Source organism: Callospermophilus lateralis, chromosome 12 (genome assembly GCF_048772815.1).
Source record: "Callospermophilus lateralis isolate mCalLat2 chromosome 12, mCalLat2.hap1, whole genome shotgun sequence".
Taxonomy (NCBI): domain Eukaryota; kingdom Metazoa; phylum Chordata; class Mammalia; order Rodentia; family Sciuridae; genus Callospermophilus; species Callospermophilus lateralis.
Genome location: NC_135316.1, coordinates 27,044,303 through 27,188,481, shown reverse-complemented (window position 1 = coordinate 27,188,481; position 144,179 = coordinate 27,044,303). Strand labels below are relative to the sequence as shown.

The following is a 144,179-nucleotide window of genomic DNA, read 5'->3' as shown; positions in this document are numbered from 1 at the left end:
AAATTTAAAACAACTCTGGGTATATGGAATCAGGATGTGAAACAGTAGGTTAACTGAATAGTTCACATGATATTAATTGCCCCACAAGGTATCAAGAATTAATAATTAGGTATTGGGAACTTTTTTTTTTTTTAATTGTGGCTAAAAAAACCCACACAGGAGCCAGGCACAGTGGCACACACCTGTAGTACCAATGACTCTGGAGGCTGAGGCAAGAGGATCACAAGTTCAAAGTCAGCCTCAGCAAAAGTGAGGCACTAAGCAACTCAGTAAGACTCTGTCTCTAAATATTTTAATACAAAAAGGACGGGATGTGGCTCAGCAGTTGAGTGCCTCTGAGTTCATTATTTTTATTATAACTTCCAATCCCCAGTACCAAAAAAAAAAAAAAAAAAAAAAACATAGGGCTGGGACTGTAATTCAAAGGTAGAGCACTTGCCTCACATGTGTGAGGAACTGGGTTTTATTCTCAGCACCACATGTAAATAAATAAATGAAGGTCCTTTGACAACTAAAAAATATTTTAGAAAAACACATAACTTAGAAATTTTGTTTGTTTAAATACTGGGAAATGAACTCAGGGGGACTCTACCACTAAGCTACATCCCCAGTCCTTTTCATTTTTTATTTTGTCTCAGTCTTATGAGTAGCTGGGGATTATAGGTGTGTGCCACTGTGCCCAACTATAGCATAAAATTTATAATCTCAGCCATTTTAAAACACATGGTTCGGTATTGTCAAGTATATTCTCACAGTTGTGAAGCAGATCTCCAGAACTTATTCATATTATAAAACTGAAACGCTGTAATCAATAAATAACAACTCCCTTCAGCCTCTGGCAACTCTCATCCTTTTTTTTTTTAATACCAGGGATTGAATTCGGGGGCACTCGACACTGAGCCACATCTCCAGCACTATTTTGTCTTTTTTTTTTATATAATAGCAATTATGGTTTTATTGTGTCTAACATATCAATAAATGAACTTTGAGCCTGGGCCTGTAGATGCCCTCTCCTTGCCCAACCCTAGACACCTGCCCCTACTTACCTCTCCCATTCTGGGGAGGAGGGGCGGGTACTGGATGTCACCTGGCTAGCATCTCACCTATTAGGTGTGCCTACCAGAAGCATGAAGAGGGCACTGGAAGGCTGGAGGTTTTAAGCTCACTTGATAGCACATTTGTGTGAGTAACTACCCTACCAAGCCCCAGCAGAGGGCCTGGGGGCTCCTAGGAAGCTGCTAGTGATTTTCCTGGTTCTGTTGAGACATCTGAGGTAAGAAGGGCTATGAAGCACCTTGTCAGACCTTCGCCATGGCAGCAAGCATATAAATATAGGTGATATAAATAGTCCAGCTACTAGCTGAAAACATCCAGAGGAAGGGATGAAGACCAGCCCTCAAGGGCAGGTGGGTAGATTGGGCACCGAGTGGCCACTCTGGCAACTGAGAGTGGAGAGTATACTCCTGTCCCCTGGTGGTTAGAGGAAGAGATGTGTCCAGCCTCCAGGGCTGGCAGGCATAGCACCTTGAAGAGGGAGAAGCAAGGGGGCCAATCACAGGTGGCTCAAGCCTCTGGCCTTAGAAAGTCATCCAGCTGGAAAGGATGTAAATCATCTAAGCAACTCCTGTCAACTTCCAGATGAGAAAACCAACACCTAGAGGGGAATGTAGATGCTGGGTCATGGCTTGTTGCTTAGCCCAGTCATCTCTCCATTCATTCTCAACCAAAGTGGCCCATCTGCTCTCCAAACAGGAAGAGGAAGTGAAACAATTGGGAGCAGGGGAAGAATTCATACAGAAAATGATACTCCTAGGTGACTAGCCTCTTCCAGCCAAGGATAGGCCAGGAAAAAGGTTAGGTGAGGGATGGAGCTTCTCCTAATGCTAACACATGTAAGCACACGTACACCACGCATTCAGTACCTGGATACCCATTCTCAAAGTCCAGAATAGTGCCTTGAGAGAGAGAGAGACAGAGAGAGAGAGAGAGAGAGAGAAAGTGTGTGTATGTGTGTGTGTGCATTACCGGCAGGAAACTCAGGAATTTGGGACCCTATAATAGGACCCAAATCCTAAACTGGGCACTTTTAATATGATTTCCTGTCCAGGGCAAATAGAAGGAATGCTGACCCACAACTCTAGGCAACAGCAGAGAAAAATCTGACATAAATTGGAAGGTAAGGAGGGGAGAGTATAGGAAGAGGGCACTAATCAAAATTATCTGCATTTTTTAAGAGTTCAGAGAGAGAAGTGGCATGGGCCTGAGATAGCCCAGATGCCTAGGCCAGTGGGGTGCTCCCTCTGCTGACCGGGAAGGACAGATTGCCTACACATCCGCCTTGCTTAGCCTATCCTCTAGAGTTCCAGAAGGGTTGGGAGGGTGAAGAAGGAATGGTGACTCTTCAGCCATCCAAGGAGCCACTGCCCTTGTTCTTGTGGCTGAGGGGTAAGGCAGACTTGCTCTGGGGCTGGGTCATTTTGCTGGCCAGGTAGACAAAGGGCTTCAGGAGGGAGCGGCGGTCAGCCCCTGATAACTCCCACAGCTTCACCTTCTGTGATTTGGTCGAATGCTGAGCCACATCTGGGTGTACATGCCACTGTTCCTGTAGGTCACACTTATTGCCCAGGACCACAATGGTGACCTCCTTCTTATCCTTAGATATGTCAATCTCCTTCTTGAGTAGCTCCACACTCTGAAAGGACTCTTGGCTATCTGTGCTGTAGACTAGGACGTAGCCTTCCGTGCAGGAGAAGCAGTGCCGGGGCAGCTCAGCCCCATCTCGAAGCCCCCAGGTGTCCTAGAAACGCATCTGCTCCCGCACTCCCGGATCTGTCTCAATAGAGCCTGCGTAGATACCTTCCTGGGTTTCAATCATCTCAGAACCTCCTAGGGCTCCGGTAGAACCCCTGCCCGGCCCCTCCCAGCTGGCAGAAGACAGGGCAGCCGCAGCACCGCCCCTTATTTTGTCTTTTATTTAGAGACAGGGTGTCACCAGTTGCTTAGTGCCTCACTAAATTGCTGAGGCTCACTTTGAACTCACTATCCTATGTCTCAGCCTCCTGAGACAGTGGGATTACAGGTGTGTGCCACTGTGCTCAGCTTCGCAGCCCTCATTGCACTTTGAATCTCTATGAATTTGACTATTTGGGATAGCTCATATAAATGATATTATAGATTGTATTTGTTTTTCTGTGACTGGCTTATTTCATATAAGAATGAGTGAATAAGAATACATGAATGAGAATACATATTATGCAATGTGAATATATATTATATAGAATGAAGAATATATACTATATAACATATATGTATGTGTGTGTGTGTGTATATATATATATACTATATAACATATATACTATATAACTATATACTATATATATAACATATATACTATATAACTATATACTATATATATAATATATACTATATAACATATATGTATGTGTGTGTGTGTATATATATGTGTATGTATATATATATATATATATATATATATATATATATATATATAGGCTCAGCTGCTACAGAAAGCTTAGTGTAGTGGTGCTTGCCTATAGTCCTAGTTTCTTAGGAGGCCTCTCTGCAGGCTGAGTGGGAGGATCACTTGACCCAGAAATTTAAGACCAATATAGGCAACATAGAGAGACCCTGTCTCAAAACACCACCAACAAAAATTACCATAGACTGGTATGTTAAACAAGAGATTTATTTCTCAGTTTGGGAGGCTGAAATTTAGAGATCAGATTAGCTGTGATTGGGTTCTTCAGTAAGTCCTGTACCTGGTTAGCAGAAGATTGATTCTTTGGCCTGGCACGGTGATGCACACCTGTAATCCCATGGGCTCAGGAGGCTGAGGCAGAAGGATCATGAGTTCAAAGCCAGCCTCAGCAACTTAGTGAGTCTGTAAGCAACTCAGCAAGGGCCTGTCTCTAAATAAAATACAAAAAAGGGCTGGAGATGTGCCTCAGTGAGTAAGCCCCTCTGGGTTCAATCCCCAGTAATAAAGCAAAACAAAAGGTTAATTCTTTGTTATATCAACAAATGGGAGAGAGAGAGAGACAGAGACAGAGACAACAGGCTCTCATATCTCTCTTCTTATAAGAGTTCCAATCCCATTCATAACCTAATTACCTCCAAAGGCCCCATTTGCTAATACAACTGTATTGGAGTATTTCAACCATACAGGATTTCAACATATGAATTTTGGGGAGGGACACACAAATATTCAGTCCATAGCACATGTATGTATTTTACACATATACATTCAGGACTCCTCCTTTTATTTCTTCCTTTTTATTTTCATAGTCATCTATTACAAGCCAAAGGGGGGGATGCTCTTTTAATGCATTTTACATAATTTTCTTGATTGCTGGGAATATGTTGGATGAAAGCCAAGCATTTGTAATGTAGCCTACTCCTGCTGTGACCCATAGAGATTGCACCTTTAAAATCCTAGCCCTGGGCTGGGGATGTGGCTCAAGCGGTAGTGCGCTCGCCTGGCATGCGTGCGGCCAGGGTTCCATCCTCAGCACCACATACCAACAAAGATGTTGTGTCCGCTGAAGACTAAAAATAAATATTAAAAAAGAAAAATAAATTGAGTGCCCTTGTTTAAAAAAAAAAAAATCCTAGCCCTGTGAATTGGCAGGCCACCATCAGAAAATGCAAGAAATGAACCTTAAGTAAAAATGGACTGAAAGGCTGAAATAAAGATGTTCCATAAGTATAAAAATGTGCTGTTGTAAGTTCTGTGACAATCAAGTAAAACCATGAGGTCGACCCATTGGATGGTACATGCAAGACACTGAATTTGAGGGTTGATGCTTTATTCAATGGAAAGGCAGTGAAAGATGATAGGAGTGGAGGTTGGTTTATCCTATGTATCTGAAGTCAGAGACAACACAGCCAATGTTTCTCTGAGTGGTGGGGTAGGAGTGGAGGGGAGTGCACTATCTCTAATAGTGGAATTTATTTACAGAGTGGAACAGCAATCTCATCCTTGAGTCTTACATGGGCTAGCAGACGTCACTGTGGGTGAGAGTGGGATTCCCAGGATGTTTTCCATCAATCAGGAGGACTGAAAGAGCTGGCCACAGATAGTTATTCGTCTTCCTATTTCCTCGTTGCACTGTGTGCTACCTGATGGTCAGGGCACTGTCTTATTCAGCTTTGCACTTCTTAATGCCAGCTCCACTGCCTAGCACACAGTCAGTACTCAGTGAATACTACGTGTGGAGTACTACTTGGTGGAGTACCACACAGTAATCAGTGAATAAAACACTCATTCCCTGAGGAGCCTCTTGATTCCCATAGGTCATGAAGTCTTCATCACAAAAAAGGGCTGTTCTTTGAAGATCTGCAAGGTGGGTAGGGGCATCTGCGCTACCCCCCAAGATCTTTGCAGCCCATCCATCATTTATCACTTTATTTTACTTGCCCTTTTAATTTCACAAGGATGACCAAACTTGACCGACTTTTCACCATGGCTTATACCATGTGGCGCAGCACATTCACAGACACCTAGAGAGGAAACCTGGCTCAACCACAGCTTTGTAGCCAGCCCCCACAAGTGCTTCCTACCTCTAGCCAATCTCAGCATTTAAGTCCTGCTATGATTTGAATTAGTATCCCCCAAAGGTGTTTATGTACAAGCTTGGTCCCCAGGGTTAGTGGTATTAGGTACTGTGGACCTTTAAGAGGTAGGGACTAGTAGGAGTTTCTTAGGCTGTTGGGAGAATGCTCTCAAAAGGGATTGTGGGCCATAGTCTCTCTGTCTCTCTCTCTCTCCTCTCTCTCTCTCTCTCTCTCTCTCTCTCTCTCTCCCCCCCACCCCCCGTATGACTGCTTTCCCTAACACTCATTCCCACAGTGATTGCTGCCCTTAATAGAGGCCCAAACCATGGGTCTGCCTTGTCTTTGTCTTGAAACTTCAGAACCAAGAGCCAAAATAAATCCTCTTTTACTTCATGAGTAGCTTGTATGGGGTATTTCAATATAGTGTTGCAAATCTGACTGATACAGGCTCCCATCTTTGTTTCCTGAGGACATAATGACTTTTACCAAATGATCTATAGGACATATAAATATACTATATAACATATATGTATATAAATGTCCTATGATATTTGGTAAAAGTTCAAGACAAAAGTTCCGCAGTTGGGGGCTGGGGCTGTAGCTCTGTTGCAGAGAGTTTGACTATCACGTGTGAGCACTGGGTCCGATCCCTAACACCACATAAAAATAAACAAAATAAAATAAAGGCATGCTATCCATCTACAACTACAAACATAAATTTTTTAAAAGTCCTATAGTTGGTCCAGGACTTGATAAATCTAAGAGATTAAACTTATTTAAGGATAACATGTCAGTGATGAGCAGGTACTTACAAGTAAAACCTATACACAGTTTATTAAACAACTCTTTCATTTGCACACACAGATTACTTGCTGTAACAAAAAGATTTTAAAACAAAGACCAGCCTGTAATCTCAGCAATTCAAAAGGCAGAGGCAGAGGCAGGAGGATTGCTAGTTCAAAGCCAGCCTCAGCAATTTGGTGAGGCCCTAAATAACTTGGCAAGATCCTGTCTCAAAATAAAATCTAACAAGGGGTAGAGATGGTGCTCAGTGGCTAAACAACCCTGGGTTCCATCCCTGGTACCAAAAACAAAAAACAACAACAACAACAACGGGGCTAGGGATGTGACTCAAGCAGTAGCACGCCCACCTGGCATGCGCGCGGCGCTGGGTTTGATCCTCAGCACCACATAAAAATAAAATAAAGATGTTGAAAAAAAAAATTAAAAACAACAACAATAATAACAATAAACACCCAGAGACCAAAATAACTTAGAAGTTCTTTTTTATTGTGATTGTTCAGATAAGGTGCTTCAGGCTTGTGGGACACCTCTGCCATCCTTTGCTTGGTGAAGCGTTGGGTGCTAAAGTTTCCCACTAAAGACCTGGAGGAAAGAGAGAGAGGGGAAGAACTCACACAGCCATTTTCAAGGATGTTATATGCATCACTTCCAATCACAATGCAATGCAAGACCTAATCACAGAGTCACAGTGAACTGAAGGCAAGTCTCAGGCTACACAGCCATGCTAAATTGTGCTCCTGGCCCTAATCATGCCTTGCCTCCTCCTCCTTTATCAAAACAGCCCTGGACCCAGTGTAACATATTATATAATATCTATTTGGACTTTTCCCAAAAAATAACATTCTCTTTGCCTTTACACCTGCTATTCTCTCTTCTAGAAAACTCTTCCTCCCCTTCCTGCTCATCTCTGAAGGTGGGGAATCTCCTAAAGTAGTAAACCTGAAAGATTTGGAGCCAGCAAGGTGCAGGGTGCTTCTTGGATCCTAGACACAGTGCGGCCCTTTATCAGCTGCCCATGCCACTGCCTTGGGAGCCAACCTGCCCTTCGACATCTACCCGTCACCAAGCCTGAAGGGGTCCAGGGCTCTTGTACCAAAGACCTCTCAAATCCAGCCTGGCTTCTCTCAGTCTCCCTGTCACTGTTGGAGTTTTCAAAAGGGATGTGTTTATGAGTGAAAGGGGCTCCAAGGCAACAGGTGTGAGCTGGGCCAGTTCTAGGCAAACCAGATGACCCAGGATCTGTGGCTACATCATCTCTTTATATTAATTGTAGATGGACACAATACCTTTATTTTATTTATTTATTTTTACACAGCGCTGAAGATCAAACCCAGTGCCTCACATGTGCTAGGCAAGTGCTCTACCACTGAGCCACAATGCTAGCCCCTATCCTCCTCCCTCGCCTACCTCAAGTCTCCCTCACTTCTTGCCTAGTGAATAACAACTACTTCCTGCCTGGTCTTCCTGATTCCAGTCTTGACCTTTCCATCCCATTTTCCATATGACAGCTCAAGGGATCTGTTTAATACATATAACTATTCATAGCACTCCCTGTTCATACCATTCAGGGTCTTGTAATCATCTTAAACTTTCAATGACATTATTGTTATAATGTCTTAAATAGTTCATTATTTCTGGTGTGTGTCCATTCCTGCTGTTTGCTATGTTTGGATAAATCTTCTCCAAAGGTCCATGTGCTAAAAACCTGGTTGCAAGGCTATGACTCCAATGGGAGATGGGGGAACCTTAAAGAGGTGGGGTCTACGGGAGGAAGTTAGGTCAATGGAGTATGTCCCTGAAGGGGATATTGGGACACCAATCCCTTTCCCTCTTTCTCTTTGCCTCCCAACCACCATGAGGTAAGTAGCTTTTTCTACCATGTGCTCCCACCAAAAACAGTGAGCAAGTCTATCAAGGTTTCAATGTTAAAAAAAAAAAAAAATTTGTTCCCTCTTTTTAAGTTGGTTTATCTCAGGAATTTGTTATAGTAATGGAGACTCCGTAATACACTGCTTATAACAATATTCCTGAGACTGGGTAATTTATAAAGAATAGAAATTTATTCCTCACAGCTTTAGAATCTGTCCAATATCTAAGTGCCTGCGGGTTCCGTGTCTGGTGAGGGCTGCTCTCGGCTTCTAAGATGATGCCTTGTCGTTGTCTCCTTTGGAGGGAAAGAAGGCTGCATCCTCATATGGTGGAAAGTGGAAGGGCAAGTGTACTGAGTGCTGTGAGAAGTCTCTTTTAAAAGAGCTTTCATAGGGAGGCACCCTGAAAGAAAACTCACTTCTCTTTTTGGTACCAGATTGAATTCAGAGGCACTTAACCACTGAGCCATGCTCCCAACCCTTTTTATTTTTTTATTTTGAGAAAGGGTCTTGCTAAGTTGCTGAGACTGGCTTTGAACTTGCAATCCTTCTGCCTCTGTCTCCCAAGCTGCTGAGATTACAGGTGTGCACTGCACCCATCCTGGAAAAAGTCATCTCTTAAAGGCAACATCTTTTAATACCATCACACTGGCTGTTAATTTTCAATACCCTACTTTTATAGGAAACACATTTAAACCAGAACAACATTTTAGCTTAGATTATGTAATGTTCTTGCTGAATCAATAATTCTTGGTTTTTGATATAGCAGGGTTTTATAATTGCTTCATATCTTACACATTTCATTGTAACCTACATATTTAGATGTAGGATTATCTAATTAATAAACCAGGGAGCCAGGTGTGGTGGCACAGACCTGCAAACCCAACTACTCCTTTAGGAGGCTGAGGCAGGAGGATCACAAGTTTGAGATTAGCCTCAGCAATTTAGCAAAACCCCACCTCAAAATGAAAAATAGAAAGGGCTGGGGATGTAGTACAGTGGTAGAGCACCCCTGGGTTTAATCCCCAGAACCACTTAAAAAAAGGTAGGGGATGTTTTAGCCAGCCTACATCATGGCAGAAGAGCATGGCAGAGGGAAATGGCTCATGATGATCAGGAAGCAGAGACTCCACTCCCCAGATATAAAATATATACCCCATAGCCACGGCTCCAATGAACCACTTCTTCCAGCCACATCCCACCTGCCTCCAGTTTCCACTCAGTAATCCCACCAGGGATTAATTCTCTGATTAGGGTAAGGTTATTATCCAATTATTTCTCCTCCAAAACTTCTTGCATTGTCTCATATGTGAGTTTCGGGGAACACCACATCTAAACCATAATAGGGGGTTTGAGGATGTAGCTCAGTGGTAGAATGCTTGCCTAGCATGCTCAAGGCCCTGGGTTTTATCCTTCACACCAAAATAAATAAATAAAATAAAATGAATAAATAAACTAGGGAAGTTTTTTTAAAGTTGAAATTCATAACCTGAATATACAAAGAATTTGAAAAACTCAACAACAACAACAAAAAAACTATTCAACAATTGAGCAATTAAACTAAACAGACACTTTTCAAAAGAACAAATAACCAAAAATTATGTGAAAAAATGTTTAACATCTTTAACCATCAGGGTTTTATAGTCAGCTATTTTGCTGCTGTGACCAAAAGTCTTGACAAGAACAATTTTAAGGAGTAAAAGTTTATGTGGGGGCTCACAGTTTCAGAGGTCTCAGTCTATAGATTCATTCCAGGTCAGAAGGGAGATAGAACATTATGGTAGAAGAGCGTGGTGGAAGAAGGAAGTTAGAAAATGACACCAGGACTGGGGGGGGAGGTGGCAGGGAGCACTCAACAAGGGCGAAATATATACCCCAATGGCACACCTCCAGGGACCCACCTCCTTTAGCCACACCCTGCTTACCTACAGTTACCACCAAGTTAATCCCTATCAGAGGGTTAAAAACTGATCAAGTTAATTGTTAACACAATCATTTCTTCTTCAAACTTTATTGCATTGTCTCACACATAAGCCTTGGGTTCTTGCTAAATTTCTGAGGCTGGCTTTGAACTTGCAATCTTCCTGCCTCAGCCTCCCAAGTTGCTGTAATTACAGATGTGTGCCACCACACCCAGCAAACATGAGCTTCTGGGGGATACCTAATATCTAAACTGTAGCACAAGGAAATGCAGATTAAAAACTACACTGAGATTCTACCTCACTCCCATCAGAATGGCAATCATCAAGAATACAAATAACTATAATGTTGATGAGGATGGGTAAGGGGAAGGAACCCTTATACACTGTTGGTGGCCTTGTAAATTAGTACAATCATATGGAAGTTTGTATACACATTTCTCAAAAAATTAAAAATGGAATTATCATATGATCCTGTTACACAACTCCTGAGTTTTAATCCAAAAAATTAAAGACAACATACTGTAGAGATACATGCATCCCCATGTTTCAGCACAATTCAGGATGCAACCAGCCAAGGTGTCTGTCAACGGATAAGCGGATAAAGAAAATGTGATATGTCTGCCCAATGGAGTTTCATTCAGTTATAAAGAAGAATGAAATATGTCATTTGTAGGAAAATGGATGCAACTAAAGGGGATCATGTTAATCGAAATAAGCCAAACTTAGAAGGTTAGGGGTTGTATGTTTTCTCTCATATGCAGAAGCTAGAGAGAAAAAAGGAGAGAAATGAATCTCATGAAAGTAGAAGAGACTGTTTGTTAGGGTGGAAGAAGGGAATCGGGAGAGGGAAGAGGAGAAGGCAAGGGAGAAACTGGGGAGTGAAACTGATCAAATTATGTTATGCGCATGTATGAACATGCCACAGTGAAGTCCACTATTCTGGATAATTAATATGTACCAATAAAACAGATGATATAAATATAATATTTGCAAATAAATATAAACATAATCCTCTAAGGGCCCCAAAGACCCTTAAGCTGAGATAAAAAAAAATTGGTTAATACTACTTTTTAGATTTTTTAAAAAATATTTATTTTTTAGTTATAGGTGGACACCATATCTTCATTTTATATTTATGTGGTGCTGAGTATCAAACCCAGTGCCTCACACATGCTAGGCAAGCACTCTACCTTTGAGCTACAACCCTAGCCCCTGCTTTTTAGATTCTTGTAATGGCTCCTGCTCATTTATTCTACCCCAACTCTCCTTTCCAGACAGTCCCCCAAATATTCCATCCTTGGTTCTTTGCACATATATTTACTCTGCCTGAAAACTAGCCTCACACTCTTCACCCCCCCCACTCTTCGTCTTCCACATTTCAATGTATCATACCACAGGAAACTGCTCCTGGAACTCCCTTCCCCTACTGTGTTCCTCAGCTTTTCTCCTCTGTGACCAAAACACCTAACAATAACTGAGAGGAGGAATCGTTTCTTTTGGCTCATGGTTTCAGAGGCCAACTCCATTGCTCTGGGCTTAAGGTGAGGCAGAACATCACAGCAGAAGGGAATGGCTGAGAAAAGCTTCTCAGCTCATGGCAGACAGGAAGCAAGAAGGAGAGAAGGAGCCAGAGGTACAAAATATAATCCCCAAAGTCACCCCCAGTGACCCATCTCCTCCAGCTACATCCTGTCTGCCTAACACTCCTGCTCCGTACAGTAATCCTTTCAAAGTATCAATGGATTAATCCAACGATTAGGTTACAGCTCTTATAACCTAATCATCTCACCTCTGCATGTTCCTGGATGAACACAAGAACTTTTGGGAATGCCTCATATCCAAACCCTAACACCCATCCACACCTTGAACCTCCCCATGTCATGGCACTTTTCAGCAGCTAGTAATGTCTTGAAAGTCTGAAAGCTCTGTGAAGGGAAAGCCTAAGGCCCATATATATCTTACTGATTGTTCCATTCCTAGCCCTTAGAAGACTAAGCTCAGTTCATAGGGACTTTGATCAAGTGTCCATGTTTTCTGAGTCCTTCTCGCCCCTGTTGTAAGGCTTCTCTCTCAGCCATATCCACACACATTTTCTTAAACCTGGCCCTTTCACCAGTTCTCCCTATGGTTTGCTAGGTTGCGGACTGCACCAAGTTGTCTTCAGGGCTTATACTCAGGAGTCTCACTTCAAGCCATGGCTACTGTACAACTCTGGTGTCCTACAGAGCTCAGGGCTCCTCAGAGGGGCTCTTGATTTCCTTGAGCTATGCAACACTGATAACACCAGCTGCTGGTGAGGACCTGGAGCAGCAGGAACTCTTGTTCATTGTTGGTGGCAATGCAAAAGGGCACAGCCATTTTGGAAGACAGTTTGGTGTTTTCCTTATACATTTAAACACTCTTACTAGATGACCCAGCAATCATGCTCCTTGGTGTTTACCCAAAGGAGTTGAGAACATGTCCACACAAAAACCTACAAAAGTATATTTATAACAGCTTCATTCAAAACTTGGAAGCAACCTAGATGTTCTTCAAATATTCCTTATTTATGGATAAAAATTGGATCCTATATGATGAAATTTAAAAAAAAAAATTGTAATTATAGATGGACAGCATGCCTTTATTTTGTTTATTTATATGTGGTACTAAGGATGGAACCCAGTGCCTCACACATGCTAGGCAAGTGCTCTGCCACTGAGCTATAGCCCCAGCCCATACAATGAAATATTATCCAGCACCAAAAACAAATGAACCATTGAGTCATTAAAAGTCATGGAGGAAGGGGGTGAGGATGTGGCTCAAGCGGTAAGGCGCTCGCCTGATATGCGCGGGGTGCTGGGTTCGATCCTCAGCACCACATAAAAATAAAGATGTGTGTCCACCGAAAACTAAAAAATAAATATTAAAAAATTCTCTCTCTCTCTTTAAAAAAAAAGTCATGGAGGAAACTTACATGAATGCTACTAAATGAAAGAAGTTGAAGACAATGCTACATAGGGGATGAGGATGTAGTTCAGCGGTTAGGGTTAGAGTTAGGGTTAGGGTTGCCTGGATGCAACCCCTAGTACTGCTAAAAAATTAAATTAAAACTACAGAGTTGTTTGGGCTGGGGATGTGGCTCAAGCGGTGGCGCGCTCGCCTGGCATGCGTGGGGCCCGGGTTCGATCCTCAGCACCACATACAAACCAAGATGTTGTGTCCGCCGAAAACTAAAATAAATAAATAAATAAATAAATAAATATTAAAATTTCTCTCTCTGTCTCTCTCTGTCTCTCTCTCTCTCTCTTTAAAAAAAAAAAAAAACTACAGAGTTGGGCACAGTGCCACATACCTGTAGTCCCAGTGGCTTGGGAGGCTGAGACAGGAAGGATCTCGAGTTCATATCCAGACTCAGCAAAAGCAAGGCACTAAACAACTCAGTGAGACTCTGTCTCTAAATAAAATACAAAATAGGGCTGGGATGAGGCTCAGTGGTTGAGTGCCCCTGAGTTCAATCCCCAGTACCCCAATCAATCAATAAATAAATAAATAAATAAATAAATAAAATAAAAACTACATACTGGGGCTGGGGTTGTGGCTCAGTGGTAGAGCGCTCGCCTAGCACATGCGAGGCCCTGGGTTCGATCCTCAGCACCACATAAAAATAAATAGACAAAATAAAAAATAAATATTTAAAATTTAAAAAAAAAAACTACATACTGTGTAATATTCCAGAAAAAGCCAAACTATGGAGACAGTAAAAGGAAAAACAGTAAAAAACAAGTAAATAATAAAATAAAATCTGTGGTTGCCAAGGGTTTGTGGAAAAAGAGGAAAGGGTGAATCAGCGGAACAACAACAATAAAAAAACAAAAATTAAATAAACAAACAAAAACCAATGACACCATGGTTTTGCTTTGCTTGGCAGTGCTGAGGATTGAACCTAGGCCTTTGTGCATGCAAGGCAAGCACTTTACCAACTGAGCTATACCACCAGCCCCAACACTATAGATTTTGAGGGGAATGAAACTGCTTCTATGATACCATAATGGTGGACACATGTCCTTGCACATTTGTCCAAACCCACAGAATGTCCAACCCCAAGAGGCAACCCTAGTGTCCACCATGGGCTTAGGTGATAGTGAGGTAGCAATGTAGTTCATTAGTTGTAACAATTGTGGCACTCTGATGGGGGAGGTTGACAGTCGGGGAGGTTGTGGCTGTTGGGGCCAGGGAGTATGTGAGAACTCTGTGTATCTTCTGTACAATGTTGCTGTGAGCCCAAAACTGCTCCAAAAAATATAGTCTGTTATTTTTTAAAAAGCCTAGCTCTATGGTTCTTGAATCTGTCTCCCTAAAGTTCTTCATCCTTTCCCGAGTGACCTCAAATATTTTAGGTAGAACAATGTGTTCTTATATCATCAAAAAAAAAAAAAAAAAAAAAAAATCCTGAGTCAATTGTTTATGGAATAAACGTTGGGAGTTAGGAAGTCAGACTTGGTTTTTGTCACTCAAAAAGTGCTTTCTTCTCAAAACCACCCTAAGATACCATCTCACTCCAGTAAGATTGGCAGCCATTATGAAATCAAACAATAACAAGTGCTGGCGAGGATGTGGGGAAAAGGGTTCTCTTGTACATTGCTGGTGGGGCTGCAAATTGGTGCAGCCAATTTGGAAAGCAGTATGGAGATTCCTGGGAAAGCTGGGAATGGAACCACCATTTGACCCAGCTATTGCCCTTCTCGGACTATTCCCTGAAGACCTTAAAAGAGTGTATTACAGGGATACTGCCACATCGATGTTCATAGCAGCACAATTTACAATAGCTAGATTGTGGAACCAACCCAGATGCCCTTCAATGGATGAATGGATTAAAAAAATGTGGCATCTATACACCATGGAGTATTATGCAGCACTAAAAAATGACAAAATCTTGGAATTTGCAGGGAAATGGATGGCACTAGAGCAGATTATGCTTAGTGAAGCTAGCCAATCCCTAAAAAACAAATACCAAATGTCTTCTTTGATATAATGAGAGCAACTAAGAATAAAGCAGGGAGGAAGAGCAGGAAGAAAAGATTAACATTAAACAGAGACATGAGGTGGGAGGGAAAGGGAGAGAAAAGGGGAATTGCATGGAAACGGAGGGAGACCCTCATTGTTATACTAAATTACATATAAGAGGTTGTAAGTGGAATGGGAAAATAAACAAGGTGAGAAATGAATTACAGTAGAAGGGGTAGAGAGAGAAGATGGGAGGGGAGGGGAGGGGGGATAGTAGAGGATAGGAAAGGTAGCAGAATACAACAGTTACTAGTATGGTATTATGTAAAAATGTGGATGTGTAACCCATGTGATTCTGCAATCTGTACTTGGGGTAAAAAAGGGAGTTCATAACTCACTTGAAGCTAATGTATGCTAATGTATGAAATATGATATGTCAAGAGCTTTGTAGGGTTTTGAACAACCAATAAAAAAAAAAAAAGTGCTTTCTCCCAAAGCTTCCCTTTGCCTTGAGACTGAAAAGTCTAGCTAATTCAGTTTTAACTCAAATTGTGTCCCCTCTGTGAGGGTATGTCTCATGGGCCAGATTTTATGATAGAAAGGATGTAGGATAAAAAGGAACTAATGAGAATGTGTTTTATGTCAAAATATCATCCTTGCAGGGCGCGGTGGCACATGCTTGTAATCCCAGCTGCCTGGGAGGCTGAGGCAGGAGTATGGTGAGTTCAAAGCCAGCCTCAGCAATTTAGTGAGGCCCTAACCAACTCAGTGAGACCCTGTCTCTAAATAAAATACAAATAGGGCTGTGGCTGTGGCTCAGTGGTCGCATGCCCCTGAGTTCAATTCCCAGTACCAAAAAAAAAAGAAAGAAAGAAAGAAAGAAAAAAATCATTCTTGAACATGTACAACCACAGAACAAATGTACAGACACTCTTTAAAAATAACATGGGGTTGTATGCACAGTGATTCCATTTCTAAGAATTATTCCTACAGACACATTTACAAAACAAGGTAAAAATAAATGTACACGGATCTTTTACAACACTCTTAATAATAAGGAAAACCTAAATATCCATCAATAGGAACTGGTTAAAAAATGTTGCATCTGTAAAATGAAATTTTGTACTGTTGTTAAAAAGAACAAAGCAGTTTATGAAAGCTGACATGCAAAATTGTCCCTGATGTAGCATTAAAATTAACATGTAAACATTTGCATATGACCAGAAAATGTCTATAAGAATGTATGAGAAAGAGGAAGCTGAGCAGTATCAATAGGAATGGAGAGAGAAGAGGGCATAAATTTTATTTTATTTTCTTCTATATTATTTGAGTTGGGGTCGGGTACTAGGGATTGAACTCAGGGGCACTCAACCACTGAGCCACATCCCCAGCTATTTTGTATTTTATTTAGAGACAGGTTCTCACTGAGTTGCTTGAGCTTTGCTCTTGCTGAGGCAGCCTTTGAACTTGAGATCTTCCCTCCTCAGACTCCCAAGCCACTGGGATTATAGGTGTGCGCCACCACACCTGGACTTATTTTTGTCGTTGTTGTTTTGTCTTTTTTTTTTTTTTTTTTTTGAAATTTTTATTGATACTTTTTAGTTTTCTATAACATAAGGATACATTTTGACATAATCACAAAAGCATGGAATATAATTTGTTCTAATTCAGTCCCTAGCACTTCCCCACTCTTACTCTACTGATCTTTCTGCAATTTATTTATATTGTTTTAAATAAATTTAGAATTGCATTTATAGCCAAGCATAGTGGCATGTGCCTCTGGACCCAGCACTGGGGCGGTTAACCTAGGAAGATCACTTGAGCCCAGGACTTGGAGGCCAGCCTGAGCAACATAGTGAGATCCCATTTAAAAAAATAATAATAATAATAAAATAAGTTGCTTTTACCACTTGCAACACATTGTGGACATCTCTATGTATGAGAGCATGATATTTTAATGGTATTTTATCCCAGGGACATACCAAAACTATTAACCTAACCTCCATGCCCTGATTTGAATGTCCTCTCCATAACTCAGTTTGAAATTTAATTGCTTTTGCAAGTGTTGAGAGGTAAGACCTTTAAGAGCTGGTTAGGTCATGAAGGTTCTGCCCTCATGAATGGACTAATACCATTATCAGGGAAATGAGTTAGCTATGGTGGGAGTGGCTTCCTGATTAAAAAGGATGAATTGGGCCTGATTTTTCTTCCTTGATCTTGCACACTCAGGCTTGCCCTCAGCCATATTATGATGCAGCATCTTCATCTATGCACCTTAGCAGATGCTTGGTGCAAAGCACTTGGAGTTAGCCTCCACAACTGTGAGAAACAAATCTCTTCTCTTTATAATTTATCCAACCTGTGGTATTCCATTATAGCAGCAGAAAATAAACTTAACGTGTTACCTTTTAAGCAGAAAATAGACTGTCTCTGAGTTTTTAAAATTTTAGACAAACTGGGTAAGTGTTCTTTCACATAATCTTCGCATACTGAAATCCTGGTTTTTAAAAAGTTTTTGCCATAGAAATTTTAAAATATATACAAAAGTAAAAAGGCTCTCCAGGCATCTCATCCAACTTCAACAATGACCACATGGGGGCATATCTGGGTTCTCTTCTACCTCACTATGTTCCCCAGTCCAGATCTGGAAGCTACAAGTCCAAGATCCAAGTGTCAAAGTATTTGTTGCTTCTGAAGCTGGGAGGGGAATCTGTCCCAGTCTCCCCAGCTTTTGGAGATTTGCTGGAGATCTTTGGTCTTCCTTGGCTGTGTGGACATGTTGCTCAGATCTCTGCTTTTATCTTCAAATGTCATTCTCCTTGTGTATCCATGTGTCCAAATCCCCTTTTTATGAAGACACCATTTAAGTCGGATTAGGGCCCACAACAATGATTTCATTTTCTCTTGATTGCCTCTGTAAAGACCCTATTTCCAAATGAGGCCACGATCTGAGGTTATTGTAGGTTAGACTTCCAAACCTACCTGTTTTTGGAGAATATGGCTGCAATGATGGGTTTCTAAAATTTAAACGTCAGAAGTATGAGAAATTTTAAGCCATGCATAAGGGAAAGACACATTCCATAAAAGCATAAGCTCTTCAATAAACTACATTTTCTCTCTGTGTGTGTATGTGGTGCTGGTACTGAACTCAGAGCCTCATGCATACTAGAAAAGTGCTCTATTATAAGCCCATAAGTTTCCTTAAGATTATTGCTTTCCCTCATCATCTTTTTTTTTTCTTTTTCTTTTTTTTTAGTACCAAGGATTGAACTCAGGGGCACTTGACCACTGACCCACATTCCCCAGCCCTAATTTGTATTTTATTTAGAGACAGGGTCTCACTGAGTTGCTTAGTGCCTCACTTTTGCTGAGGCTGGCTTTGAACTCAAGCTCTTCCTGCCTCAGCCTCCTGAGCCACTGGAATTACAGACATGTGCCTCTGTGCCTGGCTGCTTTCATTAATCTTAAGGTTATCTGAGATGATTTGGTTCACAAATTCAGGACACCATGCCAGTAGAATTTATCTTTCTGGGTGTGATGGTTTAGATATGTGGTATGGAACAATGTAAGAACATTCGGAGAGGGCTGGGGATGTGGCTCAAGCGGTAGCCCGCTCGCCTGACATGCGTGCGGCCCGGGTTGGATCCTCAGCACCACATACAAAACAAAGATGTTGTGTCCGCCAATAACTAAAAAATAAATATTAAAAGAACATTCGGAGATGAAATGATTGGTTTAAAACAGTCTTAACCCAATCAGTGACTTAATCTCCTGATGGGGATTTTCTTCAGTGGTTACTGAAGGCAGGTAGGGTATGCCTGGAGGAGGTGGGTCACTGGGGGATGTGGTAAGGGGTATATATTTTGTATCTGGCGAGCTCTCTCTCTCTCTCTCTCTCTCTCTCTCTCTCTGCTTCCTGATCATAATGTGAGCGCTTCCCTCTGCCACAGTCTTCTGCCATGATGTTCAAACTCAGGAATGGAGCTGGCCTTCTATGGACTGAGACCTCTGAAACCATGAGCCTCCATATAAACATTTCCTTCTCTAAAATTGTTCTTATCAAGTCTTTTAGTTATAGCCGTGAAAAAGCGGACTAAAATATCGGGTGGTGTTTTTCTATTCTCTTTCATTATCCTCCACTAAGTTTCCTGGCCCAAGTGGAGCTCCATCATGTCACCTCCCAGAAGGGGCCCACTTCTGCCATAGGCACATCTAGATGTCCAAGAACCTGGAAATCTTCCACAGCTACCACCTCATCCTTGCACTGCAGCAAAGAAAGACTTCCTGTGTAAGAGCTCCTTGACCTCAATGCCTTTGAAGTGTTTTGGTTTTTGTTGTTAAAGCTTATTTTTGCATCCTGTTTTAAACAAAATGCAGCTTCCCTCTGCCCCTCTGTGCAGAATGGAAGGAATGATTACTTGTTTTGTTTTGTCAGAAAGCCTAAAAGATTTCTGGAGACTAAGCAGTCGTTGACTTGGCCTAGTGACTTCCACACCCTTCTTTCCCGATCTTTTCACACTTGTTTTATCCTGAGGTATTTAGGTTTCCCCACTGTGAGAGAAAAGTGGAGTTCCTGTTCTCCTCCTCTCCAGCCTCATTGGCCATTCACACCCCAGGATGGTTCCACATTGCTTGCCAAATGGGGCACAATGCCATCTGGAATGTCAAACTCTCTCCCCAGAATCTTTGATCCTAATCTGTAGGCAAATCCTGTCCAGGAGGTGGGATGCGACACAAAATATGTAGAAGAGGGAGAAAAGCTAAAATTACCTGCTGGTAAGCTGTGCAAAATAAGCAAGCTAGGTTTTGATGAGAGAGGATGGGGAGGAGTTGTAAGTGGGGAAATATGTGGTGCCAGCAGTCACCAGAAGGTTTGGGCTGTGGTGGTACCTGAACTTGACCTTCCCTACTCTCTTGGTTGTAGTGGTTTTGCAACCAGAGATCCTTGACTTTTTAGAAAAGTCCTTTGTCAAATGTTTTTCCTTGTTTTCTCACTAATAAGAGTCAATTTTTTTTTTTTACAGCAGTCTCTTTAGCCCCTTGAATTATTGCATGTAATGTTCATAAAACCTGATGAAGTAAATATTGCTATTTTCACCATGTTTTTCTGGTGCAGTGACAGTGACTCACTGAGGTTCTCCAGGAGAGCAGGATGCAGCCCGCAAAGCCTTTTTCAAGGTGCTTGGTGCTGAGGACCCTTCCATGGATTTTCTCTTTGTATCTTCACACTTCACAAGATGCCATGGAATCTTTTCAAGAGACAAGAAAAGAGGCTCATTAACATGCCCAAGATCACACAAGTCTGATTCGAATACAGTCCTAAGGAAGACTCTTTCTAATACACTAGGTGGCCCTGTCTAGCAGGTGGTCAAGGAGATCCTGCCAAGATAGAGTTGCCCAACTGAAGGTGGCATTAGGTACTTGTTAGAATCCAGGGCTGTTATTTCTAAGATTCTTTTATCCCCTTTAAAAGATGATTATATTTTCAAGAAATATACAGTAGTCCCCATTATCCATGGAAAATTCATCCTAAGACCCCCAGTGAATATCTGAAAATATGGACAATAATACACTCTCTATATATTATGTTTTCTCCTATATATACATACTTATGATGAAGTTTAATTTATAAATTAGGCAGTAAGAGATTAACAACAATAATAAAATAGGACATTTATAACAATATTATTAAATAGAACAATACTACTATAGTTGATCCGATAACTGAGATTGATAGTGACTATCAGGAGGGTAGTGTATACAGTACAGTGTGAATACACTGAACCAAGGGATAATTTATGCTGCAACAAAAGTTATGTGAAAGTGGTTTCTTTGTTTATTTTTTTTTAAATTTTGGAACCAGGGATTTAATCCACTAAGCCACATCCCCACCCACCCATCCCCACTCCCTTTATTTTATTTTATTTTTTGGAGAGAGGTTCTCATAAAGTTGTTTAGAGTCTCTCTAAGTTGTTGAGGCTGGTCTTGAATTTTTGGTCCTCCTGTTTCAGCCTCCTTAGTTGCTGGGATTACAAGCATGTACCACCAAACTTGGCTGTTTATTTTTGAAATTTTTCATTTAATATTTTTGGACAATGGTTGACTGTAGATATCTGAAACTTTGGAAAAAGAAATGGATTGATAGCAGGGGAACTACTATACTTAATATTATATACATAAAAACTATATACACACTCTCAGATATCTACACTAAAATTGTCAATACATGCACATTAACATTATCCATTTATTAACACATCCATCCTACAAAGATATTTAGTTATGAGTGCAGATTTGCCTATGAATGAAATCAACTAATCCAAATACCAGTACTTGAATTAGTTATTTTCTTAAAATTTTTTGGATTAAAATTGCACACTTTAGTAGTACAAAATTCAGGGAAAAAGTTTAAATTCCCATAATCCTATCTGGCAGTGATAACCTGGTTGTCATATAAAGTGGTTTTCTTTCATTTCACATCTATATCTATCTATCTATATATATGCATATATATATGAAATTTGTTCTGCAAATGTGAAATGACATGATGTTTGATAATTTTTCAAAAAAAAAATTTCAGTACACAAAAAAATGTACAATCTGGTAACTTCCTATTTATGCAATATATAGCAAACATCTTAACATGTCTTTAACTCTTCTTTCAGAGCATGATGTTTCATAAGTCTGTAGTATTCTACTTTGTAAGTGTAATACCTCTCTGAGATTCTTGAATTGCCTATGGTCAAACAATTTTCTGATGTGAATTTCAATTCATAAGTAGGCCCCTTATTTGAAAGTCATACACATTCTTCTACACCAATATATCAAACCTTGTAAGCCACAGGACTACCTGTATCAGGATCACATAGGGCTCTTAATATAACTTGCAGATTCTTGGATTTCCGCCTCAGTCTTACTGAATATAAATATCAGGGTCTGGGGTCCAGAAATCTTCATTTTAAATAAGCCCCTATGGAAAATTCCTATGAGAATTAAAGTTTGAGAATCACCAGACTTTTATCACTTTAATGTACGCATTCCTCTTTAGGGTGTCATTATCTGAAATGATGGAGGTGGTAACTCTGCTTGCTTTCATGTTCCTTAGTGACACCTAGATTGTACTGTCTCTGTCTAATGGGAGGGTGTGGAGAGAGATACCAAGCTGTATCATCCACTCATGAGTACCCTTGGGCAAACCACTCTCAGACTGAAGAGCCTTAATTTTCTCATTGCAAAACCATGATAATTAAAATAATTGTTTCAAAAGGTTGCTAGAAAGACTGCCCAAGATAATGTCTATGAAAATCTCTGCAAACCAAAGCCCACTCTAAAGTATTATTATTATATCCACAGTCAGCTCTTTGCCCTCTCAATCACAAGGTCCATTACTTCTAGGCTAATGATGTCCAATATGTTAGTCACTAGCCAAACATATGATATTTGAACACTTAAAATGTGTCTAGTCTGGATTTTATGGCAAATATGCTATATGTTAAACTATATAACAGATTTTGAAAACTTGGTACAAAAATCAGAGAGTAAAACATCTCATTAATTAATTTTGAAATATTGATTATACATTGAAATAATAATTTGGGCTAAATAAAATATATTATTAAAATTATTTTCACCTCTTCCCTTTTTAAAAGAGGCTGACTGGAAATTTTAAAATTGCTTATGTGATATGCATTATATTTCTGCTGGATAGTGCTATTCTAAAAATCTTTCTGATAAAAGACTTGCATCAACATTTACAAGTTAAAAAGACGAATATATTCACTTTCTGGGGAAATTGATCCAAACATGAGACAATGTTGTAATTATACGGGAAGTTTATCTAAATTTATGACACCCATGACTATTGGACATCCATAGAATTATGGACAACACTCTTCCTAAGAACAAGTAGGAGATGCCAGAGGACATCAGGCTCCATTAAGCCACTTTAAAAAGATCATTGTTATGGCTTGGATGTCAGGTGTCTGTCAAAAGCTCAAGTGTGAGACAATGTGAGATTTAGAGGTGAAATGATTGGGTTATGAGAACCTTAACCCAATCAGCAAATTAACCCCCCTGATGGGATTAATTGAGTGCTAACTGAAGGCAGGTAAAGTATGGCTGGAGGAGGTGGGTCATTGGGGGTGTGCTTTGAAGGTATGTATTTTGTATCTGGTGAACGGAGTCTAGAGAAATATTTATGGCAGAAATGGATTCCCATTGGTGAAATTAAAGATATTCAAGTATGGACTGGTAAAAACAATCAGACATTTTCTCCACTTGCAAGAGCAAGGTGAGGAATTCAGAAGCCTGCTGCCTATACTCTAGGTTCTGGCTTGAGGTTTGAGGGTTATTTATCCAGGTGCCAGTCTTTGCTGAAATGTTGTGTTTGCCACAAGAAGATTATTCTGAGACAGGTTCACATGCTTCCTCAGAGAGCTGGACCTTCTCTGAGTCTACAGAATAGGTTGAATCAACTATGTTTGCTTTGCTAATAAATGTCTGTCTAAGGGGTAGAGATGTACTGTAGTGGTAGAAAGAATGCTTAGCATGTGCTAAGGTCATGGGTTCAATCACCAGCACCACAAAAAACAAAACGAAAACTCTAATAGATCTCTCTGTGTATCTGAATTTGGTTGAAGATTCACTTTCATTATAAACTGGTAATGAGATATGGGAAAGTAGCCAACCCTAATCACTTAAAAAAATTGGGGGAGCTAACTTTACTTACCAAAATGAACCCAGCAGTTGTGTGTAATCAAGCTGGTGGAAGTCAGTCATAATGGCAGGAAGACAGATTATTTCACATCCACACATTTTTGGAAAATTAGTGTGGTTATTGTACCAGAAATTCATTGTTCATTGTTACTACTTAAAAATTCCTTCTCAAGCATTCATTGAAAAATGCACAGCATTTGGACTTTCTTTGATTTCTAGTTAAAATTCATTATAGCCTACTAAGGATATAATGAAACAGTTAGCTAGATGCCTCTTTTCCCCTCAATTTTTGAAAAAATATTTACTGATTAATCCAGACAGATCATTTCACGTGGAAGGAAATCTAGTGATTTGACATAGTCACTCTTAACATTTAATTCTATATTGTTTTTTATCAGGCTGCCTCTTCAGGTACATGATACTAGTCTAGGGATTCTCAACCTTAAGTGGGTAGCATTCAAGTAAGTTTGTGAACTTAGATGGCAAAAAAAAAAAAAAAAAAAAAATGTTTTTATGCTTTCTAGCTTCTAACTGAAATCGAGCATTTCCTATCCTTTCACTATGAATGCAGGCAGCACATCCCAGTGATATTGCAGTATCTGTGACTTTATCTCCCTCCCATAGAAATCAGGTATTCTCATTCTGCGTCACAATTGCTGCAGTTATTCCCGAAAGACTACCATGGTCATCTCTACTGCAACACTAAGGAAGAGTTACCATCTTTTTTTTTTTTTTTTTTTTTTTTTTTTTTTTTAATATTTTCAGTCGTAGATGGACACAATACCTTTACCATTATTTATTTGTATGTGGTGCTGAGGATCAAAACCAGTGCTTCACACATGCTAGGCAAGTGCTCTACCAACAAATGAGCTACAACCCCAGTCCTGCCATCCAATCCTAATACATGAATAATAAAAAAAAAATACATGTTACTACATAACCAGATTTTTAGAATATTTGATTATGATATTTCAGCAAAATTGGTTTCCTTTTTAATTCCATGTGTTTCGTATCATGAATTAGAAAATATTCTGAGACAGGTCCACATGCTTCCTCAGATTGTCAGCAGGGTTCATGGCTCAGAAAAGATTTCAAATCCCTCCTTGGCCAGTCTGAGAGATGCTCCATTGAGATTTATCTCAGGAGCACAGAAGGATTGGAAATACCTGTTGGGCTTTGCTAGCCAGACTTTGACAATTATTCTAAATTCAAAGGAGTTAGAGGGAGGAGGTTGGCAAAGTACAGGATGATGGAAAACCACGCTTGCTCAAGAAGTCAGACCAGAAAAGGAGGCATCTGCCACTGTCCTTTTCTGCTACTTCCTTTGATGTTCCACTGAGCCTCCCATCTGGGCCTGGTGACTTACTAATATTTCATTGTTATGGTGATACCCTTTGCTATTAAAATAATAATCTCCAAATTCCTTGCTTTTGGTGTTAGTCTCAGTATTTTCCATGGCATCCAAACAAAAGCAGATTTATTGCAAATATATTGCATAGTTTTCAGTGAAGCTCAACCTTGGCCCATTGTACAGAAATTCATGATAAATTGCTCTTGGTTTACCGGCTGTAAAACCCAACTGGGGCTGTTCTAAGTTCAAGATAAACACAGTCTGTTTAATTTTAAAATAATATTAAAAGTAAAAAAGAAAGAGAAAGAAAGGGAGGGAGGGAGGGAGGAAGAAAGGAAGGAAGGAAGGAAGGAAGGAAGAAAAAGATAAAAATCCATTAACTTTATTAAAGGCATTTTAAAGGTGCTTGCTGACTGCTACCTCTGGTTAACTTTTTTTTTTCTTTTTAAATTGTGGTAAGAATGTTTAACATGAGCTAGTATCTTCTTAACAAATTTTTATTTTTTGATGCTGGGGATTGAACCTAGGTACTACAAATGTTAGGCAAGGGAGTGCTTTACCACTGATCTAGCCCCCCAGCCCTTAACAAAATTTTAAGTGTATGGTACAGTATTGTTAACTACAGGCACAATGTTGCATAACAGATTTCTAGAATTGATTCATATTGTCAAACTAAAACTTTATACTTTTTGAACAGCAGTCCCTCCCTTCATTTTCCCTTTCCCCTCAGCTCTTGGTAACCACCACTCTACACTGCTTCTTTTCATTTGACTGTCCTAGATACTCATATAAGTGGAATTATGCAATTGTTGTCCTTTTGTGACTGGCTTGACTCACTTGGTATAAGGTTCTCCAGTTTTATTTGTAAATGACAGAATTTCCTTCTTTTTTTTGGTTTTTTTGGGGGGGTGTGGATTGAACTCAGGAATGCTTTGCTACTGAGCTACATCCCCAGCTCTTTTTATTTTTATTTTTTAAAAATTATTTATTCTAATTAGTTATACTTTTTTTTTTTTTTTTTTTTTTTTTTGAGTCAAGGTCTTGCTAAGCAATTGAGGCTGGCCTCAAACTTTATAATCTTCCTGCCTCAGCTCCCAAATCACTGGGATTAGAGGTGTGCAACACCACATCTGGCAGGATTTTTTTTTTAAAGACTGATTATTGCATTGTATGAATAATGCCCATTGTAATAGTGCAGTGATAAAATGAGAGTCCAAATATTTTTTCAGCATCCTGATTTTAATTCTTTAGGATAAATACCCAGAGTGGGGTTGCTGGATCATATAGTATTCCCATTTTTAATCTTTTGAGCTACCTCAATACTGTTTTCCCATAGTCACTACTTCATTTTATATTCCCATCAACAGTGTAGAAGTGTTTTATGTTTTAATTTCTCAACATACTTGTCAATACTTACTTTTTTTTTTTTTTAAATAGCCATACTAACAGATGTGAGGTGATCTTATTGTGGTTTTGATTTGAATTTCTCTGTTGACTTGTGGAACAGAGCATCTTTTCATATATCTTTTGGCCATTTGTATTTCATCTTTGGAGAAATGTCTATTCAAAATATTTGCTCACTTAGAAATTGGATTTTTTAAACCTATTGAGTTATATATTTTTCTTAAATATTTTAGGTATTATCAGATATATAGTTTGCAAAATTTTTCTCCTTTTCTCTGTTAACTCTTCATTCTGTTTATTATCTCCTTTGCTGCCAGAAATTTCATTTTGATGTAGATTCTCTTGGTTATTTTTGCTCTTATTGCCTGTGCTTTTGGAATTATATTCAAGAAATTGATGTCAAGATCAATGTCACGAAGATTTCTCCCCTATGTTTTCTTCCAGACGTTTTATAGTTTTGGGTATTACATTTAAGTATTAAATCCATTTTGAGTTGAATTTTTGTTTATGTAATAAGGGTCCAATTTCATTGTCCTGCAAGTTTTCCCAGAACCATTTCTTAAAAAGATGAATCTTTTTCCATTGTGCATTCTTGGTACCCTTCTCAAAGTGCAATTGATCATACATGGGTACATGTGTTGATAGACTTTGTATTCTGTTCTATTGGTCTATGTCTCTCATTATGGAAGCACCATAATGGTCATATGCTTTTAATTATAGTAGCTTTGATATATTTTGAAATTCAGCACTGTGATGCCTCCAGATTTATTCTTTCCTAAGATTGTTTTACCTATTTAGAATCCTTTGTGATAACAAACAAATCTTAGGATTGCTTTTTTTTCAAAATTTTGTGGAAAATGTTATTGGGATTTTGATAGAGATTGCTTTGAATCTGTAGATTGTTTGGGTAACATGAACATTTTAAAGGTACAGACACTTTAACAGTATTAAATCTACTAAGTCTGGAACATGAGATGTCTTTTCATCCATTTGTGTCTTATTTAATTTCCTTCATTAATGTTTCATAGTTTCCAATAAACAAGTCTTTCACCTCCTTAGTTTATTCCTAAGTATTTTACTCTTTAATGCTATTGTAAATGGAATTGTTTTCTTAATTTCTTATTATTAGTGAATAGAAAACTAACTGACTTTTGTATTTTGCAACTTTATAGAATTTATTTGTTCTAAATGATTTTTTAGGTGGGTGTGGAGAGTCTGGAGTTTTGGACATCATGTCATGTGCAAACAGAGATAATTTTACTTCTTCTCTTCCAATGTGGATGCCTTTTATTCCTTCTTGTCTGATTGCTCTGGCTAGAACTTCCAGTACTATATGGGATAGAAGTGTCAAGAGTGAGCATCTTGTCTTGTTCCTGAACTTGAAGGCAAAGATTGCAATTTTCACCACTGAGTATGATGTTCACTGTGTGTTTTTCATATATGACATTTATTATGTTGAATTAATTGACTTTCTTCCCAGTTGGTGACATTTTTTGTAGTGAAAGGATATAAATTTTGTCAAATGCTTTTTCTTCGTCTGTGGAAATGATATATGATTTTTACTCTTTATTCTCTTATTGTGGCATATCACATTGATTTTTTTGTGTGTGGTGCTAGTGATTAATTATTTTTATGTGTTAAAACACCCTTGTATCCCTGAGATAAATCCTACCTGATCACAGTGAAAGATCCTTTTAATGTGCTGTTGAGTTCAGTTTGCTTGTGTTTTGTTGAGAATTTTTGCATATGTATTTATTGAAGATATTGGCCTCTAGTTTTCTTTGTTCCTTTTTTTTTGCAATGTTGTTGTCTGACTTTGTAGCAGGGTAGAGGAAGACATGAATTTCATGAAGTCTTCCTCTTCAATTTTTTGGAAGAGTTTGACTATTGTTCTTAGTTCTCTTTTAAATGTTTGATAGAATTCACCAGTGAGGCCATTTGGTCCTGAACTTTCTTTTTTTTTTAATATCTTTATTATATTTACGTATTTTATGTGCTGAGGATCGAACCCAGTACCTCACGTGTGTGACGCAAGTGCTCTGCCACTGAGCCACAACCCCAGCCCCCTGAACTTTCTTTTTTAGGGGATTTTGGTTACTGATTTGACCTCCTTACTAGTTGCAGCTCTATTTGGATATTTTATTTCTTTCTCATTTTATCTCAGTAGATTGTATGTTTTCAGGAGTTTCTGTTTTTTTCTTCTAAGTTATCCAATTTGTTGCATAAAATGTCTACAATTAGTCACTTAATAATCTTTTAAATTTCACTGGTAACAGTTGTAACACCTCTTTTTCCATTATTGATTTTATTTGAGTCTTTTTTAGTCTAGCTAAAGATTTGTTAATTTTGTTTCAAAAAGCCAACTCTTAGCCCTGTTGATTTTTTTTCTATTGTTTCTGTATTTTTCTATTTCCTTTATTTCTGCTCTAATCTTTATTTCCTTCTAATTTTGCATTCAGTTTGTTCTCTTTCTACAGTTCTTCTTTTTTAATGTAGGCATTTATCACTATAAACTTTCTTTTTAATATTGCTGTTGGTATGACCCATAAGTTTTGTTTTGCTTTTTGGAGGGACTGGTTCTTTCTTTCTTTCTTTTTTTAAGCATATAAAGCAGGTTTATTTTAAAAGGGGTAACTTAGGCTTCTCCAAGGAGGGAGAAGGGGGCCATAGCTGGTATCCCAAGGAGTGAGGGTGTTTTGGCTTTTTATTTGTCCTAGGCTTCCTTTGTTCTCAGCTCTCTTCCCCTAATCTCTCTCCTTCCTGACTAGACCCAGGAGATGCTCAGTGGGATGCAAAAAAAAGTGAGAAGCAGATGGATGGGGGAGGGGCTGGATGGAGCAGCCCAGGACACTTTAATTAACACCTTTTACAACTCCCTATAGGGAGGAACAATTCCTGGGACAGGTTACCTCAGCAACTGGTTGGAGCAGGGACTGGTTCTCCACCAGACACTTGTCAATGTCAGTATCAAAACAGTTGCACTATTGGTTTCTCTTTCTCCCAACTGGCCCCAAAGAGACCACAACAAAGGAGAGTACATTTTAAGCCAATAAGCTGCAGGATGTATACCTAACAGACCTCACCTAGAACTTCTCTGTTTGGGATTGGATTGGGAAAGAAACTTTGAAAGATCTGCACACTGCCAGTCCAGACTGTAGGACTCTCAAAGCCAGATGAGGTACTCCAACCTCAAAGATGCAAAGTTTCAATAATATAAAATTTTAAAAGTTTTGTACATAAGCTGTTCAAGATTCTCCAGCACTGACTGATACAAATCAAAATGAGATGACTCAGAAAAGGGTGATGAGTTTCATTTAGCTAAATCAGTGGCAAAAACATAATTTTCTTTCTTTCTTTTTTTTTTCTTCAAGGAGGCAGGAGAGCAATTAAGACGTCATCTCAAGATTAAGGGGTCCCAGGGGTGTTGGAGTTGTGGCTCAGCGGTAGAGTGCTCACCTAGCACGTACAGGGCATTGGGTTTGATGCTCGGTATCACATAAAAATAAAATAAAGGTATTGTGTCCAATGACAACTAAAAATCAAAATTAAAAAAAAAAAAAAAAGATTAAGTGGCCTGTGATCCATTCTGTGAACACTTGGGAAGCTGATAGAGATGGGAGAAAAATTTGGCCTCAGGGCTAAGGATATGGCTCAATGGTAGGCCATTTGCTGAACTTGCTGGAGGCCCTGAGTTCAATCCCCAGTACCACAAAAACAAAAAGTTTCAGAAGTCTCACCATGTTAATTTGGTCATTTCTAATGGAAAAAAAAAAAAAAGGATAAAGTTGTCTAAAAATACCTTAAAGTTAAAAACAAAAAAACCTGAATAGCAAGGTTTTTGTTTTTTCGGTAACTCCTCTTGGAATCACCTTCCTGGTTTGGCTGGTACTTTGCACAGAGTGTGAGGTTTGCCATAGTAGAGTCTTTTCCTGCGCTTTGGCTCTCATTAAGCCAGGCCCATTCCTCTTTTCCTCCTCTACATAGAGGGCAAAGGATTAGGCTGGAAAGTTACCTTCCAAAAGTGAGAAGGGAATTAGATTTCTGCTTCAGAGCTATGAAATTATTTGGAGTGTTTTACAAATGGTTACTGTAACAACAACAACAACAAAAAAGTAATTACAAACCTGTACATGACAACATGCTTTTAGACACTTTGCCTTGTGCTCACATTCCCTTAAATGCTGTTCCCAAAGGTGCTCAGCCTCTAGCTCAGCTGGAATCTCTGGCAAGAAGCACAGACAGTTTGGTGAAAAAGACAAGGGAGTCGGGTAGAGAGGTTTTGAAAGGAGAAAGCAGCCTTCCAGTTAAAGATCAGCCTTCTGTTTCAAGTTCAGCTTCAGGCTGGTTGGCCTCATGGGGAGTCAGGGCAGAGGGAGGAGCAGCAGCTGCACAGAACTGGGGAGCTCTACATCTCTTTCAGGTCAAGTAGACTCGGGCCCAGCATCCTTTGTGTACAGAGGTGCTCCTCTTTGGTGCATTTCAGCTTATAGAAGTCATGTGATGCTGCAGTCTGGCTGGGCACAAATCACGAACCACTTGAAGATTCAAGCAGGGACAAACTTTATTTTTAGAACCCATGCCGCACGTCGCCCACGCGAACTCTCCAGGAATTCCATGGAGAACTCAAAAACAGCGGGCACCTGAGGCAGCAGGAACCGCTCCTTCTGGCAAAATGCCAGGCACCATCTTGACCTGGCCGTGGCTCTCAACATCTTCCCCCCTTTTGTTTAGTTAAATAACAAGTATGTGGCTTAGGGACCGTACCTGTCTTAGGTTGTCCAATACTACATATGGTTCTTACCAGTCATCGGATGAGCTGACCTCAAGGTGTCAGCCTCCTGTCTTAGGTTGGTACCATTGCAATTGGATCTTACCCATCACTGACTACCAGCCCAGCATTTAGCCACACTTGTGGATAGTGGTTTTTACACAAACACTATGAACAACCTGCTACAAGCAGAAAGGGGAGGATACAAAACGCCACAACACCAAGCCAATTGACGGCCCCTTTTGGAAAAATTGTACCACCGATGACATCATCAGCAAAGATACCCCGGCACTACTACAATTCACTGCACCAACAGATAGTTCACAATGCATACAAGTGATACATAGTCCAGGCAAGTTCTGCAAGTAGTTCAAAGAAGAGGAATCCATTAATATGTCCTTTTCCTCCCAAAGTAAATTGACTCCTTGATTGAGCATCACTTGTTGAGTTACATTATTCATTGATGCATCAGTTTATACAGTTTGTTGTGATAGCTATCACAGAAGCTATAATTTGGTTTTATCTTTGTCTTCACCAGCACTGGGATGAAGATAGGAATTCTGGCAGTGATGGCTAAAAAAAAATTATGTAACATTCCAGCAGGCACTAAAAAAAAGCAATTTTCTAAACAATTTAGTATCCTGAATAGAATTAGATATAATGAAAAGGAAAGGTGAAAGTAAACAAACAGATCTGTTAACCTCCTTTTTTGTTCACATTTTAAAACAATCCTCAACAGCTATTTACCCAATTTAAATTAAACCATTTAAATCACGTGAATAATAAAAAAAAAATATTTGGATCCGTTTTTTCATGAGTGCTCCTCATATATGATATATGGACATACTCACACACAGACATGCAACACAAAACACAAGTGTGTACACATAACACAATACACATAACACATAACATAATAGTAAAGGCCTTGTAGCTTTTTACAGGTGAAATCCCCATTGCAATGCTCAAGAACTCCACAGTCAAAAAATAAAACTGGTCAGAAAAACATTGACCTAGGTCTGTATGAGCTGAAAAAACAAAATAAAACTTCATGATGTGGGAAAGGGCAATAATAAAATAGATATTGAAAAAAGCATCCTGGTTACCACCTGGGTTTGACTCTTATTTTGGTATCCCATCCTTTTTCCTGTAACTTGCATATGGGTCTGAAGGTATTCCCACAAGCAAGCCCCAAGGTTTTTTACATTTGAAATAGGCCTTAATGGTATTCACTATTCATTAGCCCCCAGGTGTAGGAGAACCACTGTCCCAGATGTAAGAATAGCCAAGCTGGAGCTCTGGATATCAGCTGTTATGGATTTGAGCCAAATCATCTTCTTTTTGGTCTGTAGAAAGCGCTTTGGTTAGTCTCTCTGGAATCCAAATCGGCTGCTGTTCTCCCTGTGGAAACACACAAACAGACCCCCGACTCCAGACAATCACTGGGTCAGGACTTTTCCATTGTCCTGTTAGAATATCCTTCCAAAGTACCTTAGGCTTTTGTACATTTTTTGGACACATGTGCCTTTCCGCAGCACTAAGCCCTGATGAATCCAAATTTAAAAAGTTTAGAGTAAAAAGGGTTATTTTAAGTTTATCTTTGGGGGATATATACCCCTTCCCAATTCCCTCTTTTTGCTTTAATAAATACATTTTAATAGTTTGATGAGCTCTTTCAACTATGCCTTGTCCTGGTGGATTGTATGGAATTCCTGTTATGTGAGTAATGCCAAATGATGAGCAAAATTGTTTAAAAGAGGTAGAAGTAGAGCCAGGGCCATTATCTGTTTTTAACTGTTTTGGAACGCCCAAAGTGGCAAAATTTTGTAAGCAATGAGCTATAACATCTTTAGTTTTTTCTCTGGCATGAAGGGAGCCCATCAAAAATCCAGAAGAAGTATCAACTGTAACATGCAAATATTTTAATTTTCCAAATTCTGGCAAGTGTGTGATGTCCATCTGCCAAATATGGTTAGGTATCAGTCCTCTAGGAATGACTCCAAGATTAACTTGTGGTAAAAAGGTCACACAATTTTGACATTGTTTTATTATTTGTCTAGCTTGTTCCTTAATTATTTTAAAATGCTTTTTTAAAGTATTTGCATTGACATGGAAGGTTTTATGAAAATTTGTAGCTTCTTCTAGCGTAGAAAAAAATATGTATGTCATGTGTAGTTTTATCTGCTAGATCATTGCCCAAACTAAGGGCCACAGGCAATCCTGTATGTGCCCTGATATGTCCTATAAAGAATGGATCTTTTCTGTCCCAGATTAGAGTTTGTATAGTGGAAAACAAAAAGAAAACAGTAGAGGAAGGGGAAATCCTACCAGCATCTTCAAGGGATACTATAGCATTAACTACATACTGACTATCAGAAAATAAATTAAATACAGAATCTTTAAACATCACAAAAGCTTGTAATACTGCACTAAGCTCTACCTTTTGAGCTGAATGTTTGGGTACTAAAAATGTAAAAGTTTGATCAGGGGTAACTACTGCTGCTGTACCATTATTTGATCCATTAGTGAATATATTTAGAGCATTCACGATAGGTGTTTTTCTTGTCATTTTTGGAAAAACTGCAGAATGTGAAGACCAAAAAGACAACAAAGGATTAGATGGTAAGTGGTTATCAAATGAAACATTAGACTTGCACATGATTATTGCCCAAGTATTTTAACTCATTAGCTAACTCATCAGTTTGATCCATAGTATATGGAGTAATAATTTTATTGGGAGAAATTCCAAACACTCCCTTTGCTGCTTTTATTCCTTTGAGTATTAATTGTCCTACAGCCTCAGGATACCTAGTAAGAATAGTGTTAGGAGAATAAGATAAATGTATCCATAATAATGGACCTTCTTGCCAAAATACTCCTGTAGGAATATTTTTTGTTGGTATTACAATAAATAATAAAGGCAAACTAATATCAATTATATCCAAATGCATATTTTCCATATATGTTTCAATGATTTTTAATGTCTTTCTTGCTTCAGGCATTAACATGCGGGGTGAATTTGGATCTGATGGACCTTTTAGGATATCAAATAAAGGTCCCAACTCTCCTGTTGGGATGCCTAGATAAGGCCTTATCCAATTTATGTCTCCTAACAACTTTTGAAAGTCGTTAAGTGATTTGAGTTGATCTACTTGTATTTGAATTTTTGGTGGACCATGGTCAAGGAAACTAGAACTCCTAAATAATTAATTGGAAAATTAAATTGTACTTTATCTATTACTATCTCTAGATTATAATTTTTAAATAAATTTGTAAGAATGGCATAACATTCTAGCAATGTGTTTTTATATTTGTGTGCTAATAATACATCATCCATATAGTGAAATATTTGTAGTTCAGGATTTTGATTTCTAAGTGGCTGGATTGCTTTGTTAACATAAATTTGACACATAGTTGGGCTGTTAGCCATCCCTTGAGGGAGTACTTTCCATTCATATCTCTGATCGGGACCTTCATGATTCAGTGCAGGAATAGTAAATGCAAAACGTAGACTATCCTCAGGAATTGGAATTGAAAAAAAAACAATCTTTAATATCTATAACTAAAACATGACAGGTTTTTGGCAAAGCAGACAATTGGGGAATCCCCGATTGAGCAGGTCTCAAAATAACCATCTCATTATTAATGGCTCTTAAATCTTACAATAATCTCCATTTACCAGATTTCTTTTTGATGACAAAAATGGGAATATTAGGGGGAGTTATGGAAGGTTGTATATGTCCCTCCACTAATTGTTGTTTGACCAGGTCATGGGCTGCTTGTATCTTTTCTTTAGTCAGGGGCCACTGAGGAACCCATACTGGCCTTTCTGACTTCCAAGTAATTATTATTGTCTCAGTGATCCCTCCTGAAAACCCAATCCATGTCTATCTGTTTCTTGATCTATTTGTATTGGTGCCACTATACCTTGTCCTTGTTCTCCTAATCCTTTTTTCTTTCTTAAAACCTTGTCTAGCCATAATAGTGGGTGCATTTGAATTAATGTTATTTGTTAATGTTAATCGTAATTGATCTAGAACATCTTGTCCCCATAAATTTATAGAAAGATGATCCAATACATATGGCTATATAGTTCCTTCACATCCTTCAGGATCCTTCCAATCTAATACCATCGCACTTCTATGGGGATTAGTTGCCACTCCTAAGCCTCGAAGAGTTTGAGTGGCTTGTTGTAACAGCCAATGTTTTGGCCATTCTTGACGAGAGATAATGCTAAGGTCTGCACCTGTATCCAGTAGCCCATTAAATTCATGTCCTTGAATATTTAGTTTTAGCATGGGGCAAGAATCTAAATTTAAAGAAAGCATAGCCCAATCTACACCTGTGGAGCCTAATCCCCTGGAACCTCTTTCTATAATATGACTGGAAAATTTATCATGTAGGCTGGGTATTATTAATAACTCTGCTATTCTATCTCCTGGTGAAATTACCGATATACCCCTTGGAGAACTGGCTATAATTTTTATTTCACCTACATAATCGGGATCAATTACCCCAGGACTTATCATAAGTCCTTTCAGTGTAGAAGAACTGCGTCCCAATAATAAGCCTACTGTCCCTTGGGGAAGAGGTCCTTTTACTCCTGTGGGAATGATTTGAACTCCCATCTCTGGAGTTAGTACTGCTCTGGCAGAGGCGCAGATGTCCAATCCTGTGCTCCCTCTGGTTTGTCTAGTGAGGGATCTAATGGATAATGTGTCCTGGGCACTACCCTGATGGTGTTGCTGGGTTCCTCTAGTGCCCCATATATTTGTGGTCGTGGGCCCCGGAGCATTGGGCCCCCTGTCCGTTTTTTGGCAATGGAGCCTGATGCCTTTCTCCATGATATAGTGGATAAACACCTGTTCCTTGTCCATTTTTTGATAACGGAGTACCCTCTATAGTGGTTTGAGAACGGCATTCATTAGCCCAATGTCTCCCTCTATGGCATCGTGGGCAAATACCCCTTTGATACCTAGTTTTGTTAAACCCTCCTCCTATAGGGCAACTCTTTTTAAAATGTCCTGTTTGTTCACAATTGTAGCATGTTTTTGGCCTGGCACCTAAAGCCTGTTGTACTGCAGCTGCCAAGACTTGCCCTTGTTCATTAATGTCTCTACATAATTTAATATATGTGTTTAAATCTCCATGTTTCCATGGTCTAAAGACCTCCCTGCACCATCTTTTTGCTTGTTCATAGGCTAGTTGTTTTATTAATGGCATTGTTTGTTCTATATACCCAAAGATTCTGGTAGCTGTTTGTATAAGCCTGTCTACAAATTCAGCATAAGGTTCATTAGCTCCTTGTATTACCTTAGATAATTGACCTTGTAAATCTCCATGTCCTTGAAAAGTCTTCCATGCCCTAACCACATCTGTAGCAATTTGTGAATATATGGCAGGATCATATTCAGTTTGTTGCCGTTGACCCTCATAAGGTCCCTTTCCTAACAACATATCTAGATTTCTCTGAGGATAACCAGCCGCTGCATTTCGCCTAGCCGTCTCCATGCAAAATTCCTCATTGGCAACCTTCCATAACAAATATTGCCCTCCATTTAGCACACCTTTGCACATATTAGCCCAATCTGCTGGCGTCATGTTCAAGTTGGTAATGGATTCGACCATACTTACAGTGAAGGGGGCTTGAGGACCATAGGTTGTTACAGCCTCTTTCAGCTGCTTCACTGTTTTGAAATCTAAAGCACGGTGAATTTGCTGCCCTCCTGCCACCTCAAATACAGGGCATGCTAATCTTTGAGGTCCTGCCTCAGGATCCCATCTATCAACTACAGGGGTTGAAGGCCGCTCAGCATATGTTGTCTCCATAGGCAGAGCTGTTGGTTGGACACCCACGCCCCCCGGTGATAGAAAGGGGCTAGTAGCAACCTCCCGTTGTAATTTCTCCCCTGATAGCCCTTCCTCCTCTAAACTTTTTTCCTTTGTCTAACTCGAGAGACTTCCTCTTTTACTTGATGTAAGATGTCCTCTCCCTGACTAATCAAAAAGACTATACCAACATCCATAATGGTAATGTGCCAACTGGCAGAGTTCCTGGGCTTCCTTTTCTATCTTTTTAAAATCTTCACCATGATGGTTCCATTGTGATATATTTAACAACCCCTCTTTAATGAACCATGGGCTAAACCTCTGTATCGTCTTAACGTATGCCCTAACTGTTCTTGATTTTACTGAGATGCCTCCTTCCTCTAGCAATTTACTTAATGCCCTTTCAGTTTGGTTCTTATTAATTTTTGATTCCATATTTCTGTGACGAAGATACCCCTCACTAAGATAATGCAAAAGAAAACCGAGCCAAAATGGAACAAAAATTTCATTATATCAGTCTTTCTATCCTCCTGAAATGTCCATCCATCCTTTCTCCCTATCTGTTCCCCAGACGCAAATAGTTTTTCCTCAGATGTGAGCGGTTTTTCTTCCGTCCCACCCATCTCCAGGGACAGGCGAAACAAAAGAAGAATCTTTATTTTTTATTTTTTTTTAAAGAGAGAGAGAAAGAAAGAGAGAGAGAGAGAGAATTTTTTTTTTTAATATTTATTTTTTAGTTTTCGGCAGACACAACATCTTTGTTTGTATGTGGTGCTGAGGATCGAACCCGGGCCGCACGCATGCCAGGCGAGCACCCTACTGCTTGAGCCACATCCCCAGCCCTCAATTATTGCATTCTTGAGCTCTGATATTTTTTTGTTTATTCTGTTTTATTAGTATCTGTGTTTAAATTCTCACTTTGTCCACACACTGTTTCCACGACCTCCTTCAAACTACTTTATGATGACTATTTTGAATTTTATCTCAGGTAAATGATATAATTCCATTTCATTAGGACTTGCTTCTGGAATTTTATCTTATTCTTTTGTTTGGGACATATTCTCTGTTTCTTCATTTTACTTGACTTTTTCTGTTGCTCAGTGTATCCCAGCCACTTCTCCCAGTCTTTGGAAAGTAGCCCAATACAGGAGAAACCCTCATCAATCAGAGCAGTCAAATATTCTGAGGGCCTCTCAAACTTTTGTGCTAAATCCAAACTACAAACTACCTCCTCCTCCTTCTTCTTTTTCTTCTTTTTGATGGGGGGTGGGGTGCTGGGAATTGAACCCAGGGCCTTATGCACGTGCGGCGAACACCCTACCAACTGAGCTATATCCCCAGCCCCACCATCTTCTTCATGTAGAGTATCCTGGGTCCCATTAATGTTTTCAGACAGGTGAAACAGAAAAGCCAGTGCCTCAGCCCACACAAATGTTAGGAAGTTGAACATGCAGTTCAATTCCTTCCTTTCCCTGGGAGAATCCTTGAGTTGGGCTTTCCTTCAGATTACATAAGACTGTGCTGAGACTAGGGCTTATAACAAGAGAGTATGTTGAATTTTCCCACCAAATTGGTTGGCTGGTTTGGGCCTTGCCTTGGGTGTAGAAGCCTCTAGTGGTTTCTGGATTTCCAAAGAAGGCAATATGTCTATTTATTACTCTTGAATTCCTCTGTCCATTGGGGTGGGGAGTGTCAGTCTGTCTATTCCATTATCTTGCTGATATCACCTGATTAATTTTAATGTAGTGTTCTTAAAAAATAGTTAGATTTGGACTTGAAACCTGGTTTTACCACTCCCCCTGCCCCCCAGACCCACTGAACCTTCTGGGCTCCTGGGAGGAGGCCCTAGCACTGGCATTTTTAAAAATTCAAAATCAAAGGTAATAGCCTCTGGTAATAAAGAAGTAATAGCCATTTGCTATTAACTGTTAGGTATAAAAGATCCCGCTCAAGTGGCTTTCCATTCATTAACTTTTTTTTTTTTTTGGAGAGGTGGGTACTGGGGATTGAACTCAGGGTTACTCAGCCACTGAGTCACATCCCCAGCCCTATTTTGTATTTTATTTAGAGACAGGTCTCACTGAGTTGCTCAGAGCCTGCTTTTGCTGAGGCTGGCTTTGAACCAATGGGATCACAGGAGTGTGCCACCGCGTGTGGCTCATTAGCCATTTCTGCCACCTCATTTCCCTGAATGAAACAAGGGAGAAGATGAGGAGAATTGTGTCGTAGGTGTGTTAGCTTTTCATCTATCTAATAAAATATCTGATATAATTAATTTATAAAGAGAAAAGTTATATTGTGGATCACAGTGGTGGAGTTTCCTGTCCAGAGCTGGGTGAACCCATTTCTTTGGGCCGCTGGTGGGCGTGCTGGCTGGCAATGATGGGGAGCATATGACAGAGCAAAACCTCTCACCTCATGAATCAGGAATAAGAGAGAGGAAGAAGTGGGAACCCACAGTCCCCTTCAGGGGCATCCTCCCAATGACCTAAGGACCTCCCACTAGACCCCACCTCCTAAAGGTTCAGCTACCCTTCAAGGATGCTACCTGGAGGACCAAGCCTTCAGCTTATGAACCTTTGGGGAACATTCAGCCTCCAACCTATAGCACCAGGCTTCAGGACACAGAGATAGCTGCAGGTGTTTCCAGGATCCCCCAGCTCCTGCAGCCTAAACTCCCAGGGCCCACCTCCATCCCATTTCCCTTCTTATGCCCTTTTCCAATTTTTCAAAATGGGAATTTATTGTTTTTTGCCTGATCACAAAGGTGAAATTTGCTCATGAAAGTTATAAAGATAAGCCAAAAAATGCAGTTACCATTTTTAAAACGTTCCTTTTGTATTTAAGAACTCAAGCCCTCTGAGCTCTTTCTGTTGTCTGACTGCCATCTGCCTATATGTCTAGACTGGATGGTTCTAGTTCAGACCACCCTGTGTAACCTTTAGCCTTCTGTTCACCGGATATTTATAGAGGTGGGAAGTTTTGTTTTGTTTTGGTTTGGGCCAAATTCATTTCTCACACTGCACCTTGCTTTGCTCTTATTCATATTTCATTTTGGTAGGAACCAAATTTACTTCAGCAACATGAATGAAGGGCCTCCATACATACAAGGTGAATGGCACTGTTGACTCGAATACCTTCAGCTGTTGTCAGGAAAGAATCCAATTTGCTAAGATGCTTTTTATAATATGCTTCCTCACAAAAGGAAAAGTAAAAATTGGCAATGATCATGAATACTAGAGGAATTTTGAAACACTGTCCATGAGCTGGGGATGTAGCTCAGTGGTAGGGCGCTTGCCTAGCACATGTGAGTCACTGGGTTCAATCCTCCGTACCACATAAAAATCAATAAGTAAAACAAAGGAAATGTGTTCATCTACAACTAAAAAAATTAAAACAAAACAAGCAAGCAAACAAACTGTCCAGATACCCCTACTCAGGAGTGATCTGACCTCCCTTCTTGTGATATGGGCTGTGCTTGGGCTCCAAAATTTCAACTCCCCACATTCTCCATAAGTAAAAGTTATTTGAACCAATAAAATTTAGCCTTAAAATATTTGACCAGTCTAGATATTTGATATTTGCTTAAATGACCCCAAAGGGATCCTCACTTCAAACTCTGTTGATATTGAGCATCTTCTTCCTAACACCTATGTCAGCCAAACTGTGAAAATTGGAGTTCTCGTGGCAAATGGAGCAGGTTACTCTGGGTGCCAGGAGCACTGGGGGATGCTTTTCCTTATAAAACATTTTTTCCCTCTGTTGTCCCCACCCCTCTCCCACTCTTGACCTTGAAGAGGATGAAAGATGCTTGGAGTCGGTCCCTGCTCTGTCTCAGTTTCCTCCTCTACAGAAGGAACATTGTCAGAGGGCCAATGTGCCTATTAAAAGGAAATGTTCGTAAAATCTTTAACACAATGGGAACATAGCAGACAGAATAATAGGTAATTGTTATCATCATTATTTATTCCTCCTCCCCCTCCTACTCATCATCACCACCATCATCATCATCACCTCACCCCTGCCGACTATTTCTGCATAGGTGTGGTGGTTTGCTGATGCCCATTTTAGATTTATTTCTCCCTAGAGAAAGAGAGATAAGTGTGAGACCTTTCTTCCCTATAATTTTACTGTGTTCTCTGGTGTCACTAAGTAACATCAACTACTAATATGATCTCCTTTAATCAACCCAGACATGTCATTAGGGAAGACCTAAATGAGCTTGTGAAGGACAGGCACCGTAGGCTGAAGCTGAATAAATTCCTTTGTCTTGTTTTTTTTTTTTTTTTTTTTTTTTTTTTTAAGAGAGAGTGAGAGAGGGGAGAGAGAGAGAGAGAATTTTAATATTTATTTTTTTTAGTTATCGGCGGACACAACACCCCTGTCTGTATGTGGTGCTGAGGATCGAACCCAGGCCGCACGCATGCCAGGCGAGCGCACCACCGCTTGAGCCACATCCCCAGCCCAAATTCCTTTGTCTTTAAACTGGGGTCTTTAGATGTCTCTTAAGAGAGCCACCAGAAGACTTGTTTAAAATGAACTGTCTTTGAGGAGCAAAACAGAACCTGGAATATCTTCTCATTTCCAAAGGAAAAAAGGTTAAAAGGATTTGGGAGCCAACACAAAGACGCATGCACTCATCAAAAGGGGCAATAGGAGGCGAGAAATGACACTGGATTGAAGCACACCACGATATGTTTAAATCCATGTTCTTAAGTGATACCAAATCAAACAAACAGAAAAATTATGGGTTACTTTTATAAAATTTATATAGAGAATAGTTATTATTTTGAAAACTAGTAAAATAAAGGGAATTAGTAGATTATTTTCCCTCTCTTATTAGAATGGAACCTCAAGGTGACCTGATAGTTGTCACCAGGAGGGTTCTTTGTGTAAGAATTCTAGCTGATAAGTGAAGATGGCATGCTAGAGTACAACCACCTTCTACCTATAATAAGGTAAAGGGTTAGGTATGGAGCATCAACATTTTCTAACATATCCCAAGGAGTGTGTTAATCAGCTTTCTGTCAATATAACAAATAACTGAGATAATCGACTTAGAGAGGAAAAAGGGCTTGTTTTAGAGGTTCCAGTCCACAATCAGTTGGCCCTGATGTTTTTAGATCTACGGAGAGTCAGAACATCATGGTGGAGATTGCATGATGGCCCCAAAACACTTACTTTATGGCTGGGAAGTGGACAGGACAGGGGAAGAAATGGGATGCCATAATCCCCCTGGAGGGCATGCCACCAATGACCAACGCACATCCCACTAGACCCCACCTCTGAAAGGTTCCACCACCTCTCAAGGACCAAGCTGGGGTCCAAGCCTTTACCACATGGGCCGCTGGGGAACATTCCAGATTCAGGCTATTGCAAGGAGAAACAACCAATGCCAGGTGCCTCCCAATGGAAGTACACCTCTTCCATCTTGCCAATGAATCTAGGGGCTGGGGATGTAGCTCAGTGATAGAGGACATGCTCAGCATGCATGAGGCCCTGGGTTTGATCCCCAGAATCACACACAGATACACAAATGAAATCTGAGTCTGATGAACAGGTCAGCCCAACCACCAATATACAGAATATAAAGGAGATTTGGAAAATGTTAAACAGCACTTTAGGAATGCAAGCCGCAAAATCTAGACCAGAAAGCTCTAGAGGACATGCAGTCTGTCTTCTTAGTAAATTGTAAAGAGAGAAAAAAGGAAAGCAGAAGGCAAAACTATAACTTACAAGGGACGGAGGCATATTTATGAGTTGTAATGTGTGAACTTCATTATGACCCTTATAGCCTGTGTGCAAAAACAATTCAAAGAGCCTTCAAAACAATATTTTTAAAAAGGCAATTAGAAATTTGAACCATGATGCTATTTTATGATATTAATGAATTACCATTCATTTCTTTAGGTGTGATAATCATGGTGAGTTACCTTTTTCACTTAATTGACATAATTCACAAATAATAGAATTTTAAATGTATAGTTTCATAGTTTGGGGTATATTCACAAATGTGCAACAATCACCAAAGTATTTTAAACACCTTAAAACACCCCCCTATGCTCATCAGTTATTATTACCCAAACTCTCATTCCCTTCATCCCCTGACAACCACTAATTTATTTTAAGTCTCTATGGATTGCCTATTCTGGAAATTTCATAGGAATAGAATCATATAATATGTGATCTTTAGTGTCTTGATTCTTTTACTTCACATGCTTCCAAGGTTCATCCACACTGTAGCTTATATCAGTACTCCACTCCTTGTTTCCAGCTGAATAAAATTCCATTAAATGGATATACCACATTTGGTTTATCCACTCATCACTTGTTGGGCATTTGAGTTGTTTCTATTTTTTAGCTAATATGAATAATACTATGAATATTTGTATACAAATTTTGGTATAAACATCTTCACTTTTCTTGGGTTTAATTGCTGGGAGTATAATTGCTGGGTCAGGGTGACTTTTATGTTTTACTTTTTGAGGAACTGTTTAACTATTTTCACAATGACTGTACCATTTTACATTCTCAACAACAACATATGAGGGTTCCAGTTTCTCCACACCTGAGTCAACAATTATTATTATGCTTTTTGTTTTATTTATATATTTTGATAGTCATCTCAGCGAGTGGAAGGGGCATCTCATTATGGTTTTAATTTGCATTTCTCTAAGGACTATGGTGCTGAAATTTTTCTCAGGTGCTCGTTGGCTATCAATATGTACATGTCTTTGGAGACATATTTACTCAAATCCTGTAATTGTTGAGTTGTAAGATTTCTCATGTATTCTGGATATTAGCCCTTATTAGATATATAATTTACATGTTTTCCATTATGTGAATTGTCTTTTCACTTTCTTGATACTGTCCTTTGAGGTATAAAAGTTTTAAATTTTATGAAGACCAATATTTTTATTGTCCCTTGTGCTTTTCTCAACATATAAAAAAAAATTACCTCGTCTAAGGTGGCAAAGATTTGTTCTTTTTTTCTCCTAAAAGTTTTATATTTTTAGCTCTTACATTTAGGTCTTTGATCTATTTTGAGTTAATTTTCAAGTATGACTAGGACAAATATGATAGGAGTCTAACGTCATTCTTTTTCTTATGACTATAGAGTTGTGCCAGTACCATTTGTTCAAAGGACTAGTTTTTCGCCATCAAATGATCTGGGAACCCTCATAGAAAATCAATTGACTATAGTTATATGAGTTTATTTATTGACTCTTAATTCAATTATATTTATTATATTCTTGTGCCTATATCTTATGCCAGTAATTTTGATAACTGTAGTTTTATAGTAGGTTTTTAAATTGAGAATTCATTTTTTTTCCTTCAAGATTGTTTTAGCTATTCTATCCATATAAATTTTATGGTCAGTTCATTCATCTCTTAAAAAAAAAAAGATATTTGGAATTTCAATTCAATTGTATTGAATCTGTAAGTCAACTTTAAGTTTATTTTCATTGTAACACTATTAAATTGTCCAATTCATGAACACAGATATATTTCCAGTAATTTAGGTCTACTTTAGTTTTTTTCAATGTTTTGTAGTTTTCAGTGTACAAGTCTTGTACTGTTTCCTTAAATTTATTCCTAAGTATTTTTTCCTTTTAAATATTATTATAAGTAGATTTTTATTAATTTGAAAGATTAGGTCTAATATTTTTGTATGTGTTAGTTTGTGTGTATATGTTTTAGATGCAAGATCATGTCATCTGCAGATAAATTTAATTTTACTTCTTCCATTCTCATCTGAATGACTTCTATTGTTTTTTTAAGTGTCCTTATTTTTCAGAGAGAAATGCTGAAATATTTACAGAAAAAAAAAATGATGTCTAGGATTTGCTTCAGAACAATGGGGTGAGGGAGTCAGGAAAGAGGTGTAGGTGAAAAGAGATATGCCATGAGTTAATTGTTAAGGCTGGAGATGAGTATGTGGGGGCTCATTATACCAATCTATTTTTATGAACATTTACATTTTTTCCATTAAAGGATGGAAATGGAGGAACATAACTTTTAGCTATAACTCACACTCAAAAACATATCGTGTTTTCTCTATGTGGAAGAGGAGGGAAGACGGGGGTGGGGAGTAAGGAGGCAATGAAAGCAGAAAGGAGACCATTAGAGAAGAGAGAGAGGAGGGACTGGGGAAGGGAGGAGGGAAGGGTGGAGGAGATATTGAGGAGAGAAATTGATCCAATAATGTTTTTTTTTTTTTTTTGGTTTTGTTTTGGGTGTTTTGTTTGGTACTGGAGATTTTAACCCAGGGGCGCTTTACCACTGGACTACATCTCCAGCACTTTTTATTTTTTATTTTGAGACAGAGTCTCACTAAGTTACTTAGGTTCTTGCTAAATACCTCGGGCTGTCCTTCAATTTGTGATCCTCCTATCTTAGCCTCTTGAGCAGCTGGAATTATAGGCATGTGCCGCCATACCCAGTGATCAAATTATGTTTTGGGTTTTTTTGGTACCAAGGATTGAACTCAGAAGCACTTGACCACTGAGCCATATCCCCAGCCCTATTTTGCATTTTTATGGTCTCATTGAGTTGCTTTGAGCCATGATTTTGCAGAGGCTGGCTTTGAACTCTCGACCTTCCTGCTCCGGAGCCTCTGGGATTACAGGTGTGTGCCACTGAGCCTGGCCCAAATTATGTTTTTATGTATGTATGAATAAGACATAATGAAATTCATCATTCTGTATGATTAATATGAACCAATTAAGAAAAGAAGAAGGAAAAATAATTCATTAAAAATAAAATGAGGGGCTGGGATTGTGGCTCAGTGGTGGAGCGCTTGCCTAGCACAGGCGGGACCCGAGTTCGATCCTCAGCACCACATAAAAATAAAGGCATTGTGTTGTGTCCATCTACACCTTAAAAAAATAAATAAATACTTAAAAAATAAAATAAAATGAACATGTCTGAAGCCATCACAGATTTTGGACTCAGAATCTCTGGGACAAATGATTAAGGTATTTTTTTTTTTTTTTTTGACAAGCTCCTAGATTATTCCTGCAGATATTAATGTTGGAGGACTTCTGTCCCCACCTGTGGATTAAAAAAGAACAGAGCTTTCCTGAGCTTCTCTGATCCCAGCCGGGATCCATTCCAGGTTTTTTCTTGGTGCTTTGGCAAACCCAGGCCTGTATTCAGGATTCAGTGATGAAGGATGCCCCTTCACCTTCACAAAAACCTGTGATTTAGCAGGGTGTTATTGTATATTTTGGTTGCTTGGAAATGTTAAATTTCTTGAATTTACCACTCAAATAGACTGTACTCAAATAGACAGGAAAAAAAAAAAAAAAAAAAAAAAAAAAAGGCAGTGAAGCCAAGCAAAAATGGTTGAATCCAAGTTGAAGGGTTCGTTGTCTTCAAATTAAATATCAGTTCACTATGCAGAATCACACTAACCAATGATTTTGTTTCTGCCAAATAGCAGTTCAACAGAAGCAGGTAGTAGTTTTTAGAATATAAGAAAAAAAAAATGTTTTTTGGTTTTTGTTTTTTTCACTTTCTAGATTTTGGGGGTGAAATTGTAGGTCTGTGAGCCTAATCCGGGGATGCCATTTTAAAATCACGTTTCCGGCAGTGAACCTGTGTTTAAACCACGCAGGATCCACCACCCCGCATCCTCCACCCCACCCCCAGTGCTGCCCCTGGCGGGAAGCCCGGGTTCCTCGTTTGTGTTCTCGGCAGCAGCCCCCATTTGAACCTCAGGTTCCAGCTGAGCCCTGAATTTCTGTGTGATACCCTCTGAGCACTTAAGCCTTTGTTGGTGTGCTACTTTGAGCTTCTTGTTGTTAGGTTGCTCTATAAAAAGCATCTGTCATTATTTCTCTTTTATGTGGGGCTCCCCCATCAATCCATTCTGTTCATTCTCTTCACAATCCCTCAACACAGAAGAATTCAATAGATGCTATTGGCTGGCATCCAGTCCTATTCCAATCTTATTAAAGAGTACACTTACAGAAACAAAGTATTATACTATTATGGGATTCTGGGCACTGCAAAGAAGATAGTAACTTCGAATCCAACAGGTGAATAGAACTTCCACCCAAAAGGCTGTTTTGGGCAATCCATGCATTGCCCAAATTTATGTTTAGCACTTATCAGTGGAGCGATGAACACAAATTTAAGTATGAAATTCATTTTCAACTGAGCAGACAAATGCTTGTTTTTTAGACAAATAAAAGCCTTCACATCCCTGTTTTTTCAGTTGTGCCTTTCTGTAGAACTCGCATACTACATGACTTCATTGCAAATTAACGTCCAGTGCTGCCAGGGAACTTTCAGGGCTGAGCCCCTCATACTGGCATTTGTCCTCACTCAGCCCACTTGGCATTCGGCATAATGCCTGTAAGATAGGAGAAGTGTTTCCTGGAAGTGAAAGAACAAATTTCTCTGAGCATTCCTCCTGCTGTGAGGAATTACTTCTCTCAAGGAAGGACTTGAAATCATGTGACTATCCTGTTTCACCCCCACTCTCACTTTCTGACATTCTGAGAGTTTTTCATTGACACTTTCTGTTGGGTGTCACCTCACATGGCATGTTGAGGGGAGCCACCTGCCTGAAGGACTCTCACCTCTCATTTACAACTGAGTGAGGTGTGTGTGTGTGTGTGTGTGTGTGTGTGTTTTCTTAACAAAGCACAGGACTTAGATCAATTCACCTAATTATATGATGACTGTAAAACAAAGCTACAGGAGGAAAAAGTGAAGTAGTGACATAATACTATGGGCTCTCAATAAGTTCAGTGTCATCTTCTGCGTATTTACAGTCTAACTTATAAATCCAGTGTTTCTTCTCTTTGCATAATAGCATTAAAGAAAGACGAGAATTATCCTTGAACCAGAACCCCAAATTTCAGAGATCCTCCATAACACATTGCTTTACTCTTGCCAAACAAAATACTTGTCAGGACTTAAAATGGCTTAGAATTAATTCCACAGCTGGCAATTATGATGTTTGACTTGTGGTGTTCCTTCCTAAGGTTAGGGAAATTCCATTCAAAGTCCCCAAATTCCTTTAGCCTTTTTTTTTTTTTTTTTTTTTAATGTACAACATGTAGAATTTAATGTAGCTTATTTAAAAAAAAAGAACTATTCAATAGCTACAGGATGTTTGTTACAACTGTGCCTTACTTAAAAATCATCAAAACCATCTTCTTTAGTTGTTCTGTTCATGATTCCTAAGAATGCACAGCTATGAGCCACAATTGGCAGCATGTGGTGCCATTACCCTCTGTAGAAAATTCATTTCCCTCTTCAAATTTGACTTTCATGATTTGATTCATGAGACTGACAATTCAGGAAAAGATTATTAACTTTATTCTCCCTTCTAGAATGTTCTTTCTATTGTGTTGATATTTGCTAAGCTCCAGCTCTTCTGAATTTTTCCTTGGATAAAAGGTTTATTTACTCAACAATCACATACTCCATGCCAGGGCTTTACATACATTATCTGACTTGATCCTCATGACACTGGGAGACAGGAATTCCTGTTCTACAAATGAGAAAAGCAAAACACTAACAGGTTTTAAGAAACTTGGTCAAACCAGGCATTGTGGCACACACCTGTGATCCCAGTGGATCGGGAGCCTGGATAGGAGGATCAAAAGTTCAAAGCCAGCCTTATGAAAAGCAAGGTGCTAAGCAATTCAGTGAGACCCTGTCTCTAAATAAAACACAAAATAGGGCTGGGGAGTGGCTCAGTGGTTGAGTGCCCCTGAGTTCAATTCCCACTACCATCCCCCCACAAAAAGAAAAAGAAACTTAGTCAAGATCTCACAACTGACCAGATATGTGGGCTCCAATGCTGGGGGTCATTTTCAGACATGCAGCTGCCTCCCGACTGCAGGGCATATACTTGTGACCAAAGATCAGGAAAGACTTCTTGGAAGAGGTGGCAGGATGGGGCAGGGTGGGGATGTGTCTTAAGAGCAGATAAATGGAAGCTTTCAGAGAAATGAGTGGCAAAACTATTACGGATCAACACCATAAAGAAATGAAATAGAAACGCTACACATATACAGCATTCCTGGGCACCTGAAGTTAGATTGGTCCTTTAGTAATCCATTTTAATTTTTCTATCACATTTATTGAGCACCTCCTACTTGCCAGGCCTTGCTCTGGGTGCTAAGGATGAACCAAGACAAATAATCTCTGCCACAGAGCAGCCGATAGTAGTGAGATAAGCCTCTCCTTCCTTCGCGCCTTCATTTATTAATTCATATATATCCCCATTCTCCAGGAACCCCAGAAGAAAAAAACCTGGAGAAAAGCCTCAGCGCAGATTCTAGCCAAGCAGAAGATCCCCCGGAGTAGCAGAGGTGGGTATTGGCATCAGCTCCCACCCAGAACTGTCTCACATCTGATCCAAGATGTCCCCCCTTTTCCTTGGGTAACATATTCCAAGATGGAAATGAGTTTCCAGATAATGCCTTATGTCACCAGCATAGGGTGATGGATGCCTGAAATTATGGGTAGTTCAGAAGCCCGTATATACTGTTTTCCCTATACATACACACCTACGATCAAATTCAGTGTATAAATCAGGCACAGCAAAAGGTTAACAACAATAACTAATTATAAAAAAGAAACATTATACAGTATTCTGTAATAAAACTTATATGAAAATGGTCTCTCACAAAATATCTTACTGTGGTGTACTCACCCTTCCTGTGATAAATTGAGATGTCTCAATAGTTATATGATGAGATGAAGAGAGGTGAATGATGTAGGCATTGTGACATAGCATTAGGCGATGGCATGACAGTTACTTGGACACAAACACCACCATACCATGCTAGTTGACCTGATAAGGAAGTAGGCTACTAAGAAATCGACAGGCCGGTGGCATATACAGTGTGGATATGCTGGACAAAGGAATGATTCACGGTCCCAGGCAGAAGAAAGTAGGTCAGCAAAAGATTTCATCATGATACTCAATTGAAAACTTCTGACTTGTTTATTTCTGGAATTTTCCATTTTAATACATGGATCATGGTTCACTATGGATAACTGAATCCATAGGTAAGCCATATATATTCTTTGTTGTTACATTCACTTTTTTTATTCTGACTTTAAAATAAATTAAAAGTAAAATATTTTCATGGATCCCTAAAAGCATTTTGTGCTCTGGGGACTGGGCCTAATGGGAAAGCCAACTTTGGCAGTTCCTCTGCCCAGTGGTGAGTCTGACAGGAGAAATCTTTCTTATCAGGAACAAGGTCCTATGTGACCAAACCTGAGAAAATGAGGGGGATGTGGGTCATGAATATGTCCTGCGGCTGCTCCAGGTAAACACATAACCCTGGTGGAAACAGGGCTGCTGGCTCTGCAAGACCAGATAAGTCCCCACACCTCAATCAACCAGATTGTGACCTCTAATCTCCTGTCAGTGCCACCAAGAGGGAACTGGTTTGGTGAAAAACTCTTGGGGCCATTGGGAATGAGTATACTTGTGCAAATGTTGACAAGGTGCTTGTGCAAACTGGCACAGGCTTCCATCCACACTCCCTACCTCTCTAGAAATTCTGCAATCACTCCTTTCTGAAGTGCTGCACCCTCGTGCTGGGCCCTGCCACTCTTGGATGTGGCCCCTGACATTCCCTTGAGAGGGTCAGCCTTCACCGTCTCTCCATAACCACTAGGTAGGTCAGTCTCTTTGTTGGGGAAATAGACTATGTGACACCTAATACTGTTTCTCACCATATATTGGTTTTTATGATTATTTGATTAAGTCCATCTCCTCTCTAAACTGTAAGTTCTGTGTCTGCATCTGCCCACCATGATGTCTCAATGCTTAGCACTGTGCCTGTGTTGGGAGCCACCCTGAACAGGAGCTGTGTACACACCTTTAAGTCCTGAGTAAAGAGATACTGGACTGATATTGCTCCCATTGCAATACAGCAGCTTAGGGAATAGGCATTACCTATTATTACACCCTCCTGTTTGTTGTAATCCTACCCTTTTGCTCTTTTTTGGATAGAATGTTCCATGAATCAGCTCCCCCCGTTAATAAAACCCGGGTTTGAGGTGTGCTCCTCCTCTTTGCCCCTTTTGTGGGAGCTGTGGCTGAGGAGCAGTCACTGAACCGAAAGAAAAAGGTACTTTCTGTGTTTGTGTTTTTATTTAGTCAGCCCAAATTCACCTGGAGTGATCCTGATTGATATAGTCACCTGTCGGCAGTGCCTAGAATTCAGTACACAGTGAATGAATGAATGAAATACTTGTAATTCCTGAAATTCCACCTAAATAGATTCATTCCTTTGGATCTCAAAGGCTTTATATCTCCTGGGGTTTTCTTTAAGATTCAGGGCTGAGGATGTAGCTCAGTGGTAGAGCACTTGCCTAGTGAGGCCCTGGGTTCCATCTCCAGCACTGGAAAAAAAAAAAAAAAAGAAAGAAAGAAAGAAAGAAAAGAAAAAATCAAACTGGAGAAGGAAATTGAGAAATTAACTTCCAAAACCAATTCTACAGTAATATGGTAGGTGCTGCAACCCAACGGGAGCCCCAGTGTTCTTTGGGTTTTGTCGCTGCTGGGAATTCAGTCTATTCTAACCCTGGACTCTCTGAGCTTCTGCTCCAAGTGTATATCCTGACTTCACCCTGTGTTCCTGCTACTTCTTCCCTTCCTAGCCAGAATTTTATCTAAAGATTTTCAATGTTTCTGTAACTAATATGCATTCAACATTTGAATAGTTGCACCCTCATTACAGAGAACTTCAACTCATGTTGATTTTGAAAAATAAAGGGTACATTTTTTTGCTGAAATGCAAAGTAGGAAGAGGTAACATGGAAGCTTAGAAACCAGCCAGAGCTTGGTAAAGACAAAATCTATTATGTCTGATCTGTCCATATAAAATGAATCTATAGTTTAACCTCGAGTTGTGATTTTTTAATGTGATTTCAATGTTTAAAAATATTTTCCTTTTGGGGCTGGGGTTGTGGCTCAGCAGTAGAGCACTCACCTAGCACATGCGGGGAGCTGGGTTCCATCCTCAGCACCACATCAAAATAAAATAAAGGTACTGTGTCCAACTGCAACTAAAACAAAATGTTTTTTAAAAATATATTTTCCTTTTGTCTTCTTGAAGTTCTGGGATCTGTGAGATTCATACTTCCATCCTATTAATTTTTTACTTGTTATTTTTAGTTATCATGACAGTAACTATATTTTGACATACATATATCATACATATATAGAGTAAAATTTCCCATTCTTGTGGGTGTACATGATGTGGAGTTTCATATATGAACACAGGAAAGTTATGTCTGATTCATTCTACTGTGTTTCTTATTTCCATCCCCTCTCCCTTCCCTTCATTCCCCTTTGTCTAATTCAGTGAACTTCTATTCTTCCCACCCACTCCCCAGCCCCTGCTTATTGTGAGTTAGCATCCAAATATCAGACAGTACATTTAGCCTTTGGTTTTTTGGGGACTGGCTTATTTCACTTAGCATGATAGTCTCCAGTTCCATGGTTTATTGACAAATGCCATAATTTTAATTCTTCTTTATGGCTGAATAATATTCCATTGTATATATGTACCACATTTTTTTAATCATTCATCTGTTGAAGGGCAACTAGGTTGGTTCCATAGCTTAGCTACAATGAAGTAAGCTACTATAAACATTGATGTGAGTGTATCACTATAGTAACATGCTTCCATTTCCAAAGAAGAAATTATAATTGTTGTTTGAAGGTTGCTTTATATTTTCACATTTTTTGAACAATGTAGCTTCAAATCTACAAATTTTGAATAGCACATAACTATGCTGTTCATTTTATTATCATCATGGCATCTTTTCAGTATAGATGGATATGAACATGCTCCAGGATCTAGAGGAAGTCTTTTTTATAAACCTAGTTTTCTCTAAATTTAAATGCAACTTACATTCACCTGATATTCACCATTATATGCTCCACTTGCTCATATTCTGACCTGGAAGAAAAACATTAAAATGCAGATTTAGGCTTTCATAAGTAAATCAAATCCTATTTGGTGGTGATTTAATTTTGTATTATCATCAGTATTAATAAAAATAATACTTTGTTGTTAGTAGCCATTTATAGGTAAAAGTATCTCTTTATCCATTCTTATTTATTGTTATTTTTTTAAAGTTCTAAGGCCTTGTTCTTTGGAAAGTTATGAAATATAGTTAATTAAAATCAATTATGTGTCAAAAATAATATTTCCTGCTAACAGTAAGTATCAAAATCCTTGATGGGTTTAGTGCTACAGATTATAGACAGTAAATATATGATCTCTAATTTCAGAATTAAGGTAATAATAGCTAACTTCAAGGAAAAGAGGAAAGAAAGGGTGCACTTACTACTGTTATTTTGTTTCTGCCTTAAAGATTTATGGAATTTCCATTTGTTCACTGATTATGTAAAAGAGAATTCCGGGGGTGGCGGTGGGGGGGGGGAGGTTTGAGTGGCTACAATGTACAAGGCAAAGTTAGATATTGTGGCAGCTACCATGCCCACCTAAATCCTAACTCTAACCTAAAGGAACTAATTAGAACAAGGATACCCAAACCGTGACATCAGACCATTTCTCAGGGGGAGGAAAGTCCCCAGGGCCTCAGAATTCAGATAAAAGCAAACTGTTAATTTCTGGCTGAGACCTTCATGAACAGCTTCTTGGAAACACTGAAGAACAGGTGGTGAAGGATGTTGCTGAAAAACATGCCACAAACTGCTGGTTGTGGTGGCTCATGCCTGCAATTCCAGCAGCTTGGGAGGCTGAAGTAGGAGGATTGCAAGTTCAAAGCCAGCCTCAGCAACTTAGAGGGAGACCCTGTCTCAAAAATAAAAAATTTAAAAGGTCTGGGGATGTGGCTCAGTGGTTAAGTACCCTTGACTTCAATCCCCGGTATTAATTTTTTTTTTTTTTAAAGGCCACAAACTAAATGGCTGAAAGCAACATAAATTTATGATCTTATAGCCCAGGAGGCCAAAAGTCCAACCTGGATCTCACAGGTTCAAACCAAGGTAGCAGCACAGCTGTAGTCCTTTCTGGAGGTTTGAGGGGACAGTTTCCTGCTCTTTCAGGTTGTGGCAATATTCAGGGTTTTTTTTTTTTTTTTTTTTTTGTGTGTGTGTGTGTGTGTGTGTGTGTGTGTGGTTGTAGGAGTGACATCCTATTTTCTTGCCGGTTGTAAACTGACAGCTGTCCCAGTTTTGGGAGGCCATGGCATTCCTTGGCTTGTGGCCCCTTCCTCCATCTTCAAAGTTAGCAATGAGCAAGTCCTTCTCATGCTGTTACATCTCTCTGCCCTACCTTTCTGCCTTCTGCTTTCAAGGAATCATTTGATTACTATGTGAAAAATCCAAGATGGTCTCCTCATCAGGGTCTGTACCCTTAATCACATCGGCAAGGGCTCTTTTGCCACTTCAGGTAACACATTCACAGATTCCATGCATTAAGGCATAGACATCTTTAGGGGGCTCTTATTCTGCCTACTATAAATGGGAAGGATTTCAAGCAGGAAAAAAACCGAGGAGAGGACACCAGGGCCTGGAAGGGCGTGACCAGGGTGTGGAGATAGATCCTATGCCAGAAACAGCTATTTTTCTGGACTGGGTGCCTCAAGCATATCCCTGCACCTGGACACAAAGTGCACACACAGGAAAGAGGGCAGAGGGTGCCAAAAAAATAGTTTTCATTGTATCATGGTGAACATCAGTAGGCAGTGAGGAGCCCCTGAGGGTTTCTGAGCAGGATGTGCACTAGGAAAACTATTTTGGCTTAGAATGGGTGGGATAAAGGAAAAACTAAAACCAGGGAAGCCCACTTAGGCCACTGCATTAATCTAAAAATGAAAGTCAGGGATACAAGCTCAGTGGTGAGGTGCTTACCTAGTATGCGCAAGGTCTTGGGTTCGATCCCTGGCACCACAAAAACATTTTTTAATTAAAAAATGAAAATAAGAGGGTATGGTAATGTTGTGGTCTCCTAATCAACTCCAGTTTTTCACCTGAGCTGTAGGTAGTCTCTGCAGATCTACAGGATGCTAAGTGATTGATTTTATGAGATTGTTTTATGGCAGCAACAGAATAGTATTGATATTAATATACATGATTCTCCCATTAAAAAGAAAAACCACTCCTTGATCCCTCATTCTTCTCATTATCACTTTCCTGACCTTTCCACCTTAAATTAAGAGTTTGTGTGTGTGTGCTGTTTTGTGTGCATGTGTGTGGTACTAGGTCCTGAATCCAAGGCCTCAGGTGTGCTAGGCAAGCCCTCTACACTGAGCATCATCCCCAGTCCTTTTTCTTTTTTAATGTGATGCTAGGGATTGAACCCAGGGCTTTGTGCATGTAAGGCAAGCACTCTACCAACTGAGCTATATGCCCGGCCCATTCCCAGTCCTTTTCATTTTTGGTTTGAGATGGGTCTTACTAAGTTGCTGAGGCTGATCTCGAACTTGTTATCCTCCTGCCTCAGCCTCCTGAGTTGCTGGGATACAGGCGTGCACCACCACACCCAGCTCCCAGTGGAATTTTGTTTACTCTTTGCTCCTTAACTCATGATAGCTCTCTCCTATCCATTCAGCTTCTACTCTTGTCAATCTACCATCAGAGAACTTACTCCATCTTTAAATTCAGTGGATATTATATATATATTTAGTTGTCAATGGACCTTTATTTTATTTATTTATATTCCATCTTCACAATTTCATAAAGATGTGTTCTTACTGTGGTGCTGAGAATTGAACCCAGGGCCTCACCCATGCTAGTCAAGCACTCTACCACTGAGCCACAACCCCAGCCCATGTTTTTTACTTCTCCCTCCTTCAAATTTCTTCCCTTTGTTTCTGTGAAGCCATAGCTTTCTCCAGCTGCCTGACAGCTCATCTGTTTCCTATGCAGGCTCACTTTCCCTCTACGTTGCCATTAAATGTTTCATTTCCTCAAAATTTAGGTTCTCTCTCCATCTCCCTCTCTACTGTTCACAGAGGCAAAGTCAGCCCCAGCTTTAGCTCAGTGACCACCCATGGGATATACAGAAGACTCAGTGCTTATTACTGCCTTTATTGCATTTCCCTTCACTCCAGACCATTTTAAAGATAACTCCAAAAACACTATCACCCACCACTCCTACAAATTAGAAACCCAGAAATGATTACCTACTTCCTTGACCACAGAGCCAATCCACCCCTGGGATCTGGAAGTTTCACCACTGTTGCGTCTCCAGTTCATCCCCTTCCCTCCATGTGCACAGTCACTCTCAACTATTGTAGTGTTCTGATCAGTTTTTCTCCTTCTTCTTGGTTTTCACCCATTCTCTGGCACAGCAGCCAGAGTGATTTTGTGAAATGCATCAGATCATGTCACTTTTCTGTTTAAGACTCTTTTATGACTTCTTTATTGCTCTGCATATAAAGACTGAAATCCCTAAAGTAACCCATGAGGCCCTGAGTATTGAGGCCCCTGAATATCTCCCCACCTTTGCCTCTTGGCTATCACCCCTCCTTCTGCTTATCACAGTGGTCCCTTGAGTGTCTGAAATGCTATATCATGTTCCTTCCCTGAAAGGACCTTTCCCCATGGACTACAGTGGTCCCTCCTTATCCTTGGGTGATACATCATAAGACCCTTTAGCTGATGCTGTTCAATGCTAACCACAGATAGTACCGTACTCTATAATTTAATGCCTTTTCTGCCTCAGCTAAGCACTTATCATGCACTGTGGCCATAACTTTTGCATTTTTAGATGCAATGGCAAAATTTACACTAGTTTCTTTTTCCATCTTCACAATTTCATAAAGATGTGTTCTTACTGTAGAATCTTAGCAAACTCAGCATACAAGTTTTTTCTTTCTTTCGTAAGTGAAGAACTTTCACCTTTTCATTTAAAGGGAGCATTGAACAGCTTCCCTTTATCATATATGAATTGCCCAGTATCACTATTCTTGTGCTTTCAGGCCAATATTGAGTAAAATAAGGGCTATATGAATACAAGCACTGTTGTATTCATATAGCCCTTATTTTAAAGTCTATCTGATAACCCAATGGTTACTAAATGGCTAATGATTGGGTAATATATATCATGCAGATACACTAGACATCCAGGTGGGAATGTCTAGACAAAGGGATGAATCACATTTGGGTAGGACAGAATGAGATTCCATTATACTTCTCAGAAAGGTGCACAGTTGAAAACTTATGAATTGTTTATCTCTGGAGTTTTCCATTTAATATTTTCAGACCTCAGTTGACCTCAGGTAACTGAAACTTCTGAAAGCAAAACCTCAATAGGAGAGGACAATTGTACTTTCTCTGTTCTTTATGTTGCTGTTTTTTTCTCATATTTCACAGCTGAAGTGTTCCCTGATTTCTCAGACCAGGTTATAGCCCTGTTATTGGGAGTTCTCACAGGAAAATGTATCTTTTCTCTGTAGTATTAATCACAATCCCAAATTTCCATTCATTTGTAGCACTATCTGATTATTATTTACCTTTCCCAGTAGACTTGTAAGCTCTATGATAATGTCTATGTTTATTATTTTATCATTGGTGCCTGATAACCCTGTGTTGAACAAATGAGGTCCCAGTAGAGAGGTCAACAAACCTGGCATATTATAAGTGCTCAATAAATATTTATCGAATGAAAATGTGTGTTCCATTTTAGACCATTTTGAGTTTGAAAGGTTGTCAAGACATCCAGGTGGAAATGTCTAGCAAGTGGTTGGAAGTGTGGAAATAAAAATATGGGACTTAGTAATACAGATTATAACTCTTATTATCCATGAAGATACAGAAAAATCTTGTTGATGCAAAATATCATGGAAAAGTGGTCAAAGCAAATTTAAGATCTTGTATGTCTTTGGAGTCACCTTTCCATGTAGGTGTGTCCTGGACTCCGAACATTTATGAACGCTGGGCACTATTGCTATCCACTGTAGTGCCGTCCTTGAGTCTCATCTCTCTACTTGTTTATTTGAGCTCCAGTTAATATTCTTTCTCCTCTGAGAGTGTCTCCCAAGTATTTATTTCAATTCTTCCTTTCCTAAAGTGTTAGGGGTGTTATTGGTTTTGTTTTTTTTGTGGAGATGGGCATTGAACCCAGAGCCTCACACTTACTAGGCAAGTGCTCCACCACTGAGTTATACCCTACCCCTGTTTTGTTTGTTTTCTTAAGACAGGGTCTTGGGCTGGGGATATGGCTCAAGGGGTGGCGTGATCACCTGGCATGCGTGCGGCCCGGGTTAGATCCTCAGCACCACATACAAACAAAGATGTTGTGTCCGCCGAAAACTAAAAAATAAATATTAAAAAATTCTCTCTCCCTCTCTCTCTCACTCTCTCTTAAAAACAAACAAACAAACAAAAAAAAAAAAACAAAAACAAAAACAAAAAAATGACAGGGTCTTTCTATGATGCTCAGGCTGACCTTGAACTCCTGGGCTCAAGTGATCCTTCTGCCTCAGCCACTCAAGTATCAGGGACTACAGGTGCACACCACTGCACCAGGTTTTTAATTTGCCAATACATAATCACAGAGCTATTTCACTTCTCTGTTTACTTTATGTCCCTGTTTCTCTAACATCCTCCCTACTCTCTTGCAAGTCCATTCTCTACATGCCTCAAATACCAGGCTTTCTCCTGACTTCATTTCTATCCTTCCCCTCTTCTAGCTATCTTTACCTGATGTATTGGTTCTTCCTCCCACCTGTCTTTCTGAAGGGTATTAGCTCTAGGCCATTTTTCAAGTTCCAACTCTAAACCTAGAAACTCTTCTTAGCCTAGGGTTATCCATTATGAAATACCAGCTGCAATGACTGCTGCCTGGTTGTACAGATTTCCATTTGCTCTCTGAAATTTGGCAATCTCTTTGTTACTGGTTTGCTTCGACTTCTGCATGTGAAATCCCCTTATCATAATCTCATCAAAATGTTCATTTTGTTATAGAAATTGATTTTGTTGAGATAAGAGATTGGGCCTTAGACTTTTTTTTTTTCCCCCTAAAGCAAGTTGTACCAATATCGACTTCAAAAGGTTAGATTAAAAAAGTGAACAAGCCAGGTGTGGTGATGCACACCTGTAGTCCCGGCTACTCAGGAGTTCTCAGCAGGAGGATCACTTCAGCCCACAGGTACAGGGCCAGCCTGGGCAACAGAGTAAGACCCCAGCTCAACAGCAACAATAATAAACATCTGAATGGAAGGTTTTGGAGCATATAGAAGTAGAACTCCACCTTTTCGAGGGATTTTTATTTCAGTTATAGACACAACAGCATTCTGCTCATATTTGCATATGAAATAGAAGTTGCTGCCAACTATAAATGTGATGAGGAATACGTGAATAGCTGGTGTTGCTGTCATAGCTCACTCAGCATAAGGAGTAAGTTAACAAGGGATGTGGTAAGGAAGAAAATCTGTTGCAGCAATTCACTTACTAATATAAAGTGTCAACATAAGAATTCTCTAAATGAAGAATGTGATTTGTATCTTCACAGTGTTGCTTTGAGCTCTTCTGGGAATGGATCTTCTCAAATTATTGAGCAATACTAACTTATGCAACCACATACTTTATTACTCATCTGAGAAGCAGAGTGGCTATTTAGAAAATGAAGTTACCTTGGCATTCCCAGAGATGGCCAGATGGGCAGGTCTACAGGGACTGGTCAGGGGGCTGCCCCAGACTGTCTCTGAACCCTGGCCTCCCTCTAACTATACACTGGATACTTCTCTGGAGTTCATGAGTTTAATATTGGAAAATACATGCAAGAATTAATATTTAATATTGAACGTTCCCTACCCCCCATTATCCAAATTGTTTTCATTATTTAAAAAATAACACTTAAAAAATGGTTAAGGGCTGAAGATGTTGATCAGTGGTAGAATGCTTGCCTGGTGTGTACAAGGTCCTTGATTCAATTCCGGCACTAAAAACAAAGAAAATAAAGGGGAAAAAAATGTCAGGATGGTTAAAATTGGTTATGTGTATTCTACCACAGTTTAGAAAATTAAATTAAATTAAAACTTAAAAAGAAAATTAGTGAAACTTTTTTAAAAACACAAGATGTAAAACATTTCTGGTCATTCATTTACTATTTATCTGTAATTCTATTAAAAATAATAATACTTACTTTTTCTGTAAATCTGACTTCCAATTATGTAAATCTTAGGGGAAATGTCCAGGAACTGAGGGAGTGAAAGTCTTTTAATAGTTGAATAGCCATTAAAAAGTCCTAGTTCTTGGGCTGGGGTTGTGGCTCAGTGGTAGAGTGCTTGCTTAGCATGTGCAAGGCACTGGGTTCGATTCTCAGCACCACATATAAATAAATGAACAAAATAAAGATACATCAACATTAAAAAAAAAGTTATATTTCTTTGAATAGGGAATTTGATAAGCTCAATAATATTTCTTAGCTAAAAGCAGTTTAGCTAAAAATGAGTAAAAAAGTATAATGTATCACTAAAAGCTGGACTTTTGGTAGCGGAGAAAATAAGTAGCTGATTACCTAATAGAGGCAAAAGGTGGGAAAATTTCCCTTCTATATTTATTCTCAACACTCAACACACTTAAAAAAATCACACACACACACACACACACACACACACATATATATATATTAAACTTTTACACACTTTAATCATAACATCTTGAGTTTACCTGGAGAAAGCCTAATATATATATATATATATATATATATATATAGTTGCAGATGGACAATAGTACCTTTTATTTATATTTTATGTGGTGCTGAGGATCAAACCCAATGTCTCACACGTACTAGGCAAGTGCTTTTTCACTGAGCCACAACCCTAGCCTCTCAACACACTTTTGGTTGTTAAGATGTATGGAGGATTTTTCCCCATACACCAAGCAATTCTCCAGCAGACATGAACTGGGAATCCTATAAAAATTCAGTTCAGTTCTGACACTACCTAACTCAAGTTAGAGTCAGATCCCACACCTTGAATGCTCAGTCCTACAAAAGTGCCCCTACTTTGCATGCCAACCTCAAGAAGTTGGTTGTCACCTGTACTCCTGACCACCTGACCACAAATTGGGGTTCTCACTACCCCTCCTCAGGTTTGATGAATTTTCTAAGTCACCTTAGAGAACTAAGGGAAACACTATATTTACCAAATCAATAAAGGACATTATAAAGGATCCAGATGAAAAGCTAGGTGTGGACCCGAATGCATTACTTTCCCAGCACATAGATGTGTTTTAGTCCACAAGCTCCCCAAATTCTGGAGCTCAGGAATTTTTATGGAGCCTTCATCATGTTGGCATGATTGATTATTATCTCAGTTTCCAGCCCCTCTATTCCTCTCAGTGGATGTTTGGAGGCAGGAGGGCTGAAATTTCCAGCCTCTAATCATGGATTAATCTTTCTCTGACCAGCCCCCATCCAGGAACCCACCAAATTACCTCATTAGAAAAAAAGATACTTCTATTACCTAGGAAATTCAAAGGGATTTAGGAGCTCTGAGTCAGGAACTAGAGTCAAAAGACAAGTATTGTTTATGTATGTGTGTGCGTGTGCATGCGTGTGATACTTGGGATTGCCCTCAGGATCCTCTACCACTGAGCTATACCCTCAGCCTTTTCATTAAAAAAAAAAAAAAAATTAAGAAAGAATCTCGGGCTGGGGATGTGGCTCAAGCGGTAGCGCGCTCGCCTGGCATGCGTGCAGCCTGGGTTCCATCCTCAGCACCACATACAAACAAAAGATGTTGTGTCCGCCGAAAACTAAAATAAATAAATAAATATTAAAAAAAAAAAAAAAGACAGAATCTCACTAAGTTGCTGAGGCTGGTCTCCAATTTGTGATCCTTCTGAGTCACTGAGATTATAGGCATGTGCTACTGCACTCAGACTAAGACTAAAGATTAAACAAAATATTTTTTCAAGTCTCCAAAGGCATTAGGAGTTCTCTCTGGGAGCAAGTGTGTGTACATTCTTTCAAAAAACAGACAATAATGGCAGGATATGAAGAGTTATTACTTAATTAGTGGAAAATTTTTCTTGAAATGGATAGGGTGATGGTCATACAACATTGTGAATGTACTTAATACTACTGAACTGTGTGTTTAAAATGGTTAAATGGTAAATTTTGCAATACACATATTTTATCATAATAAAAAAGTTTAATAAAAGGGTTCAAGTTTATCATTGAAACAGAGTTCTTGACTAGTAACTCCCAGCTGAAGTTCTGGAAGTTTGAAAAACCAAAATCTTCAAATAACAATAGATTAGGAGATCACCCTGGCTGACCCACAGAAATGGGTAACATATTTTTAAAAAATTTTTTTTAGTTGTCAATGGAACTTTATTTATTTATATGTGGTGCTGAGAATCAAAACCCAGTGCTTCACACATGCTAGGCAAGTGCTCTACCACTGAGCCACAACCCCAGCCCCAGAAATGGGTAATATTTTAAACTTTTACACACTTTAATCATAACATCTTGAGTTTACCTGGAGAAAGCCTAATAATTCAGTGTTTCTAAGCTCTGCAGTTAGATCTATCAAGATTCAAATCCTAGTACTTTGATCTTGGGTAATTTACTTGGGTTCTCTATGCTTTAGGGTGCTATTATATAAAGGGGGATTGATAATATGGTCATTTTGTGGATTAAATGAGAGAATGCACAAGCTTAGAGCAATACCAGGTATAGAGAAGCATACATGCAGTATATACATATGATTAACATATATATGTATAGGTATATATGTTAATCAATTTTTACACTGTGGTTTTACTACTATAGTAAGCTTTGTGCTCAATTGGCATTTTGTTATCTTGGCTGCATACATTATGTGCCTGATGATTTAATTTGTTAAAATTTTTGTCATTAACTATCCTATTGTAGATATATCAGAAAGTAAAGATAAAAATTACCTAGAATCACCATATCCATTGACTACCACTTTTAATATTTGGCTGTATACTATGTTTTGAACTTTAAAAATTATGAGTAAACAAATTATGAAATGAGAACCATACACATGCTTTTTTTTTTTTTAACCACTTCTGTCAGAATGCAAACTCCATTAGGGATAAATCTAACAATTTGCATACCATGGTAACCCTAGCGTCTGGTTTAGTACATGGCTCATAGTAAATACTTAAAAAGACAAGCAATAACAACTAAAGAGACAGTAGGAATGAATGACTTTTGTCAATAAATATGTATCCACAAAATATGTATCCACAAAATCACTAATCATAACATTATCCCATATGAGTATGTCATAGTTTTCTCCAACCAAGCCCAATCTTGGAAACTTGTTTGTTTTCAATTTGTCCCTATTTACTCTTTTTTAAAAATTTATCTCTTCTATGAATTTTTTAAAAAGTTTTTTAGTTATCAATGAATCTTTATTTCATTTGTTTATATGTGGTGCTGAGAATCAAACCCACTGCCTCAAGGCAAGCACTCTACCACTGAGCTACAACCCCAGCCCTCTATTCTTAAAGATGAAAACATTTTTAAATGTTTTTGAAACAGGCACAAAGAATAAGTAGCATGCATTATGGAACTCTATCACCCAGAATCAACAACTTTTAAAATTTTGACAGTTTGATTCTGTTTTTCAAAAAAAAGCAAGCATTGTAGATACAGTAGAAGTCCTAATTTTTTTCTCCTGTCCAATTTCCTCCTTCCTTCAATACAGGCAACAGCTGTCATGTTTGGTGTGTACTTAGTAGTCTGTGTCTATACTTATATACAAAGTATGTGGTACAGGTTCTGTGGATTTTGCTTATTTATAAATACGGTATCATAGTATGTGTGTATATATATATATATATAGTTCTACAACTTGCTTTTTAGGGGGAGGTACCAGGGATTGAACTCAGGGGCACTCGACCACTGAGCCACATCTCCAGCCCTATTTTGTATTTTATTTACAGACAGGGTCTCACTGAATTGCTTAGGGCAATTGAACGCACTATCCTCCTGCTCAGCCTCCCAAACCACTGGGGATGACAAGCATTGCCCAGCAACTTTCTTTTCCTTAAAAACAAAACAAAACAAAACAAAAAAAACCCTCACATTGGTTTTAATTTCTGTCTACAATCATTTATCCTCTGACAAATATAGTTAGTCCCTTTTATTTCGTAATATTCTTCCTTTGACTAAAGTCCCGCCCCACCCCCAGTAAGTTTATGCCTTTGAAGACAGCACAGGGGCAGGACCTAAAAACACACATGTAAATCTTCTGGCAGTCAGGCATGTGGCTTGAGGCTAGGTTGGAGAAAGTGAGTGTAAGAGTGAAAAGATACACAGGTTAATGCAAGTGGGGCCCAGATTTTATAGAATATTGGAGACTTATTCTGCTCCCAATACTGTCCAAAATATCTGGATAACAAACAGGATAAGATTGAAAAACGAAACTGCATCCGAGGCTGCTTAACAATGTTTAATTATTGCAAAAAACAAAACACAACACACACACAAAAACACACACACACACACACCAAAAAACAAAAAACAGAAATCAGGAGAGACATCTGGGAAGGTTCTTTGGAAGAGCTAAGAATTTAAAGGATGAAGGAGGGGAAGCAAGTGGAACAGGGACTGAAGGCTGGTGAGCTGATTAAAATAGTCCTGAGATGGCAAGGGGTGCAGCTCAGTGCTTAAAAAGTCTGTGATTACACATTTGCAGCCCTGAATTCAATCCCAGCGTCAAAAAGCAAAAAAAAAAAAAAAAAAAAAAAAAAAAAAAAGAAAAGAAAGAAAAAAAGCTGAGACTAAATGATCTTCAATATTGTTTCTTCTGAAATTAAAACTTAAAATGTCACAAGTTAATTAATTAAAGAGGAAATTAGATTGAGGAAAAACTGCATTAGTCCTTACTGTCAATGTCACAGGCTATAGGTGGTAGGAAGTATGATGTTAAAAGGAGAGCCAAAAGTAGATTTAAAAATTTGGCATTCTATTATTTCTACTCTGCATCTTTGCACAATGCCTGCTTATGTCCTTGAGCCAAATCCTCAAATGCAAATATAATGGAGTGGCTGAAATACAAAAACCACTGTCTCACTTGTTGATACATACATTACTGTTTTGTTCTTTACAAGCAAAACATGTTTCATAAAATGTATATGGGGGGAGATAATTGATTAAATCATACCTGGTTAACTTTTATATATGTTAGATAGCTTTTTATTTAATTACTTGAGTCATGTTCCCAGTAGCTGTCCCTACTTTCAGTGACTGGCACCTCGTTGGCAACTTGCAGCTTCCTCGGGCCCCGCTAACTTACTTTTTTCACCAAGAATGGTATGAGATGTTTAGGAAAACGTGGCTTTAACGACAGTTATCAACTTTGGATACAAGTAGTGGAGGGGTCAATACAAGTACAGTGGAGGAAGAATGACAAGAGCGCATCAGGGTCCGCGAGGCCCGCCCGGCTCCCGCAGGCCAGCTGAGAGGCCGCGGGCAGGTGGCGTCGGTGGCTGAGGCCCGCAGCGGCTGCTGGGCCGGGCGGGACGAGGCGGAGCGGCCGGCTGCTGAGGAGCAAGGGCCGCAGGCGCCCCGCCCGGGCTGGTATGCGGCCGAGAGTGACGCGGGAGGCGGGGTCACGTGACGCCCGTGGAATGCCAACAATGTAGCGAATGTCCCACTTGGGTCTGCGCGTTGGAACCGCGGCGTGAGTGCCCCGGGAAGATGGAGCAGCCGCCGCCCGCGCCACCGCCGCCGCCCGGGGCTCCCCCGTCCCTGCGGAGCCAACAGCAGCTCCAGCCACCGGCGCCTGGTCTCCCGGCGCTCGAGGCCCAGGAGCCGCGGGCCAGGACGCCCCCGAGGGTGTAGACCGCGCCCCAGGAGGTGAGGGGGCCGGGACCGGGAGGCGTGGGGCAGCGGGCGGCGGCCGGGCGGACGAAACTTTCCGGGAACCGGCAAGCTCTAGGCGCCCACCCTCCGGCCGCTGCAGTCCACGGCTCAGGGAAGGACGTCCCTGCTCGGCGGGGCGGCCGGGCGGAGGAGCAGGGAGCGGGCGGCCAAGGAAGTTTGTCCAGACGGGAGCTGCGCCCTGCCCCCACGGCCCCGGCTTGGCCCGGCCCAGGGGCCGCCTCCGCCCTGCCGCGGGTTGTCGCGGGCAGTGGGGATCTTGCCGGGCTAGTTCCTAGGAGCCGGAGAAGTTGGGACAGAACGCCGGGCCCGCGGAGAGCGCGTCGGGCGGGGGCTGGCGGGGCTGCACCGCTTTGTTGTGCAGCGGCTGGGCTCCAGGCTCCTGGCTGGGCAGGGGCGGCCGCGGGCCGGGGGCGGCGTCTGTGACGCTCTGGACTACCCGAGAGGCAGTCAGCGCTGGGCACGTCTCCACCACCTCCGTCCGGTGGGATGGCGGCTCGGCTTTTACCCAAATGCCCGGTCCGGCGCCCATGGCAGCACCAAGACCGCGCGTCTTGCTGCGCCTCGGTCCCACAGAGCTGGGGCGGTCCCCTCTGGCCGTGCCGCCGTATCGGGGGCCAACCAGTTCCGCACCCGTCCACCGCGGGCGCGCGCCTTCTCCCCTGGGTGCTCTCTCCCCGCCCAGTCCACTCCCCACTCGCCCACGGGCACGCTGTGGTCGGGATCCCTGCAAGCTGCGCCCGCTCCTGCCCTCTCCAGCTTCTCTGTGCCTCCATCGGGTGCCCTACTGGCCGCGCCGTCCACCTCGCGGGCCCATAAGTCCCGCCGAGGCTGCGCCGCTGTTACCCGGACGAGCTGTGCTGCGGCTCCCCGGACCCGCACAGACCACGGGGTGAGCCGGCGGGGAGCCAGGCCCTGCCCGGCGTCCGCTCGCGCGACCCTTGCGAGTTTCCCGGGTCTTGACGGGACTCTGCCAGAGCTGCAGGAGCGCTTGCTTTCGTGGCTGTGAGAGCGGGGCCGTTGCATAACACGCCTTTCCTGCGTCCTAGTTCAACTGACTTTTCTGGGACTTGTCTTTCACTTCTGATGCAACCTCACCTGCGGTTAGTTTCTCCTGCCGGCCTCCGGACATGCGGGTCTTGACAGAATCCGCCTCTTGCCGGTCGCTTTTCCTGCAGCCTACCTAACTCAGGCACCCAGGAGGATCTTCTTTGGGGATGAAGTCCGGCAGGGCGGCCGGCCTAGAGCAAATCTTTCGTTTGTGGAGCCCAAGGCTCCACTGCCAGGGATGGTAGTAGCACTCCAAAAGGCCAGGGTCCTGGGTGCGGGCAGCGTGTTCTGAGGTCCTCGGATGAAAGTACAAGCATCACTGTGATTTCTAGATTTTTTATTGGTGAGAAGTTTTCACATTTTCATCCTTCTCTATCATGGACTTTAGTGTCCTTAATGTAATAATGTAGGCTTTAAAATTCTAGCCTTACTATTAGCTTGAGAGTATTACGTTGGCAGGTAAAAAAAATTCAAATCATAGCCCAACAGCTGTCTTCACAAACAATTCAGCAAATATGTAGATTTTTAAAGGAAAGTTTGCCCTCATTTATTAAAAAAAAAAAAAAAAAAACTTAAATTTACTGAAATTTAGATGGAAGACCGCAAAAATGTATGTGATCCTACACAGGTGTTCTGCTTAAAATTTTACCCTAGCAGATTAGGGGCCTTTTGGTAATCATGGAAAAAGCAACGTGTGGCTGTTTATTAGGAAATTTGTATGAATAGATCTTGTTCCATATTTTAGTTTAATACCAGCTTAAATTTGAATGATGCCCACCATTTTTGAGTGCTAAATCAAGAGACAGCTGCTTTTTGTTTTTTCTTTAGCAACTGTTGTAATAAGGTAGTAACAAAAATATTTCAAAGAATGCAGAGACTGTTCAGAAAGTCTGTTTTAACTGTCATAAACAAGGCATTCTGTTATTCAGCCTCTCAAAAATTTTGTCTCATTAAGTAAGTGTAGAAAACACTGACGAATGAATCTACCAGCATTCCTTTGAGCTTAATAAATTTCAAAATATCAAGCAATTTAAAATGGTATCTGAACAGAGGCCATCATGCAAAAAAAGACAAATTACTAGAATCATTTGTAGAACTGGAAGTGATTTTTCTAGCTTCTTGATCTAGTTTGAAATAGTTTGATAAATGTAAATTGGAACTGTACATATTTTTTTTCCTTAGCAAATCATCTAGTTGTTGGGAGGGATTTTACTTTGGTAGGAGGGGAATGCTTTTATAATATGATGCCTTGTTATTTTAAATGCTATGTTGTAAATAGCCAGCCCTGGGCTCCTAAAACCTATAGGAGGGTGGAATGGGGGCTGAAGCTGATCAATTCATTCTAAACACACAGGAAGGATTTGGAGTGGGGGGTGGTGTTCTGTTTTGTATTGAAAAAACCAGATCAATACAACTTTTGAAAAGCTGCTTTTGTATTCATTTCATGGTTTTAATAACCTGAAACTTGTAAGCAATATTCCTTACTGGCCTTTTAAAAATAGCTAACTTGAAGAAATGCAAAAAATAATCAATGCATTTTTGTTTTGACTGAAAATTTGTTCTAAAAGGGGTAAAATTCCTGACCCACAGAACGAAAGAATCGGGCCTGAGACCCTGTCTTCTAAATAAAATATTATAAAGGACTGGGGATGTGGCTGAGTGGTTAAGCACCCCTTGGTTCAATCCCCAGTACAAAAAAAAAAAAAAAAAAGCCTATTGCCTAGTAATTTCTCTGGACAGACTACGCCTCCAAATTGCACAAGTCCTGGGCATTGATCCCATTGTATGCTAGGTCGATGCCCCCCTCTCTGAAGGGCTCCTGGAGTTTGAAGACAGCCCCCCTTTTTCCTGTACTTTTAAGGCCAATGTCATTTGATTTATTGCTTCAATTAGAAACTATCAATAAAACAAAATAATGTTGTAAATAAAAATAATTGGTGGTGATGCTAAAATTAGGGCAGAGGTTTGGCATTGCTTAATGTTTGCCCTTCACTGCAAAGACTTTATGTTGGTTATGGTCTAGACCCGTGTCAACTTAATTGTGACAAGTGGTTTCTTTTAAGTTAAATAGTTTTTGTTGTTGTGCCAGTATTTGACATTAATAGGATTTTTTTTCTGGTGGATGAATGGAAAATCTTGTATTTCGTAGCATTGATTTGTATTTGTTGTTCACACTGTTTGTTATGATATTGTGGCAGATCCTGTAGGACCTAAATCAGGATGGTAAGGTCTTAAAAGAGTTGAGTGTAAGTTGGATTTTGAATGGAGCAGGTCTCAGTTTGGAATAGCAAGCTTTGTTGCCCCCAGGTAGTTATCTTGAGTGGGAATGCTAAGGGCGGCACTTTCCATTACTAATTAACTCCATCTTACCTCCTAAGTCTCACTCCTGTCTTTTTCATTAAATATCCCTAGACAGCACTTGCCCCCACCCCAACAATTGTCTGCCTGTTCATTTTTCTTTTGTATGTTTGAGCCCTTTTACAGGAAGTTCCAGACTCCAAGAATAGCTTCACACTTCCTCCATCAAATCATAGCCCTTCAGCCTTTCCAATTTTGGTGCAACATCCTTTCTCTAGAAGGCTTTCTCCAAATAATCTCAACACCTTCCTGAACAGGGCTCCTCCAGAGAAGGAACAGTGCTCCTCCATAACCATGTGGGAAGGGGTTCTTGGGCAGTCACAGTATTTATATCTATGTCCATGGCAGCAATTTTCAAACTAGGGAGTTGGAGCATTTCTGAAACTTGGAGGTGTGGAGCAGAGAGGGCAGGGCTTTCTCAAAGATAGAGAACCTGCTGGGATGGCCTTGACTCTAAGGAGACCCATCCTGTTCACTTACTTGCTTGCTGTTAAGAATGCTGCAAAGAACTAATAATAAATTTATCTTCAACCTGGTCACTCACTTGAGATGTCTTGAGTACAAAGGTCTCCAGCTCCATTTATTTAAAATGCCATTGATTTTTGCATAATTTGTATCATACAAATACCATATACAAAGGTGTCTAACAGAGAATGTGGTGATCCCACCCCCATCCCAAGACTGTAAGCTTATTTAGAGGCAAATCCCTGTTTTCCCTGTGAAAGCTCATAATGTCCTCCAACACTGCTAACCTCCCCCTTCCCCCAGGCTTTGTGATGACACTATTTATGGGAGAGTGGGAATTCTAGAGGGTTCTCCTAAATCCCCAGAGGAATGCAGTCACTGCTTTCCTCAAAGACCCTCATTATTCGGGGTAGCCCTTAGCCTGTGGCTTCCTGGCCTGGACCAAGCTAGAGTGGGACATCCGCATGGTGGTTTATGATTCTGACATTTAGCATCTGGCTTGAGGCCTGGCCCATCTGCCTGATTTAGTTTCAGCTTTGCTAGTTAATTATAGTAGGGATATGATTTAAATAATAACTTGAATTTTAGGTCTAAGAAATACTTAAAAAAAAAAAATGCTGATGTGTGTCATTAGCATGGATCCCCCAGGACATGGGTTAGGTTGGTTCCCTGGTTGGTGCTTGATGTGTGTTTGGCTCATGAGGATTTGAAGCACTAAGAGAATTAGAATAAAAATTCTTGAACATCTGATAGCATTTTTCAGGATTGGATTGAGGATTGGAAATGGGTTTGGTAGGACCAAATTAAAGGGATGCTTAAAATATTGCTCTCACATTGGTTACATAAGCCACCTATGCTCAGCTAGTCAGCTCCAGATTTGACAATGAGGTGTTTTTGTTTTGTAAGTTTTTACAGTTTAAAATTCCAAAGTCGGGCTGGGGATGTGGCTCAAGCGGTAGCACGCTCGCCTGGCATGCGTGTGGCCCGGGTTCTATCCTCAGCATCACATACAAACAAAGATGTTGTGTCCGCCGAAAACTAAAAAATAAATATTAAAAAATTCTCTCTCTCTTTAAAATAAATAAATAAATAAATAAAATAAAATTCCAAAGTCTTTTAGTTTCTTTTAAATCATTTTTAAATCAATTGATGATAAAGAAATTTCAAAAATTAGACTTACTTTGGTTAATAGCCCCATTTTTGAAAGTCCACTTTCCTGAGAGTCATATTTATAAAATTCTTGATGAAAGAAAATTTCCAGTAGGTCAAATCTTAGTAAAATGGTAAAGGAGTATGTCACAGTCCTCATTTCCAGCCAGCAGTCTTAATTTGACTGATGAGTATTTTCATGAAAAGTTCTTTTAGAAGTTCATAATTTGGCCAGGAAATCAGATGCCTTCAAACTAAAGTTTAAAACACAAGTTCTCAAGCTGAGAAAGTATTTTCACCATTTATGAAACTGAAAGGAAGTTTTATCCTTTCTAGATTATTTTGGTAAGAATAGTTTATCATAGCCTTTTAAAATACTCTCTTAAGAAAACAGGAACAAATCCTGGGGTGTTCCTAGAACTGGTCTTGGGGTTCCCAGAAGGCCGTGGTAGGAGTTGGAAAGAAAATCAGAACAGGGAATGGTGTCCTCCTCCTCCCTGCACAGTGAAGAAAACCAGGTGGTAGGTTTATGGGGTGTCATTGACTAATCCTCTCAACCTTTCTGTATGTTTGAAATTTTTCATAAGAATGTTGGGGGAAGGGAGGAAAGAAAGAAAAACCACGACTCCTGACCCCACTGCTGTATAAGGGCATAGCACCTGGTATTTCTTAGCTCATGCATAAATACAGACACCAACACAGGGTTCTCCTGCCTTGGGTTTTATGATCAGAATGTTTGCAGACACATGGGTACTCCAGGAGCATGGCTCTGGTAGAGGGTAACAGTAGAGTTGGGGTGCAATGTATAGCACCCCAGAGTTTAGGTGTTACTTTGGGTAGGGACTTTGCCAGTCTTTTTATTTTTGAAGCTGGGTAGAAAGGGAACCATTACTCAAACATGAGTTAGCTAAACAGAATAGTTAGGTAACTTATTTTTTCCATTTTTACTTAAATGGAGCTGTACATTCTTTAATCATTCATTAATTATTCATAGCTATGCAATTTAGTCTAGTGGCATTAAACATTCATGTCATTGCTGTAGATATTACCTCTGTCTATCCCTAAAACTTTTTCATCAATCCATTAATCCCTATTCCCCTCTCTCCTGGTAACTGCTATTCTCCTGTCTCTGAATCAGCTTACTCTTGGTAACTCACATTAAGTAGTCTCACACAATACTTGTCATTGTGGCTGTTTCTCCACTTAGCACCAGGTCCTTGAAGTCCATCCACGTTGTAACAGATGAAAGAGCTTCTTTTTGATGGCTAGATAATATGCCACGGTCATGTGACTTTTTATAACAGTTCTGTATGTCCTTTCCTCCTGCTCATTTCATTTAGACCAGATAAACCTCAGAGAAAGAGCTCCTCTATTAAAGCATGGCACTGTGTTTCACACTCTCCTGTAGCACCTCCTTGGACTGCAGGGGGCAGGCTGCAGCTCCAGTATGGTCATGTGTCTGCTGTTCAGCAGATGCATTTTGCAAGCCTGTGTGCTCTATGCCAGGCAGCAGATGGGGTAACCAAACAGAATGCTCCTGCTCTCTCCATCTTACAGCTCAAGTCAGTCAAGAGGAATTGTGCCCATCAGCCTTATTTGCAGTGACTGTGCTGTTTTAGAAAGGACTGAGTGAACAGCAGATCTCTTAGGACAGGTGGTCAAGAGTGTTCTACAGCAAGAGTTTTAAGCTGAGAATCTAGGAGTAGGGGTGAATCAGGCTAATAATGGTGGTGGGGTTATTTATACCTAGCAGAGAGAAGGGTCCTGCTGAGTTCCTGAGGTAAGGAAGGACCTGGTCCTTTGAACTTGCGCAGCACAGTTACAGAATCACACCAGACCTGGTGATGGGCCACTGTCAGTTCCTTAGGTTCAGATACTGTTCAGACCTGAGCAACTTGGCACCTGACCGCACATATATGTTTTAGTCAGCCTAACAACTGGAGCCCAATCCTCTTCTCTGTGCTTTTTCTCTTTAAAGTACAAAAGGAGCAACTTTAACTTTCTCAGCAGTATTCTCAAATACTGATTTAAAGAGGAGTCACTTGGGGTGAGCATGAAATTCCTGTTTCTGCGTTCAGTTTGGTACCTTTTCCATTAAGGCCATCTTGATTTTGCCCTGGCCTTATCTCCTGACCTTCTCTCTAGCCTTTTTGCCTAACCCAATCTGAATCTTTAATTTAATTAGCATGTTAACTTTGCATTACTGTAACTAAATATCTGAGGGTAATTGGCTTAAAGGAGAACAGTTTTATTTCAGCTCACTGTTTTGGAGGTCTTAGTTGATGGTTGGTTAGCTCCATTGCTTTGGGGCCTGTGGCAAGGTAGCATATCATGGCAAGAGTGCTTTGCAGAAGGAGCTGTTCATCTTATGGTATCCAGGAAGCAAAGAGAAAGAGGAAGAGTCTGAGATCCTACTGTCCCCTTCAAGGATATACCCCCAATGACCTAAGACCTCCCACTGGAACCCACCTCTTCAATGATCCTCCATCTCCCAGTAGCACCAAGCTCAGTACCAAACCTTTAACACATGGCCTTCATAGGACATTCTAGATCCAAACTATAGCAATTAGTAATGCTCATAATTGGCCATCTATCATGCATTAAAGGTCGAGAGTGAGTTCATAGGCAGCACCAGGTGTGACCCTCAGGGCAGCTTGACCAAGCAGGAAGCTAAAACTTAGGAGAACAGGCAGCACATCCAGGCCATTTAGAGCCCAGTGCATGAGCTGGGGACTGGCCCAGACCTCCCACCTTTAACTGCTGCTTTTTGGTACTAAACACCCATCCTCTTAACAAGCCTCCCCAACCCTGTCCTCACCTTTGGAGATGGCCCCCTTCTCCACAGCAGAAACTGCCCTCCTGGTGATTCCCACTGTCCACATGGCTCAGAGAAGTCACCACCATTGGCTGTTTTCCAAACCTGAAACCCCTTCTCCACCTTTCAAATCAGTCCTGTTAGTGATCATCACCAACTCCGATGGGTTCTGCCCCTTGCTCTTAAATGCAGTCACTACTCTCTATCTTCCAGTCAGTCTGTTTCAGGTATCTATAATTTCTTTAGGCAAACTGGTTGTCACACATATTTTACTGTATTTTAGTAACTGATTTTCTTATCTGCCTCCCCATCTTGAAGTACAAACACCTTGAAATCCCATGCCCAGGACCTTCTAAGAGGGCCGTTTTGTATGAGTGCAGTTTGTGCATTGCTCAAGGGCCCTATTTGCATCTATTTGTCAGTTTATGTGGAGAGCTCCCCAGGCAAGAGTTGTTTGTGTTGTACAGTAATAGAGTAACATGCAGGTTTATGTGAGAAAGGGTTGCCTTCTTCTCATCTCACAAATGTGCCAAACCAGCCACCATGCGCTCTGCCAGTAACTATACAGAAAATATTTGACACGGTGGGGAAGCAAAGTCTTGGAAGAGACAGTCAATTCTCAATACCTCACAGCTCAGGGCCTCACACCATGGCAGCCTTAAAGGTGTCAGGCACCATGTGTAACAGCCCCAGAATGGAAACAGCCTCCGTGTCCACCAGGAGCAGAACGTACCAATAGGTGATGGTAGATTCCTACCTGGAATAGTACTCAACGATGAAGTATGACAGCTGCTGCTATACTTTATGGGTACGAGTAAGCAAACAAAATGTATGAAATGGAATTTAGTTCCGTGGATATAAAGTACAAAACTAGTCAAAGGAATCTATCCTTGGTGTTAGAAATCACTAAGGTGGTTTCCCTTAAGGTGTGGATCTGGGAGGGGCTGTGAGCTTCTGCAGTTATAACAACGAATGATAAACCTCTTGCCGCAGTTGCTGTTTTCATAAGAGTGTGATCTCTTAGTGGATCTATGTCCTTAAGATTTATGTATTTTAAAACATATGTGTTAAACTTAAGCAAAATATTGTCCCCACTTTTACCTCTCCCTGCCCAAACATCTCTGCTCCTCCCATCTTTCAGCGGCTTCCCTTTTTTAGAGCAAATTCCAGAGAGAGCTTAGGAACCTCAGAATCCACAAGGCCTCCTTCAGCTGCTCCTGAGTCCCCTCCCTCTGCTGATATGACTGAGCAGAGGACATTCCTCCTCCTGGCTTTTAATGCGGAACTTTCTCATTGCTCTTTTTCTTCGTTGTGAACTGTCTCCTGTGGCTCTTGCTGTTTCGTAGCTGAATGACAAGCGGCTTGCTCTTCTCTGCAATCTGCTGGTATCGCTTGGGAGTAAAATGTCACTCCCATAAGGAACACCTGCTGATGGCTCCATCTTATCAGCGAGCAGACAGGCCACTGACTAGGTAAATGTCCTGGCTGCTCATGGCTCCCCCACATGCCTCTCTGGCCATGGTGTGATGAGATCCTGGAGCCCCCACTCCCTCCCTGGGGTTGCTGCTCCACATCCTAACATCTGTCCTCTGCCCCCATCTAGTCAGGTTCTAGACTCAACTCTTTGAAGGACAGTTCTGGCCTGTCCCTCCAAAGCTTAACCACAGACAGTGGCTCCCCAGCCTCTGCTCTGAGTCCCCACCTGACATGCCATGAAGACCATTCTAGACCGAGCCCCTGCACATCTCTGCGGTTTCAGCCCAGGAGAGCCCCTTCCTCACGGAGCTGAGTGTGGGCAGGAGCCTGTAGGCATCACAGTCCCCTCTTCTTTGTGTCTGCCTTATCCTCCAGCTGGAGTTCCATTCTTCTCAGTGCTTAGATTCAATTATCTCTATTTTACAGCTTCTTCTGACTTTCTCCTTCACTCTTCCTTCCTTTATATGCTTTCCCCCTTCATTTTGGGCATCTTTTTTAAAAACTTCATTTATTTACCTGCCTCACCTTTACCTCTCAACTGTAAAATTTGCAGAAAATGAGATTGTTTACTTATTTTGTTGGTGCCTGGCACTTAGTAGGCATTTAATACATATTTGCAAGGTAGATGGGGATGGGGGTGGGGATAGGGGTGGGATAGAGGAGTTGGTGGTGGGGGAATTAAGATATTTTGACTAGGAGGACACCCTTTCTGCGTATGTCAGGCCCCTCCCTTGCATTAGTGTTGTCATGAAGGGAGCTCGGCTTCCTGATGAAAGATTGGAAACCAAGTGATTAGTGTGAATTCCTGCTGGAAAAGAAATAACTCTTCTGTGTATTCCCAGGCATCCGAGTCACTGCTAGGATCCTCCCTATGTGCTTGGCAGGCTCTTGAGAATCCCTCCGTTTTTGTTGGAATGTGAGCTTATGGTTTTGGAAAGTTAGGTCTTTCTAAACAGATGCTCAGACCACGAAGTCACTGGAAATGAACGTGGTTGCAATATGCCCCATTTTACACCAATTAAGCAGAGCTCTGGGCTTCTGGGCCACAGCCAACCCCAGGCCCAGGGGAACCTCAGCTGTCCCTGAGTCTAATAGCTCACTATCTGCATAGCCTTACACAGTCATCTCAATGACTTCAAAATACTTACAAGTTGTGCATTAAAAAAAAGGATTTTAGGGTCTGGAGTTGTGGCTTAGTGGTAGAGTACTTGTGGCATGTGTGAGGTGCACATATAAATAAATAAATAAAGGTTCATTAACAACTAAAAAAAAAATTAGGATTTCATGTTGTGAAAGAGTCTGGTTCTTACCTTCTAAATAGAGTCTTCTCTCAGTTACATTGAAAGTGAACAGATCACTGTCACCATCAAGAAAGCAATAGTAATTTTAATGTCATTTCTTAGTGTTTTGTATTGTAGATGGTTATGTAATAGATCCATATAAATCATTTCATATGAAATCCCTTGGACAGTGCCTGGCATATGGTAAGTACTGGATAAATATTAGCTGCACATATTAACTTTTTCCCACATGAAATTGTCTGTGAAGCAGAGTCCCATTTTACAGTTATAAAGTTCCTAACTGAAACTAAAAGTTCAGAGCCCCTTCCCTCTCCTCTCTTAAAAGACGCTCTTTTTTGGATCAGCTTTTCTTTGTTCATTAAAACTCAAAAGTGATTTTCCCCAAAGTTTGCTCACTGAGTTCTGTGAAGTAAGGGGATTGGTGAGGTGAGAGCAAGATGAAGATGAAGAAGGGAAATAGGCCGCTAGGCTTCTGCATTATCTTAGGGGCATATGCCCTGCCATAGCCATTCCTGCTAGTTAGGACAGCTGGTTATGAAGTAATTGCACAGTTAAGTATTTGTTTCAGGGCTAGAGACTCCCAGGGTTATGTTCCAGTAAGCCCATCATAAGTTGGAAGTACTCTAAGTAGAAAATGCATTTGATCCACCTCATCTCCTGCACATCCTAGCCAGCACACCATAGAACATCATTGGTTTCCCCTCAAGACAGTAGGCTGACTGGGAATAGGGTCACTGCCATTGCCTAGCATCAAGAGAGGACCATACTGCATATTGCTAGCTTGGGGAAAGATCCAAATTCAAAATCCCAAGTATGGTTTCTACTAAATACGTATCACTTTTGCATTATCATAAAGTAAAAAAATTTTAAGCCTAACCACCCTGAGACTAACAGTACTGCAGATTGGATCACATGTATCATCTTACTCAGTACCATACTGCTCCAAGTCTGGTCTCGATGCATATCCCAGAGTGCTGAGTAAGGTAGGTTGACCAGCTCATCCAATTTGGCATGGCTGATAAATGACCAGAGTTGGCTGCTAAGGGTACTGTCAGGGAATTAGGCTGGATTTTGTTTTCTGAATGAAAGAACAGCAGAGTAGTAGATGAATTAGGCCTGGGGTAAATACACTTCACCATGGAAAAGTGTCTTTATAACGTGTAGCTCTGTATTAGGAGACCATTTCTCTGCTGGAGTGGTAAGTAGTCTACACCAATAACTTATATGATGCAGCCACTTGTTGTTAATGTGGGCATGGTGCACTCTGAGAATGAAATCGCTCATGGGTGCCCAGTTCCTTTCCATGTAGGTATCAATTTATACAAGAAAGATATTTTTATTTTGATATTTGTGTCAAAATATTAAGTGCACACCTTGTAAAATTCAAGGAGGTCATTACCTTCAGTCCCATAATGCATCATATGGAAACTTCTTTCCACTGCGGTATAGGACATCTGTAATGTGACAAGATTTGTGTTGTCACAGGAAAGGTGGAAAGTTTCATGAGTAAAAGTTTCCAAAGATATGGAAGGACAATAGCCCCAGGTAGGTAGAGAGGTGGGTAAAGCCACAGGATGAGGGATGTGGACCAAGACTTGAATGATTGTTAAGGGCAAACCAGAAATCTATGGAGAAAATTTAGCCCTAAATACTCAAGTCATGGATTTTAAAATGAAATTACATCATAATGAAATACTTAAAATGTGTTATCAATTGTTGAGTCTACTGTTCTTGCTCTGAGTTAGATATTTATGGAGATTTACTTGGTTGCAGACTACGTGTTATAGGAAACACCTTGGGACATGCCCAGACATCATGTGTTTTGACCAGAGCTAAAGAGTATTTTGGTCATCTATGAAAGGCAATGCTGTTCTTTCTTATCTTCCCAGGTGGAATATTTCAAAGATCATTATCCATTTCTACAAAGTAGCATTAACATTATATGAAAACCACAAGTAAACATTTTTTTCCCCCATTTATTTTCTTTTTCAGAGAGTGATGGTCTTCAAAATGAAGACTCTGGAGAATTTTAAGTTCTCTATAGGAATTACAAAAATTGAAGGAAAGAAAATTTTCAAAAGGAAATTGTTTTGAAAAGTATGTTTACAACTAACTGATTCTATTGACTATTTTTTTAAATAATAAAATACTTTGAGAAGATTGTATTTATGGTAAAAGGAAACTGGACTAACAATGAGGCCAAAGACTTTTCCTGCCACAACTTATTCTGGGAATAGCCGGCAGCGACTACAAGAGATCCGTGAAGGGTTAAAGCAGCCATCCAAGTCTTCGGCTCAGGGGCTGCCCGTGGGACCAAACAGTGACACTTCCCTGGATTCCAAAGTCCTGGGGAGCAAGGATGCCACCAGGCAGCAGCAGATGAGAACCACCCCGAAGTTTGGACCTTATCAGAAAGCACTCAGGGAAATCAGATATTCCCTGTTGCCTTTTGCCAACGAATCAGGCACTTCCGCGGCTGCAGAAGTAAACCGGCAAATGCTGCAGGAATTGGTGAATGCAGGATGTGACCAGGTAGGCACAGACCTCCTCTGGCTTCCCCTAGGGGTGGTTACAGTGAGGAGCCACTTGAAGGATGTTGGGGGCAACTAAAATCCTTCGGCAGCTACTCAAGGCTATGAATTGGTTACCTCTCACTGAAGTGTCTTGAGGTTAAAAATCAAGGGCTCTTTTATGTATCATTGTTCTCTATTTTGTCTCCAAAACAGTCCTTAGGTGCTTTTCTTCTCAGGCAAGATCCAGAAGTTTCTGAACTCTCCCCAAATTGTCCTGCTTGGGATTGAACACAGAGCCTAAGCATGCTAAGCATGTGCTTCACTACTGAGCTATATCTCCAGCCTAGTTCTGTTCTTAAGATGATGAGAAGGGCTTTCCTACCTCACCTTTTTTTCTGGGGTTTATTGAGGGTTATTCTGAGCTATCGTGGGGAAAGGATTAGCTTTCCTTTTTTTTTGGTTCATGTATTTTTAAACTCTGTTTAGGAGTATTGGTTAACATACATTGGCTCTTCTTTGCTCCTATTTTAAAAAACAGTTATTTACACTGTTATGGGAGATGTAAGTATATGCAAAAAATAAGAAAAATCAGAAAAGGCTTAAAAAATCATCAAAATGTGGTGACGGTATGCTTTACCTTCTCAGTTGCACCTTCATTAACGAAGATGGCATCAATTAGACATAAATACACAACTTATAATCATATTCTTATGCTTTTTTAACAGTGTACATACCTGAATAAAATACAAGTTGAGAATCAGGATAATATAAAATGAAACTAGTATCAAATCAAGTATAAATGTAATTAGTTATATTGTAACTAGCAAAACTATGATTGTATTATAAAATGACTTATGAAAGGCAGCGCTTTATAATTCATCTGTCATCTTAAAAATCACAATTTTACAAAATAGAAATAAACTCTGTAGTTATGCTGCCTTGCAAAAATTAGCTCAGAGCCAGGATGGCGTGAGCACTTTTAGTTTCCTAGAAATAACCTAATTATCTACCCCTGGCATCACAGTTGTAGGAAAATGCTAAAAGTGTCATCTTTGTTTTCAAAGACAATCTCAAACCTCTTGTGTAGAACTTAACAGAGAAAACTGATACTTCTTAGATGATGTTTGTGAAACAAATCCTGCTATTTTGTAGGGGGCTTCCCTGACACTTGGGGATATACTGGGATTAACTTGTGTCTAGCTAGCATTGTTAGGTTGAGTTGCATTTGTAAAGCACAGGATCATGAGTAATGTGGTGTGGAGTGTTTTAGCAGTGGAAGCTGACAGCAAAGGCATGACCTTGCTCATGGTAAAAGTATGAAGTTAAATATGCTGCCAAGTGTATTCCCGACAAACAAAAAGCAGTGGTTTTGAAAATAGGAAAGGAGCAGTCCTAAGGAAACATTGCAATAACATTGCAGAGGGGCTTTCAGGCCAACAGTAAAGCCTAAAATCTTCTCCTGTAAATCAATTGCAAACAAAAGAGGCAACCAGAGCCCTGGTGTTCTTTTCAGTTGTATTTCAGCAATGAGAAAAAGAAACAAGTCAAGCAAATAATCCAAAGTACAGGTGGGATCTTATTAGGGTAAAATTCATTAATGATAATTATAGTGCAAGAAATAATGAAGTAATACTGTTTTTTAATGTGGTAAAATAAAGTACAGGAGAATTAAGGATCATGATACCAATGAAGTGTTCCCATCAACATTTAATTTATGTTAATTGTTAATAGAAGGGGCTCCGTTGCCATGCTCCTGAAATTATTCAGTCAGTTCAGTGTCTAGATGCACCTCCACCCATACCTTCCAACTCAGACAAGGGTGTATTTGCTTTCAAAAATTTTTAGTAGGAATTACATTATGTGAGCCCGAATAATGTGAGGAAAAGATCAGTGGTGCCTCTGAAGCTGTGTGGATCTGTCGGATAAAGCAGATTATTAGAATTCCAGTATAATAGGTAAAGAAAATTCCTACCTTTGTACCTTTCCCCCTTTGTCTCCTATTGTATTAGATGCAGTTTTAATTCAGAGTTTTGTTCTCCTGTATTTTAAGTGCTAACTTTAAATCTCTATTCATCAGAGGGCAGTAAGCGCCTTGTTTTCCCAAGGTCTTGCAGGTGCTAGTGGTGACACCTGCTTTCACATGCAGTATCTTATTTACTTATGTGCATCTAGACATCTTTCCATTTTATGTGGACTAAGGCTTATTGAAAACATTCCCTTGACTGGTTGTGAATGAATGCTTTCCTTTTAACTTTTTATTAAAGTAAAATTTACATTTATAAAATGTATAATTTGGGCTGGGGTTGTGCCTCAGATGTAGACTGCTTGCCTAGCATGTGTGAGGCACTGTGTTCTACCCTAAGCACCACTGAATAAATAAATAAATAAATAAATAAATAAATGTATAAAATGTATAATTTGTAAGCTTACAGCTAGGTGAATTTTCACATTAAGCATATCCATGTAACTAGCATGTATGGGTTTATTTTAAATGAAAATGTCTAAAAGTGAAAATTTCTGGAAAACGCAAAAGACTTAATTTTCTATGTGATGATATAATATATATGTCAAATAATATGATATTCATAATCTTTTGCACATAAATTACTAAAGACTTGTAGAAATTCCTATAGGTAAAAGGAAACTAGGCTAGTAGGTTAATGTTCCTTAAGGGAAGGAGCTGCTCTTTAAATATAGCTTTGAGGAATTGGAATGCTAAGTTTTTGATTACAAATTTCATATTTTGTATCATTGAATACTTGCTATTGGCATAAGTAATCACTTAAATTTAGCTTTTACTTTACTGCCTTATAACATTCAGTTCTCTTTCTTCTTTTAATCTTCATGGTTTCAAATAATCATTTCCAGGTTTTCCTCTTCAGGGTTTTTTAAAAGCACTGAATTGATTTGCAGTGATGTTAATGTAATGTTCCTCTGTCCCACAGAAGCAGTGCCACGCTGCAGAGGTGTTGCTGAGCTTACTGTACTTAGGAGTATAGGAGTGTAGGTCTTGGGAGAATGAGGACCCAAAGCAAGAGCTTCCAGGTCAGGCCCATGGCTCTGGAATCCCTTAGAATAGCAATGCAGTTTGTCAGGTTGTGTCCCCTAAAGGAGGACTTGGGTGAGAAATCTCTTCCAGATGTAAATACTTCCCACATGCTTTGGCTTCCCTTGAGAAATCAGCATGCTTTTTCTTCTCTTGACAACCTGCTTTGGACCTTAGTGGAGTCCCCCTCTTGTCTGCTGAGAGGTGCCCAATTTGTGGCTCAGCATCCATATATTCCTGAATTTCTGTGTCAGCTGTGATTTTCCTAATCCTGATTTAGTCCACTTCTCCTCCACTTTATTGTATGTGTTTAAATTAAATCTTTAATGGAATGAGGATAGGGAGAATATAAACAAAGTGTTTTTTTTTTTTTTTTTTTTTTTTTTTTTTTTAAGAGAGAGAGAGAGAGAGAGAGAGATTTTTTAACACTTATTTTTTAGTTTTCGGCGGACACAACATCTTTGTTTGTATGTGGTGCTGAGGATTGAACCCGGGCCGCACGCACGCCAGGCGAGCGCTACCGCTTGAGCCACATCCCCAGCCCCACAAAGTGTTTTTTTTAAAACCAAATTTGGCAGAAGGAAAATAGCCAGTAATTGAGATGTACATTCAGAGGCAGCCTTCCTGAAAACAATGACCACTGCACCCAGGGAATCTGGGATGGATCTGGTTAATAAGCAAAGGCCGTCAAATGCATTTTTAAGCCAAAAGAGCAGAGGAAAAAAAAAAAAAAAAAAAAAAACAAGTTTCTCCACACACCATACAAGTTCTCCTTCTGATAGCACTGCAAGGGGGTATGGCCTGAGCTTCGGTGGGCAGGAGGGTCTCACATGTTAACAGCCCTGGGGTTTGCAGGTGCCTGTGTGCCAGGCACCATCCTAAGCACTTGCCAGATATTATTTCTTCAGAACTGCACAGCAGTCATTTGAGATGGTGCAGCATCCTGTCCCACCTGAGTGCTTGTGAACTGACCTGTGTGCAGAGTGCTTGTCACACTTGCTTGTTACTCATACAAAACAGGTGACAGTGTCACTGAGAGGAAGGAGTCAGTGCACTAGTCTCTGAGGGTGGTCTTTTAGAGATCTGGCAGTGGTGTATCCTGTGTTCACCACTGCCCTTGTTGCTGGATGGCTGCTGCTTTTTCAGGTTCCGTGTTTCCATTTGCTATGACTTCTCCCCCTTTCACTCGTGTTCATTGGGGCATCCTGTTGTCATTTATCTCCTCTCTCATTTCGCTGGACCCTTGCACAGAACTTGCTGGCTCTCGATGCCCCGTCTTGCTCCAGCTGCAGATTCTAGTCCACAGCACATGCTCCCTAATTTCCCAATACCAATGAGCTCTCCCTGATAAGGATGTGCAGGGGGCCTTCTCCCAGCTACCCCTTTCTATTTATTGATTCCCAAATGACTGTTTTAGTCAGCTTTTTCGCTGCTGTGACTGAAGGATGTAACCAGAACAATCTTAGAGGAAGAAAAGTTTATTTGGAGGCTCACAGTTTCAGAGGTCTCAATCCATATACCACAGGCTTCATTCCTCGGGACTCATGTTCAGCACACGCCACTTGCCAGATACCATATACCCCAAAGCCATGCCCCTGATGCCACTTCCAGCCACATCCCACCTGCCTTGAGTCACCAATTAATCCCATCAGGTGATTAATTCACTGATTTGGTTAAGGCTCTTGAAACCCAATCATTTCTCCTTTGAACAGTCCTGCATTATCTCACACGTGAGGTTTTGGGGGACACCTCATATTGGTACTGCCCGTTGTAGGTGACGAGTTCTGCTTCCTCACATGTTGAAGTTTGAACATTAGAGAAGCACACTGAGGCAAGCTTATAAAGCAGGGTTTATTCTCCTAGAAGGGAGAAGAGGGCCACAGCTGGTATCCTGGTATCCCCAGAAGCAAGGTGTTCTGCCCTTTTTATATGTCCTAGGCTTCCTTTGTTCTCTTGCCCTCTTCCCTTGTCTTTCTCCCTCCTAGGCCCAGGATTGCTCAGTGGGATGGCCAAAAGGGTGGGAAACAGGTGGGCTGAAGGGGGAAGGGCAGGATGGAGCAGCCCAGGCACATTAATTAACTTTATAGCTCCCTGTAGGGAGGGGCAATTCTTGGGACAGGTTACCTTAGCGATAGGTTGGAGCAGGGGTAGGTTCTTGATAAGGGTAGAGGAAGGCTCTGAAGGAATTAACTTTTCAATCCCTCAGGGGACAGTCTTCCAACTTGCAGGACTCACTCAAAACTAGCCTCCTTGATCCGACCTGACTCAATGTACCTATCTATACTGACTGCCTGTCTAATTCTGGCTTCAATATTCAAACCATAACTGGGATTTTTTTTCTACATATCAGTTTTGTTGGCTAGTAAGGTCCCCTCCCATCTTCCTCCTATTTGGGTTCTAGTATCTTAAGACTCAGTTTTTTTTTTAACCACTGGATCTTCCTTATGCTTCACTGGGAGATAAGCTGTTCCTATTTAGACTTCATAGCAACCTCACTCATAGGCAGTGGATGCACAGGCCTTGTGTTGGCAAGTTGTTGTGCTCTTTCTTGTCTCACTTTCCCTCTGCTTGAGGACTGGATCCTGGAGGTTTATTCCTGTGTATCCTGAAGGCCTTCCAGCTGCTTCTCCAGGGCATGTGTTCAGTTAATATTTACTGAAGCAGGGCTGGGAATGTGACTCCGTGGTAGAGTGCTTGCCTAGCGTACACAAAGCCCTGGATTGAATCCCAGCAGAAAAATAAATTACTGAAGCAGAGATGATCCGTAACTAATCCAGGTGAAAGCCCTCCCCTCTAGTGTCAGACTTGGAATAGATGTTTTAGTGAAAGGCAATTCTTATATTTATTCTGTTTAGTTCTAACAATATGCATTATTGAGGGCTGGGGTTTTGACTCAGTGGTAGAGTGTTTGCCTAGTATGTGTGAGGCACTGGGTTCAAGCCTCAGCACCACATAATTGTGTCCATCTACATCTAAAAATTAAAAAACAATATGCTTTATTGAGGAAGACCTAGAGAGACATTAGCACTAAACTGTTGTTTTCTTTGTCTTGGCGACAGGCAGAATCCCACCCCAGGATTGTTTCACTGAAATAAAGGTCTTTGCTAATGAAAAAAAGGAATTTAGATAACATATACATTTCCTCTTCCTCCTTCCTCTGGAAAGGGAACCACTTTTTTGGTGTGAATAATCACACTGCCCTGAAATACTAGTAGAAGGAAGAAAGAAACACTTTGGTTTAGGAATGTCAGTAATTTAACAGGAAGTCATATCACAATGGCTTTTGGGTGTAGCAGTTCCTTGCCTTTTCCCTACTCTTTTTTTTTTTTTTTTTTAAATGCCTTTCAAATCAAATTTGACCCTGACAAAAGGTAAACTGTATCTTTTAAAGTAGGATTTAAAATTACCTTAGGGCTGGGGGTACAGCTCTGTGGTGCAGTGCTTGTCTAGCCTGTCTAAGGCCCCTGGGTTCCATCCCTAGCACTGCAAAAAAAAAAAAAAAAAATGTAAATAAATACATACTTATTAAAAAAAATTAAATTACTTTGACAATATGCAAGCAGATTATACCTTTCTGTGTCCTACTCCCACTGTACAGTCTTTACTAGCTACTAAAATGTGTTCCTCGTGTAGGTTTGGAAAATATGGAACAGGATAAGAAGAAAAGACTGCCTGCCTGTGATTCTTCACCCCAGATATGATCACTCTTAACGTTTTGGGTATAAAAGTGGCCACCTTTTTTCTAATAAAAACGTGTACAATGTTATATATTATAAAACAAGGTCTATATGTAGCGTACACATTTATTTTTCGTAACAGAATGTGGTTACATTGCGCATGTTGTTTGTGACCTGCTTTCTCCCCTGTCACCCTTGAGCACTCTTCTCTGTCAGTTCCCTCCCAAAGCCCCTCTGCAGCTGTCCTCTGCTCTTTGGGGCCCAGGTCTCTGCCTTCACAGTGTCTTCTGCCATCTCTCCTGCCCTTCAATCAGGCCTTTCCTGCTCAGCACCCTCCTCCAAGGAGAGTGCATTCTGGAAAGGGAAGATTCTGTCACTTCCCTTTTGGAAACTTCTCACTGCCCTTGGGATGGTGCTCTGGAGCCTGTGGCCTCAAGCCACACCCATCCCTGCCGTCCTGCCCTGTGACTTTGTCTGGTTCCCAGCACTGCCCACCCCCACCCCAATGCCCATTTCCTCTTGATGGCTGTCTTCATGTCAGTGATTCAGAAAAGCCTTTTGATCTCCCAGTATAAATTAGACCCCTGCGCTCTCTCATTATAGCTTAATTTCCCCATAATACTTTTTATCAGAACTTGTTACTAAGTAATGGTGCATTTGTTGAATATCCACCTCCCTATAGTCTTTAAGCCTATGTGATGGCAGCTTTGTTCTGGTCAGTATGCTCTAGGACCCAGAATCTCAAGCTCTCAAAAACATATGATAGCCGGGTGTAGTGGTGCATACCTGTAATCCTCATCAATTTGCCTATAATCCCAGGGTTTAGGAGGCTGAGATTGGAGGATTACAAGTTCAAAGCCAGCCTCAGCAATTTAGCGAGACCCTAAGCAATTTAGCATGAGCCTGTCTCACAATAAAAAAGAAAAAGAGCTGGGGATGGCTCAGTAGTTAAGTGCCTCCTGTACAAAAAAAAAAAAAAGCGGAAATGATTCTGCGATTTTGTGTGGTAGGCAAATGGTATATTATGAGAGGTGTTCTTACTAAGTGTCGGAGGCTAGACCCACTTTCTTTGTTATAATGGACTTTTGAGGATTGTGTCTTTTCTCTCCTCCCTGAGTTATTAACATTTGTAAGTGGTGCAAGTCCTAGGTTAACAATGGAATCTGCAGTTTTGGTGGATTTGCAAGAAAGAGGCGGGCATTTAGGCAAATGGACAAAACCTACTCCCTGGGGAGATGGCGCCCCCAGCTCAATTTGCTGCAGTTTCTTGGCTGGTTTGGGAACAAGTGGCTACCAGTCTTCTGAGGTGTTGTTTTCTGCTGCCCTTAGAGAGATGAATTCCTGGACTCTACAAGCTTCTCCCATTATCCATGCATGCAGTATAGGTATTAGCGTTCTCTGTGTGTGCCATTATGTGAAAAATGTTGAAAATCACAGATATGGTTTGTTTAACACCTGTTAGGTCACGCCCAACAGTTTCCTGTTAAGAATATTATTTGCTGTCATGTGGTTGTAAGGTCCAAGTTGTACAGACAAGGTTAAAAATCACCATGGCCTGGAACCTCAGCTTGATGCAAGGGGTAGGGTGTTAGATGAGGGGTTCTGGGTTTTAAGTCTCGGGTTTGCATGCAGGCTATTTGGGGACTTCTTTTTAAATTGTTTCTTTCAGAGCCAAACCATTTGTGGATTTACAGAGCAGAGGAAGAAACTAACAAGGAAGGCTAGGATTGTGGTTCAGTGGTAGAGCACTTGCCTAGCATGTGAGGCACCGGGTTCGATTCTCACACCACATATAAATAAGTGAATAAAAAGGTCTATCAACAATTTCAATAAATAAATAAATAATCAAAAAAAGAAACCAACAAGGAAATTGAATTTTTAAATGTTGTCTAACAGTAATCTCTTTTAGAACAATTTTAAAAGAGTCATTATGAGTTTCAGACTTAAAAAAAAGCCACATCAGTTAATCACAGTCACTAGCCAGCTTCTCTTTATATGGATATTAAAATCAAATGACTGGAAGCATAATGCATCCACTATGAAATTTTCATATATTAGGTTTTACCAATCTTTGATTCCTTTATTTTGTTAGTGGCATATTTGGAAGAGAGGGTTTTTCTTTTAATAATTATATTTTTCTAATCTTAAATTCTCTATAATTGACTTATTTTATTAGTGGAATAATTTGAATTTTGATGTGTTCTTGATGTCTTACTCTAGTGTGGGAAGTGATGGGAAATTTCTCTTCCCACTTTACCATTGCCCTGTCCTTCAGGCTACCACAGCTTTTAAAATCTGGCCCTGTATGAGCAGTGGGTAATCTGGCCCTGGAACTCAGTGGTGCTCCAGGTGTTAGAGGCAGGCTGACCCTATGTTGAAATCCTGACTGAACTTGCTTGCCATGTCTGTCTGTCTGTCTGTCTGTCCTCTCTCTCTCTTTTTTTTTTTTTTTTTTTTTTTTTTTGGTGGTACTCGGGATTGAACCCAGGGCCTTGTGCATACTAGGAAATCCCTCTACCAGTTGAGCTATATCCCCAGCCCCAGCTTGCCATGTCTCTTGAGAACTGAACTGAGCTGCCAACAGGCATACTACCCAGAGGTAAAACAGGGAGGATAGCTGGAGGTGAGCAGGCAGGTGGCTTCCGTGTTCATGTGCACCAGGTGGCATCTCTTCAGTCAGCATTCCAGGCAAGAGGCAGGGGAAGGGCAGCAAACCACCACTGGAGCCCTGGCTTTTTGTCAGGGAGCTTCTGCCACACCTAACTGGCCAGGATCTGGGAGTCTAAAACAACCTTGTAAATGGATACTTTGATCGGGCACATGGCCACTCGTAACAAAACTGGGTAAGGAAGAAGAAAGGGAAGATGGCTCTTGTTAGAAACCATGGTAGAACTGTGTGTCCTCAACCATGTGGCACCAGGGCAAATGTCTTTCTTTCTGATTCTTGAGATTATTGGGGTAATAATTATTCCTGCCTCATGAGTTGCCCTGCAAACCCGAAAGAATATTTCTATGGTGGCTTATGTAGATAGTCGGTACACAGAGATGGAGCCAAACCCCAGCCCTGTGTTATCAGTGAAGTAGTCTAAGAGCTGGGTTTGGGGCACTATGGCCTATTTTAATAAATAATAAGATTATTGTTCTCTTACCAGCCTCGAAGCTACTGGCTCCCTTTCCTACAGAAGTCACATGAAGAAAATATGCTTAAATTCGGGGAATGTGTGTGTCCTGGTGGCTTTGATATGTATTTGGGGTTATGACATTAGAAGAATTATTAATCATGTGATAGAAATAAAGGTTGTTTTGTACAGAAGTAAATGATTAACAGTGAGAAATTTCCCTAGCCAACAAGTAAACAGTCAATGTAAACCTGAAGCAACTTCATTTGATTTATAAAAGCTTTTATTCGGTGAGAGAGCCATAGTAAAACTGGTGGCCTTGGCATTTAGGAGGCCCAAGAATGTGGCTGAGCAGAGTGGGACAAATTGGACTCTGTGCCAGCTGTCAGCCTCAGAGTCAATTAGAGGAGACCTTAGGGACACTGCATGCAGCTCTGTCACCTTTCCTTTCTGTCTCCGTGCCAAATGGCTTCATTGAACTCAACTGTTTTGGTGTGTCCGTTTTTTTTTTTTCAGGTGTTTTATTCTAGAAATGTTTGAGCAAGAGGCCTCACCTTGTATCCTGGAATCTTTCTGGGATTGCTTCCAATCTGACATATTTGCATCTCTACCTGTTTGAGATCTCTACTAGGGGCAGCAGATAGCTGACCCTCTTCTTTCAGAAGTTCCTTGGTAGTTTCATAATTCTTTCTAGACAGGAAGATGGGCCTTCTCTCTCTGTCTCTGTCTGGGCTTCTCTCTCACCCCACCTCTTGCTCTCTTCCTCACCCTTTCTCTGGCACAAGAAGTTCCTAACAGAGAGGCTGAGGCCTTTATCTTGGACTTGCCTTTGGTTCCAGTCTTCACTTCAGACATTATATTGATGATACTTTCCCTAATACCTACTGTTTTTTTCCAGATGATTTTCAAATCTGTCTTCTTGCTGCAAGAACCCTTCTCTATGCCTGGATTCTTCTAAATAGTCCACAACCCAGTAATTCTTCAATAACCTTTTACCAAATGCAGCTATCAACCACTCCTTGGTAACCACCACACTCTTCCTTATGTGAACTGATCTCTACTTAGTAATCAGACTTCATTATTTCTCTTGTTACTGGTCCAGACCTCCTGCTTCATTTGGGTCTGCCTTTTACACACCAACTGCCACCAAGCTGTGTGACTTTCTCCTGCATTGTCTTTATTCATGCTGTCATCCCACATGAGCGTACCACCCCCCACCCCCCCAGCCAGCCATAGCTCCCCCTCCCATGAAGTCCTGCTTCCACCATCCTCTCCAGCCATTCAGTCCAGGTCAGGCTGAGGTCTCACTTTTCCGAATTTCTGTTTGTGTCTGTACCATTCTGGAAATCCTGGTGTGTCTTCATGGGATCTTAGAGATTTACTACTCCAACCCAGTCTTTCCACTGTTAAAAAGATAATGTGGTCAGAATTACTGCAAAGCAAATGAGCATCTGAGTTTCAGCTAGAAGCTTCCTGGTTGCATCCACAGGACTTGAAAGAGAGAGTTCTCCTGATATATTAAAATATGATATTCTCATGGGGCTGGGGTTGTGGCTCCATGGTAGCACGCTTGCCTAGCATGCCTGAAGCACTGGGTTTGATTCTCAGCACCACATACAAATAAATAAAATAAAAGCCCATCAACAACTAAAAACTATTTAAAAAAAAATGTGACATTCTCACATAGGAAATTTTATCCATTAATCCATTGCCCAGAAGGCAGTTACTGTTATTTAGTTATGTACATACTTCTCTTTTGGGTTTGGTTAGTTTTTTGTTCTGGAGAATTTTAGAAAGTAAAACAGCATAGTGAAATGCCATGCATCACCTTACTTTAAACAGTTATCAGTACACTTTCTTCTTTCTTCTGTCTGTCGGATGTTGTTGTTGGTGGTGGTCTAAGGATTGAACTTAGGGTGTGTAACCACTCAGCCATATCTTCAGTCTTTTTATTTTTTTTATTTTGAGACAGGGTCTCACTAAATTGCAGAGGTTGTCCTCAAACTTGCTATCCTTCTGTCTCAGCCTCCCAAGTTGCTGGGATTACAGGCATGTGATCAACTCAGTGAGACCCTGTCTCCAAATAAAAGGCAAAGACTACCAAAACTGACACAAAAAGAAATAGAAAAGCCAAATAGCTTAATTTCTATTAAATGAAATTCAAGAAACATAAATTATGTCATTTGCAGGAAAATAGGTGGAACTTGAGACCATTAGGTTAAGCAAAATAAGCCAAGTTCAGAAGGTCAAGTAAGGGTCCTATGTTTTCTCTCATTTGTGAAAGTTAGAGCCGGAAAAGGAATAGAAGAGGGCAGGGTGGCTCTCATGAAAATTAAAAGGGAGCTCTATAGAGGAAAGGGACAAAGGGAGGGGAGGAGGGCAAGGAGGTGGAGGAGTGTTAGGGAGTGATATGGCAAAATTATGTTGTTACATTATGTGCATATACAAATATGTAACAACAAATTTCATCATTATGTACAACTATAATGCACCAATAAAACAAGACAAAAAACTAGTAAGTATGCTTAGCTACATAATTCTGTAAGACTTCAAAGCAACCGGTGTCCTGTACTTCATACTCACATCCAAAGCACAAAATAAATTCTATTTTAAACACACACACACACACACACACACACACACACTAAATTAAATTCATGATTCAAGTCCTCCTACAAAGAAAACTATGGACTCACATGACTTCACTGGTGAATTCTATCAAACAATTAAGGAAGAAATCATAGTAATCCTAGCTAGACTCTCAGAAAATTAAAAAAAAGGAATAGTTCCCAACTAATTTTATGAGATCAGTATTCTTCTTTTTTTTTTTAAGAGAGAGAGAGAGAGAATTTTTTAATATTTATTTTTTACTTTTCGGCAGACACAACATCTTTATTTTTTTATTTGTATGTGGTGCTGAGGATTGAACCCAGTGCCACGCGCGCGCATGTCAGGCAAGCGCGCTACCACTTGAGCCACATCCCCAGCCCAGTATTATTCTGATAACAAGACTTGACAAAAGACACTAAGAAAAACTACAGGCCAATGTTCCCGTTATCTAATATAAATGCAAATATTCTTGCCAAAATATTGCCAATGACATTTAGTAAAAAGATAATTTGTCCAGACCAAGTAAGATATTACAAACATACATGTTTAGTTTAACATTAGAGAATCAGTGTGATCTACCAGATCAACAAAATAAAAAGTAAAACTATTTTATCATCTCAATGGATAAAGGGTAGACATTTCAAAAAAATCTCTAACAGCCATTTGTAACAAAAAAAAAAAAAAAGGGAAAAGAAATCACCAAACTGGAATAAAAGGAAACTTTCTGAATTTGCTAAAGGGCCTCTATGTACAGTAACATCAACATTTAACGTAAACAATAACAACTGCCTTGCCTCTAAATATGGCATGTATGTCCATTTTCATTTTTTTTTTTTCCCTTGGTTTTGAGGATTGAACTCAGGGGCACTTGACCACTGAGCCACATCCCTAGCCCTATTTTGCATTTTATTTAGACAGGGTCTCACTGAGTTGCTCAGCACCTTGCTTTTAATGAAACTTGCTTTGAACTTTTGGTCCTCCTGCCTCAGCCTCCCAAGCCACTGGGATTACAGGCATGCACCACCACACCTGGCTCCAATTTCTACTGAAGGTCCTAGCTAATGTGATAACCAGAGAGAAAATAAAAGTATACAGATTGGGGAAAAAATTGTCTTTATTTGCATTGGACATGACCCCTTTTATAGAAAATTCTAATGAATCTGTAACAAAGTTTTACCAGAATTAATAATGTCCTATAATAATTTAGCAAAGACACAGGATGTAATGTCAGAATACAAAAACAAACAAACAAACAAAAAATCAACTTTTTTCCTGCATGCTAACAATGAACACTTGGAAATTGAAATTTTAAATGTGATTTCATTTACAGTAGCATTCAGTAGTACAAAATACTTAAGGATTGGGACTGGGGATGTAGCTTAGTAGTAGAGCACCTTGCTTGGCATGCATGAGGCCCTGGGTTTCATCCTCAGCACTACAAAAAAGTTAAAAAAAAAAAAAAAAGTAAAAACTAAAGAACAACTTGGTAAACTTAACAAAATATGTGTACTTAAAACTAAAAAACATTGTTGAGCAAATTAAAGACCTAATCCAAACATAATGATGCCTGCCTGTAATCCCAGCAACTTGGAAGGTTGAGGCAGGAGGATGGCAAGTTTGAGGCCAGCCTGAACAACTTAGCAAGACCCTGTCTCAAAGTAAAAGGCAGGCCAGGGATGTAGATCAGTGGTTTACTGCCCCCGAGTTCAGTCCCCAGTACTGCAAAAATTAAATACACAAGTAAATAAATAAATAAAATGTAAACAAATGGGGAGATATACCATGTTCATGGATCAGAAGACTCAGTATTTTTATGTAGCATTGCAAAGAACCTAGAATATAAAAGTTGCCTAACCTCAAGACTTACACTAGTCAGACAGGTTTGAACTAGAGTTTAGTGGAGAAGATTAAAGTTTCAGTAGTCAAGATAGCATGGGATTGGCAGAAGCAGAAGACATAGAGATCAATGGAATAGAATCCAGAAATAGGCATATGTCTACTATTTTAATTGATTTTCAACAAACCAAGAAATTTGAATAAGGAAAAAAGGGATTTTTATTTTGTTTTATTTTTTGCTTTTTCAATAAATGATGCTGAGGCAATTGGATATCCTAATGAATAAAAATTAACTACTCTTACATCATTTACAAGATTTAAGTCAAAATGGATAATAGCCTTAAGTGTAAAATGTGTAACTATAAAACTTTCAGGAAAAAAGTGTAAGAAAAAAATCTTTCCAATGCTGAGAAAGGCAAAGTTTTTCTTTAAACCTTTTTTTGTGGGTATGTATGTGGTGCTGGGGATTGAACCCAGGGCCTCGTGCATTGGAGGCAAACACTCTTCCAACTGAGCTATATCCCCAGCCCTCTTATAACTTTTAAAATTGAACTAGATTTTTTCCAAAGTTAAAAATCATTGCTCTTTAAAAGACATCATTAAGACAAAAAGTCAGTCTATAGAGTGAGAAAAATATTTCCAACACAGTAGATTTGCATCTGGAATATACAAAAAGCTTCTTACAATTCAATAGTAAAAAGACAAAACCTTTAAAAATGGGCAAAAGATTTGAGCACACACTTCAGAAAGGAACATATAGGAATGGCCAGTAAGCACATGAAATGATAATCAACATCAGTTTTCATCAGGGAAAATATAAATTAAGACTACAATGAAACTCCACTCCATACTCATTACAAAGGCTAAAATTTGAAAATCTGATAATACCAAGTGTTGATGAGCATGTGCAGTGACTGGAATTTCATTACAACTCAAGTTAAACATATAACTGCCATATGTCTCAGTCATTCTTCTCCCCAGGTATTTATCCAAAAGAAATGTAAATGTATATAAAAAGACTTGTGCATAAACGTTAAATTGTAAATGTTTATCAATAGTTGAATGGATAAATAAATTGTGTTACATCTATACAATGAAATTCTATCTACCAAACTATGGTACTACTTACACACACATAACAGCATGTATGGATTTCAAAATCATGCTGCATGAAAATGCTAAACACATCTGAGTGCATACAGTAAGGTTTCATTTATATAATGCTTTAGAAATTGTAAGTTAACTCATAGTGACTGAGAGTGGATCATTGATTGCATAGGGAGGGGGTATCCAATTGTAATGGATACAGATAGTTTATTTCTATCTCCCACTTACTATACACTAAAGAAGGGGTGGGGCATCAAGTGAAAGTTCCAGAGACTAGTATTGATCTCATGGGTAATCCTTTTTATGGCTAGTACTTTCAAAGTGGTTTAAGAAGGACTGTGCCAATTCTTGGGCAAGGGGAGTAAGGTGGAGAGTCTCTTCAAAAACATGGGGCAAAATCACAGTCAAAAACAAGCTATACTCTAAAAACCCTTGTGACTGGAACCCCTATTTCAGTCCAATTCATACAGCAGAGGCTGATAAATAAACCAGTCCAGACCTACAGGGCTGCTTGGCCAACAGTAGCTTGTCTGCACAGCTCTGCCTCCCCCTAGCCTGGACCATTAAATGAAGGGTTGCAGTAATAATCTCACTTTTTCCTCTGTGCTGATTGTGAGAGACCCCACCCTCTGTATGAGCTGACCCATAGATTCATCACCATTCTAGATGATATGAACACTCTTAACTAATTGTGTCTTGTTAAAGTCAAGACCTGAGTCTATCTGGGTTAATAATTTTGAGTCCAGACCTAATGAAATCAAGTCAGAGTTTCATGATATTCTACCTCATGTATCGTGAATAAGATGAACACCGAAATAATCCTACATGGAAGAAGACACCAAAAGGCAGAATTATTGAATAAGCTCATTCTATGAAACTTTATGCATTTCTTTTAAGACATCCTCTTCGGGTGTCTTCCTGCAGATGGCCCCTTCCCCATGCCTGACCCCTAGAAACTCCTCTCCAATGACCATAAAAATACCTCATCCACAAGATATTTTACAATACATTTAACTCATTGAGAATAATAAATAGTAGGTTAGACACAAAGGAATATTGATTATAGTTAATAATTATTAAATAAAAAGCAGGGAATCAAAAAACAGTACAATAAATTAGAGGGAGCCTTGTCTCCTGGATTCTGTGTCAGTGTGGAGGACTCTTGGACCTGGCTGAGCTTTAGGCCTATGCTGCTGGGACAGCCCTAAGCCACATGTGGCTGTGGAGCTGTCACTTCTCCTTATTGAGATACGCAGTGAGGATGTGGTAAGCACCCAGTTTGGAAGATGAAATGCTTAAAAGTGAATGTAAAATATCTCTGGCTAGGGAGCAAATCAGTGGTGTAGCACTGGCCTAATATGTGTGAGGCCATTTCAGCTGGACTGAACCACACTAGTTGTAGATGATGGTCTAGGTAAACTCCCAGCAGGTTGTCCTAATAAGCCTTTAGATATGCCCTGCCCAGAACCTCCCTCACTAAAGGTTCAGTCAACTTAAGGGTAACTTTTATCATATCTACCCATCCATCTAATATATTTTTTTAATATTTATATAGGTATATACTTTTTTAATTTTTTTATTTTTTTTTTGCTACTGGAGATTGAACTCAGAGAGGTCTGGCTAAGTTGCCCAGGCTGGCCTTGAAATTGCCATCTTCCTGCCTCAGCTGCTGTGTTGCTGGAATTACATACAGGTGTGCAGGCGTGCACCACCATGCCTCGCTCCTAACAAGTCCCTCCCATGTAGGAGGTTCCTGGGCCCTGGGGGACTCTACAGCCATCTGTTACAACTCTGGTTCAGGGTTGATGTTGGGAAAATGTTCTCTGATGGGATTTAGACATCAGCCTACATTAGCTTTGCTACCTGTGAGACTTAGTGAGCAGACATTGGGAGGAGGGTACAGCTCAGGATTGTAGCTGGCTGGAGGGGCTCAGAAACAAACACCCCTACCTCCCTAAACTATCGTGGTACAAACCTACACCTCATGACCTTCCCCAGCTAATGAAAGAAAAGTCCAAAGTGCCATTGCCAAGCATCCAGCTGAAGTAAAAAGAAGAAAATTTATTACTTTTATCAAGATTATCAATAGGTTCCAAAGAAGTGTGTATGTCTTTTAAAGCAGGATATTGTGACTTTTCCCCCAAAGAGTATCTTAGAAACCACTTAGTAAACATCATAAGAATTTTTTATTTGCCAGGCATGGTGGCACACACCTGTAATCCCAGCAGCTCAGGAGGCAGAAGTAAGAGGATCGTAAGTTCAAAGCCAGCCTCAGCAAAAGTGAGGCGCTAAGCAACTCAGTGAGACCCTGTCTCTAAATAAAATACAAAAGAGGGCTGGGGATGTGGCTCAGTGGTTGAGTGCCCCTGACTACAATCCTCGGTCTCGAAATAGTGTTTTATATGCTGAGCTCTGAGATGATCTCTTCCCTATATGACCTGATTGAGGATCTTACCCCATTTATTTCTATTTTTTATGGTACCTGATTAGAATATTGTCCAATTTCCCCCCACTGGTTACTTTATAAAGCCTAATTAAAATACTGTCCACCTTACCCCCATTGGTTGTTTTGGAATACCAAACTTATGGCAGGAGTTATCGTGGGTGATAAGTCCTCAGTGGTGGGATGACTCATCTCCCTGTCTTGTCCTCCAGGGGCATTTTTCTTGTACTCTGCCTCTGTCTTGATGTCTGTGTGTATTTCTATAGGATCCCTTGTCTTCATTCCCCTGCCTGCTTGAGTGTTCAGTTTCTCTCAGTTGTTAAGCATAGGATTCCTAAAAGCACCTTGACAAAGAATGAGAATCCTTCTTCCGACTTTGGCACAGCCTATTTCATCTCTTTAAATGTTTGGGAAGACTAACAAGATGCATTTTGTACAGTTAGAACAAGGGCCAGTGGGAGCAAGATCTATCATGGTAGGAATTTTAGGATTCTAGGGCCAGTGGGAGAGAAAAGGGGTTGTGTTTGTGGAGTTCTAGGACATCTTAGATGTATGGCCTCAAGCAACAATTCTAAACTGTAGCTGCCCATTAGACTCAGGGTGAAAACACATGCATATGTGTGTACAGCTACATGTATGCACACACTTATATGTACACACATATTTACATACTCATACACTCACATACTTGCAAGTGTGCGTACCCCTCACATGCACATATGCCTCAAGATACCAGCTCCTAGGTTCTGATTTTATTGGCCTTGAGTGTGTTCTGGGCATTGGTATTTTTCTAAAGCTCTTCATCAGATATGAGGAACCACCATTGAATCAGAGGTGGCTGACCTATGATTCAATATTCTGTCTTTCCACCGATTTCATCGTCGTACATCACCTTTCACTTTAGTATTATAAGACTAGCTCCTCCCAGGAAGAAAGCATAGAAACAATTAGTCCAAGCTCTGTTCTGGTTTCCTCTCTTGGAATGCTGTGTGGAACTGAGCAGATTGAGGAGCTCTGGGCTTCTGCTGCTCTGTGACAGAGCCGGTTTCTGTGGCCCTGTGTAAGGCATCTGGAGCTCTGTCAGGCCAACCATGTGTCACGAGATCAGTGCTGACTCCAGAGTAGAGTTTTCAGCAGTTTCTACTAATGATGCAGAGAAACCTGAGCATCTGAACACTGATAAATTAATCAGAGCTTAAAAAAGGATTGGAATAAGGACTTAGAAAAGGGTTTTCTTTCTTCTGGAAACTTAAATGTGCATATCAGAAGTGCCCTTTCAAAAAGTTGAATTAGCAGACAGAATGAAATAATGAACTCTTTTATACCCACTGCCCAGCTTCAACAGTGACCCATGCATGGCCTGCCTTGTTCTGTGCTCCTCCCTCCCTTGTCCTCCCAAAGTCTCTTAAAATAAATCTTAAAAGAAATGCCTTTTAATTTTGAAGAATCAAGGTCACCTTGTCTACCACTGCTGTGTGCTTTAAAGATAGTACGATGAGTTCAGAACAGAAGGTGAAGTGACAGTGCTGAAAAACGCTTCCTTGGTCCATGTGTCATGGCCACACTGTGGTGTGACACAGTGGCTTTATGTTAATCTGGGTTGCCTGAAAACAGTGTGCCATATCTTGGAAGATTTTGTTCTAATGATAGGGTTGCCTATTCCACATGGAGCAGAGTTGACTTCTGTCCCAATAGCATGGTAGAAACACTGTGTTCTGTGGAAACAGTATTCCCGTGACAGGGAACTATCCTTATTCTTTCTCCACCTCTCAAGGCAGTCAGAGTTCCCCAGCTGCAGAGAAGCTCAACTTAGATGGCCCTGTGGCCATGCTGACCACTGGTGACTGATGGACAACACACAGCCTTAAAGCCTGTGCTTTAAGCAACTCATTTGTAGCCACCTAGATATGTTTGAAAGAAATAAATGATGGGGTTTTTGCCCTTTAAAATTCCTTAGTAAGTAAAAACAAGGTCTTGTAAGAATGCTGTTTTATTTCTGGAGATTGGCTTTATGTCATACCTTTTCTTTGGTACTTCCTGGGTGAATCATCCTGTGCACAGAGACATGAAGAGAGAGCATTTTGGTTTTCTTTCTGCTCATAGACCTGTCAGTAGTGGCTCTGAAACGAGGCAGCTGCTTTCAAGTCCTTCTTTGACTGCCATATTGGAGAACTAGACTTGCCTATACCAGAAGCTCCTGGCTGCTTCCCATTCCAGTGTTTCACAGTGGAATTTGTATTGTGCATGGAGGTATATTTTATGTAAACTGGTTGGCTTTAGAGATTGTCTAGGAAGGAAAAGATGTACGCCCACCTCCCACCACTTTTGTAGAGTAGGAAGCTATTAACATATTAGCCCATGTTCCCTGTTCTCTAGAAAAATGTGCCAGTGAGGCTGAGTGCAGAGGCTGAAGTGGTAGGACCCCCTGAGCTCAGGAGTTCAAGGCCAGCCTGGGCAACATAGTAAGATCCTGTCTCCAAAAAAGAAAATGTGCTAATGAAAAAAACAAATTGTTCAGTTTTTTTTTTTCCTTTGAGAGAGATAGATAGATAGATAGATATGAAATAATTTAATGGGCACAGGTCATTGTAGAAGCTTTCAGTTGTCTGTTGTAACTCAGGTTGTGTTTACTGAGAGCCCACTCTACACCAGACACTGTCTTCAGCGCCTGAGATGTGTGAAGGAGTCGGTATGGCTATTAAATCTACTTCACAGAGGAGGAAACAGACACAAGGATGAAGAAACTTCCCTTTCATCACAGAGGTGGCTGACCTATGATTCAGACTCAGCTTGTATGGCTCCCCAGGCTTTACCCAGGGCCACTTAGGGGACAGGTGCATGAAGAAGGGGCCAAAGAAGACTCAGAAGGAAAATTGGCTGAATAGAGGGGACTCAGAAGGGCCAAAGAGTACCGGGCAGAGTGGCATGCACTTCATTCCTCTGGATGAAGGATGTCAGAATAAGTGACTCCTGCCTTCTTGGCCCCACTACCAAAGCAGGGTGATAGGAGGTGCCTGGGGAACTCCTGCTCTCTCCATCAAGTCCAGATGGCCCTGGCTGAAACCATCCCTCCCTCTTCTGAACTCTTGGTCCTCATACATTACTTTCATCAGCCCTGTGGCATAGTTTTGCTTTTCATTATTGTGGGTTGTGGCTCAGAGGAAGAGCGCTTGCCTAGCATGCGTGAGGCACTGGGTTCCATCGTCAGCACTACATGAAAATAAAATAAAGGTATTGTGTCCACCTAATACTAAAAAATAAATGTTAAAAAAAAAAAAAAAAAAAGCTTGTCTCCTTATCTGGCCTACGAACAGTACTAAATGCCTTCAGTTTTGTTACAAACCTAGCCTAGTACCCACACTAGACAGATGCTGTGGATAGGATCCTCTGTCCCAAATCAGAAAGCAACTTGCTTTTATTTATTTCCATAAAGAGTATTTTTTAAAGTAAATGTTTACTTTCTAATTGAATTCTAAGTATTTTTCACATGCCTAAGAAAATGTCTTAAGTTACAGAGAGCTTTTTGGTCTGTTGATTTTTTTTTTTCCTTCCCCCTACCAGGGATTGAACCTCAAGGTGCTTAACCATTGAGCTATATCCCCAGCCCTTTTTATTTTGAGACAAGATCTCCATAGGTTGTTTCAGGCCTCGCTAAAGCTGAGGCTGGTTTCGAACTTGAGATCCTCCTGTCTCAGCCCCCCAGATTGCTAGGATTACAGGTGTGCTCCACCATGCCCATCTAAAAAATCTCTTCAGAATTAAGACCCGCTGACCATTGTCATCTCTGTAATAGAAGGTGTCAGTTGCTGATTGTCTCCAAGCATCCTTTAGTGTTCCCTACTTTTCAGACTGCAGAGTAACATCTTTGAGCTGGTCAAGCATTAAGTATGGTCCTCCCTAGATTTTCCTAGAAATTGATTTCAGGACCCCTCTGTATACCAGGATCCAAAGATGCTTAAGTTCCTTATATGAAATAGTATATCCTCCCATGCAAGTCATAGATGGCTTACAATACCAAATCAATGTAATTGGTACATGAATAATTGTTATACTGTATTAGTTAGGAAATAATTCCAAGAAAAAGAGTCTGCCATTTAAAATTTTTTTAAAAATATTTTCAATCTGGTTGACCAGAATAGATTGAGTCTTGAGTAACAGTGTGAAAAATAGCACCACCTGTAAAAGAGTAAAAGAATGTGTTTTTGTTTTTTATTTCGTGAAAACATAACCAACTATCCAAACATCAGCTCCTGATAGAATGCTAGTTTCCTCTACCTGGGAGGATGATGTGACTGTTCTGCATGTCTTCCTTCATCATGCCAGCTGCTGTCGAAGTGCCAGGCATTTTGCATGGGGCTTGGCTAATGATTTATCACCTTCTATAACTGCTTTGATGCTTCAAATTCTTAGAAATCTGAAAGGGAAGCATTTATAATAAAGATAAATTTATTACCAGTTTTGCAATAGTCTCCTCTGTAGGAATTGGTGTGCATGTTTTTCTCGTAAGTAATTTGGTGCCATAATTACTCTAATGTCTTAGTCCAAATGCATGGCCATACATCCTTCAAGGCATTCTTTGTCTTGGTTGTCCTGATTTTCAGAAGACTGGATTAATGATGGGAAGCGGGAAGCAGGGTATTCTGTGAACGTTGTCAATGAGAGTTTTTCCTGCAGATTTCTCACTGTGATGTAAACAAACCAGGGTTAACTTAGAGTAGCAGCTGGCTTTTACTGTAGGTCACAACAGAGGCTGCTCTGGGCACCTCAGCATCTGCAGCAGGGCTCTGCTATTTCCTTAGTGTTGGATAGGGGTGAAATGCAAAGAAATTTCATTTCAGGCACCTCAGAAAACTTTCTGGCCATTTTTAAGAACTGATACAAAGGGGAAATGGAGCTTTTTGGAAACGGCAAGTTATAGAAACCGACTTAAGTTTTAAAAGTCCCCTGAATATTAATTATAACGTCAACCGAGGAAAAATTTTAAAAGTTGAGTATTAGTAAAGCCAAAGTTACTTTGCTTGTCATCTTATGATAGACGTTTATGAGTGATTTGGGGTTTTTGTTGAATTCATGTGTGTGCTGTGGCTTACTCTACCTTTGGCTATGTTTTTTTTTTTTGTTTTTTTTTTTAATAGTAGATGGACACAGTACCTGTATTTTATTTTTATGTGATGCTGAGGATTGAACCTGGTGCCTCACATGTGCTAGGCAAGTGCTCTACCAACTGAACTATAACTCCAGCCCTGTGTTAGCTGTTTTTAATGATGCATGGGTATATCCTTCATCCCATCTCAGAAACTGTGCCACAGTAAGCCAGGTGTCTGCCACCTACCAGAGTCCTGGTCCAGCCGTTATTTGAAACATGTGGCATCATCTTGAGCAGGCTCCTGAGGGTAACAAAAAAGCAGCACAGACTCTACCTGGCACAGAAGGTAGCTCAGCCTGCCCTAGCCGTACTCCAGCTGGTTCCATTTCCATCTCTACAGCTGATTTGAACTCTGACTGCCAGCAGGTGATGTCAGAACCCTTCAGACAAGGGATTTGATGGTGGAAGAAGAGTCAAGAAATGTATTTCTACTCCTTCTTGGCAAAATGCCATCTGGTTCACATCAGTGGCACAGTTATATCTCTGTAATTCAGGAGGTTGGTTCTAGGTCACCCCATCCCCACCCAATACCAAAATCTGCAGATGCTCAAGTCTCTTACAAAATGACATAGTCTTTGCATAAAAACTATATATGTGTCCTCCCATATGCTTAAATTATGTTTAGATGACTTATACAAAATATAATGTAAATGCTTTGTAAACAGTCATTGTACCATATTGTTTAGGGAATAATTACCAAAAAAAAAAAAAAAAAAAAAGTCTTTGTTCAGTCCAGACATAATTATTCTTTTGAATATTTTCCAGCCAGGGTCTGTTGAATCCATGGGTGCAGAACCTGCAAATACATAAGGCCAACTCTATGTACAAAGAACCCAGAGAGTCATGTGGTTTTTACCTAGAACATCATTCATACATTTGAAATTCAACAGGATTTTTTGTTGGTGGTGGTGGTGGTATTGGAGATGGAACCCAGGCCTTTACACATGCTAGGCAAGCGCCCTACCACTGAGCTCTACTTCAAGTACTTCAAGCCTCAAAAGGAATTGTTTGTCAGCATTAGTCACTGATTCTGCATGTCTTGCAGGTGTCTTCTGTGTGCCAGGTGCTGTGTTAGGTCCTAGGGATACAGTGGTGATTGTGGTCTGCATTCTTAGAGTTACAGTCAAGCCTTTCATCCAGGCAACAAATACGTTGTCAATACCTCTTTCCAAAACTAACTGAATTGTCATAAAACAGACAAGCTGTTAGAATAGTTTAGATCATCCTAGCTAGGAAAAAAAAATGTTTTATGTTATTTGTGAACTCCTAGGAAAGGAATTTTCATTTAATTAATTGTGTAAACTTAAGCCACTCAACAAACTTTTTTTTTTCTTTTTTTATGCATCCTGTTCCTCCTTTCCTTGGCCTTGTGATATTTGTTTTCATCATTCAAATTGGACTTTGAGGCCGATGGCAGCAGTGCTGGCTACAGAATCAGATTTCTTCCCAGTTCAGTGAAGTCAGCTGAGTGTGTTTAGGGGCCGGGCTGACAGTTTGGACCATTGTGACATAGTGGCCAGGCAGGACTGCTACTTTCATACATAGTGTTAGCATTCCATATACTACCTCAGTGTTATGGTAAAACCTTCCTAGCAAGTATATATATATTTCTTCAAAAACACTTCCTTCACAGCAGTTCTGTAGCAAAGCTTGTGCTTTATTCACACTGCAGTATTCAGCTCAGCCAAACCGTGATGGCAGCGAAGGGTGGCATTTGGCGTTTGTTTAATCTAGCTGAGTTACTGCTTTCTTTGGCTAGTGTGTTTCAGTATTGGAATTTGGTTGGAATGGATCATGTGGCCAGAGAGAATAGCCAACTGCCTTGCTAAATGCCCTCTTGTTCACTTTCATTTGTGAGAAAACAAGAAGGAAAGCCACTGGGTTTGGAAGTGCCTCTTCTTCCCTTCCAGTGGGTGACCTGGGAGCAGCCTGGGCCCCTCTTCCCCTACCCTTGACCTAATGTTGCCTGTTCCTGCTTTTCAGAATAATTTTCTTTTATCTGTTTTCCCTAAATTATTTGGCATTTTCATCCCAGTTATTTTGTTTTTAAAGACATTTCAGAGAATAAAGAGATCTTTCCAACATAAACATGAAAGGGACATTAAGAAAGTGGAGATTTTATAAAAGGACAGGACTTCATATCAGTACAGCTTTTGGGGTGTAGCCCTCCAGGTAACCTTTTTTTTACCCTTCCTGTCTGTTTTGGATCTTGTCTACAGAAAACTGGACTCTTTCCATGGACTTCACAATTAGCAAACACTAGTTTTTACTTTTATTAGATACAATAATTAATATTCCCTTAAGCACTTTAGTCATAATTAAAGAAATGGGAATGATTTTAGGCTTCTAGCCAGGACAAATGTTCAAATAAGTTGGGACCAACACAACACAATTCCATAATCCTGATCCTATTAATCACCCCAGAAAGCAGCCCTGCTCTTCTGTCCCTACAGCTGACTGGTCATACTCGACTGAGCAGGCAAACAAGAACCTTCAAATATAAGAACATACCCTTCCACTAGAATGGAACGCTGCCTGCATTGCTGCATCCCCAGCACCCAGAACAGAGAAAGCGTCACAGTTTGGTTCTTGAATAACTTTTTTTCCAGCACCAGGGATTGAACACAGTGATGCTTAAACCACTGATCCACATCCCCAGCCCTTTTTATTTTTTATTTTGAGACAGGGTCTCACTAAGTTGCTGAGGCTGGCTTTGGACTTGTGATCTTCCTGCCTCAGCCTCCCAAGTTGTTGCAGGGACAAACAAGGCAAGGCACCGAAGATAGCAGGAAACAGTTTTATTTGGCTGCTTTCCATTGGATCTTAGAGACCACTATGCTCCTGGCTAACATCAGCTTGGACTGTACATTTAGACAGGCTCTCAACCAAAGGGGCTATCTCTTGTACTATTTCTTACCAGCAATCAATATAAAAGAATTGGTTCAAGGGTTCCAATAACAATCAAAAGGACCTCAGCAATGACTCTCTCATCTAAAGATCCTTCTGGTGGCCAGCCCACATCTTGGGTGGCCATTCTAATTCACAGAGTATGCAACCTTTGTGGAGTGAGTCTCACTCTACAGTCACCAGGAAAACCTTCCTAAAGGTTTCTAACACACATTTCAGAAGGCTCAGTTTCCTTAGTGTGCCTTCCATGTTCCATCCTGCATTGGTGTTGCACACTTAGAACAAAACAGACTTTAGGACAAGACTTGCCTCATCCATCTCCGGCCGCTCCCCTCGCCGGGACTTAGGGCCCTCTTAGCCTTGCGAGTTGGTACCAACCCCTGATCTGGAGCTTTCCCCTAGATGTTGATTTGGTGAAATTCCGCCATAAAATGTATGAGGTGCCACAGAACCGCGCATCAGGACTCTGCACTCACTTCGGCCCTGGGGTTGGGTCGGAACCCTTCCCTTTGTCTGTCTCATTCACACACTTTCACACAGACATGGCCAGGACAGAATTTCTATACCACCCAAATTCCAACAATTCCAAACCAAACAAAAAGGGAGTCATGGTTTCCCCTCTGCTCGCTGGCCCCGAACAGAGGGTACTCGGGACCCAACAGAAGGTGATCAAGCCTTTCTTCCACCCGCTTAGGCCTTGAAGGGGAAGTCAGGTGGGCTATAAAACCAAATGGACCAGGGTCCTACCTGTTCAGCTGGGCAGTGCTCCAAAACCCTAATTCTGGTTCCTGCTGCCTGTGGGTTCCATTGTGCTCCGGGGTGGCAGCCCCAGGGCGCTGGGTGAGTCGATCATCCTTCAGGCCAAGAGTGGCCTGGGCGCCAAGAGGACCACTGTCCCCCATCGCCCCAGGGAAGCCGGTCCCCAGAGACAAGAGAGGCAGAATAGCCTTCCTTACTTCCCCTGTCCCATCTGGGTCACCAAAAATGTTGTAGGGACAAAGAAGGCAAGACACCAAAGATAACAGGAAACAGTTTTATTTGGCTGCAGCCAGGTTCAGAGGGCACAGCTTTTGCTGTAATCAATCAATCCCCTGAACCCCGAGTTCAGGGAGTTTCAGAATTTTATACCTAGCATGTAAGGGGAGGGGCTCAGAAGTTCACATAAAAACAGCTTTTTATTTCACTGTTCTGGGCAAGTTAACTCTTCAAGGACAACACCTGAGGAGGGAGAGGTTCATCTCCCCTTTCTTTCCTCTCCCTGCCAGCTGTTACCATGGAGCCCATTTGTGACTTATCTTAAAAATGTATACATCTCTGTGAAGCCCCAGCTCAAGGCCAGAGGCCTTGTTTGCACATTTCTTCAAAGTACTATACTGGATACGTTTGTGAAAACTAGTAAGGGGGTATCCAGCACCTGGAGTGCTGGTATCTTCTCGGCCAGTGGCCAGGTAAACAGGGTGACACAAAAATAGGAAGTTTATCTACATTGAACTCTTTTGCAGAGACTCTTTTGCTGACAGTCCTAAAATCAGTCATGGTGAAGAGGGCTTTTCTGTGGAGAAAGGGGATGCCACTTCAGAGTCACTGGGATATGCCACCACACATAGCTAGTAACAGTTTTGAATGGATTAAATATTATAGTCACTCATGAGGTCACTCATTTGTAAAAGGTGTCTCTTCTTTATTGTAAAGTTGCTTTACAATAGAAACAAGCACTTTGAACATCTCCTTTTCCACTGCCCCCCATCTATGTTATCTTTGTAACTTTGGTAAATTAATAATGTACTTTAGTCTCAGTTTTCCCATCCTCAAGACACAGCTGGTGCTAGAGATGTAGCCTAGTGCTAGCTAGAACTCTTGTCTAGTATGAACAAGGTCCTGGTTTCAGTCCCCATCATATCTAAATAAAAAGTTGAAAGAGTCGTTTTAAAAATATGGCTGGTGATGATTATTTCCTAGGATGCTGCTGGAGTTGACAGGTAAAGAGCCTGTCACAGCCCCTGGCTCTTCATTGGCACTGGTTGTTCTATCATCTTCTCATTCTGCTCATTTCCTTTCAAAATCTGCCGAGAGCTTAGACCCTTTGTCAACTATCCAACAAAACCCTCTTGAGCATTTTCTAAGAAAATAATACTAAGGTAGAAACTACTACTACATAAAAAATTTAACCAGAAAATTTCCTAGTTGAAGGGTTGAAGCATTTAGTGGCTAATAATAAATGCAGCGTTCTCGTTTTGTTGTTTTGTCTTGGTTTTTTGAGCCAGCCAATATTTTGTACCAGATTTTCAAGAGTCAGGAAAGAAGCACAGTAGAATTTTTAAAATTCCTAGGGCTAGGCAAAGTCTCTTAGCAGTAGATAGATTGAGAACCCCCTTGCAGTCACCCAGCACATGTCACTCAGCCATGCAGAAGAGCCATTTCCTCAAAGAAAATGCCACCAGATCCAAAGGAGTTGTTTGTATGCTTTCTGATCTTTAGTTTACTGGCTCTCTTGTGAGTACATGTGGCCAGTTTAAAAACACTAGTTTTCTGCCAGGAGAAGTGTACCTCCAGCCAGATTGCCTGTAGCAAAGTATCAGAGTACAGATTTCATGAATATCTAGGACCCTTGGAAAGAGGAAGAGGATCTGAAGACACATATTCACCTTCCTTAAAAGCCAACGTCAGTCTTTGATAAAGGCCGAGTAAAGAAGAGCAGATATTTCAAAATAATTGCCAAGAAAGAGGTGAGAGGAAAGGAAGTGTGCCATAAGTCCTGATCTGAGATGATTGGTGTTTAATTGACATGCATTTCTGTAAAAATCATCACACCACCATGAGGTGGCCACCATTACCATGTTGATGTGTCTTTTTTTGGGGGGGGGCAGGGGTACTGGGGACTGAACCCAGGGGAGCTTAGTCACTGAGCTGAACCACATCCCCAGCCCTTTTTATTTTTTATTTTGAGACAGGGTCTCATTAAGTTGCTCAGGGCCTCACTAAGTTGCTGAGGCTGGGTTGAACTTTTGATTCTCTTGCCTCAGCCTCCTGAGCTGCTGGGATTACAGGCATGGACCATTGCTTGCTCCTGGTTTGATGTGAGTCTTTGTCAGTATTTATTAGTGCTATAATTTTTTATTTTATAAAACTAAGATCATTTAGTGTGTATTGTTTGGTTTGTTTGGGCTTCGTGTTGGAAAAGTTTCTCAAATATCCATTGGCTCTCAGCTGTTCATGTTTGGGAGTGATGCACTAAAGATGTGGCTGCGTCACTATAGTATGCTGATTTTAAGTCCTTTGAATGAACCAAGGAGTGGGATAGCTGGGTCAAATGGTGGTTCCATTCCCAGTTTTCTGAGGAATCTCCATACTGCTTTCCATAGTGGTACACCAATTTGCAGTCCCACCACCAATGTATGAGAAACATACACTGTGGCACATGCCATGGAGCCTCTGCTCTTCCCAGGGGCTGACCGGGAGGTTGAGGAGCCAGGTATGGAAGAGTTAGGCTTGGGTACATCTCTTAGTTCATTCATTCCTTCTTTGCCACATGTGACTGAGTTCCTACTTGCCCAGTACAGTGGCCACAAATTCATTTTCTGGCTCAGATAACAGACAAGGCAGGGAAACAGCACTGTGAAGAAAGAGTGGGTCATGGGATAAACAACCCAGACCTTGATTTCATTGTTGGATATGTTTCCTGACAAATTGATGATGTATAATATTTCAAACATTTGTGAAAGCAGAGAGAATAGCACTTCTCCACATTTGTTTGAAGAACTTTTAAAAGAAACGCACTGTGGCACATGCCATGGAGCCTCTGCTCTGCCACAGCCTGCACCTGCCCTTCCACTCTAGGTAACTGCTATCATCCATTGAGTTTCCTAATCATGTTTTACCCTTTTATTCCAGTGGCACATTGTAGCTGAGCAGTAGTAATGTTTTGCAAGTTTTTTAAAAAACTCGGTACACTATGATTTTGCAACTTGTTTTTTCATTCATTATGTTTTTACAATTTATGCATGTTGATAGATGAGTCCCTAATTCATTTAAATTGGTGAACTGTGTTGTGTTGTATATTTATTCTGCTTATATTGGGGGGGGGAGGGTACTGAGGATTGAACTCGGGGTCACTTAAACCTCTTTTGTATTTTATTTAGAGACAGGGTCTCACTGAGTTGCTTAGCACCTCGCTGTTGCTAGAGGCTGGCTATGAACTCAAGATCCTCCTGCCTTAGCCTCCCGAGCTGCTGGGATTATAGGCATACATCACTGTGCCTGTCTTTGCTTATCTTCTCATTATCCTGTTGATGGACATTTAGGTTCCCAATATTTCGTTGCTAAATAGAAGTACAGAGACATTTCTTCTATATGTCTCTTCCTGCTTATGAGGGGAACTTCACTAGAGGATGGAAGAGAAATTTCAGAGTTGTAGGAGTGGAGCACCTTTAACTTTACTAGACCATCAAAGTATTACCTTATATGGCTGTACCAACTCATACTTCTTTCTTTAGGTTATCAGTGCAGGTCTCTATCCTTGCTAACACTTGCTGGTATCAGACATTTTAAATATTTATAAATCTAATTAGTGTGCAATGTCGCATGTTTTTTTTTTCAATGAAGTTCTGTATTACTAACGATGTTAGACATCTTTTAACTATCTGAATTTTGAATTCAGAGTTTACCACTGAGTGTTTAAAATTGTGTAAAATTGGAAAATGACTACTGATTCTGAGCCTCACTCTCCTGATTTTGATGAAACATGAATACCCATACAGTAGAGTTGCTATGAGAATTAGATATCGTACCCAGAGAACACAGTCCTGGCTCTGATTCTGTCTCAGTCATGAGTCTTTCTACCAGCCCTACCATGAGGGGTGCTCCCTCTCCATGGAGGGAACCCCCAAAGACAACTGTCTGGAGCAGCAGAAGCCAGTCAAAGAGGTCCATTTGGAGCTGGTAGAGCTCTCCCAAGAATCTCAGCAGAAGTCCTGGAGAGCCATGTGGACATTGTGCCACAGGGGACAGCTTGGTGAGCCCACGGTGGCTAGGGATATAGCAGCTAGTGTCACCACATACATGCCTGTGGCGTTGCACTAGCACGTTAACCCACATTGCCTGCCTCTTTCCACCTCATACCTTATTCTCCACAGAGCAGCCCAAGTGATCCTTTTAAAATAGAAGCCGGGTCTTGAGTTCAAAACCCTCTCTCGTGGCTCCCTGTCTCACTCGGGTGTAAACCAAAGTCCATATTGTGGCTTATATGGTAAGTTTTCAAACTAAGGTCTGTCCCCCATTAGTGAATCACAAAATCAATTTAAAGGGTTGTGGCCAGCATTTTGGAAACATAAGGTAGAGTTGAGTAAAAATTTGCATCATGTTGCTAGTGCTGATTCAGTTATGTGCACATGTACTGAGTTTTCATGCAAAATAAACTTTTTCCTGAAGTCATAGAGTAGCGGTGGCACCTACTACTATTTCATCCAGATTGAACTTTGTGCTTCTCCTTGAACACACTTGGGCCTTTGCAGTTGCTGTTCTCACTTCCATAAACCTCCAGGTTTCTGCTCAAATGTTCCCATCTTAGAAATGCTTTCTTCAAAAACTACTCTATTTACAATAGCCTCAAAAAAAAAAAAAAAAAAAAAAAAAAAAAAAAAAACCTGGAAATCAATCTAACCAAAGAGGTGAAAGACCTCTACAATGAAAACTACAGAACACTAAAGAAAGAAATGGCAGAAAATGGAAAGAGCTCCCATGCTCGGATAGGCAGAGTCAATATTGTCAAAATGACCATACAGATTTAATGCAATTGCTATTAAAATCCCAATGACATTCTTCATAGAATTAGGGAAAAAAAAGCAATCATGAAATTTATTTGGAAAAATAAGAGACCCAGAATAGCTAAAGCAATCCTTAGCAAGAAAAGTGAAACAGAAGGCATCATAATGCCCGACCTTAAACTATACTTCAGAGCTATAGTAATGAAACAGCATGGTATTGGCACCAAAATAGACCTGTAGACTATTGGTACAAAACAGAGGACACAGAGACAAACCCACATAAAAATGGTTATGTCATACTAGACAAAGGTGCCAAAAACATTCACTGGAGAAAAGATAGCCTATTCAATAAATGGTGCTGGCAAAACTGGAAATCCATATGTAGCAAAATGAAATTAAACCTCTAGTTCTCACCTGGCACAGAACAGAGACTCTGTGCCTAATAGAAGGAAAAATAGGCCCAAATCTTTACCACGTCAGCCTAGGATCTGACTTCCTTAACAAGACTCCTAAAGCTCAAGAAGTAAAATCAAGAATTAATAAATGTGATGGTTTCAAATTATAAAGCTTTTTCTCAGCAAAGGAAACATTAAGGTGATGAGACAGTCTATAGATTTGGAGAAAGTCTTTATCACATGCCCCTCCAATAAAGCATTAATCTATAGGATATATAAAGAACTCAAAAAACTTTAACAACAACAACAACAAAATAACCCAGTCAATAAATTGGCTAAGGAACTGAACAGACACTTCACAGAAGAAGAAAAACATTTGATCAACAAATATATGAGAAAGTGTGAAACATCTCTAGTAATTAGAGAAATGCCAATCAAAAGTACACAAAGATTTCATCTCACTCCTTTCAGAATGGCAATCATCAAGAATACAGGCAACAATAAACGTTGGTAAGGATGTGATGAAAAAGGTATACTCATACATTGGTAGTGGGACTGCAAATTGGTGTACCACTATGGAAAGCAGTATGGAGATTCCTCAGAAAACTGGGAATGGAACCATCATTTGACCCAGCTATCCCACTCCTTGGTTCATTCAAAGGACTTAAAATCTGCATACTATAGTGACGCAGCCACATCGATGTTTATAGCAGCTCAATTCACAATAGCTAGACTATGGAACCAACCTAGGTGTCCCTCAATAGATGAATGGATAAAGAAAATGTGATATATATACTCAATGTAATATTATTCAGCTTTAAAGAAGAGTAACGTTATGGCATTTGCCAGTAAATGGTTGGAGTTGGAGAATATCATGCTAAGCAAAATAAGCCAATCCCACAAACCAAAGGCTGAATGTTTTCTCTAATATGTGGATGCTAATACACAGTAAGGCACGGGGGTGGGGCACTAGGGAAGAATAGCGTTACCTTAGATTAGGTAGATGGAAGTAATGGGAGGGGAGGGGAGGGGATGGGATGTGAGGATAGGAAAGATAGTAGAATGAAACAAACATTATTACGACTGCCTGGCCAATATGATTCTGCAAAACATGTACACTCAGAAAAATGAGAAATTATATTCCCATCTATGTATGATATATCATAGTGCATAAATGCATTCTACTGTCTTGTATAACTAATTTAAATTTTTTTAGTTAAAAAAATAAATGCTTTCTTCAGACATCCTTTTATAAAATAGTAATTCGTGTCTGGGGTTGTGGCTTAGCGGTAAAGCGCTTGCCTAGCATGTGCGAGGCGCTGGGTTCGATCCTCAGCACCACATAAAAATAAACAAATAAGTAAAATAAAGGTATTGTGTCCAGCTACAACAAACAAACAAACAAACAAATAAATAGAATAGTAATCCCCCTCCAAAACTCAGCACTTGTCACCATCTAACATCCTGTTTACTCTGTTTTCGTCTTTAGCCCTACTAAGATACATGCTCCTCAGTTTTATTCACTGCTGTCTCCCCAGGGCTTAGGATAGTGCCTTGCACATCCGCCCATAGGAGATGTATATCTTGAAGGAATGACAGAGTAGTGGGCTTTCAGTAAGCTGATGGAAGGCTTTATTTCCTAAATACATACATAATCAAACTCATCATAGAAGATGTGGGAAAACTGCAAAGAAGGACTTGAAATCAATACCTGATCCCACCAGACAAGGATGACAACAGCTTTAACATTCAGAGATGTTCCCACCACAGTTAAATTGTGTGTCCTCATTGCTAACAATCCTTTCTCTCCAGTTACGAAAAGTTTTGTGAGATGTTAAGGTCAGAAGTATGGGAGGCCCCTAAAGTTTGCTAGTGGCAGTTATTGGCATGGAGAATGCTGGAGATAGAGCTACATGTGTGTAATCCTTTCGTGGTCTAACACTTTCTGTAATTTTCGTTCTTTCTTTTTGGTACCAGGGACTGATCTCAGGGGCACTCAACCACAGAACCACATCCCCAGCCTTCTTTTGTATTTTATTTAGAGACAGGGTCTCACTGAGTTGCTTAGCGACTTGCCATTGCTGCTGGCATCTAGGTTGCTTCCAAGTTTTGAATAAAGCTGTTATGCATATATTTCTGTAGGTTTTTATGTGGACATGTTTTCAACTCCTTTGGGTAAATACCAAGGAACATGATTGCTGGGTCATCTAGTAAAAGTGTTTAATTTATAAGAAAACACCAAACTGTCTTTCAAAGAGGCTGTACCATTTTGCATTGCCACCAACAATGAACAAGAGTTCCTGTTGCTACAGGTCCTCACCAGCAGCTGGTGTTATCAGTGTTTTGGATTTTGGCTATTCTAATGGAGGTACATTGACAGAGGTTTGTTTGTTTTTTGTTTTGTTGTTGTTTTTGTACCATGGATTGAACTCAGGGGCATTCAACCACTGAGCCACATCTCCAGCCCTATTTTGTATTTTATTTAGAGACAGGATCTCACTTGCTTTTAGCAGAGGTTGGCTTTGAACTCACAGTCCTCTTGTTTTAGCCTCTCAAGCCGCTGGGATTACAGGCGTGCACCATGGCACCTGGGGTCCTTTTTGTAATTTCCAAAGGCACTTTTTAGCCTTGTCCCCAAATGTAGAATTATATCTATTTCAGGTCCATTGTTTCAAAAACTCACCTATCCATCTCTCTGTGTGTCTCTCTACCTCTCTCACACCAACATGCCAGTTCTCTCTCCCTGACTGGGTATAATCCTTTCTCTCCAATTATGAAAAGTTTTGTGAGACGATTAGGTTGGAAGGACAGGAGGCTAAGGTGGCCTGGCTTGTGTTTGCCCCCTGGTAGACATGCCATTGCAGAAGGCTCTGAAAGCTCTTCAGATGCCCAGAGTTACTAATTCAGTGATATGTGTCCTGAGATTCCAGCGGGCAAGTCACAGCTAGATCTTCAAGAAAATGATGGAAAACCGAAGCTGTTGTATATATTCTGGGCCTTTGGAAATGTGAATAAAAAATAAAACTCCCAGGGAGGTTGTGATGGGAGAATCACCTGAGCCCAGGAGTTCAAGATCAGCCTGGGCAATATAGCAAGGCCTCGCCCTAAGGGGGGCGGGGGAAATTCTTTAGAAAGTGAAGAAGTAGGTAGCAGGTTTCTAAAAAGCCTTCAGGTCAGGGCCAAAGGTGTGTCTGGATGAGATAGGCCTCTGTGCTGTTTTCAGTAAGAGGATCTTGCTAATAGAGACGATGGTAGCATCTTGCAGGCAGTATTTCATTTGTATAGATGTGCAGACCAGCCAGTCTTCCCACATACTCAGCCGACTTAATTCCAAGAGCCAGCATTGGCCTGTAGCCCAAATAGGAGAAAATCTGTTCTTCCAGAGTCACGTTGAAGCTGTTCGTGCTTTGGCTCTGATGACTCTGTGGCTTGTTTTTTGGCTCTCTCAGTGCTTGGTTATGGCACAAGTTCGTCCTTTCTAAACTCAGTCTCATCACAACATGGAACTTAGGTGGCAAAACAGTCCACCTATAGAGGTGAACATGCTATATCCTCTTCTCCTTTTCCAAGACATGGATGGTGGGTGCCAGATACCAGGGGCACAAGGGACAGATAGTGGCTGCCTTTGAGAACTGTGTGCATGTCTCAGGCACAGTTTTCTTCCTTCACTCACCAGTGACAGATTTCCCTGCCTTCTCAGAGACCACTCCCCTATCACCTTTCTTGCTATGATTTTTCTCCCTGCATCCTGGTGGGTAGAAATGAAATCTTTTCCTTTATAAAGACCTTTTTCCTCTGAAGGTAATGTTCCCAGCAAGAGTGTGAATCAAAACATTAATTAATTTCCTTGTTAAATTTATTTTCTTTTGTTTGTAGATGGACACAATACTTTTATCTTTTTTTTTTTTTTAATTTTTATGTGGTGCTGAGGATCAAACCTAGTGTTTGACACGTGCTAGGCAAGCATTCTACCACTGAACTACACCTCCAGAAGGTTAATTTCCTTCTTAATTCTGCCCCTAACCACTGTGTATGAGCCCTGGCAGACAAATGGCCAGGTGGCCTTTGTCTTACCTGATCTTTTTCTCTACCCATGTCAGGGACAACATTGTAAGTCCAGAACAAAGTTTACAGATGAATTCTCTCAGCTGGGCAAGCCTTCCGGATTCCCAGCCTGAACCTACCTGGGAAGGGAGAGAAAGACCCCTTCAGCCTGGGGTCATGCAGCCCTGGCCAGCCTGAGTGGGCCAGCAAAGGGGCTAGGAGGCTGGCTCTTAGTCTCAGCATCTCTCTGCTATAGACCCTACACACTATCCAGGTCAATTGGTTTTCTATTTGCTCTCTGCATGCAATCCTTTCCTATCCCCCAGACACGTATGGAGTCACCTTCTGAAAGCCACCCAGTCCCACCCTCCATTTGATAGCTCCTTTTACAATTGCTGCCTCCCTAACTTAGTATTAGGTTTTCTCTTGTGTTGGGAAAACATGGAGCTCTGCCTACTTTGGAAATGGCTCCTTGAATTTTCCTTAGAACTCCACCCTCTGTGGAACCACAGTTCCTTCAGCTAGAATGCATTGCTTCTGTGCTGTCTGCAGAAGGCTTTCTGGCTTTCCATAAGCACTCAGAATACCAGGCTGGTCTCTCTCCCTGGAATGATGATCCTGGCCTACACTGATCTAAATTTCCTTCTTTGTTTTCTTGGAAAATCGAGGTTGTTTCCAGTGAAAATGAGGCACATGATCATCCCCCCTGTGGATTTTGCTTACTATTTTTTGGTGAATTCTACAAGCCAGATTGTAAAGTACCTGATGGATGTCCTTCTAATAAAAACAGGGATTTCTTAGTGGGGACCAGTTCTGGAAGGAGACAGAAGCCTGCCTGGCGGAGCCCCTGTACAATCCCAGGTGGACCTGGTTCTCACTGGTGCTGTTAAAGCAGACAGAGGGTTTCCTATCAAAGCAGAGGGGTCCTTCCAGGTTGGAACCTAGGGCAGGAGCCAGTTTCCTAAGCCCTGAATGACAGGCTGGCTGTGTGCACAAGTTCAAGCTTACACATGTGTACCCACACATTCTTGCTGGTCTCTGTGCCCAGTTATGTTTTTATACAAAACACTGGAGCTGAATGGAACATATACTATTAAAGGTTGATTCTTATCCTTTCCTGAAACATTTTTTTTTTTTGCGGGGGTGGGGACTTGGGATTGAACTCAGGGGCACTTAACCACTGAGCCATATCCCCAGCTCTCTTTTGTATTTTATTTAGAGATAGGGTCTTATTGAGTCTCTTAGCGCCTCTCCATTGCTGAGACTGACTTTGAACTCTGGATTCTCCTGCCTCAGCCTCCTGAGCCTCTGGGATTACAGGCATGTGCCGTTGCGCCTGGCTCCTGAAACATTTTTGAAAAGTGCTTTTGTAGGTTATGTTCTGTTGGTTTTTATTATTTTTAAAAAATTTTTGGAGTATATTTTTCTCAAAAAGAGATTGGATGTAATAATAGCATCCATACCTAAGAGTTTAGCATATCTTTAAGAAAAAAAGCATTTAAAGATACAGTACTAATAATTTTGTAGTAACATTAATTCAACCAAATGTTTATTTTAGAGACAAGACCATGTAAAAAGGCACTCCTTACTGCTGACTACACAGCCAAATTATAATAAATAAATTAAAGTAGTTGTTTTATTATTAGGGTCATTACAGGAAAACTAGAATAACCTAATATACTGGAATAATAAAAAAAAAAAACATTTATTTAGGGTTTCAAACTTCACTGCTCACACCAGCCATCAGTATTGGGTAATTACCTTACTTTCTGGTGAAATATTATTTCTTAGCATTTTGTTTAATCTCTGTGTTAATAATCATGTAAACTTAACTTTTTCAGAAAACTTTCTGATCTAGCAGTAAATTGAGTTTATTTGGGCAAAAGCTTAGGAGACCAAACTATTAAAAATTTAATATAAGATTAATAGAGTTGTTATCCAGATTATACACAGCAGAGAAAGAAGTAGGATCAATTATCAATTATTTGTTGTGTAACATTCTGTGTGTCTTAAAAACAATGCTAATTTATTATTTCTTATGACCCTGTAGTCGGCTGGACTCGGCTGGGCAGTTCTGCTCTGTGTGGTGTCTGCTAGGATTTGTACAGCTTATCCCCCTGAGAGCTCAGCTGGGGCTGGACACACAGGAGTCTTCACTCATGGGTCAGAACCACAGCAGGACTGGCTAGAACAGCTGGACCTTGCCAAGTCTTTCCAGTCACTAGTATTTAATGGGTAAAAGTGGAAGCAGCCAGGCTTCTTGAGGGCTGGGCTTAGAACTGACAGTGTCACTTCCTGTCATTCGACTGGTCAGGGCAAATCACAGAGCTGCAACCTGCATATATGGATATGGGAGGAATTACTGGTGCTTCTTTCTAAATATTAACACAAAATAGAAACTGTGGGTATGTCAAAACTAGTAGGAAATTGGGGCATATTAAGTTTCCATGGAATGTGCCCCATGACTCTATTCTCCTCTATCAATGGTGGAAAATGTTAAATCTTATTTTAACAAGCATCTCTTGATTGTGGAGTTCTGAAGTTAAAGGAACTTTGCAATTAACATGTGAAATTTTATCTTATCCTCTCATTGGACTCAACTGTGACCTGGAAAATTTTTGTGATCTGCCTGTAATTATGTAGCTAACTACATAGTATAGGCAGTTTTTATTATAATGGAATTTGACATATGTGGAAGTATTCTTGTCTAACAAAAATAAATTATTGCTATTTCAGCATAAGAAAGGTAAAGTCAAATTTTTATTTTCCTCATGTTCTAAATTGGCTCCTTCTTCATAGACACAGTGATATGTACTTTGTTAAAATACTAAGTGACGTTTTTCCATGTTATTTACACGGCTGGAAGTTTTGTGTTTTATTCAGTGCTGCGTGCTCCGTATCCAGAACAATAGTGGAGACTCAGCAAAAATTTGCCAAGTAAAATAATTGCAGTTATAAGAAGTATTTCTATAACTGTGTTAAATATATCCTAAGAAATATATTAATTACAGCTAACTTTTGCTATTACTGGATAGTCAGGCTCTAACTCCCACCTCACAATCGTATTTGAGAGGCTAATATATTACACCTAACTCTGACAGATATCTTATTAAGGAAATTGATTTTTAAAATAGAATTCTTTTAAATTAGCCTGAAGATAAATTTTCAAAAGCGAAATTATTTAATTTAGGATACCAAAAAATTTAAAAATTTTTTATAGTTAACAAACATTTACCCGAAAAAGGTTTTAGGGTTTACACTGCCACCAAAAGTATATAGCTGTAAAGCATTTCACTAGCCCATTTATTTTATAATTACCAATTTTATTTTGGTCCTAACAATAGTTGTAAAATGCTATTTTATTTTATTGGTGTTTCTTTGATCTGATATTGGCAACGGAGACAATTTTTCATGTTGGTTTAGTTTTAGGCCATATTTCTTCATTCCCTGTAAGTTATTTTTTAAAATATTTTTTTTCTTCCCTCAGAAGTGTTAAGCATTTATCCTCCTCTGTGCACTGGCTGAAGAATACATTAAGATGAAAGGACTGTGGCTTCCCCAGCAGGCACTAAGAGGCCACTGTCAGAGGCTGAAACTTCTGTTTGTTGCACTGGTGTACATTTTCCTTTCATGTACATTCATTGAAAATTCAAAGATTACTTCCATTTTTCCTTCACTTTGTTTTTTCAGGCACAGCTTGAACACACACACACACACACACACACACACACAGAGCTTGTGAGAGCCCATGTTGAACTCTCTCAGTTCTCTTCAGGAAGTACATAGAATGCAAAGAAGGGTGGGCGCCCCGTGATTCACACACTCTGCCTGAGGCTGTGTTTCTGATTAAGGCCTGACAACTGGCAGCAGGATGCTTGGAAACGAAGTGGAACACAGTGTTTCCAAAAGGGTTCCTGGAAGCACTTTGCTCAGGGAATGAAGCACAGCGGCCAGCTCTGGAAGGGCAGCTTGGGGCCTGAGCAGGAGGCCTTTGCCAAACAAACCTCACTTTGCTTCACCCTGCCCCAGCTGGGGAGCAGTACCTTTTAGAAACACTGGGCTTCTTCTTTCTTTTCCTCCTCAGTTCTCATCAAGAAATTGAGTCCTTTGGGTCTCATAACAGCAGGCCTGGGGGCTGAACTCCTTTAGTCCACACCTCCCAGCTGAAATCACAAGCTACTTGAGAGAGGCAAGACAGGCAGACACAGACAACGAGAGCCCCTGGGAGACCCAGCAAGTCCAGAGTGCTCATTTCCAGTTTTTTAGCCAAACCTCATAGTTGGAATGTTAAAACATTGGGATATGACTTTGCTAATGTTTGAAAAATGCTTCTTCACCAGGAGGGGGTGAGGGAGGATCTCCATAGGAAATTCCTTCCTTCATACATAATAATTTGTCACTGAATTTAAATTACTCTCAGTCACGTAGTGATGCCGGTAAAAAATGTTTCTTTGCATAGAAACTGTGGTCCCAGCTCTTGCCTTCTTTGAGCGGAGTGAGATTGTAGAAGCAGACCTGGGTACCCCAGCCATCCCTGCAGGACTTGTGTGTGCTAGGGAAGCGCACAGAGGAGAAAGGGTGATGTCAGGAGAACAGAGGTGGCCCGTGTGTTCTTCGTGACAGGATCTTCCCCACTGGTTGTGAGCGTCCTGTCATGTGGGCGGCAAGGCTGGCAGGGCAGGGCTTCCGAGGGAGCACCCCACCATGTGGGCTGGGCAGAGAGGACATTGAATTGTGACACGCTGCTACAGAGGCTTGGACCATCTCATGGAAAGCTCTGGAGTTGGGTAGAGTCCCCTAAACGAAGACACCAGCCCTTGATTCTGGCAGGCCATGTACCCCATGCCTGGGCCATTCACTGGGCTGGGGATATAGCTCAGGGGTGGGCACTTGCCTACCATGTGTGAAGCCCTGGGTTCTCCAGGAACCACTCCCTTCCCAGAAGACAAAATTCACATACATAAGGTGGAGTTTATGAAAACTGTTGGTGGCATCAGAAAACCAATAAAGTTTGAAATCTCAGTTTATCTTACCCTCCTTAACCTCCCCAGTCTCTCTTTTAGACCAAATATGTTACTGAGTATACATAATTCTTATAGGCCAATAATCAAGGAGTAGTTTTCTTTAGGAAACAATCAGGTAGTTTTCTTTAGGAAAAAACAAACAAACATGTGAATGGAAGTAATTTAAATATTCAAGACATTAAATGCCGATCTGTGACTCCAAATTGCCATTTAATATGCTTTGCATTATAGAATATAAAACTACCCCAGCCTCTACCTATAGATTGTCAAGCTGACAGCCAAGACTATTGAAGCTTCCCATAATCGAATAGCCCACTCTTGTGTTTTTTTGTTTTTTTGTTTTTTTTTTTTTTTTTTGGCTGTGCCAAAATAAATAAATAAATAAATAAACAACCAACAAATGATTTCACTTCTAAAATAATAAGAAGAAGAAAAAGAAGATCATTTGCTCTTAAAAAAATGGGATGAGGTGAGATTTTCTCCTTTCTAAAATTGTTTCTAGACTACTAAAACAATTGTGTTTAAAAATATCCTCTGGATTATACAAGAAAGGGAGTCAGAGACCACTGATAAGACATGGTGTTTTGTTTTGTTTTGTTTTTCTGCTTCTTTCTGCTTCACTGGAGGCTGGGCTTTCCTGATTTTCAGTTTCTCTGTTTTCTGCAGGTAAATCTTAAGTTTCTCTATTAGCTGCTTCAGTCTATTTTCCGTTTTCTCCCCTTTTCGCTTTGGTTTGCACTTTTTCATCTGAACATTTATCCTTTCCTGCTACCTTTTGGGGCTTCATTTCCACTTTTGCAGGAACAGGTTTAGCTGACAACTCACCTGTCTCTTCTTGGGCTTTGAGAGAAAAATGCACTTGTCATTGAGGCAGAGGAGTTCATAGACCATCCACCCACCACCCTACCTCCCAGAGAGAAGCAGAGCTCACCTCCTCCTTCACATCTCCTTTGGCCCAGGTGACCTTCCTCTTGGGCATCCTAGCAGTGTGGGGAACTTACCCTCTTACAGTCACCCCAGCTCTTATTTTTTATGTTGAGTCAGGGTCTCACTAAATTGCTAAGGCTGGACTTGAACTTGCCATCTTCCTGCCTCAGCTTGCCAGGTTGCTGGAATTAGAGTGTCTCTGGGCCAGCTCTTCATTTTTTGCCAGAGGAACCTAAGATCCTTCTGTGAACTACTGCAGCTAACCCTGAGATAGTGTTTAAATGTGCCTTTATCCCCTTTAATCCCTACAGCAACTCGGTTAACCTCATTTCACAGATGAGGAATAGAAGCTCAAAGTAAGTAAACAGTTTGCTAAAGACTGAACAGCTGCTAGACAGCAGAGGGGAGACATGAAATCAGGTGTCTGGTGTCTATCTAGGCTCAGCACTATTCTACTATTTTCCGAATGGCTTCGTACAATTCTAGATCAGGACTCTCAACGATGATCTCCAAACATTGTTGAGAAAGGTAGTCAAAAGGCCAGGCTCCTCAGCTGGACTTCAGGCTCACATCTCTGTTATGCCGCCTCCTCAGGAGAGCCCTGCCACTCCCTGCCGTGCCTCTGCCCATACTCTCTGTCAACCTAAGACTGTGTTCCTGATGGATTTGAAATGTATTCTGGATTTCCTTCAGCTCTTAAGGCGTAGATGTTATAGAGGGAGGGAGTGTAGCTCATAGTAGATTGCTCCACTAGCATATGCAAGGTCCAGAATTCAATCACTGTCACCACAAAAAACAGAACACAATAGCTTTATAGATGTGTAGTAGCATCTTCTGAGAGGTAATATATAGAAACTACATATTTGGGGCTGGGATTGCGGCTCAGCGGTAGAGCGCTCGCCTAGCACGGGCGGGACCCGTGTTCGATCCTCAGCACCACATAAAAATAAAGGCATTGTGTTGTGTCTATCTACATTTTAAATGTTTTTTTTTTAAAAAGAAACTACATATTTGCTCCATGAAGGGTTATGCACAGATAACAAAAGCAAGCCTCGACTGACTTAGACTATTGAAGGTTTTATTTATAAACAAGCTGGCTCATGAACGTGGTTGTTTTACAACTTGAAACACCCCTATGAGCACAAGTCTTCACTTGTGGTCTCCTTCTGTTTTATCTTGGTTAAGTTCCTAGATTTGAAGCACAGATCTTAAAGTAGTGGGAGAGTTTTGAATTGTATGTAAGTGACGTGGCCTTTCATGAAGTTGTCACCTCCTTGACTGTTATCAGGTGCTTAAGTAATGAGCATGGGCTGGCAGTTCCCTCTGAAGGAGACAGGTCAGTGGTCATGTTTCACAGGAAGCTGAACGGTCAGTGCTGATTGAAAGGTTTGCGGTTAGTGTTGACTCTGACTGGCATGTTTCTCAATGGGCACCAAACGCTCCAGGGCTATCCTGCTAAGATGTGGTCTTAAGCATGCTTTCTTCTAAGCCCTTGAGAGTCTCGCAGACATGATCTCATCAAATAGCACAGCTGTGAAGTAGGGAAGGTGAAGTGTCATCCCCTGTCTCTGGGTGAAGAAGGAGTACTTCAGGCCAGAACTCTGGTGCCCTCTCCCCGTGGCTCCTCCAAGTGCTGCCTGACAGAACAGCTCTCTTCTTATTACCACTTCCCAATCTGCCTCTTAAGCTGTCACTTCTGTTTCTTCCCTCTGATGCCACCTGTATGTTGGTGGCACCTCCTCAGGCCTCCCATCTCTCACTCTTCCCTGGTCCCCTCTCTTGCTCTGCCACCTTGCAGGACCCCACACCCACATTACTGACTCTATAGCCAAGTCCATTCAATGTTTTTGTCCTATCACTCAGCTAGGATACTACCAGGAAGAGAAAACTTGGTTTGTATGTTAGATGATCACTGGATATTAAACACTTAATTTGTTCTGGGTACTGTGGGAGGTAGGCGGATATAACCATGAGTAATGTGATATTTAAGATCCTGGCAGTTTCTCCTGGTCCTAATGGAGCAGTCAGACAGCTGAGGGGGATAAAAGTCAGAAGTACCACAGGCCTGTCCAGGGGCAGTGGGGACAGTGCTGTCTCTCCACAAAGTGGTTCCGTATTCCCATGGTGACTGGCTGCCACCAAGTGGCCCTGTGCAGCCTCCACTGAGATCATTGTCCTGTGTCCTCTTTATTCCCTCCTGAATGACAGGGTCTTTTCAGTCTCCTCCTCCTGTCCATCTCCCCCTTGCCCTCACATTGCTCAGCATTTCCATCTATAGAAGCCTGCCATGTTTCTTAGTCCCCTCCTGCCCCTTTCACCTCCCTGCCTCAGATTGCCTCGAGCTCTGGGCACCCTGCAGCTGTCCTCAGATCATACTGCACGTCTCTGTTTGAAATCTCCCATGATTTTGCAAACGGGGCAAAACCCAGGGTAGTCTGGCCTTGGTCTGTGGCTCTGTGTCCCCTGTCTCATGTCTCTGAGTGCTGCTGCCATTCAGCCCACTCCTCCTGCCTCCTCTGCTCTGACCAGTCCCTCTGCTAAGAATACCTATTCTCTACCTGAACTTTCCACCTGCCCAAAGACCATCAGTCTTTGAAAAGGCAGCTGTCCGACCCCCTCTCTTGGGTAGAAAGGAGCCCTCTCCTCTGACCCTCTTTCAGTCACCTGTACCTCTCCTGCAGTGACCACCAGTTTCTGTCTTCTGTTTATCCCACAAGCAACTTTAAGAAACCTGTCCTGTGCCTACTAGGCTCCAGGGCTCCTACTTCTTTTTTCTTTCTAGGGTAAATCTTTACTGCTATAGTCAACAATGGTCATTGTAAACAGTAGGCATTTATTCTCATGGAAATATAAGGGAGAACAGTGGAGTAAAGGAAGGGAATGGGAGGGGAAGATGGAAAAGAGGAGGCATGAGATGGACCAAATCATGCTATGCGCATGTATGAATATATTGCAGTGAATTCCACTTTATATATAACTATAATGCACCAATTAAAAAACAATAAATAAATAAATAGAAGGAAGACTAGTAGAGGAGAGGAAGGGATTCAGTAGGAGGGAGGAAGGGAAGGAAAGGAAAAGTACTAGGGGTTGAAATGGAGCAAGTTATATATATTTATGAAAATGTCAAAATGAATCCCATTAATATGTATAATTATAATGCTTTAATAAAAAACATTTTTTAAGAGCAACATTTCATAGGGGGCGGGGGTTATAGCTTGGTGGTAGAGCACTAAAGAGAAGAACTTAAGTTTCTTTCAAATCCACATTTGTTCTTGATAATAGGTTACATCGTCTGTGGTGTGATTTGAGCTTGACTTTTGGCATCTGTAGGACATGCACATTCTGAGTCATCTGTATCACCTTGCAGACTTTAGTAGTCACAGAGAGGCAAAGTATCATGGCACAGTCAGGCCCAGAGTAAGGAGAGAAGTCACCTGTGACTTTGTTTTATAATGATAGTGACACACTCTTACATCTTCATGCTTCCCTCCCAGGAGATGGCAGGCAGAGCGCTCAAGCAGACCGGCAGCAGGAGTATTGAAGCCGCCCTGGAGTACATCAGTAAAATGGGTTACCTGGACCCCAGGAATGAGCAGATCGTACGCGTCATTAAGCAGACCTCCCCAGGTGAGCTCAATCCAGCAGCATGGTGTATGAAGAAGATTTGTGATTTGAGAACACAGAACAGTTTGCAGGAAAATGTCCAGCCTTGCCCTTTGTCAATAGATAGTCTTTTAGCACATTGTCTTATGCATCTAACAGGTAAGCTGAGCCTGCTCTGCCCCAACAGTAAGGACCTGGAGGGACCTACCACAAGTAGTAGATCATGGGACTTTCCTGGGTTCTCACCCCACCCCAATCTGAAATAACCTGTGGTGCTCCCAATCTGGAGAGTTTGCTTGTTTTGTTTTATGAAAGATTGAAAAATTAAAGTGAGTAAAAATGTTTTGTTTTTACTTACTATTGGGCCTGGAGAAGTCTTTGAAAAGGGAGGTTTATCCTTTAAAAAAAAAAAAAAAAAACCTTTTCTCACATCATAGCCCTTTGAAAGCAGCTGTCCAGTGGAAGGCACCTCTCCGGGACAGAGCTGTGAATAGTACGCTGGGTTTCCCCCTAGTGTCCCCTGGGAACAGCTGAAGGCATCTGCTCTGTTTGAGTGATCATCAAGGGATATTCCTCTCTGAGGATGAAATAGATGAACCCTATTTTTGGTACTTGAAGTCCCTGGGGTATAATAAAGGATTCATGATAATTTCCAAAAGGAATTTTCCCTATCTGTGGAAGACCTGGTATGAAGCTCACTTTATGGAATGAATGAGAAAATCTTACAGGTTTTGTAAGTTCTGTCTCTGTTGTTGTTAAGGAAAACATGAATTTCTGTTTTCTTCCTGAAAGAAGGAATTTCCTTCGCCTCCATCTGGCCATCTATGTCATGATTCTTGAGTTCTGCAACCTTAGAGCATGATACCAAAGGGAAACACATACACACACCCACACACACACACCCCATTATGATTTCCTTTCTAATTGCCTTTGGTATGGTGTGCTCACTGATGCATCTTTTTAGCCCTGGCAACACAGCGCCATCATCACTGGGCTCTGACTTCTACTCAGTGCCAAGGCTACTGAGGCCTTCACCCTGCCAGGTAGTCCAGGGTGGGTGAAGGGGACACAGCTTTTGGACTATAGCACCCTCTGCCAAATCAAGCAGTCATTGTACGGAACTGAAAGGAGCCTTTGTCCTTCCTTCCAAGGAAATAGGAAAGATTTTCAAAATGGAAAATCAGGAATAAGGAAGCAGCAGCAGAAATCCATCTGGGTATTTGTAGGAGAATTCTGTGTGGTTTTTATTGTTGTTGCATTTATGTTGTTTTGTTTGGTTTTAATAAAAAAAAATCCCCCAAAATCTTTAATTTGAAAAATAGACGAAAATAAAGTAGACATCTGGACAATGGCTATGATTCTACTGTTAGAGAAAAGGAGACTGGGAATCATGTGACAGTAAACTTGCTGTCCCAAACAACCTGGGCATATCATGGAGAAAACAGAGCTGGCTGTTCAGTTGGTTCCCTAGCATGGCAGGATGGTGATCCTGGGTGCTGTATCCTCAGAGGTGTGAGGGATACTCCCCAGCAGGACTGGGAAACTGTCCTTCCTATGGCCAGTAACCCTCCTCTGAACTCCTGAAGTTCCCCCCACCCTCATGCCATATTAAGGGGAGTCCTCAGTTGAAGACCCTGTGCAGCCACTCAGCCCCTAGGACATTGCCAGTGTGAGGATCAATCTGAAAGTGCCAGAACTGGCTGACCACACTCCTCATGCTACCTTCCCGTTCTTTCCACTGCAGGAAAGGGCATTGTGTCCACCCCGGTAACAAGGAGGCCCAGCTTCGAAGGCACAGGCGAAGCGTTCCCATCCTACCACCAGCTGGGCGGTGCAGCCTATGAGGGCCCAGGCTTTGGCACAGATGGCCCCGCGGCACTGGAAGAGGTGCCACGGCAGTATATGGATTTCCTCTTCCCAGGAGTTGGTCCCCACAGCCTGCCTGGCCACCAGCACCCCCCCAAGGCCTATGGTGCCAGCATGGAGGCAGCGGGAGCACATTTCCCGGCCACCTGCCCCACCGGTCCGTCCCTGCCACTTCCAGGTGCACACTACGGCCGCACGCACCTCCTAGTACCCGGGGAGCCTCTGGGCTACAGTGTGCAGCGCAGCCCCTCCTTCCAGAGCAAGACGCCGCCCGAGTCGGGGGGCTATGCCGGCCTGACTGCCAAGGGCCAGGGGGCCCCTCCAGGCGCGGGCATCGCCTTCCCCGCGCCCACTGCCGGACTGTATGGCCCGCATGCGCACCACAAGCAGGCTGGCCCCGGAGCCCACCAGCTGCATGTGATGGGTTCCCGGGGCCAGGTGTTCACTGGCGACAGCCCACCACAAAGCTTGCTGGTCCCCTCAAGAAACAGCCTCAATGTGGATCTGTATGAGCTGGGCGGCCCCCCTGTGCAACAGTGGCCAGCAACCACCCTGGCCCGCCGCGACTCGTTACAGAAGCCAGGCCTGGAGGCTCCACGCCAGCACGTGGCTTTCCGGCCTGATGGCTCAGGACCCAGCAGGACCAACTCCTTCAACAGTCAGCAGCCGCGGGCTGGTGCACCAGGCCAGGCCGAGCCTTCCCTGCCTGCCCCAAACACTGTCACAGCCGTGACGGCCGCACACATCTTGCACCCAGTGAAGAGCGTGCGGGTACTGAGACCTGAACCACAGACAGCCGTGGGGCCCTCCCACCCTGCCTGGGTGCCCGCGCCTGCCCCAGCCGCTGAAGGCCTGGACTCGAAGGATGAGCACGCCCTGGGCCTGGGAGCCGCTGCTGTCTACCCACTGGATGTAGAGTACAGTGGCCCAGACCGCAGATGCCCACCTCCACCCTACCCCAAACACCTGCTGCTGCACAGCAAGTCCGAGCAGTACGACCTGGACAGCCTGTGTGCCGGTGTGGAGCAGAGCCTCCGTGGGGGCCCAACTGCAGAGCCTGCGGAGAGGAGCGACAAGAGCCACAAAAGTGCCAAGGGGGACAAAGGTGGCAAGGATAAAAAGCAGATCCAGACTTCTCCAGTGCCAGTCCGCAAAAATAGCAGAGATGAAGAGAAGAGGGAATCCCGCATTAAGAGCTACTCCCCCTATGCCTTTAAGTTCTTCATGGAACAACACGTGGAAAATGTCATAAAAACCTACCAGCAGAAGGTCAACCGGAGGTTGCAGCTTGAACAAGAAATGGCCAAAGTAATTTCTCATTTTATTCTCACTGTTTGCCCCTGGCTCCTCTCTACTGGATCAGGAATCACAACAGAGAAGTACTATTCCTAATTTATATACCTTTATCATAAACCCTGTATCACAGGTCATAATCTGGTTATGGGACCAGCAGTTTAGAATACTCACAAATGTCAATACTTCCCTTTCTCTATTTCCTCTTCCCTCTGATTTCAGGAGACTGTGATAGCTGTCCATAATGTTGCTAAAAGGCAAATTAGCAAATTGATTTTTATGGTGTGTCTTTACACAAATTTCATCAAGGCTTACTTATTAATGTAACATTTTAGAAGAGCAGAAATAAAGTCTGAAGTTCTAAAAATTAAAATTAGGATTCATAAATAAAAAATATATCTAGTAATAATCCAGTTAGCCATCCTTTTTTTAACTAATAAAGAATATTTTAAACATACTTTAACTGACACTCAAGTGCTAGAAAAGATGATTTTTAATAAAGTTATTCAAATTAAAGTGTAACACTAAATTTAAATCACGCCAAATTCTAAAAATCAAATGTATTTGAGTTGTTTTTGTTTTCCCATCTCTTTTGAGCTAAGTATTAGATTGTTCTTGGAGTTCCTGGAATGTTGTGGTCCCTTTTCCCACCAACTTTCATTAATAGAGGTTTTCCTTAGTTTTTAGAGCCTAAAGTCACCTAAAGAAAGAACTCTGTTCTGTCCTACTCTGGATTCCAGGTTCGTATCTACATTTGAACCATAGGGAACAAACTGATGATTATTTTGCTTGTAGTCGATTAGACCCATTCTTCTGTTTTTTCCTTTCTGTAGAGCCCACTCAATTCTAGGGCCTCCCCTGCTCCCATCACTTGCTACTATAGAATCCCTCTAAGGTGACTTCTTCTCATTTTCCTTGTGTGCAGGCTGGACTCTGTGAGGCTGAGCAGGAACAGATGAGGAAGATCCTTTACCAGAAGGAGTCAAATTATAACAGACTAAAGAGGGCCAAGATGGACAAGTCCATGTTTGTGAAAATCAAAACCCTGGGGATCGGTGCCTTTGGAGAAGTATGCCTTGCTTGTAAGGTGGACACTCATGCCCTGTATGCCATGAAGACCCTGAGGAAGAAAGACGTCCTGAACCGGAATCAGGTGGCCCATGTCAAGGCCGAGAGGGACATCCTGGCTGAGGCAGACAATGAGTGGGTGGTCAAACTCTACTACTCCTTCCAAGACAAAGACAGCCTGTACTTTGTGATGGACTACATCCCTGGAGGGGACATGATGAGCCTGCTGATCCGTATGGAGGTCTTCCCTGAGCACCTGGCCCGGTTCTACATTGCAGAGTTGACTTTGGCCATCGAGAGTGTCCACAAGATGGGCTTCATCCACCGAGACATTAAACCTGACAACATTTTGATAGATCTGGATGGTCACATCAAACTGACAGATTTTGGCCTCTGCACTGGATTCAGGTGGACTCACAATTCCAAATACTACCAGAAAGGTATTATCTTAGGCATGCTCTGTCCAGTTTCTGCATCTTGATGTATCTTCCCATCCCAGTGGCTCCTAAACATTTTGAAATTATCCATTATTGTATAACTCGGTGTGATAGCCTTCCCTCCCTAAAGGAAAGATCTGATATGTGTGAGACTTTTTCTTAACCCATTAAGTCCCACATTTCAACTATAAATACTTCAAAAAAATTGACACAAGTACATTAAAGTAAATTGGAAATCATATTCTAGAGCATATATTGTTATTATATTAATATTATATCAATTAAGTTTCTATATATTTTATACATTATATACTATATTTAAGTTTATATAGGTGTTCCATATCTGGGCTGATGGGACAAAATTTGTTGTTAGTGGATTTAAGTTTTACTACATTGTAGACACGTTGTCATGGGGCTTTTGTGAAGAACCATCCCTCTGCCCTATTTAAACAAGCCTTAAAAAGTAAAAGTTTCAGAGCTGGATACAGTGGTACGTGTCTGTAGTCCCAGCTACTCAGGAGGCTGGGCCAAGAGGATTGCTTGAACCCAAGAGTTGGCCGCCTGTCTAGGTAATATAACAATATCCCATCTCAAAATAAAAGTCTCACAGCCTCCCAAGGCTAGCTCTTTCATAGCTAACCTGGATCTAATATATAGTTCAACTCCATTTCTAGGGATTTTGCTACTTGGAAAAGTCAAAAACAGTTGGTCACTCTCTTTCTAATGGCTGGGATGCTTGAAATAGCTGTTTTTATCCCATAACTCAGACTTAAAAAACTCAAAATGAACCTGACTCATTCATTTTTTCTGGAATTTGTTACTTTTGTTCATACTTTTTAAATTCTCTTTAATTTTCCATGCTTATCATAAAATGTCTTGCTAGACAGGTGTTAGCTTTTGGCGTGGGGGGCGGCAATACTGGGGATTGAACTCAAGGGCACTCAAACACTGAGCCGCATCCCCAGCTCTATTTTGTATTTTATTTAGAGACAGGGTCTCACTGACTTGCTTAACACTTTACTTTTACTGAGGCTAGCTTTGAACTGGCGATCCTCCACCTTGGCCTTCTCAGTGGCTGGGATTATAGGTGTGTGCCACTGGGCCCAGCAGGTGTTAGCCTTTTGATATTAACCTGAAATTGATGTCCCAAAGTTCTTTCAGCCTGTCTTATTCACATTGTCTCATTGCCAGCTCAGCACAATGTAGCTGTTAGTGCTCCAGCCATCATTTCTGCCTTGGCACTGATGTCACCTTACAACTTGTGTCTCGGGGCCCTGGAACAACAGTTGTCCCTGTGGAGCAGTTGGAGAGGATCCTTTGTCCTAACATGTCAGCAGCTGATAGGAATTAGTTTTCTGCTAAGCTATGGATTTCGTTTCATTGTTCAGTAGTGAACATTCATTTTATTTTTTGTTCTTTTCTCTTACTACCCATGATTCCTGGGCAAAGGGAACCACATCAGACAGGATAGCATGGAGCCCAGTGACCTCTGGGATGATGTGTCTAACTGTCGATGTGGGGACAGACTGAAGACCCTGGAGCAGAGAGCACGGAAGCAGCACCAGAGGTGCCTGGCACACTCCCTGGTTGGAACCCCAAATTACATCGCACCAGAGGTGCTCTTGCGCAAAGGTATGCCATTGGGCTACTTCCTCCCACCCCACAGCCAGCTTCTGGCTGAAGGCCATCCTTACCTGCAGCTATATGGAGCCAGGTGACCTCTAAGAAGTCTCTCCAGCTCTAGCTTTCCAAGACTAAACTATCCCTAACAAACAAGGCTCCTGCTTCTCATCTCTGTTCGGAAAATACCTTTGCTTCACACACCATTAGGCCAATGTCTGCTTGCTTTTTCCTCCAGCTGGGATGTGTAGGGTGTAGGCTTTCTACCTAGGACCCAGGGAATGGCTTTAGAATTGGTTTCTATGGAGTCAAATGATGCAAACAACTCTGGGGCCACAGGACACTACTCAGTCTGCCTAAACCATCATTTGTAGGCTCTCTTTTAACTCTCCCTTTCCCAAGTTCTCAGCCAAGTCATACCATATTCAACACACAATATTGGTTCCACCTAATCTCCCTGCCAGCCCAAAACATCATAGGACATAAGATTTGCAGACAATAGTGGGCATAAAATCACCAGTACTCATAAAATTTGTCTCCTCGATGGAGGTTTCATTCTTTCAAATACAACATCTGGTTCAGACCAGGAGGGTCCTTCAGTGATCCTGCATAACCTGTAGTGACATTATGCTGTTGATCTGATTCCGTATAATAAATCTAGACTTAGGCTGCCTTTTCCTTCACGCACATTTTGTTTGAAGTGTTTGCAGCCAGCAAGATCAGTTCAAGTCGAAGTTTCTCTGTTGGCTGTGGTAATCCAAGGCAGATTATTGTACCTCTCACCATTACGAATGTGGCAGTTAACTCCTCAAAAGCATGTGAATATTAATCCTGGTGCCCAGAAAAGGCCTCAGGTCTCCTGCCATGTGAACCATTCCAGAGGAGCCAGTGGTCAGGGTTATTCTGTAGCCTCCAGTGCCACCTGGGGCAGGACGAGATGAGACGGTGGGAGTGCACAGGGGTCCTGCTGACCTCACATGTGTTTCCCACTTAGGAAGGATTAGGTGACATGAAGCCTATCCTGGCTTGATTGGAACCTGGGGCTCTGAAATAAAAGTGGGAGAAAATCAAAGATAAATAAACTCACTTCACAGAATCCTTGAGGCTGTCCCTGATTACGCCAGATGGGGACTCTGGGAGAAATGCCTGGCTGCATCAGGGTCTCATACAAGGACTATGTCTTGGATTATAGTAAATACTGTCCAATTGTCCCCTTTGCCAAAATTGCCTACTCTCATCCTCCTCATCTTTACATTCTTCACCTTGTTCCAAAACTGACTTGGAAGCCTCCCCAGGAAACCCTCCCTGTATTCTTACCTGCCCATAATCCCAGTCATGACACTTTTGTTTTGTGAGTGTTTATTTTATGTGATCTTTAAGAGCTTAAAATTCCTTTAAAAAAAAAAAAAAAAAAACCTGGGGATTGAACTCAGGGTGCTTTGCCACTGGGCTACATCTCCAGCCCTTTTTATTTTGGATAGGGTCTCATAAAGGTGTTGAGGCTGACCTGGAACTTTGGATCTTCCTGCCTCAGCTTTCTGAGTAGCCAGGATTATAGGTGTGTGCCACTGCACCTGGCAAGAATTTAAAATTCTGATTAACATCTTGTATTATTGCTAATAATACCAATAATCTTTTTAAGTAAAAAAAAAGTCTTTTCTTACTATAAAAGTATTCTGTATTTATTACAGGCTAATAATTGAAAATAAGTGACTGTGGCCTCCCCCCATGATGACTCTAGCACCCTGATCCCAGCCCCTTCCAGCCCACCATTCTCAGTCCTCCTGTGCAAGGACAGGCATTTATGTAGGTGTGTCTCTTCTTCTTCTATTACAATACTACATTAGCTTGTTTTCTCTCTTCACAGTAAATCTGTATGTTCAGGATCTTATAGAACTTACCTTGAGAAGAATCTGCCTGTGCAGGAATTGAGTGAGTGACCTTTGTCTTTCAGGGTACACTCAGCTCTGTGACTGGTGGAGTGTTGGTGTGATTCTCTTTGAGATGCTGGTGGGACAGCCGCCATTTTTGGCTCCTACTCCCACAGAAACCCAGCTAAAGGTAAGCAGAAAGGAACTTACACCTGCTTTTCACAGAGCACCAGACTTTTCTGATTCATCCATGGATCCTTGGTTGGTGTTTGACCTCTTACTATTCTGAGTAGGATGGAAATTGCAGTTCTATATATTGAGGGTATTTTAAAGTAATATTGTCTTTTAAAATTATTATCTTTTTTCTTTTTCTTTTTTCCAGTACTGGGGATTGAACCCAAGGCCTTGTACATTCTAGGCAAGCACTCTACCACAGAGCTACCTCCCCAGTCCTTTTCATTTTTTATTTGAAGCAGGGTAAAGTAAAGCCACAAAATTGGACCTGAGTCCCATATTTTTGTGTATCTGAAATTTTTAATCCATTGTTGGTATGGCATCTTGTTATTCCCAGGCCAGAACTACACAGTGAGAAGCAGTAAGAGCCCAAGGCAAATCACGTCTCACCACCATTTGTGCCTACTTTGCAAAGAACAAGCAGAAACTTTGTAACTTAAAGCTAAAGAAATCAGTGTGTTTATTTGATTGTTAACACTGCTATTTGCAAATTATCAGCTAGGAGGTTAGGCTAGTTGTGTGTATTCTTAATACTCATTTGAAATCATTAAATCTGCCAACTAATCATTTAATACTAAATAATTTTAGAAATGACAACCATTTGTTTCTGACAAAAATTATTAGTTAGGGGTTGAATTGAGCATCTGAAATCTTCAGTGGATTTAGCCACTGATGCACAATTTAGGAAGTTTTCATATGCCCTCCAGTACATGATAGAGCCCAAGTGTAGTCTAGGAAAACCTTAAATTAAGGCTTAGTTTCACTCTAAGAATAATACACTTGCAGTTTGGCCTTTTCTTCATATTTATTGAATGCTGAAACTCACTAATTTGACTGCATAATAACCCAGATTCTTTTTGTATTGTGGTGAAATATATGTAACATAAAATTTACCTTTTTAACCATTTTGAAGTATACAATTTAGTGTCATTAAGTATATTCACAATATTGTGTGTCCATCTCCACTCTCTATTTCCAAATATTTTCAACATTCCCCCAGACAGAAACTTCACCCATGAAATAACAACTACCTTTTCCCCCTTTGGCCCCCTCAGCCTCTTCTAACCTCTGTCCTTTCTGCTCTGAATTTGCTAAATATAGGTACTTCATATATGTGGCATTGTACATTCATTGTCTTTTTGTGACTACCTTATTTCACTTAGCATAACATCCTTAAGGTTCTATCCATGATGTAGCATGTGTCAGGATTTCCTTCCTCTTTAAAGCTGAATTTATAATCCTTGTGTGTATGTACCATACTTCATTTATCCATTCTTCAATTGATGGACATCTAGGTTGTTTTCCCCTCTTGGCTTTTGTGAAGGGACATAGGTACACATATCTTTTTTAGTCCCCGCTTTTAATTATTTTGGATATATACCCACAAGTGGAATTTCTGGCTCATATGGTCATTCTACGTTTAACTTTTAGGGAACTGCCAATTTGTGAAGAATGCCAAATTTAGGTACCTCACATATGTGGAATCATATATTATTTGTCTTTTTGTGACTACCTTATTTCATTTAGCTTAACATCCTCAAGATTAATTTCCTTCCCCCTTAAAGTGCTACTTTACTTTCCCACCAGGGTATATTGGTTTCCGTTTATTCACATCCTTGCCAGTGCTTCTCACCCTCCCTATACCCAACATTTCCCTACATAGTAGCCATCCTAGTGGATGTGAGGTGGTATTTCATTGTTGTTTTAAAATGCTCAGTGTACTTTATTTCCCTAATGATTGGTGATATTTAGCAGATTTTCATGTAGTTATTGGCCATTTGTATATTTTCAGACATATAGCTTTTTTAAGACCTCTGTCACCTTTTTGTAATTAGATGATTTGTTGTTATATTATAGTTCTTTATATATTCTAGGCATTAACTGCTTTTCAAATACATACTTTGCAAATATATTCTTCTGTTCTATAGATTAGTTTTTCATTCTGTCAACAATGTCCTGTGATGCATAATAAAAGTTGTTGGTTTCCATGAAATCCAGGTTAGTTTTTCTTTTGTTGCCTGTGTTTTGGTATCGTTTCCAAGAATCACTACCAAAACTTAGTTTTCTTCTAAGTTTCATAGTTTTACTAAAAAAAAGACTCCTAAGATTTAAAACAGCCCTCTCAAACAAATGCCCACCTCCTTCTATGCCTCACCCACCTGTCCCAGGTGGTAGCCAGTTATATTGGCCTTGTCTCACCTAGAGTAAAACACAATACAGAAATCCCTTATAGTCTCTGTTCACAATAGACACACCTCTTTGACCAATTTCCTGATGGCTGTGTACCGTGGTTGAGCATTATGAACATGAGGCTAAGGCCACGGATCCTTTCTCCCCTCCTCACCCATACAAAATATTCATCAACCATTTCCTAGGGTTGGGGATGTAGCTCAGTGTACTTGCCTAAAATGCTCAAGGCCCTGAGTTCTATCTCCAGCACCAGAAAAATCAATCAACCAACCAACCATCTCTCAGTGATAGTGAGTTTTAGTGATTTCTGTGATAGCCCAGCAGAAATCCATTTGTAGCTATAGAAGCAACTCATACATCAGTCGCTTCATCTTTATGGAAAGCACAAAATTCTTTGGCTACACAGTATTTCTGATAAAAGAAAATAAGTATCTGTCTATATTCTCTTCATCCCAAGCCTTAGCCTGTGAGCCACCTCCCAAACCACACTGCCTTCCAGCTGCCCAGATGAACACTGCATCCTCTGTTGTCTGTTTTAACTGCCTCGCATTATGAAACTGGAATGGTTTAACAGCCACATCATGGAGTACTGTCGGGGAACTGCCCTAGCTGGGCCTTGAGTCAGAAGGAGAAACTAAAACTTTGGTGCTATTGTCTCTTCAGGTGATTAATTGGGAGAACACACTGCACATTCCATCCCAGGTCAAGCTGAGCCCCGAGGCAAGGGACCTCATCACCAAACTCTGCTGCTCTGCTGACTGCCGCCTGGGGCGGGATGGGGCAGATGACCTGAAGGCCCACCCTTTCTTCAGCTCAATCGACTTCTCCAATGACATCCGGAAGCAGCCAGCCCCCTACGTTCCCACCATCAGTCACCCCATGGACACCTCAAATTTTGATCCTGTAGATGAAGAAAGCCCTTGGAATGAGAATAGTGAAGGCAGCACCAAGACCTGGGACACTCTCACCTCCCCCAATAACAAGCACCCTGAGCATGCGTTTTACGAATTCACCTTCCGGAGGTTCTTTGATGACAATGGCTACCCCTTTAGATGCCCAAAGCCTTCAGGAGCAGAAGCTTCGAAGTCTGAGAATGCAGATTTAGAAACTTCTGATCTGGTGGACCAGAGCGAAAGCTGCCAGCCGGTATATGTGTAGGCTGTGACCAGGTGCCCACAGCTCGTGTCTTCAGAGCCCAGGAGCCGCAGCAGGTTCCTGAACAGGCAGATAGGAAGTGCAGGGTGACTTTGTTTGCAATAAGTCTATTGATTACATCACTTGAAATTCTGGTCTTCATCAAGAAAACCCCAAACCAACAAGAAACTGAAGAAAAAAAAAAAAAAAAAGAGACTGAAGTCTAGCAGATCTTCATTTCTAAATTCTGTTTGATGGGTGTCAGGAAGGTTCAGCAGGTCTTGGGATTGACTTTGAGGGCCTTCACTGCATTAAAATAAGATTTTTAACAGTTTAGTACAGTTTAGAAAGAGCACTTATTTTGTTGATATCCAATTTTTCTTACTAAATTATAGGGATTAACTTCGACAAATCATGCTGCTGTTATTTTCTACATTTGTATTTTATCCATAGCACTTATTCACATTTAGGAAAAGATATAAAAACTGAAGAACATGTGATAAGAAATCTCTGTGCAATAATGTTTGGAAAAAAAAAAGATAAAGCTCTGCTCAGATGTCACGGAGACCATTTTTATCTACATAATGGTTTTTGTTTTGTATTTTTTCCCACATTTCGAAATTGTGATATAATGTTAAAAGCTGCTTTTATTATATTTTTTTTTTTGCTTTTTGCATATTATAGTATAATAGGAAGTGTGAGCAAAGTGATATGGGTGTGATTTCAGGTGTCTGGCGTGTGGAAAGTACTGCATGAGCAGGTTTTTTCTATTATAAAATTACCGTATCTTGCCATTCACAGCAGGTCCTGTGAATATGTTTTTACTGAGTGTTTTTAAATGAGGTATTTTAGACAATGTGCTGATAATGTATTGTGTGGGTGAATTCTTCCTTATGATTGTATCCCTTATTGTTTTGTTAAAGAAATGCAGATGTGTAACTGAGAAGTGATTTTTGTTTATGTGTTGTCTTGGGTATGATTGGATTCTTTGGGGGGAGTAAACATAAACATTTGTCATGTACTAAACTTATATACATTAAAAGGGATTAATTCAGCTATACCAAAACATTTTAAGTTAATTATAGATCTGTGTCTATTTCTTGCTCTTTTCATTCTTGGTATAGCTGGCATGTGGAATCCAGTAGCTACCCTACAACTTAACTTTTTCACCAAGAGCCCACACTGAAAGCTTAAATGAACATTATTCCTCCTGTTTTTAGACAACTGAGATGAAATTGAACAATCTTATGGTTCTTTCCACATTTTTTTAGTGTGCTTTGAAGTATCAAAGCTTGGTTTAAACAATTTATTTAAACAAATGTATTGTTTAAATCATTTAAACATTTTTCTAAATGTATTCTTTTGTAAAAAGCAAAAATTCTTCAAAGTAACATTGGAATAAAAAAACAATTAAGCCATACATATTTTCTTAGATATATAGGTGTATATATAACTATATAGATAAACACACAAAATATTTCTTATTTCAAATTAGTATGGTTCCTATTTAAAGTGATTTATATTTGAGTAAAAAGTTCAATACTTTTTTGCTTTTTAAAAGAACTGATGCATCATATTTTTCATTATATTATTCCACATATTTTTCCTTGAAGTTCTTAGTGTAATGTATCCATTATTTAGTATATATCTAGGCAACAACACTTATATAAGTTTATCAATGTCTAAAAAAAAAAAAAACGATTCCTGTGTACTGGTTTACATTTGTATGAATGGCATATTCTGAAGTCTGCTGTGCTTGTATCATGACTTACAGTATTTTCTCTATTTTATAGTAATGCCATGTTGTTATTTACAGCGCTCTGACATACTTTCATGTGGTAGGTTCTTTCTCAGGAACTCAATTTAACTATTATTTATTGATATATCATTTGCCTTTGAAAAGCTTCTACTGGCACAATTTATTATTAAAATTTTGAGTCCAAATGCCTTAGTTGGTGTCAAGTTTTATTGGAATTTGTAAGATCTTGTCTGTATCAGCGTTTTATAACTCCCCACAAAACACACACACACACACACACACACACACACACACACACACACTTGTGATTCCCATACAGCCAGGTTTAAAAACTACTGACAGAGTTTAAAAACTACTGTCATGAGAGAATATGGAAAGGTGTCTCCCAGACAAGGCTCTGTCTCAGAAAGGGCCTAGAATATGGGAAAAAATGGATTTTCAGTCAGACACAAAGACCAAACCAGGGCATGGATCTGTGACCACCTTCTGTTCTATAAAATGGGGGTAAAATGTACCTCTTTTTAAGGTTTTGAGTGGCATAAGTGGGATATCAAATATATATATATTTGTAGATGATAAAATAAATCATGAATAGGAGCTAATTCCTCTGCATCATGATACAATTAAACTAAGGATGAGTGTAGCACCTAACTTTTCATTTAAAATTATCTATAGTATGAAAAAATTTGGAAAAGACTGATTTGTTTGTGCTAACCTTTCAAATGGTATAGTCATGGTTTAAAAAAATCAAGATATATGCCCACACTTGTAATCCCAGCAACTCAGGAGGCTGAATAAGGAGGATTGCAAGTTTGAAGCCAGCCACAGCAACTTAGCAAGACCCTAAACAACTTATTGAGACCCTGCCTCAAAAAAATAAATAAATAAAAGGGACTGGGAGTAGCTCAATGGTAAAGCACCCCTGCATTCAATCCCCAGTATCAAAAAATATCTAAATGAATGTACAGAAAAATTTTGCTGTCATTCATCTTCCCACAGACAACAAATGATAGTAGTTTGTTGTGCATTCTGAGAGAAATGAAATCTTATATAGTACACAGTATAAGAAAAGTGTATGTGTTCTTTATTGCTGCCTATAGAAATATGAAACTGTTATACTTTTTTTTTTTTTGCAACTTTTTTTCACTTGACAATGTACAATGTGTCTTGTCAACTATTTCAGCATGGAAACTTTTTTGCAGTGTTACTGATCAGACTCAGGGCAAACAGTCCCGCAGAGCTACATCCCAGCCTTCTTCATTTTTTATTATTATTGCATAGTATTCCATTGAGATGCTGTTATAATCAAAGCAGTCTCATATTGGTAAGCATTCAGTCACTTCTGATCTATTGCAGTATTAGAATAAATAACCTCTTATTGTCATTTTATTTTTTAAAAATATTTATAGTTGTAGATGGACATAATACCTTTATTTTGTTTGTTGAGTTTTTATTTTATGTGATCAAACCCTATGTGCCTCATGCATGCTAGGCAAGCACTCTACCAGTGAGCCACAATCGAAGCCCTTATTGTCATTTTATATATGGGAAAGTAAAATATATATGACAGACTCCTAGATGTGGAATTGTAAGGGCTAGGGTTGTGGCTCAGAGGAAGAGTACTTACCTAACATGCGTGAGGTACTGGGTTCGATCCTTAGCACCACATAAAAATAAACTTATGTGTCCACCTAGAAGTGGAATTGCTAGGTCAAAAATTAGGTTTATTTGCAATTTTTATTGCCAAACCGTCCCACACTGATATTGGGAGAAAATACTCTATAGCCTTCTGCACACCTCATTGCATATGCCAAGAAAGCAGGACCTGTCCTTCTACCTGGACCATTTATCATGGTTTAGTTTGCAGTGAGCAGCTTGAAAGAAGAAGGTGTTCTTCAGGACAAAGAAGTTTGGATCCATCTGGGTCTAACACAGTAGGTCTTGTCCATTTGGGGGCAAGAGGAACTGACAAACATGTGAATGTTCATGCTACCTGCTGTGCTATGAGAAAGTGCTTTGTCTCTGATCCAGGAGTCTCTTATCTTATCCCAGCATCTATGGAAGAATTAAGAGTAAAAATAAAATCTCAGACCTGACAATAGGTATTGTGCCAATGTATATTCCCAATAGAATTAAATACTTGGGATCATTTGCCTACAGTTTATCAAGCACACAATGTAGTATCAACCTTTTTGATCTTTGCCCATTGACTTTTTTTTTTTTAATTACCTTGGTGTAATTTTACTTGATGTTTCTCTTATTTGGAAAAAAACATGAGCATCTTTCTATATGCTTAACGTCCATCTAAATATCCCTAAAAGTAATAATCCTAATTTTATGTTTTGAGTGTTGATGTTCAATGCTTACTTTGAAGAATCCCAAAAGATTTCTATTCCCTGCCAGGCTTGTTGGCATGCTGCCTGCAATCCCAGGGACTCAGGGGGTGCAACAGAAGGATTACAAGCTCAAGGCCAGCCTTAACAACTTAATGAGGCCTAAGCAACTTAATAAGACCCTGTCTCAAAAAAAAAAAAAAAAAAAAAAAGAAGTGCAGGGATGGGGAACATAGAATATGATCAGTGGTTAAGTGCTCCTGGATTCGATCCCCAGTATTAAAAAAAAAAAAAAAAAGATTTCCATCCTCTTCATCTCTTTTGATTAAAGTGAACTAATTGGGCTCACAGCCAGATAATAGATTACAGAGACAGACCTGCAGCATTTCTGCCAGATTCCATAGGAAAGGAAGTTTCTGCTCATGGCAGCACAGAGGCATAGCCAGGTTTGGCTTCTGCATATTTGTGGTCATGCTTGGGTGTGACTGGAGTCCATGGAGGGAAGAAATAGCTTATTACATTCCTTTCAGTTTCCTTCCCACTTTCATGCTATGTGTTTCTTGTCAAATCTAAATGCAAGTCGTAAAGTCAAAAACATTAGCCAGTATGGTAAGCTTCCTCCAAATCTTCTGTGATCAAAATCATTTTGCTTCTCCTGCTCTCCAGGTGCTGGGGATGAAACCCAGGGGTTCTTGTGCGTGCTAGGCAAGTGCTGTACCACTCAGCTACACCCCCAACTCAAGTTGCATATTTTTAAATAATTTGTCTAGTTCATCCTACTTTTTCCAGCTATGATTTGTAAACTCAATTTAAAGCCTCAGTACTTTTTTTTTTACATTCACACAAAGAATTGTATATATTTACCAGTTACAATATAATGTTTTGAAGTACATATACATTGAGGAATGACTAGCTGTTAACACGTGCATTATATAGTATAGTCTCATCAACTAACAATTTATTTCTACTAGCAAAATTCAGCATAATAAAAAAGATTAGCCAGGCACAGTGGTACATGCCTACTAGAGAGACAAAAGATAGGAGGATCACCAGTTGGAGGTCAGCCTGGGCAACACTACATAGTGAAACCTGTCCCAAAAGTGTTTGTGTTTTTTTTCCTATTAAGTGCATATTTATAAGTAGTACTGTGATAGTATTAACTACTATATGTTGTTTCATCACTAAAGAAGCTTTTGTCATGGGTCATAGTAGTGCATGACTGTAATCCCAGCTACTAGGGAGGCTGAGACTAAAGGGTTGCAAGTTCAGGGCCAGCCTCAACAACTTAGGGAAAAATTGTCTTAAAATGAAACAATAAATAATGGACTAAGGATGTAGTTTAGTGGTAGTGTACCCCTGGGTTCTGTTCCCATTAGAAGGAATGAAAGAAGGAAGGGAAAAAAAAGAATATTTTCCTTAATAAAATTTTCCATTTCCAAAACTAGAAGCCAAAGATACTGGGGGAAATAAATCTATTCACCTTAGAAAGAAAAATCTATTGCAACTGGGGTGAAATACCCATTGCCTATTACTTAAGATAGAAAACTACCCTGAATGGCAACATGGTTCTGTTTCCAATTCACATCAAATGGCATTATATGTTTGTTTCAACCATCAGACATACTTTAGGAAACAAGAAAAGTCTTTTGCTTTTATTTATATTTTTGCTTACTGTAGTCTCTCTTCCTGATGTTCTAGGGGTCTTTGTTGTGGTGGCGGTTTTTCATTTAACTTCTCCTTTTCTTTCATTTTTAGAGAATGTCCTTTAATCATTGTTTTAGGTTAGGTCTACTGTTGACAAATTTTGTTTTCCTTCATCCAAGAATGGGTTCATTTTCTCTCCCCTCCTGAAAAGTATTTCCACTGGCTATAGGATTCTAGGTTAAGGGTTCTTTCTTCTTTCTTCTTTTTTTTTTTCTTTCTTTCCTCTCTGTTTCAGCACTTGAAAAATAACAAGCCACTTCATTTTGTCTTTGGAAGAGAATCTATTGTTCTAATTATTTTTCCTCTAGAGATAGATAAAGTATTGCTTTTCTCTGGCAGTTTTCATGATTTTTTTTTCTTGGATTACTTTTCAGAAGTTTGATTGTGTACTTTGGACTTCTTTGTATTTATCCCATGTGTGGTTCACTCAGCTTCTTGAATCTGTAAGTTCATTCTCTTGCCCAATTTGAAAAGTTTTCAGCTATTATTTCATTCATAGCATTTTTATCCCCATGACCCCTGCCTTTCCACTTTCATCTTAGAATTCCAATGGCACAATATAGAGCTTCTGTTATAATACTTGAGATTCAGTTCTTTTTCCTTTCTTTCTCTTTTTCCAATTTGAGAATTTTTTTTTTTTTTTTTTTTTTTTTTTTTGGTGGTGCTAGGGATTGAACCCAGGGCCTTGTGTGTGCATGCGAAGCAAGTACTCTACTGTCTGAGCTATATCCCCAGCCCCAAATTTCTATTATTCTATTTTACAGTTCACTGATTCTTTTTTTTTAGTTGTAGTTGGACACAACACCTTTATTTCACTTTTTTATTTATTTTTTTTTAATGTGGTCCTGAGGATCGAACCCAGGGTCTCACACGTGTGAGGTGAGCACTCTACTGCTGAGCCACAACCCCAGCCCCTAGTTCACTGATTCTTCCTCTCACTTTCTTGAGCCTATCCATTGAGCTTTTCATTTTAGTTATTATGGTTTTTAGTTCTAAAATTTCCATTTAGAAATTTTATTTTTTTTCTTTACAGTGTCTGTTTCTTTGCTGAGCTTTTCTGTTTTCCTTTGTTCCTAGATTATTTGTATTGTGCTCTGAAGCCTTGTTATGATGGCCACTTTTTAAATCTATGTAATTCTAACATCTCTGTCATCTTAGTGTGGTCATCCACTGATATTTTCCACTCAGTTTTGAGCTCTTCCTGGTATGATGACTGATTATTGAATGGAAATTAATACATTTTTGTATTCTGAGACTTTCGATCTTCTGTTTTTGTTTTGTTTTTTGCAGTACTAGGGTTTGAACCCAGGGTCTTGCACATGCTAGGCAAGTGCTCTGCCCCTGAGCTACGTCAACTCTTTTTACATTTTATTTTGAGACAGACTCTTACTAAGTTGTCCAGACTGGCCTTAAACTTGCAATCCTCCGGCTTCATCCCCCTGCTCCAGTAGCTAGGATTATGGGTATGAGCCACCACACCTGGCAAGGATCTTCTGTTTTAACTGGCTTTCAGGCTTTGTAAGGAAAAGGTAGGCAGGTGACCTCAATATTGCCTGAGAAGGTGGAAGATTCCACTCAGAAAAAGAAAAAAAAAAAAGAAGAAAAAGAAGGAGATGACTCATTTTCTTTGACAGTTAAGGTCCTCAGAGAGGCCTCTTGTTACTGCTGAACAGGGATGGGAGTGCCTGGAATCCATGTTGTGTCCACTACAGGGGCATGTCCTAATTACCACTTGACAATGGTAAGCAAAGTCTGGACTCTCCACTTGGCCTCCTCTGACACTGGCCTAGCAGGAAGTGAGAGCAACACCATTACTGCTTGGACAGTTATCAAAACCC

General features: G+C 40.6%; 1 protein-coding gene and 2 pseudogenes across 5 annotated transcripts; 1 reads left to right on the top strand and 2 right to left on the bottom strand.

Annotated features, from left to right (window-relative positions):
* Positions 1-2,401: 2,401 nt before the first annotated feature.
* On the bottom strand, positions 2,402-3,838 carry LOC143411826 (NF-kappa-B inhibitor-interacting Ras-like protein 2 pseudogene; annotated as a pseudogene).
* A 61,956-nt stretch (positions 3,839-65,794) lies between these two features.
* On the top strand, positions 65,795-138,489 carry Lats2 (large tumor suppressor kinase 2). Of its 5 annotated transcripts, none has more exons than XM_076871903.1 (8): positions 65,795-66,032; positions 78,663-79,202; positions 124,724-124,856; positions 126,577-128,006; positions 128,917-129,499; positions 130,946-131,128; positions 133,071-133,177; positions 136,075-138,489. In XM_076871903.1, the coding sequence occupies exons 2-8, from the start codon at positions 78,864-78,866 to the stop codon at positions 136,567-136,569; spliced, it is 3,270 nt and encodes a 1,089-aa protein (XP_076728018.1). In that variant the 5' UTR covers positions 65,795-66,032; positions 78,663-78,863; the 3' UTR covers positions 136,570-138,489. The 5 variants fall into 5 exon arrangements, with proteins under 5 accessions (XP_076728018.1, XP_076728021.1, XP_076728022.1 ...); XM_076871906.1 differs by lacking the exon at positions 136,075-138,489 and adding an exon at positions 135,869-136,067; XM_076871904.1 differs by lacking the exon at positions 65,795-66,032 and adding an exon at positions 66,726-66,948.
* On the bottom strand, positions 120,856-121,278 carry LOC143411781 (non-histone chromosomal protein HMG-14-like; annotated as a pseudogene).
* Positions 138,490-144,179: the final 5,690 nt, after the last annotated feature.

Bases quoted from the DNA above. Each gene is read 5' to 3' on its own strand.
- Lats2 (XM_076871903.1), top strand. From the start codon at position 78,864: ATGAGGCCAAAGACTTTTCCTGCCACAACTTATTCTGGGAATAGCCGG. The intron at 131,129-133,070 runs GTATGCCATTGG...TTTGTCTTTCAG, and splicing joins AGAGGTGCTCTTGCGCAAAG to GGTACACTCAGCTCTGTGAC. The intron at 133,178-136,074 runs GTAAGCAGAAAG...TTGTCTCTTCAG, and splicing joins CCACAGAAACCCAGCTAAAG to GTGATTAATTGGGAGAACAC.